The sequence below is a fragment of the Mustela nivalis genome (genome assembly GCF_964662115.1).
Source record: "Mustela nivalis genome assembly, chromosome: 18".
Classification (NCBI taxonomy): domain Eukaryota; kingdom Metazoa; phylum Chordata; class Mammalia; order Carnivora; family Mustelidae; genus Mustela; species Mustela nivalis.
This window is the reverse complement of record NC_139037.1, coordinates 50029303-50162985: the sequence shown is the minus strand read 5'-3', so window position 1 is coordinate 50162985 and position 133683 is coordinate 50029303. Positions and strand designations below refer to the sequence as shown.

The window sequence follows — 133683 nt, the reverse complement described above, 5'->3', positions numbered from 1 at the left end:
CTGGCCTTGCTGGGAACATCCCAGACCGCCCGTCCTGGCTTCTTGGTGCCCCTTGTTCCTGGGGCTGAGCTGACCTCCTCACCCTGCGGTCTGTGTGCGAGCATTAGGAGACGTGTATTTGGGCTAGAGCTCTGATTTTGCAGGAAAGCGGATCTTCACCGAACTATTCTTGGACTGTCCACTGCCAGCCTGACCTTGGGCGGCGTGTCCTTGCTCTGCTCCTCAGTTCCCATCTGCTGATGTCGTCCTGAACTGCACCCCCCAGAGTGAGTGTGGGGATTGGGTGTCGGGGTCATGGGAGGGATGGGGAGCTGTGAGTTTCCAGACCAGGTAAGACGAGCATGGGCTGGGGGTCCCTCATGGTGATGGGGTCCCGGGTCCAGACTCTGCATCCAGGTGGCTGGTTCGTGTGCCCGCTGGAGACCTTGTCTGCTCTGAATACCGGATTGCTGCCCACAGCACATCTGAACTATGCAGACACAGAGACATGCAGGTAAAGGGGAAATGAACTTCTCCAGAAGCAATTGGAACCCCAGCAGAGGCAGAGAACTAAGCTGAGTCCCCGCTGCTGCCTGGGACCTCAGAGGGCTGGTAGGGATGATTTTCCACCTGTGTGGATGCAGAGGGGTTCCCCAGGGTCCTCTCAGTGGGGAGCACTCAGGGCTCCAGGAGAAGGTTGGTCCACAACCTCTTGAGAAACAAGAAGGTGTAACTGTCCCGCAGAACAATGTATTACTTAAAATATAACCCATGGGAAATTTTACTAGTTACCAAGTACATTTAGATGCAGTCTCAAGAAAAATACATACCGGCATCAGGCCTCTGGGGAAGAGGACGATATAAGGCCTTGAAGCAGAGCAGCTGGGGATGCCGGGTAGCTCATGCTTCAGTTTTTGGTTATCTCCACTCCCCGACCCCCTGCCCAAGAGGGCCTGTGACTAGTTAGATAAGTCCTTTTTTTCTTTCTTTTCAGCCTAACAGTATTCATTGTTTTTGCACCATACCCAGTGTTCCATGCAATCCGTGCCCTCTATAATACCCACCACCTGGTTCCCCCAACCTCCCATCCCTCGCCACTTTAAACCCCTCCGATTGTTTTTCAGAGTCCATAGTCTCTCATGGTTCACCTCCCCTTCCAAAGTCCTTTGAGTGTGCTTGTTCAACTCTAAACTTTATACTACTTTTACAGACATATTTTGCCCTCCTTGTTTATCTACAAGGCATGTGACTAGTGTTTGGCCTTCTTCAGCTCTTCTGTTGGTTACTGTTTGTTTCTATCTAATAAAAACGGGACTGAGGAGTTGCTCGGGGTGACAGTCTTCTCTACTGTTGTCTCCTGCGCCCTTTCTCTTGCAGCTGACTTGTTTGTGCCTCATTCTTCTCCCGTGCGACGCCAGGAAGCAGCAAGTGGCGACTGAACAGGGACCAGAAATGAAACTGGAGAAGAAACCCCAATGTGAGTTTTGCACGGCCGTGCCTTTTTCCCGCTGGTGAGTTGTGAGTACTTATCGCAGGGTATGGGTAGTCTAGAGAGCACAAACGATTATCGCCCTTACGTTTGCTTACTGAGACGGCTCCTAAAGGCGGGAAGAGCAAAAGTCAGAGGTGGCCAACTAATGGAGCTTTTAAAAGTAATTTAAGAACATTGCTCCTGGTTCCCTATATTAGGGACTTTAGATTTACAAACATGGGAAAAAAGTAGGTCATGAGTTAAAACTTTTGCAAGCTAAAGGAAAACCAATTCCAATTATTATATGGTCTACTTGGACCCTCATTCACTCTGTTTTGGAGCCTTTACAAACCCCTGGTTTGGAGAGTGATAATGAATGTTCAGGAGAAACTAAAAAAGAGGAACCTGAACATGCCATCCAGGAGGAGAAAGAAATTACTAAGGCCACCGTAAAGGAATATATAAGGGAGGAATCTCCTCCTCCTCCTCCAATAACAGAACAAAAGGTGCAAATGGCACTGTCACCATCGGCCCCACCATCCTATAAGAAGGCACCATTTAGTGAAAAAGATGAAAAAATACATGCTGTCAGCCATTCAGAAAGGCCTCCTTGAAGCACAGTGAGCGGGAGACCTAGATGCCTTACATTTTAATTTCCCAGTTATTATTAGAGAACATGTCGCTCCAGGACATGATCCTAACAACCCTAATGGTATCTGTGAGACCAGGCATGAGCCTTTTTCCCTTCAAATTATTGAAGGAACTAAAACAGGCAGTACAAAACTATGGAGTTAATTCTCTATTTACAATGGGAATCACTCAAGGCATCGCAGAAGGCAATTGACTCATTCCGATTGCTTGATCATTGTTAGCAAAAACAGTTCTATCTTCAAGTGAGTTCTTGCAATTTATTTATTTATTTTTAAATTTTTAATAAATATATAATGTATTTTTAGCCCCAGGGGTACAGGTGTGTGAATTGCCAGGTTTACACACTTCACAGCACTCACCACAGCACACACCCCTCCCCCCAATGTTTATAACCCCACCACCCTCTCCCAACCCCTCCTCCCCCCAGCAACCCTCAGTTTGTACTGTGAGAATAAGAGTCTCTTATGGTTTCTCTCCCTCCCGATCCCATATTGTTTCATTTATTCTTTTCCTACTCCCCAACCCCCCATGTTGCATCTCCACTTCCTCATATCAGGGAGATCATGTGACAGTTGTCTTTCTCCGATCAACTTATTTCGCTAAGCATAATACCCTCTAGTTCCATCCACGTCATTCAAATGGCAAGATTTCATTTCTTTTGATTGCTGCATAGTATTCTGTTGTATGTGTATACCACATCTTCTTTATCCATTCATCTGTTGATGAACATCTAGGTTCTCTCCATAGTTTGGCTATTGTGGACATTGCTGCTATAAACATTCAGGTGCACATGCCCCTTTGGATCAATACATTTGTATCTTTAGGGTAAATACCCAGCAATTGCTGGGTCATAGGGTACCTCTATTTTCAACTTTTTGAGTTCTTGCAGTTTAAAACATGGTGGCAAGATCATTCAGAAACAGCAACTGCCCATAACAGAGCTAGTAATGTTCCTATTTCCATGGAGCAGTTCATAGGTGTTGGGCCATGGGCCTGGGCGCAAGACCAGGTACAAATGAATGAACAAGCTATTGAGCAGCTCTGGCATTGTTGTTTGAGAGCCTGGGAAAGAATAGAATCTCAGGGAGAGAAGTGCTCTTCTTTTCAAAAGGTGGTACAAGGTTCAAAAGAACACTATACTGATTTTATTGTGAGATTACAAGAGGCTGTCAAAAGACAGATAAATAATCTGGAGGCTGCTGATACCAGTCTTCAGCTGTTGGCTTATGAGAATGCTAATGCTGATTGTAAGAAACTGATAGCACCCTTTAAAGCAAGGGAACACTGCTGGATTATATTAAGCTATGCGAAGGAGTAGGAACAGAGACCTATAAAGCTGATTTGTTAGCTCAAGCAATGGCTACTCTGACCACAGGAAAATTTCAAGGACGATGTTTCAACTGTGGGCAAGCAGGGCATAATAAAGCTCAGGGTAGGCAAAAAGGAAAATTCCTTCCACCAAATGTAAAAAATAAATCACCTGGTCTCTCTCCTAACTGTAAAAAGGGAAATCATTGGGCAAGTCAATGTCATTCCAAATTTAGCAAGGATGGATCCTGCCTTCAGGGAAACTTATTTTGGGGCAAGCCTTCAGCCCCAAAAAACAAGGGGGCCAATTCTCCCTTAATGCCCAGCTTTCAAACAAATGTACTGTTTCATATTTATTACATGCTATGGCTTGTAGTGCTGGATTAGATATCCCCATTCCCAAAGATTATCTCTTAATGCCTACCAAGCTTCCTGCTAAAATTCCAACTAATATTTATGGCCCTTTACCAAAGGGAAGCACTGGGTTACTTTTGTGGGAGATCTGGCCTTACTTCAAAGGGAGTACTAGTTCATACTGGCATTATTGATTCAGATTATACTGGTGAACTTTCAGTGATGTATACTACTGCGGCTCCATACCATTTTCAAAAAGGAGACTGAATTGCCCAGTTGCTACTTGGGCCCTATCTACAGGGTCAGTCTAAAAACAAACAAAGAAACTCCAATGGGTTTGGAAGCACTGGGAAAACTGGAGCATATTTGACCGAGAAAATTTATCAAGATAGACAAATTTGTCATCCTAAAATACAAGGAAAGGAATTTTCAGGTCTAACTGATACTGGAGCTGATGTCTCTATCACAAGCTCATTACATTGGCCTAAAAAATGACCTTATAATTCCTCTTCTATTACTATTACGGGATTATGGCAGGCTAGCAATGTGTGTCAGAGCTCCAATATTCTTTTCTGAGAAGGACCTGAGGCTCAAAAGGGTTATCTGCAGCCATATATTGTAGACTTACTCATTAACCTTTGGGGGCGAGATTTACTAAATCAATGGGAAGCCTCTCTGGTTATACCTTCCCCTAAGGAGGATTACCAGATTTTTCACTGAGGGCCGCTGCTCCTGAACCCATTAAGTTACATTGGAAGAAGGACAAACCTGTTTGGGTGGAGCAGTGGCCCTTAACACCAGAGAAACTACTTACTTTATAAGCCCTGGTCGAGGAACAGATAAGAAAAGGGTATATTGAAGAATCTCACAGTCGTTGGAATTCACCAGTCTTTGTTATTAAGAAAAATCAGGAAAATGGAGAATTTAACAGAACTTCGTATGGCTAATTCTGTTATCCAGCCCATGGGGTCTCTCCAACCTGGATTGCCTTTGCCTAATCTAGTCCCACGCAAATGGCCAATAGTTATCATAGATTAACAGGATTGCTTTTATACTATACCACTTGTTAAGGAAGACTGTCTCCGTTTTGCTTTCACTATTCCCAGTGTAAATTTAAAAGAACCAGACAAACGATATCAATGGAGAGTTCTACGACAGGGAATGTTAAATAGCCCCACTATGTGTCAGGAGTATGTGGCAAGAGTTATATAGCTGGTTAGAAATCAACTTCCACAAATTTATCTCATCCATTATATGGATGATATATATATTTTTTTAAAGTTTTTTTTTTTTAAGATTTTATTTATTTGTCAGAGAGAGAGCGCGAGCGAAAGTGAGCACAGGCAGACAGAGTGGAAGGCAGAGTCAGAGGGAGAAGCAGGCTCCCTGCGGAGCAAGGAGCCCGATGTGGGACTCAATCCCAGGACGCTGGGATCATGACCTGAGCCGAAGGCAGCTGCTTAACCAACTGAGCCACCCAGGCGTCCCATATGGATGATATATTATGTGCAGCCTCTGATAACATGCAATTGCAGGGGGCATTTAAAATGCTTCGATTACAATTTGAAAAATACAAACTAATTATAGTTCCGGAAAAAATACAAGTCACTACACCTTTCTCATATTTGGGCTTCATTATGGATAGGACCTCAGTTAAACCACAGAAAGTTCAAATCTGTAGAAATAAAATTACAACCTTGAATGATTTGCAAAAATTATTGGGAGCCATTAATTGGATAAGACCTAAAATTGGAATTCCCACCTATGCTTAGCAGCATCTATTTGCCTCTTTAAAGGGAGATCCTAATTTAAACAGCCCTAGTACCCTATCAAAAGGGGCCTTAAAAGAATTACAATTTGTTGAAAGCCAGATTCAATCAATGCAAACAGAGTCCAGCTTGAGATACCATTAGATCATCTCATTTTTCATACCCCACATAAATGCATGGGATTAATTATTCAGGAAAAACTAATCATAGAATGGGTTTTTCTTCCAAATAATACTGTTAAAACACTCACTACCTATATAGACCATATTGACAGTATTATTCAATTAGGAAGAAAAAGAACCCGCCAAATACAGGGATATGATGCGCAGGTTATTGTTCTGCCTTTAAATAAGACACAAATTGAAATGGCATTCCAAAATAATTTAAATTGACAAATTGCCCTTAGAGGCTTTCCTGGAAACACTTCTTCTCATTATCCCTCTTTACCTGTTGTTTCCTTTTTAAAACATACCGCTTTTGTCCTTCCTAAAATTACTTCTAAAAATCCAATAACAGATGCCCCTACTTACTTTTCTGATGGCTCTGTCAAAGGCAAAGCCTGTTATAATGGTCCTACCTCAAAGGCCATATCTACTATCGGTATCTCAGCACAGAAATCAGAATTAATGGCGGTTATTACATTGTTTCAAGATGTTTCTTCTGCATTTAATCTGTTATCTGATTCTTTATATACAGTGTATGTTTTACAGCATATTGAAGCTCCTACTATTTCTACACTGATGTCTCCCTCCACTCATTATTTCATCATTTACAATCCCTTATTCATCAGGGCTCTGCCCCTTTCTATGCTACTTATATCTGACGTCACACTGGACTTCCTGGGCCATTAACCAAAGGTAATGAAATAGCTGATTCTCTTGCTTTCTCAGCTTTTCAGGAAGCTTCTGATTTTCACTCTCTTACACATGTAAGACTTCATTGACTTCAACACAAATTCCCTATCGCTAAGGAACAAGCAAATTCTATTGTCCACTCCTGCCCTTCTTGTGCTGCCATCAATCTGCCTACACAGCCAGCGGGCATCAACCCACGAGGCATAACAGGCAATGAAATATGGCAGATGGTTGTTACTCACATCCCTTCATTTGGGAAACAATCCTTTATTCATGTTACTGTAGACACATATTCTTGCTTCATATGGGCTACAGCTCAAACAGGAGAAACTGCTGCACATGTTGTCAGACATCTCCACTCTGCCTTTGCAGTCATGGGAATGCCCAAAGCTATAAAAACTGATAATGCACCTGCTTAGGTTTCCAGTAAGCTTCAATCCTTCTGTAATTTATGGAATATTAAACATTCCACTAGCATCCCATATAATCTTCAAGGACAAGGAATTGTAGAGTGGGCTAATCAAATATTAAAATTACAGCTTCATAAACAAAAAGAGAAAATACAAGGTCCTTCTCAAGAAATATTAGCACAACTTTTATTTACTCTTCTTTTTTGAATCGTGATGATAAAAACACTGCATCAATAGAAAGACATTTTAGTAAAGAAAAACAAGACAAGACCTATCCTCCAACCTGGTGGAAAATTATTACTTCTAATCAATGGCTCCCTGGTAACTTAGTTACCTGGGGAAAGGGATATGCATGTGTATTACCCGACGATTCCGTCGAGCCCAAGTGGGTGCCCTTTCATTTCATAAAGTTTCGTCATGAGCAAGAGGAAAAGATTCGGATTTGAACCAGTCCCACCTACCATCAGCTTTGAGGGTCTCACCTTAAAGAGCACTCAGATCACAATACCTGGGACAGACAGAGCAAGGATTCAACTTGGGGCCAAGAAAGCAGAGGCAGTTCTGGAGAATGAGCAGCGTCCTTTCGCCCCTGACAACATGGTGGTAACTATGATGGCTCTCCTCACGGTAGCCGTAAGTCTTCCTGAGTGTTATGCACAAATAAATAACTTTACTTATTGGGCTTATATACCCAATCCTCCCCTTCTCCTTCCAGTAGAGTGGGGAGAAGATATAATACCAATTTGTTTGAGTGCCTCAAAATGGGTACCTGGAATTTTGGATCCTAGATTGCCACGATTGTCACTAGAGGAGGGCAGAAATATTAATCTTACCTTAGGATATAAAAATAGACTAATATGTATCAACAATCATTCCAGTTGTCTTATCCCTGATGATCAAAGATGGTCGATGGACTTTCCTCCTGATAATTATCTGACTGAAGTTCAGTTACATTTACTCTCCACTAGAGGATTCCTAGCCAATGAATATCAGGGTCCTAGCTATAGCACAGCAGCACCCCCTATTCCCGAACTCAAACTGACACAAATGTGGTCTGATGAGGGAATTCACTCTTTATGGGAGGATTGTGGAGCTCCTCACCCCAGTATTGTTATTAATGATTCCTATGGAATTGTATGGGACTGGTCCCCTAAGGGGATGGCAGTCACCAGTTGCACTGGGAGACCCTGTTCCTCTCATCGAAATTTAAAATGGCAAGTTTTTGATGATCTCATTTTACCACAAACCTTAACCTCAGGAGATGCGCCTCTGGCCTGGCTTGGGCAAGGACTTTCCATGCCATCCCCTTTTGTGAATTATCATAAAAAACAAAAGAATTTATGGAAAGTCACCACTGCTTTAAATCACATAAGAGTTTGGGATGGCTCTTACATTTGTCAGTCTAATAACTATGCATTCTTTTTCCTAATGAAAGAAGAATGGGTAAAAGCTTGTGTTAGAGATCCCTATGTTTTTGTTATTGGAAAAATGACTTTTGATCATAAAAATAGAGAAATAAACTGATGTAAAATGTTCACCTGTGTGGATGAGAATGTTTATGCAGACAATTCTATCATTCTTATAGCTAGAAGAAGAATAGGCATCTGGTTACCAGTGAAACACCACCGTGTTTGGGAAAGCTCTCCAGATATGCATGTACTTTTAACTGGGTCCATAGAACAAAAAGATTTCTTGGGTTGCTTATAACAGCTATTTTAGGAATTATTGCCATTACTGCTACAGCTACCACCACAGGAATAGCCTTGCATCAAAATGTACAAACCACACAAGTTGTACAAAAGTGGCACGAGAATGCTAGCAAAGCTTGGAATCAACAAATGATCATAGATCAAAAATTAGATGAAGGTATTTCTGATTAAGAAGCAGCCATGAGGACGCCTGGGTGGTTCAGTGGGTTAAGCCGCTGCCTTCGGCTCAGGCCATGATCTTAGGGTCCTGGGATCAAGTCCCGCATGGGCTCTCCTCAGCAGGGAGCCTGCTTCCTCCTCTCTCTCTCTCTCTGCCTGCCTCTATGCCTACTTGTAATCTCTCTCTGTCAAATAAATAAATAAAATCTTAAAAAAAAAAAAAAAGAAGCAGCCATGATATATATAGGAGATGATCTTCAAAATATAAAGCTTAGGCTTCACATTTTATGTGACTGGAATGTTTCTTCCTTCTGTTTTACTTCCCATGCCTATAATGAATCAGAAATATCATGCAGCAAGATTCGCTGTCATATCACTAATCATTATGGTGATAATCTAACTTTAGATATTAAATGACTTCAAGATACTACTCAAGGCATTACTCACTCATCATTACAATCAGTTCCAGGAGTCAGTGTTGCACAAAGGATTAACGATATTCTGTCTAATTTAACCTTTTTACTTGGATCAAACCAACTGGTCTCAGTGTTATAGGTGGAATGATTATTCTTTTTTTAAATTTATTTTTTATTTATTTTCAGCATAACAGTATTCATTATTTTTGCACCACACCCAGTGCTCCATGCAATCCGTGCCCTCTATAATACCCACCACCTGGTACCCCAGCCTCCCACCCCCCGCCCCTTCAAAACCCTCAGATTGTTTTTCAGAGTCCATAGTCTCTCATGGTTCACCTCCCCTTCCAATTTCTCCCAACTCCCTTCTCCTCTCTATCTCCCCATGTCCTCCATGCTATTTGTTATGCTCCACAAATAAGTGAAACCATATGATAATTGACTCTCTCTGCTTGACTTATTCTACTCAGCATAATCTCTTCCAGTCCCGTCCATGTTGCTACAAAAGTTGGGTATTCGTACTTTCTGATGGAGGCATAATACTCCATACCGTATATAGACCACATCTTCCTTATCCATTTGTTCGTTGAAGGACATCTTGGTTCTTTCCACAGTTTGTTGACCGTGGCCATTGCTGCTATGAACATTGGGGTACAGATGGCCCTTCTCTTCATTCCATCTGTATCTTTGGGTTAAATACCCAGTAGTGCAATGGCAGGGTCATAGGGAAGTTGTATTTTTAATTTCTTGAGGAATCTCCACACTGTTCTCCAAAGAGGCTGCACCAACTTGCATTCCCACCAACAGTGGAAGAGGGTTCCCCTTTCTCCACATCCCCTCCAACACATGTTGTTTCCTGTCTTGCTAATTGATTATTCTTTTTATTGCTATAATCTTTTTATGCTTAGTCCTCAGACACACGCAAAAATCCCTCCAACGACTGATGGATCAAGAAGTTGCTAAATCAACTTTTCTACTTCTGTACAAACAAAAAGAAGGAAATGTAACTGTCCCTCAGAACAATGTATTACTTAAAATATAACCCATGGGAAATTTTACCAGTTACCAAGCACATTTAGATATAGCCTCAAGAAAAACACATACTGGCAACAGGCCTCTGGGGGAGAGAATGATATACGGCCTTGAGGCGGAGCAGCTGGGGATGCCCTGGCTCGCTCAGTGTGGATCTCCACCTGCCTCATTTTTCCGTTATCTCCCCTTTCCCCCCGGAGAGCACCTGTGACTAGTTAGATAAGTCCTTTGAATGTGCTTGTTCGACTATAAACTTTATACTGCTTGACCAGAAATATTTTGCCCTCCTTCTTGTTTATCTACAATGTGTATGACTAATGTTTGTCCTTCTTCAGCTCTTCTGTTGGTTACTGTTTCTATCTAATAGAAGCGGGACTGAGGACTTGTTCTGGGCAACAGCCTTTTTTACTGTTGTCCCCTGCTCCCTTTATCTTGCAGCTGACTTGTTTGTACCTCATTCTTCCTCCTTGTGCCATCATGAAGTGGCAAGAAGGGATTCAGGACTGATTGCCTTAACACCCAGAGGGGGCTTTCTGTCCTAGCACTGGAATCTTACACTCACACAAGGGGAAGCGGTTGCCAAGGGCAGAAACCACTGTGGGCATGCCCACTTTGCCATGCTTAAGTCCTAGAGAAGCTATAGGAGGAACCTGTCTGGAAAATCAGGTGAGCGGAAATTCAGCCTTCCAACAAGGGTCACCACAAGAAGGAATCCTAACAACAAGAAAGAGCCCTACAAAAGACAAACGTAATGCTCATTAAGAATGCTCTCACTGTACATCTGAAAGTAGAATGCTAGGAAGATACAGAGTTATCTTAAGTGAAGGCTGTGTTTAAACGTCTGAGAGAAAAAGGAGGACGCTGACTTTTTGAGACAAGAGGCAATTGTAGAAATGAATTAGAAATCTTAATGGTGGGCACCTGGGTGGCTCAGTGGGTTAAAGCCTCTGCCTTTGGCTCAGGTCATGATCCCAGCATCCTGGGATGGAGTCCCACATTGGGCTCCCTGCTGAGCATGGAGCCTGCTTTCTCCTCTCCCTGCCTGCCTCTCTGCCTACTTATTATCTCTGTCTGTCAAGTAAATAAGCAAAACCTTAAAAAAAAGATAAAAATGAAAAGCTAAACAGGAAGCTAGAACAGAATATTGAAGAATTTTTCCAGAAAGTGGAATATCTAGACCAGAAAAGGAAATTTCAGGCACTTGAGGTAGAATGAAGACGACCAAGGTCACAGGTAGCATGTCAGGAAGAAAGACCTGATAACGTTGTCTGCCAACAGCCTAAGAGGTAAGTAGTTGAGCATTTTCCACAGATGAGGAAAGACCATATAAATGGTAGTGGACACATATTTAAAAATAAAACCCGTATCTTGATACTTCATAGTAAAATGCAGAAATCCAGGGTACATTAGCTTTTAAAATTCTACATTTTATCATACATTTCAACATAGTTAATGTTATTTGTGAATTTCACCTCAATTGAAAAATATGTAATGAGGGCTGGTCTGGGCCACCAAAACTTCCTGAAACTCCTTCCTGAGGAAAATGCAAATATCATTCAGAAAATGAGGTGCTCACTCAAAGGCAGAAAAAGGTTTCAGAAGATACTGAAAATCATCGCCAAGGAATTCATTATTGGGAAAGGATTTTACACTGATCCAGGTTTCTAGTGAGGGCGAACATGAGAACACCGGCAGAGACAGATTCCTTTGTTCTGGGACCAGGAGACATATCTGCCCTGTTGGGACTCCAGTCCCCTCACTCAAGTCAGCGTGTCAGGCTGTGCCTTCAGGAGAGATGGAGAGGAGCTGTGGGTTAGATCCTCAACCACCAGTTGGCTTTTCCCTCCAAACAGTTGGGTCTTGTCCTTTCCTTAGGGTGAGAAGATGTTAAGAAATATCTAGATAAAGAAAGACAACCATACCTGCCAGAGGAAATCTTAGCAGTGATTTCCGAAGTCTTCCATATCACCCAGTCCTTTCTAAACTTCATATAATTAAAGAAAATTTTTAAAAGATTTTATTTATTTATTTGACAGAGAGAGATCACAAGTAGGCAGAGAGGCAGGCAGAGAGAGAGAGGAGGAAGCAGGCTCCCCGCTGAGCAGAAAGCCCGACTCGGGACTTGATCCCAGGACCCCGAGATCATGACCCGAGCCGAAGGCAGCGGCTCAACCCACCGAGCCACCCAGGCGCCCAATTAAAAAAAATTTTAAGTGTAGTATCTATTTTGAAAACTTGTTTTTACTAATAAAATGTCCTTTTAAAAATTCAAATTCAATTAACCAACATGTAGTACATCATTCATTTCAGATGTAGAGCTTAGCTATTTATCAGTTACATAGAACACCCAGTGTTCACTTAAAAAAAAAATCATCATGCTAGTTTGTTCTAGTGTGTAGAAGAGAAATTGTCACTCCTGAGACCTGGATTTTTTTTACTGTGTTATGTTAGTGACCATACAGTACGTCATTAGTGTTTGATGGACTGTTCCATGATTGTTGTTTGCAGATAACACCCGGTGCTCCATGCAGTGCATGCCCCCCTGAATACCCATCACCAGCCCCCCAAAACCTTCAGTTTGTTTCTCAGAGTCCATAGTGTCTATTTGTTTCTCTGATTCCCTCCTTCACTTTTTCCTTTCCTTCTCCTAATGTGCCCCATGTTACTCCTTATGTTCCACAAATAAGTGAAACCATATGATGATTGGCTCTCTCTGCTTGACTTTTTTCACTCAGCATAATCTTCAGTCCCATTCATGTGGATGTAAAAGTTGAGTATTCATCCTTTCTGACGGCTCACTATGGATATTCCATTGTATATATGGGCCACATGTTCTTTATCCGTTCATCTGTTGAAGGGCATCTTGGCTCTTTCCACAGTTTAGCTATTGTGGATATTGCTGCTATGAACACCTTATAAACATGTAAATTTATAGTGTAAGGTATTGATTGACACATACTGCAAGGTGATTACCACCACGTCTTTAACTAATACCTGTTGCATTTTTCTCCTCCTCACATGGGAGAGACCACTGTAATCATGACTTCCTAACTCTGCATTCAGTGAATTCCCACAGGCGGCTTCAAGTTGGCCACAGAGCGAGTATTTTCACCAAAGAAATCAATAAAGGCCTTAAATCAGGACTTTTGCAAGAATGGCATTTTCTTTTTTTTTTATTTTTTATTTTCAGCATAACAATATTCATTATTTTTGCACCACACCCAGTGCTCCATGCAATCTGTGCCCTCTGTAATTCCCACCACCTGGTACCCCGACCTCCCACCCCCACCCCTTCAAAACCCTCAGATTGTTCTTAAAGCCAGTTGACCCACAGCTTGTGGTTCTCACTACACACACTGGATGCTCATCCCAAGTGATGATAACACTGGAGAAATTGTATCATTTATCATGTGATGAAGAGGGAATGTCTTGTGGGCCCAGATTCTTCTTTTCCAGAATGATTTTCAATGTATTTTTTCCAAACTGGACTTGCTGTGCATCCATCTGTTCAGTATTTAAAACAGAATCTGTGTTCTGAGCTGAAGAGTACACACACTGGAGAATTGAGGAAAAAGCATTCCACGAAACTGGACCAGAGAAAAAGGGTGGAGCCAGAGCTACTGGGGGGGATTAGCCTCAAGTCATAGGGTTGAGGAAAGAAGGAAGCTAGTCCAGAAAGTGTCAAGGAAAAGTCACAGAGAAATTACTACAATTTAATTGCCGAAGAGGCGCCATAGCACCGACCCAGACATTTTCCTGCACCCAAGCCGTGTTAACACCCAGAATATTCTCAGTAGAATGTTTCCCCAACTTATGCACAGATATTCTTCCAGAAACTCTTGGTATCATTCATTCCATTTCAAAGTTCTACTTCATTGTCCGTCTTCTCACTCTCACGTGTATGTCCCGGCTGCATCTTGGGGTCTTCCCTGACGGTGCCGAGCTTGAAAGAGCAGCACCCCGAGAACCATCAGGATCAAGGCAGAGATCCCCAACCGGATAAGATTCTCCATGGTGTAATCGTGGCTGTTTGACACTAGAGACCGTGGACAAAGAGATTGTGGTGGTCAGAACGTGTTGACGTGACCCTGGCAACCTACATGTCCACCTTTCTGCATTTATTGACAGAATGTGTCCCTGTGAGCCCCTCACATAACTCAGAATTCCTCCTTATTCATCCATTCTGGAGGCTGACTTGTTTTGTGGTTCTCTGAGGGCACCAGCTACACCTGAGAGGCCAAAACAGAGCCTGTGGTTGGGGAGACTTAGATACTTAAGTAATCTCTTTTCTCTTCTCCAGGGAGTCCCTGAAACTTGCTAATACCATCTCAATCCTTTAAGTGAGCGTCTCTAGAGTCTCACCCTCCATCTAATTAGGAAGCAATAATAAACATGGGAAGCTTCATTTTTATCCTGAGGACCAGGAACATGGACGAGTGAAAAGCAGGGTCCACCTTTTCATTCCTGTACATCTGCTAACTCCTTCTGGTCCCTGAGTTGGGATTATATATTTCTACATCACTTTCCATCTTTATCTATATATGTGTTCTTTTTTGAAAATAACATGTGATCTGACGAACACTGGCTGTTATACACAGCTAATGAATCATTGAACATTACACCAAACACTAATAATGTACTTATATGTTGGCTAATTGAACTTAATAAAAATAAATGGTGGATTATATAGCACACATCAGGCATTTTTCTATGAGCAAGGATTCCCATAATTCACATCACTGCTAACCATTCACTCAATGTGTTGTCTAGATATGAAGGCGGATGAGAAACAGACAAAAAAACAAAACAAAACAAAACAAAACAAAAAACCACAACCTCCCCGATAAAAGATAAAAGAAAAAAGTCAGATGGGCACATGGACGAACATACAGAGATCTGCCTCCAAGTATCTAGAAATACCAGGTACCTCTAGGGTGGGGGAGGGAATGCTAGACATGAATTCTTATGGAAGATGTTTTGGAGGATGGCCTGATCCGCTGACACATTGGTGCTCATGGAAATTGGGTAGAAATCCCGCCTTTCTTTCCTTTCACATCAGGCCAAGAGTTACTGATGGAGAAAGGGCACGTTCAGATACAGAAGTCCCAAGAAAGAGGAATTCCAGAACATCTCCCAGAGAACTCACTGGTACCAAATTTCCTATCTGGTTTAGTCTTTTGAAACCCAGGGTAGGATTCAACCTTTGGTAACTGGGAGAACAAAGTCTCGGATATGAATGGAGTTTTGTCAGTGTCTCAGTCAGGAGTGGCCGGTCCATCTCAGCTCGAGCTGCGACTACCAGGGACTCCCCAGCCTCCCAACCTAAAGATGAGAGTCACCCTTTACTGTGCTCTACCTACGGTGGGCCTGGTTCCACAGGTGCCGTGATAGTCTGACTTTCTACATAGCAGCACCCAGGACAGAGACAGCCAGCTCTTCTCTGCACCTGACCTGGGCTTCCTCAGGCTTTTCCTCTCCCACTAACACAGTGTGCCCCCACGATCTCAATGTTGCTGGAGACACGAGGCAACTATCCCCCCAACCCCCATCTCCAGGTCCATTGGGAACAACCCCTTTGTGAATATATGACGTATGGAGGATCAACTTAGTTCAGCCCAGGACTGGAGAGGCTGTGTGTGCTCTAGGCTAAGAGGACTCTGTTCCCAGCAGACACGAAGATGGTCTGTGGGGTGCAGGAGTGTAGAGTCCAAATGCTGCTTGGAGGAAGGGGGTGCTGTGGGGCTGTGCTGGGTCTTCTGTCCCACTCAGCCCTACTGCTCCTTGTCACCGCTTGTCTTTTATATTCTTTTGTCTCCTCCCTGCAGTCACCTAGTCCTCTGTCCCTCTGGTCAGGGTAAGACATGGAGAGGGCATGGCCCTGTCCGTCTTTTCATCCACCACAGAGAGGGGTAACCCAGTGGCTGAACTCCTTGTTGTCCCCTCCATCCCCTCCCAGCTCAGAGCTCTTCAGGGACAGGACTGTGACTCAAGCGTTAGAGCCGTCAATGGACATGGGGTGTGGGCTCCTAACCTGAGACCAGGAGCTCCAGGGGGTCACTGGGCTGTGACAACAGGTAGGAGGAGTTGCTGTTTGAGCTGTAGCACTGGTAGGTCCCCTCGAGGTCTGAGGTCACGGGACTCAGGGTGAAGTTGACCTGATAAGGTATTGCTCTGTCCTGCAGATGAAGGACCTGGGGAGGAGTGAGGGACCCCTCCTTGGAGAGGTAGAAGGTGTCAAACCAGATCTCAGAGCGACACTGCAGGGTCACGTTCTCTCCCCAGGACACTGAAGTCCCCGGCTGGGCTGAGAGGGACGGTTTCTCATACATTCCTGGGGGAGAGGAAGGTCGTGACATGTAAAGAGCCACCCCTCCCCACCTGCCCTTGACCCTGGGCTGGGGGGCCACCATCCTCTCCCAGGGACTCTGTGTGGGACCCCCTCTCAGCACCTCCCATCTCTCTGAGTGGTGTCCTTTATCTCCATGCCCCTCACTGTCCCTTTCTCAGTCCCTGTCTCTAGACCACATCCCACCTCAGCCTGTGCTCCTGGCCCTCTCCCTGGACCCCATCACCCAGGGGCAACCGTGGTCCCAGGCCCTGAGCAGACAGTTAGGACATGGGTCAGGGGGCTCCTCACCTGTGATCAGGACACCCAGAGGGGCACTGGGGGCCGACCAGGTGGAGGAGAGCTTGTGTCCACAGTAGCATCGATACCGGCCCCCGTGGGTGTGGCTCATAGGGCCCAAGAGGAAGTTGGGGCTGGGTTGCCCTTCTAGATGCTGGGGAGCTCTGAGTTTCTCGTCCTTGGTCAGAGCGAATCTGTCAAACCCGGTCTCTGAGTGACACTGAAGGGTCAGATTGTCTCCAGACAGCACCAGGGAGCCTGGCATGGCTGAGAGGGAGGGCGCCTTGTAGACACCTGGACAGCAGGGGACAGTGGTACTGGGGACACACTCCCTGCATGGCCCAGGGCCTGCAGTGAGGCTCTCATGGGCCCTCCCATGTTTGCCCACCTGCGGTTCTGGGCCCGGGACGACAGTGTCACTCATCCCCCATCAACCCCAGGGATCCACTGTGCATATAGCTTAGGTCAGTCATCGGGGTCCAGGAGGTAGATGGGGTGAGGCAGGGCCCCCTCACCTGTGACCTGAAGGTGCAGAGGATCACTGGGATGTGACCACGAATCCGGGTACGACTGGGGAGAAACGTAGCATCTGTAGGTCCCCGCATGGGCGGTGTTCACGGGGCCCACATGGAAGACCCCCTGCCCCCTCTCACGACGGAACGTCCACTCCAGGTGTTGGGGTGCATCAGCCTCCCGCTCCTTCAGCAGACGGAATGACCCCCGTGGCCACGATGAGCTACAGGAGAGGGACACGTTCCCTCCCAAGGCCACCACAGGGCCTGGGTTGGCTGAGAGGGAGGGTGCCTCATGCTGTCCTGAGGGAGAAGGAGGGAGCTGGTTACAGGGACCATTACCCCCACGGACCCCACAGGCCCCATGTACTGTGGGCTGTGAACAAGGGGTCCCCCTGAAGCCACAGTCTATTCCCTTCTGCCTGGAGGAGGGGCCCAGGGAGAGGGGACCAGCTCCTGCCCTCACCTGTCATTGCCAGAGGCAGGAGGTCACTCAGCTGTGACAAGATCTCCCCGATCTGATATAAACACTGGTATTTCCCTACATTGTGTGAGCTCATGGATGTAATGGAGAAGCCGGCCTTGTTGCTGGAATCCCGTGAGGTGTTCAAGGTCTCCAAGGGCACAATGAGCCTGTCTTTATACAGATAGTAGTCGTCAGCCTGCAGAGACGCCTGACACCAGATGGTCACACGGCTCCCCTTGGTGACCATGGGGCTGGGATCAGCCCAGATGGAGGGTTTGGGGAGGGTCCCTGGAAAGGAATCAGATGGAGAGTTGCAAGGGGGCCCTTTTCTCAGCTTCCCACCTGTCACCCGAAGGCCCCTCCCACATGAGTCACCATCAACCCTGACCCTGTGTGCCCCCCGGCTGCTCAGGGGGTTGTTGGTGGAGACAGGAGATCTGGGGAAGACTCACCCGTCTGTGCCTGGTCCCACAGGCCCCAACACAGCCCTGCAAGAGAGTTCCTGTGAGTGCTTCCCACACCCACACGCAGCTGCTCCAGGCCTGGTCTGGGCCCTTGGGTGCTGGGGTCACATCTGGGGCGAACACATCCTCCCCCAAGAAGTTCTGCCCCTACTGATCCTCCCCAGTCCTGAGGTCTTTCAGGGACTAGGACCTGGGGTTGATGATCCGGTCCCTCTTCTTTTCCAGAAAGCTCACCGAGGCAGAGAAGAACAGTGAGGGTTGGTGAGGCAACTTTTCTTGGCAGCTTGCCAGGCGCCATCTTTTAATGGTGGAGGCCGCCCTGGCCAGCGGCTGGCCTCCGACACTACTGATCCTCCCCAGTCCTGAGGTCTTTCAGGGACTAGAACCTGGGGTGGATGACCTGGTCCCTCTTCTTTTCCAGAAAGCTCACCGAGGCAGAGAAGAGCAGTGAGGGTCAGGGTCCTGGCGCTGCCTCCCATGATCCCCAGCAGTGCAGACAGCTTATAATGTCCCCAGCGTGTGCTGGACAGACAGATGCACAGGGTGTGGTACAACCCAGGCCCTGTGTTCCTGGTCACAAGTCCTAGAGGGGTGGCCTCACAGGAAGGGGAAGAACCCCCGCCAGGGCCACTGTCTGCTCTCCCTGAAGGGTGACCTGAGGGCAGTGGGTCTTGGGACCTATGAGACCAGACTGAGTCTGGTCTCCCCAGACCCCACTCTCTCTGATTTCTCCCCAGCAAGCCCAAGTCTAGAGAGCGACACTGGTTCCAGGACTCAAGGTTGAGGGAGGTAGGGCAGAGCCTGGGAATTGGCCCAATTTTAGTTTTACTTCCGCCCTGTCTCACACAGAGGCTGTATGACCTGGGCTGAGACACTTCCCTTTCCTGAGCTTCTGTCAGTGCAAGTTTTTGTCCTTCCTCTCACCATGCTGGCAATCAGCCCCTGTTTAGTAAGCAGTTTCCACATCCGGTCATGGTGCCAGGCACTGGGGACTCAATGGTGAGGGGACAGTCTTGTTCCTTCCCTGGATGCATGGGGCTGTGACAGTGACAGCAGATAATACAAACCCTTGAGAAAGGGAAATCAGCCCATAGTTTTTGTAAACCATAGAGGAGGAGAGAAACCGAGGACAGAGAGGCTCAGAGCCAGGTCACATCTCGCAAGCTTAGTCACAGGTGATGGGGACCCTCCGGGATGGAGAGTCCAGCACAAGATGGGGTGAGTGCAAGTGTGCTGAGTGGTGTCATCCTTGCCCAAGGTGCTGAACTCTCCTGAAACTGCATTCTCAGGGAGTGGGGAACCGCTTCCACACAGGCTCTTACTGCTCCACATGTGTTTCTGGATTTTACCTTCAGGAGCAGGAAAATCGCCAGCAAGGTAATGTGTGAACAGATTGCTGTTGTGAGGAGGTCGCCACTAGGGAGGCCGTGTTCTGCGGGAGGAGGGTGTGGTACCCAGCAGCGATGACACCCTCATCTTCGTTGGCTGCCTGATGAGCTGACTGGCATTCTAAGTGGTGTTTGTGGTTTCTTGTGAGCCGCTCACAGAATCCCAGGAACACAAATACATTTACAGTTGGTAGGAAGAGTCAGCGATGCTTCTTTTTTTGTTTTCATGGCCTAGGAGGTTTGGAAGGAGTCTGCTCTGTTGATATTGTCTCCACCATCACATCCCAGGAAGAAATGCATGTAGTTATGAGTGTGTGTGTGTGTGTGTGTGTGTGTGTGTGTGTGTAGAGGGGAGGTGGTGAACTGGGATGAGTTTGCTTCTGGGGAGGAGAGGGTCTTGCTGGGGCTGGAGAGGGTAGCTCAGTCTGGTTGTCAGCCCCTGGAGGGTCAGGTGTAGAGACTGGGTGTCTCTGGAGTAAGGTAGAGACAGGTGGGTGGGTTTTGTGCAGGGAAGGGGCAGTTTTGAGTAGGTATGGAGCCATGAGAGTAAGATAGTTCCTCAGGGAGTCAGGGCCTGGAGGAGAAACAAGAGAGGAAGGCTGATATGGTGGCTCCAACAGGACATCTCCAGTCTTCCACTGATCCTGATTGTGGTGTGGATGGGTTCGTGGAAGGAGGGCTCAGGGAAAGACCTTGTGGAGACATCATCATGAGTTTATTTCACTAGAGGAGCCATTGGGGCTCTCCAGGATTAGTGACCCCAGAGAAGGTTGGGAAACATGTTTATAGACTCAACTGACTCACAGAGGGAACCACCACTTGGCTCTGGACTTGGGTCTGTGTTTGTTTTCTTCACACACTATCTCTCTATCATGTTTTGTTTCTGGGACAGCACTACCTTCTCTCCAGCAAAACCTGAGTCATTCCTGCCTCCACATGGCCTCTTGTCCCCCAGGCATTAGCTCTTCTAGAATCTGTCTCCATGCCTTGTGCAAACCACTAGCTGGACACTGTTACTGCTTGTTAATACATTGTCAGCTGGTGGACATTTGATTGCCACCACCTTTTGTTCCTTGTGAGTACTTGTATGAACTCACTTGCATAATGTCTCCTCAATTATGTGGATACAATTCTCCTTCATGTCTGTTCTTCTTTTTTTTTTTTTAATTTTTTATTTTTTATAAACATATATTTTTATCCCCAGGGGTACAGGTCTGTGAATCACCAGGTTTACACACTTCACAGCACTCACCAAAGCACATACCCTCCCCAATGTCCATAATCCCACCCCCTTCTCCCAAACCCCCTCCCCCCAGCAACCCTCAGTTTGTTTTGTGAGATTAAGAGTCGAATAAATGAAACAAAATGGGATTGGGAGGGAGACAAACCATAAGTGTTCTTCTTTTTTAAGGATTTTATTTCTTTATTTGACAGAGAGAGAAATCACAAGTAGGCAGAGGCGGGGGGGGGGGGGGGAGCAGGCTCCCTGCTGAGCAGAGAGCCCAATTCGGGGCTTGATCCCAAAACCTGAGATCTTGTCCTGAGCTGAAGGGAGAGGCTTTACCCACTGAGCCACCCAGGTGCCCCTCATGTCTGCTTTTAATTGTGGTAATAAGAGAGCTTAACACGAGTTCAAGCCTCTTTACAGATTTGTCAGGACCCTATTGTTCACTCTAGGCGTGGAGTTGTATGGTGATCCCCAGAACTGTCTATCTTGCAGAACTACAACTTAGGCCCAGAAGTGGAATTTGTTGGTGACACAGTGTTTCTGAACTCAAGTTTTTAAAGATCTAGAATCTCTCAATTTCATGGGCCTGTGTTCTCCTGGCTCTCCCATGACTGAGAGTACACCTTACTATTTCATCCCATCTGGAGTCCTGGACCCTCAGTCTTGTGAGTTCACAGAAACTGGGCCAAGAGAAATAGAAGTAATCATTCCACATAAAATGCAAGGAAACCTGGGTGCACTTTAGGGCTATCAGAGTGGCATTAATGGGTTCTGGGTTGACTTGTACTGTTTTGTGACATCAGTTCTGCACATTCCTCGCCATTGGGCTCCTCACAGTGGGACCCTGAAGTTGCCTATGAAGGGAGGAGTTACACCAGAGATAATGGCCAAGGCCACGAGCCAGCATTTGGCACATGGATTTCTCAGAGGCAGCACAGACAGGCCATCTGGTGGAAGTGAAGGATGCTCGGAGGGTGTGGGGGCATCTCCTGGATTTATCTCTTTCAGGCTGCATCTTTTGATGCCAATTTGTGATTCATTCAAACAGCCTCCATTATTTGGACTGAAAGATGGAGACCCCTTCATGTACCTCAAGGTGTATGGTGATTGCAAGGGAGGAAAATGGGATAATGTGTTCACTGAGATTGGAACCAGAGCATGGCAGTGTATAGGAATGTAGACTGAAGTCTGCCATGCGGGTGTTAGCTGGTTGGGGGAAGATGAGAGCCAGTGAAGACAACTCACAAGTGGTTGGAAAGGGGAGTCCATAATTCAAAGGCAGAAGAGGGCATGCATTGTCCCTGCACTGGGAACCATGATTCCTCTTCCTCCTCACAATGACCTGCAGACAGTTCATAAGGCACACACCCCACATGCTCTTTCAGAACATTCTGGGCACACAAGATGTACTTCCCAGGCTCTGCTATTCTGATTATGGCATTGTACTCTCTTGTGTTTGCCTCCTGGCTGCATCTTGGGCTCTTCTCTCACTGTACCAAGCCTGAAAGAGGAGAATCCCGAGGATCACTAGGATCACAGCAGCCATACCCATGCAGATGAGAGCCTCCACTGTGTAATCTGGAGGTGTGGGAGGCTAGGAATTAAGGTAGAGAGGTCACAGAGGTCAGAGCAGATGAAAATCACCCAGGATCCTGGATGTCCACCCAGGGTACCTGCTTCCCCTTGACAGCACTTAACCATCCATGCCATCCCCATACCGTCCACTACTCCCCAGTGTTGGTGTCTGCCTTGTTTTGTGACGGGCTGATGGTATCAGTCACTTCTGAGAACCATAAAAGTATGGGGGGAAATAAGGTGCTGATGGGACTCATACTTGTCCTCTGGGCTCTGTGGTCTTCTACCTGCCCCACTTCTTGTGATAAATCTAATGCAGAGTCCCTAATGGACACTTTCTCTGCTGTTGAAGGATTGCCTCTGTTCTCATTGGATTGTCTGTCTCCTCATGTTTTATGAATTGAGGTTTTGCTTCTGAATCCCATTGGAGTAGAGTCTTCCTGTGTCCCCTAGCTCAGAAATTCAGTATGTTAAATCCTCTCTCAATGTAGAAATACTTGAGCTATTCAATTTCTGTGTTCATCTGGAGCATGTAAGCTACCTCTTGTGGATAGGAGAACTTGATCTTTTCACCATTTCAGGACCCAGTGTTCATGGATGAGAGGTTGCCCATGAATATATTGAAGGTGTATATTCATATTTATGTAATATGAATTAATATATATGAATATAGATATGAATACATTGGGAGAGAGAGAGATAATTCAGTGCATACCATATAAGTGTGTTAGTTATTTGAACTATCCTAGGTAGGATATCACCATCACCAACACCATCATCATCACCATCACCATCATCTCTATCATCATCATCACCACCATCATCATCACCACCACTATCACCACCACTACCACCACCACCACCATCATCACCACCACCATCACTACTACCATCCTCATCACCATGATGGTCCTCATAACCACCCCCATCCTCATCATCACTACCATCATCATCATCATCACTGTCCTCCTCCTCATCTCTCTCTGTCTCTATCTGTCGGTCACAAAGAACTCCAGAAACTGACAAAATATTTCAAGTAAGAACACCAGTCATTTGATTTTTATCTTCAAAGACATCCCCTCTCAGCTCAAACCCTTAAGGAACAGAGAAAATCAGTGTTGTATAAAACTGGTGAACACAAAATGAGATATTCCTGCAAACTTATTTTAATCTGTTTTCACATAAAAAACAAAAAGTATAGATGAGTTCTAATTATTAATCTCTCCACGAAAATTTCAAATAAGCTTAAGAATAGACATCGTTTGGTCAGTTAATATCCAAATGTTTAATACCAAGAAGTCTTTTAAATGTATCTCACTAGGGCTATAAAATTTGAAGAATAAGTCAGGAAATGTACAAGCCCTGGAAATGTTCTATTCCTAATTTGTATTAAGAAAAGCATAATTTGATACAAGGAAGCAGAGGACTAGGGAAGCCTGAATGCTCTAGCAGGTACCTCTGAGTTGGATTCCCACTGTAGGATGACTTTCAGAAAAATATCCTAAGCCAACAAGGGATAATAATCCTAGCATAGTCAGTGGTGAAAATAATGGTGATTGATATTATGAAGTGAATGGAAAAGCATGAATGAGCACTGGATCACCATCTCACATGGAATGTATTTGTAAAGAGACAGACAGAATGATGTCATACCCAGAGGGGATAATAATCAGGCATTTGAATTCAAGGTTTACAAAGAGAGCCAAAGTCTATAACACAGAAGTAGATTAAAAAAAAAAAAGTGGTTGAAGATGGCGGGGAAGTAGGAGGTGGCGCCGTTTCAACCTGTACCCTAAAGTAAGCTGATTACCCACCAAAGTACTCCAATCGCCCGTGAAATCAGCCTGAGAGAATTATACACGTCTGGATTTCTATGGGGGCAGAAGATGCCACTGGGCAGGTAAAGCAGAGTGGGAATGTCAGACTGATATCAGAAGATAAAGAAAAGAGGGAGGGAGCCACCAGATGCAACCCACTGGAGAGTGCCCTGTGTCTGGGACCCAATACGAGAGTGCCCTGTGTCTGGGGACCAGCATTAACTTGGAGTCTGGTTGAAAGCACTCTGAAAGAGAAAAGGATCAGGGGGATCCTTTTCAGGGGAATCGGGGCAGTTAGGGAGAGGGGCTTAAGTCCCCAGATCCTGGACAGCCACCCCTAGTGCTGAGCCAGAGAGAGTGCAGTGGAGAAACCAGGTCTTGGTCCCTGAGCCGCCAGTGCACCTGAGAGCGCATGGGGTCCAGCTCCCGTGAGGGGCTGGGAGCCTCGCCAGCCAGCCGGTAGAAGCACAGACTTTTTGCAGTCCCCACATATGCGCCATGCTGTGCTATCAGAGCCTGAGTCCCCACACCCTCCCGTGAGAGAGGTGCGTGCAGGCCCAGCCCCACACTCTTGGACCGGAAAGACCAGGCACTCCCAGCCCGGTCCAGCAGGAAAATCTCTGTGTGCAATTGCTGCTTGGAACCTCTCTGGCAGTCTGGAGCAGCCCAGACAGCTGCTGCTGTTGTGGTTTTGGGTACAAGCAGGAGTTCCTGCATCCCCTGGGACCGAGACTAGGAATGTGCTCTGCCAGCAGCCAAAGGGGAACTTAAATGCTTTGTAGCACCTAGAGAGGAATAGACTGAGGCTTCTCTCTGAGAGGGAGGTCAGGGAGCAGTTTGCTTTCCTCTAAACCTCCAAAAACCATTAAAAACTGTCAAGGCGAGAGAAAAAAAACCACCCCCCCCCTCAAAAAACCTGAACAAACAAACATAAAAACCTCCGAGAATGAAAGCCTGAAAAACCAGTTTCCTCAAAGCCCACCCCCTTGAGGGGGGCGGGAGGAGTTAACTCAGGGAACATTGCCTGAAAACCCATGTGGCAGGCCCCTCCCCAGAAAACCAACCAGGAAAAATAAAAAGAAAAAAAAAAGACGACAAGAAAACAACCACCACCACTTCATAGATACAAGTTTTATTTTTAATTTGTTCTCACTATTCTGGTTCATTTTTTTATATAGATAATTTTTTTTAACCAATTTACCATCACAGTGAGATATTCAGTACGTCAAATTCCATAATAACCTTTTAACCTGAACTTTTTGATACATACCCATGTTTTTCTTTTGCTTTTCTATTTTTTAAGTTTTTTAAAATTTTAGTTTAGTTTAGTTTATTCTTTTTTAATTTTTATTTTTTAATATTCATATAGAGTTAAACTACAAGGTAATCCCCTTTCCCCATCAATGCTACACCCATAGATAAACCAATTTTTAATCCCCCTTTATCTTAGGAAAGTTGAGTCCTTTAACAAAGATATCAGGATACATCCAGGAAGAATCAAAATAACCTTCCTCATCCACACTGAGAATTTATAACCACTCTCCCATCTTTTACTTCTGCCAGTGTTTCTGTGTATTTGTGTTTGTCCTGGTAGTATATAAATCTTATACTTGGGGTTCTTTATGACGAGGTTCTTTTTTTTTTTTGCATATATATATATATTATATTATATATTTTCTTTCTCTTGTCATCTACTTTGATCAGTCTTTTTGTTTGTCTGTTTTTGTTTGTATACATTATAAATCTTACCTTGGGGCCCATTTGGGCTGAGCCTTCTCTTTTATTCCCCCCCCTTTTTTCTTTTTCTTTTCTTTTTTCTCTCTTTCTTTTTTCTTTCATTTGAGTGGGGACTCCTTACTGCTCAGAAGTGTTCCAGGGTGCACCTTGACTGCATCATGGTCGATATATCCAGCTATATCTGTTCAGCCATCTCTCACCAAAATGACTAGGACGGGGAATGCCCAACAGAAGAAAAATTCAGAGGATGGGCCTTCTGCAACAGAGCTAATGGCTATCAACATAGACAATATGTCAGAAAGGGAATTCAGGCTAACAATTATTCAGGCAATAGCTAGGTTGGAGAAAGCCATGGATGACCAAGCGGAATTGATTAGGGCAAAAGTGAAAGCCACCAGGGATGATGTTCACAATGCTCTCAATGAGTTCCAGTCTAATCTAAATTCTCTAAAATCTAGGGTAACTGAGACAGAAGATAGAATTAGTGATCTGGAGGACAAACAGATAGAGAGAACGGTTCAGGAGGAAGCCTGGAACAAACAGCTTGGAAGCCACAAAAACAGAATCAGGGAAAGAAATGATGCCATGAAACGTTACAACGTCAGAATTATTGGAATCCCTGAAGGGAAGGAGAAAGAAAGAAGTCTAGAAGATATAGTGGAACAAGTTCTCCATGAAAATTTTCCCAATATCGCTAATGGAACCAACGTTCATGTACTAGAGGCAGAACGGTCTCCCCTTAAGATTATAGATTCTCGAAATTCCTCGAGACACCTGATAGCAAGAATGAAGAATTATAATTGTAGGCAGGCCCTCTTGAAGGCAGCTAGGACAAAGAAGCTCCTTACCTACAGAGGAAAGCCCATCAGAATAACAGACCTGTCCACAGAAACCTGGCAAGCCAGAAAGTTCTGACAAGATATATTCAGGGCACTAAATGAGAAGAACATGCAGCCAAGAATACTTTATCCAGCAAGACTGACATTCAAAATGGATGGAGAGATAAAGAGTATCCAAGACTGGCAAGGCTTAAAAGAGTATGTGACCACCAAGCTGACACTGCAGGAAATATTAAGGGGGGTTCTATAAAAGAGGAAAAATCCTAAGAATATCATTGAACAGAAATATAGAGACAATGTACAGAAAGAAAGACTTCAAAGGTAACACGATGTCAATAAAAACGTATCTATCAATAATCACTCTCAATGTGAATGGCCAGAATGTGCCCATAAAATGACACAGGGTTCCAGATTGGATAAAACAACAGGACCCATCCATATGTTGTCTGCAAGAGACCCATTTTGAACCTAAGGATACACCCAGACTGAAAGTGAAGGGATGGAGAAGTATCTTTCATGCCATTGGGCCTCAAAAGAAGGCTGGGCTAGCGATTCTCATATCAGATAAATTAGATTTTAAACTGAAGACTGTAGTCAGAGATACAGAAGGACACTACATCATTCTTAAAGGGACTATCCACCAAGATGATCTAACTATTGTAAATATCTATGCCCCCAATATGGGAGCAGCCAATTACATAAGAAAACTATTTATCAAGATAAAGAGTCATATTGATATGAATACATTAATAGTAGGGGATCTTAACACACCTTTCTCAGTAATAGACAGATCACCCAAGCAGAAAATCAATAAAGAAACAAGAGCATTGAATGACACATTGGACCAGATGGACCTCATAGATATATACCGAACATTCCACCCTAAAACAACAGAATACTCATTCTTCTCAAGTGCACATGGAACCTTCTCCAGAATAGACCATATACTGGGTCACAAACCAGGACTCAACCAATACCAAAAGACTGAGATTATTCCCTGCATATTCTCAGATCACAATGCTTTGAAATTGGAGCTCAATCACAAGGAAAAGTTCTGAAGGAACTCAAACACCTGGAAGCAAAAGACCACCTTGCTTAAGAATGCCTGAATCAACCAGGAGATCAAAGAAGAACTGAAACAATTCATGGAAACCAATGAGAATGAAGACACTTTGGTCCAAAACCTATGGGATACAGCAAAGGCGGTCCTAAGGGGGAAATACATAGCCATTCAAGCCTCCCTCAAAAAATTTGAAAAATCCAGAATACACCAGCTGTCTCTACACCTTAAAGAACTGGAGAATCAAAAACAAATCAAACCAACTCCACACATAAGAAGGGAAATCATCAAGATTAGAGCAGAGATCAATGAGGTAGAAACCAGAGATACAGTAGAATGAATCAATGAAACCAGAAGCTGGTTTTTTGAAAGAATCAATAAACCATTGGCCACACTAATCCAAAAGAAAAGAGAGAAAGCTCAAATTAATAACATTATGAATGAAAAGGGAGAGATCACAACTAACACCAGGGAAATAGAAAGAATCATCAGAAGTTACTATCAACAGTTATATGCCAATAAGCTAAGCAACCTAGATGAAATGGATGCATTCCTGGAAAACTATATACTCCCAAAATTGAACAGGAAGAAATGACAACCGGAATAGACTGATATCTAGTAATGAGATTGAAGCAGTGATCAAAAACCTACCCCAAAGATACAGATGTAGTGAAAAGAAGGGCCATCTGTACCCTAATGTTTATAGCAGCAATGGCCACAGTTGCCAAACTGTGGAAAGAACCAAGCTGCCCTTCAACGGACGAATGGATAAGGAAGATGTGGTCCATATACACTATGGAGTATTATGCCTCCATCAGAAAGGATGAATAACCAACTTTTGTAGCAACATGGACTGGACTGGAAGAGATTATGCTGAGTGAAATAAGTCAAGCAGAGAGAGTCAATTATCATATGGTTTCACTTATTTGTGGAGCATAACAAATAGCATGGAGGACAAGGGGAGTTAGAGAGAAGGGAGTTGAGGGAAATTGGAAAGGGGAGTTAGAGAGGAGAAGGGAGTTGGGGGAAATTGGAAGGGGAGGTGGACCATGAGAGACCATGAAAGACTATGGACTCTGAAAAACAATCTGAGGGGTTTGAAGGGGCGGGGGGTGGGAGGTCGGGGTACCAGGTGGTGGGTATTATAGATGGCATGGATTGCATGGAGCACTGTGTGTGGTGCAAAAACAATGAATACCGTTATGCTGAAAATTTAAAAAAATGAGTAAAGTCTCTAAACAAACAAACAAACAAACAAACAAACAAAACCTCCCAAAAAACAAGAGCCCAGGACCTGATGGATTCCCTGGGGAATTCTACCAAATTTTCAAAGAAGAAATAACACCTATTCTCCTGAAGCTGTTTCAAAAAATTGAAGCAGAATGGAAACTTCCAGACTCTTTCTCTGAAGCCCGTATTACCCTGATCCCCAAACCAGGCAAAGACCCTGCAAAAAGGAGAATTTCAGACCAATACCACTGATGAATATGGATGCTAAGATTCTCAACAAGATCCTAGCAAACAGGATCCAACATCACATTAAAAAGATTATCTACCATGACCAGGTGGGATTCATCCCTGGGTTACAAGGACGGTTCAACATGCGCAAATCAATCAATGTGATAGAACAAATTAATATGAGAAGAGAGAAGAACCACATGGTCCTCTCAATTGATGCAGAAAAAGCATTTGACAAAATCCAGCATCTGTTCCTGATTAAAATGCTTCAAAATATAGGGATAGAGGGAATATTCCTGAACTTCATAAAATCTATTTATGAAAGACCCACAGCAAATATCATCCTCAATGGGAAAAAGCTCACAGCCTTCCCGTTGAGATCAGGAACAAGACAAGGATGCCCACTCACCACTCTTGTTCAACATAGTATTAGAAGTCCTAGCAACAGCAATCAGACAACAAAGAGAAATAAAAGGTATCTAGATTGGCAATGAAGAAGTCAAACTTTCTCTCTTCACCAGTGATATGATTCTTTATATGGAAAACCCAAAAGACTCCAACCCCAAACTACTAGAACTCATACAGCAATTCAGTAACGTGGCAGGATACAAAGTCAATGTGCAGAAATCAGTGGCTTTCTTATACACTAACAATGAAAATACAGAAAGGGAAATTAGAGAATCAATTCCATTTACTATAGCACCAAGAACCATAAGATACCTGGGAATAAACCTAACCAAAGAGGTAAAGGATATGTACTCAAGGAACTACAGAAATTGAAAGCTTACATGAAAGAAATTGAAGAAGACACAAAAATATGGACCACATGTTCTTTATCCATGCTTCTGTTGAAGGGCATCTTGGCTCTTTCCACAGTTTGGCTATTTGTGGATATTGCTGCTATGAACATTGCGGGTGCATATAGTCCTTCTTTTCACTGCATCTGTCTCTTTGGGGTCAATACCCAGTAGTGCCATTGCTGTGTTATAAGGTTGCTCTATTTTTAATTTTTTTGAGGAACCTCTACCCTGTTTCCAAAAGTGGCTGTATGAATTTGCCTTCCCACCAATGGCTTAGGAGGGTTCCCCTTTCTCCACAACTTCTCCAATATTTGTTGTTTTTTGCCTTGTCAATTTTGGCCTTTCTTTTATTTTTAAATTTATTTTTTATTTATTTTCAGCATAACAGTATTCATTATTTTTGCACCACACCCAGTGCTCCATGCAATCCGTGCCCTCTATAATACCCACCACCTGGTACTCCAACCTCCCACCCCTCACCACGTCAGAACCCTCAGATTGTTTTTCAGAGTCCATAGTCTCTCATAGTTCACCTCCCCTTCCAATTTCCCCCAACTCCCTTCTCCTAACTCCCCATGTCCTCCATGCTATTAGTTATGCTCCACAAATAAGTGAAACCATATGATAATTGACTCTCTCTGCTTGACTTATTTCACTCAGCATATTCTCTTCCAGTCCAGTCCATGTTGCAAAAAAAGTTGGGTATTTGTCCTTTCTGATGGAGGCATAATACTCCATAGTGTATATGGACCACATCTTCCTTATCCATTCATCTGTTGAAGGGCATCTTGGTTCTTTCCATAGTTTGGCGAACGTGGCCATTGCTGCTATAAACATTGGGGTACAGATGGCCCTTCTTTTCACCACATCTGTATCTTTGGGGCAAATACCCAGGAGTGCAATTGCAGGGTCATAGGGAAGCTCTATTTTTAATTTCTTGAGGAATCTCCACACTGTTCTCCAAAGAGGCTGCACCAACTTGCATTCCCACCAACAGTGGAAGAGGGTTCCCCTTTCTCCACATCCACTCCAACACATGTTGTCTCCTGTCTTGCTAATTTTGGCCATTCTAACTGGTGTAAGGTGATATCTCAATGTGGTTTTAATTTGAATCTCCCTGATGGCTAGTGATGATGAACATTTTTTCATGTGTCTGATAGCCATTTGTATGTCTTCATGGGAGAAGTGTCTGTTCAAATCTTCTGCCCATTTTTTGATATGATTATCTCTTTTGTGTGTGTTGAGTTTGAGGAGTTCTTTATAGATCCTGGATATCAACTTTTTGTCTGTACTGTCATTTGCAAATATCTTCTCCCATTCCGTGGGTTGCCTCTTTGTTTTGTTGACTGTTTTCTTTGTTGTGCAGAAGCTTTTTATCTTAATGAAGTTCTAAAGTTCCTTTTTACTTTTGTTTCCCTTGCTTTTGGAGACCTGTCTTGAAAGTTGTTGTGGTCAATGTCAAAGAGCTTACTGTCTATATTCTCCTCCCGGATTTTGATGGATTCCTGTCTCACATTGAGGTCATTCATCCATTTTGAGTTTATCTTTGTGTATGGTATAAGAAAATAGTCGTTTCACTCTTCTGCATGTGGCTGTCCAATTTTCCCAGCACCATTTATTGAAGAGACCATCTTTTTTCCACTGGATATTTTTTTCTGCTTCGTCAAAGATTAGTTGACTGTAGAGCTGAGCTATGGTTTTCAAAAAGAATGAAAACAGGCTATTTCCAGAGCTGCAAATTCTTAGCTATTTTCCGCCTTTACATCAATGAAAGGAACACTGCATGGTGACATCCAATTAGAAAAGCAAATAATCCTTAATGAAGAAAGCATGTTAGATAGTGCGAAGAAGCAGCAAAAAAAAGTTGCTTTGTAAGGTTATATTTCCATACTTACACGTATGCATATATATTTAAGAAAGCTGATTTAAACTATTAGCTGAATGCAAATATTTTGAAACTTGTGGGTGACAGAAATAGAGCTTTTGGGGAAAAAAGTAAGAAGCAAGAGCTCAGCTAATGTTTAATTGTGCTCTTTCCTTACTAAAGTGGAGGGTGGACTTAAAAATTATTTGAAACAGTTGTGTCTGGGTGGCTCAGTCACTTAAGCCACCAACTCAAGATTTCGGCTCAGGTTATGATCTCAGTGTATGGGGATCCAGCCCTGTTATGGGCTCCATATTCAGTGCAGAGTTGGCTTTGAGATTCTCTCTCTCCTTCTCCCTCTGTACCATACCCCTGAACTTCCTCTCTCTCAAAAATTTTTCAAAGTTATAAATGACAATTCCTAGGAAGACAATGCAGGTACGACTTAAATTTAGAAACACAATGCATAACTTTCAAGATCATTAGTGTAATTGTAGAAAATAAATAAATCTTATTTTCAGGTATCGATTTAATTTGATTTTTAAAACTTGAAGTCTAATTAACACAGTGTTGTATTAGTGCCAGGTGTACAATAGAATGGCTCAATGGTTCTACCCAGCACTCAGCCTTCATCAGAGTAGGTGAAATCTTCATCCTCTTCATGCATGTGCCCTCTGGCAACCACCAGTCTCCCTATATATGTAAGAGCCTGGGAATTTTGTTTTGTTTCTCTCTTGTTTATCTTTGTTTGTTTGGAAAAAACATTAATCTTCATCAAACAAGAAGTCTGAAAAGTCAGGGGTACCTGAGTGCCTCAGTCGTTAAGTATCTGCCTTTGGCTTCGGTCATGATCCCAGGGTCCAAGTCTTGAGCCCCGCATCAGGCTCTCTGCAGTGCTTCTCCCTCTCTGACTCCCTCTGCTTGTGTTCCCTCTCTCGCTGTGTCTCCCTCTGTCAAATAAATAATAAAATCTTAAAAAAAAAAAAAAGAAGTCTGGAAAGTCAGGAGGAAACTAAGGGAATGTAGGGCATCTTCACACGTGGGGAGAAAAGGACATCCTGTACACCGCCTGTGAGAATTTAAACCAGTGGCGCCATGATGGAAAAACAGTATGGTGTTTCATCAAAAAATTAACACTAGAACTGCTGGATGTTCCATCAGTGTCACTTCGAGTATGTATGAAAAGAAAGGAAACGGGATCTTGAAGAGGTGTCCACACTCCTATCTTCAGTGCAGCTTTATTCACAATAGCCAAGATATGGAAACAACCATATCCATCAATGGCCAACAATGGATGAATGGATAAAGAATATGTTGTATATATACATATGAGTATTATTCAGTCACAAGAAAGAAGGAAGTCTTGCTGTTTGCAACAACAAGGATGGACCTTGAGGGCATTATACTGAATGAAATAAATCAGACATAGAAAGACAAATACAGGATGATTTAATTATGTGTGGAATCTACAGAAGTCATCCTCGTAGAAGCAGACACAAGGAATGGTAGAATGGTGATGAGCAGGGACAGGGTGCGTGAGGGAAGCAGGGAAATGGTGGCCAAAGACTACCAATTTTTAGTTTAAGGTGACTAAGTTCTGGAGATGTCATGCACAGCATTGTGATGATAGTTAATACTACTGTAGTAAGTCTGAGAAAGTTGCTTATAGAACAGATCTTCAGTGTTCTCACCACACACACACAAAAAGGTAATTATGTGACGTGAGGAGGTGTTAGTTAAAGACATGGCGGCAATCACCTTGCAGTGTCTGTCAATCAGCACTTTACACCTTAAATTTACATGTTTATAAGGTGTGTTTTCACTCCACAGCAGCTCCCTTCCATTTCTGCCAGACCTGGGTCTTCAAGCTTAAGTGAGTGTGTAGTTGGCAGCAAACGGTTGGGTGTTGCTTCTTTTTTATCCATTCAGGTACCCTTACGTGTTTTGATAATCCGTTTATACTGAAAGTGGATATTGTTATGTGAAGACTCACCATTGCCATCTGATTTGTTGTTTTCTAGCTTCTTTGTTTCTTTCTGACTCTCGTGAGGGGGTAACAGGGCCAGAGAGAAGAGAGTCACAAGATGTCATATATGAGGAATTTGATGTAGAAATTCTACAGGAAAGGGGAACCACTCCTTCCTCATGTGCTTCCTCCAACTGCCCCTCATTGGGGACCAAGATGAGGCCTGAGGAGGTTGAATCCTACCTCTGAAGTGGCCTCCATATCTTTTCAGATGACTTTCAGCCCAGGTCAGATTCACGGGGAAGGACGAGGTCTGAAAGTCACATAAACCGATTTTAAATCCTTAATTGCATACCCTCTGGTCCTTAAGTATTTGTTGAGAGACCCACCTCTCACTTGGGACATGGCTCATTCTTTGGTCAGACTCAGGTGAGGGTCAACGGGTAGATGGGGAAGATGTTTTGAGTGGACCTCAATGCCAACATGTGAAGTATTGGCTACGTTCATTCAAGAACGACTTTGGCTGATACTCAAGATCTAGAGAAAATCGAGGCTCCCTCCATCCCACTCGAGGTGGAAGTGACCAGAACCTCAAAGTTGGAAGGACACACATATGCACATCGGTGGGTATTCTCGGCAGGTGTGCTGCATTTGGCTCCTCCTCACGTGGGAGAGACCACTGTAATCATGACTTGCTAACTCTGCATTCAGTGTATTCCCACAGACGGCTTCAAGGTGGCCACAGAGCGAGTATTTTCACCAAAGAAATCAATAAAGGCCTTAAATCAGGACTTTGGCAAAAATGGCATTTTCTTAAAGCCAGTTGACCCACAGCTTGTGGTTCTCACTTCACACACCAAGTGATGATCATTCAAGTGATGATACCACTGGAGAAACAGTATCGTTTATCATGTGATTAAGAGGGAATGTCTTGTGGGTCTAGATTCTTCTTTTACAGAATGATTTTCAATGTATTTTTTCCAAACTGGACTTGCTGTGCATCCATCCGTTCAGTATTTAAAACAGAATCTGTGTTCTGAGCTGAAGAGTACACACAACAGGGAATCGAGGAAAAAGCATTCCATGAAACTGGACCAGAGAAAAAGGGTGGAGCCAGAGCTACTGGGGGGATTAACCTCAAGTCATAGGGTTGAGAAAAGAAGGAAGCTAGTCCAGAAAGTTTCAAGGAAAAGCCACATTGGAAAGCGATGGGGAGAGAAATCACCACAATTTAATTGCCAAAGATGCACCATAGCCCCGACCCAGACATTTCCCTGCACCCGAACCATGTTAACACCCAGAATATTCTCAGTAGAATGTTTCCCCAACTTATGTACAGATATTCTTCCAGAAAGTCTTGGTATCATCCATTCCGTTTTCAAAGTTCTACCTCACTGTCCATCTTCTCGCTTTCTTGTGGATGTCCCAGCTGCATATTGGGGTCTACTCTGACGGTGCCGAGCTTGAAAGAGCAGCACCCCGAGAACCATCAGGATCAAGGCAGAGATCCCCAACCGGATGAGATTCTCCACTGTGTAATCTTGGCTGTTTGACCCTAGAGACCATGGACAAAGAGCTTGTGGTGGTCAGAACGTGTTGACATGACCCTGGCATCCTACACGTCTACCTTCCTGCATTTATTGACAGAATGTGTCCCTGTGAGCCCACCACATAACTCAGAATTCCTCCTTATTCATCCATTCTGAAGGCTTGTTTTATGGTTCTCTGAGGGCACCAGCTACACCTGAGAGGCAAAAAACAGAGCCTGTGGTTGGGGAGACCTAGAAATACTTAAGTAATCTCGTTTCTCTTCTCCAGGGAGTGCCTGAAACTTGCTAATACCATCTCAGTCCCTTAAGTGAGTATCTCTAGTGTCTCACCTTGCATTTAATTAGGAGGCAATAATAAATATGGGAAGCTTCATTTTTATCCTGAGGGCCAGGAATATGGAGGAGTGAAAAGCAGGGTCCACCTTTTCATTCCCGTACATCTGCCAACTCCTTCTGGTCCCTGAGTTGGGATTATATATTTCTATATCACTTTCCATCTTTATCTATACATGTGTCCTTTTTTGAAAATAACATGTGATCTGACAAACACTGGCTGTTATCCACAACAAATAAATCATTGAACATTACCCCAAACACTAATAATGTTCTTATATGTTGGCTAACAGATCTTAATAAAAATAAACGTTGGATCATATAGCACACATCAGGCATTTTTCTATGAGCAAGGATTTCCATAATTCACATCACTGCTAATCATTCACTCAATGTGTTGTCTAAATATGAAGGCAGATGAGAAAAAGAAAAAGAAAAAGAAAAACAATCTACATAATCAAAGATAAAAGAAGATGGACACTGAGATGGACACATGGACGAACATGCAGAGATCTATCTTGGAATATCAAGGAATACCAGGTAACTCTAGGACTGGAGAGGGAATGCTAGACTTGGATTCTTATGGAAGATATTTTGGAGTTTGGCCTGATCTGGCTGACATCTTGGGCAGTCTATCTCTCCTTCCTTTCACTATCATGCCAAGAGTTACTGATGGAGAAAGGGCATGTTTAGAGTACAGAAGTCCCAAGAAAGAGGAATTCCTGAAACATCTTCCAGAGAACTCACTGGTACCAATTTTCCAATCTGGTTTAGCCTTTTGAAATCGAGGATAGATTCAACCTTTGGTAACTGGGAGGACTGTCTCAGATATGAATGGAATTTTGTCAGTGCCTCAGTCAAGAGTGGCTGATCCAACTCAGCTCGAGATATGAATTCCAGGGTCTCCCCAGACCCCTGACCTGAAGATGAGAGTCACCCTTTACTATGCTCTCTACCTACGGTGGACCTTGTTCCACACGTGCCGTGATAGTCTGACTTTTTACACATCAGCACCAAAGACAGAGACAGCCAGCTCTTCCCTGCACTTGACCTGGGCTACTTAGACTTTTCCACTCCCACTACCACCCAGTGCGCCCCCATGATCTCAATATTTCTGGAGACACAGGGCTACTCTCTTCAAATTCCCCCAACCCCATCTCCAGGTCTGGCGGGAACAATCCCTCTATAGATATTTGAATTGCGGAGGATCAACTTAGTTCAGCCTAGGACTGGAGAGGCGTGAATCCTCTAGGTTAAGAGGACTCTGTTCCTAGCAGACATGAAGATTGTCTGTGGGGTGAGGGTGTGTAGACAACAAATCCTGCTTGGAAGAAGGGGGTGCTGTGGGGCTGTGCTGGGTCTTCTGTCCCACTCAGCCCTACTGCCCATAGTCACAGCTTGTCTTTTTATACTCTTTTGTCTCCTCCCTGCAGTCACCTAGTCCTGTCTCTGTCCCTCTGGTCAGGGTAAGACATGGAGAGGGCATGGCCCTGTCCGTCTTTTCATTCCCCACAGAGAGGGGTAACCCAGTGGCTGAGTTCCTTGTTGTTCACTCCTTCCCCTCCCAGCCCAGAGCTCTCCAGATGCAGGATTGTGACTCAAGCATCAAAGCCCTCAGTGGACATGGGTGTGGGCTCCTCACCTGAGACTAGGAGATCCAGGGGGTCACTGGGCTATGACAACAGGTAGGGGTTGTTGCTATGTGAGCTGTAGCACCAGTAGGTGCCCTCAAAGTCTGAGGTCACGGGACCCAGTGTAAAGTTGACCTGATGAGGTTTTGCTGTGTCCTGCAGACGAAGGACCTGGGGAGGAGCGAGGGACCCCTCCTTGGAGAGGTGGAAGGTATCAAACCACAACTCCGAGCAACACTGCAGGGTCACATTCTCTCCCCAGGACACTGAGGCCCCTGGCTGGGTCGAGAGGGACGGTTTCTCATATATTCCTGGGGGAGAGGAAGGTCATGAAATGTAAAGAGCCACCCCCACACACATGCCTTTGACCCTAGGCTGGGGGGCCACCATCCTCTCTCCAGGGACTCTGTGTGGGACCCCCTCTCAGTACCTCCCATCTCCTTGAGTGGGTCCTTTATATCCATGGCCGTCACTGTCCCTTTCTCAGTCCCTGTCTCTAGACTATATACCCACCTCAGCCTGTGCTCCTGGCCCTCTCCCTGGACCCTATCACCCAGGGGCATCTGTGGTCCCAGACCCTGAGCAGACAGTTAGGACTTGGGTCTGGGGGGCTCCTCACCAGTGATCAGGATGCACAGAGGGGCACTGGGTGCCAACCAGGTAGATAAGAGCTTGTGCTCACAGTAGCATCGATTCCGGCCCCCGTGAATGTGGCTAAGAGGGCCTAGAGGGAAGTTGGGGCTGGGTTTGCCCTTCTAGACACTGGGGAGCTCTGAGCTCCTCATCCTTGGTCAGAGCGAATCTGTCAGAACTGGTCTCTGAGAGACACTGGAGGGTCAGGCTGTCTCTAGACAGGGAGCCCGGCTGGGCTGAGAGGGAGGGTTCCTTGTAGACACCGGGACAGCAGGGGACCGTGGTACTGGGGACGCACTCCCCATATTGGCCCAGGGCCTGCAGTGAGGCTCTCATGGGCCCCTCCCACATTCTTTCACTGGTCATTCTGGCCCCGGAATGACAGTGTCACTCACCCCCCCTTCAACCCCAGGGTTCCACTGGGCATATGGCTTAGGTCAGTCATCTGGGCCCAGGAGGTAGGTGGGGTGAGGCAGGGGCCCCCTCACCTGTGACCTGAAGGTGCAGAGGGTCACTAGGCTGTGACCACAAATACGGGTATGACTCAGGAGAAACGTAGCATCTGTAGGTCCCTGCATGGGAGGTGTTCATGGGGCCCACTTGGAGGAACCCCTGCCCCCTCTCACGATGGAACGTCCACTCCAGGTGTTGGGGCACATTAGCTCTCATTCAGCAGATGGAATGACCCCCGTGGCCACAATGAGCTACAGGAGAGTGACACGTTCCCTCCCAAGGCCACCAAAGGGCCTGGGTTTGCTGAGAGGGAGGGTGCCTCATGCTGTCCTGAGGGAGAAGGAGGGAGCTGGTTACAGGTGCCATCACCCCACGGATCTCATGCATCCCACGTACTGTGGGCTGTGAACAAGGGGTCCCCCTGAAGCCACAGACCATTCCCTTCTGCCTGGAGAAGGGGCCCAGGGGGAGGGGGCCAGCTCCTGCCCTTACCTGTCATCACCAGGGTTAGGTCATCACTCAGCTGTGACCGGCTCTCCCCGCTCTGATATGCACACCGGTATCGCCCTACATTGTGTGAGCTCATGGATTTAATAGAGAAACCGGCCTTGTTGCTGGAATCCCATGAGGTCTCCAAGGTCTCCAAGGACTCAGAGACTTTCTCTTTATATAGATAGTAGCCGTCAGCCTGCAGAGACACCTGGCACCAGATTGTCACACGGCTCCCCTTGGTGACTATGTGGCTGGGATCAGCCCAGATGGAGGGTTTGGGGAGGGTCCCTGGAAAGGAATCAGATGGGGGGTTGCAAGGGGTCCCTTCTCCTCTCAGTTTCCCACCTGTCACCCCAAGACCCCTCCCACATGAGTCACTATTAGCTCTGACCCTCTGTGACCCCGGCTGCTTAAGGGGTGGTTGGTGGAGACAGGAGATCTGGGGGAACACTCACCCATCTGTGCCTCATCCCACAGGCCCCAGCATAGCCCTGGAAGAGAGTTCCTGTGAGTGCCTCCCATACCCACATGTAGCTGCTCCAGTTCTGGTCTGGGCCTCTGGGTGCTGGGGTCACATCTGCGGCTGAGCATGTGCTTCCCCCAGATGTTCTGCTCCTACTGATCCTCTCCAGTCCTGAGGTCTCCCAGGGACCAATACCTGGGGGCAGGAAGGGGGGCAACCCCTTCCCTCTTCTTTTCTAGAAAGCTCACCGAGGCAGAGAAGAGCAGTGAGGGTCGGGGTCCTGGTGCTGCCTCCCATGTTCCCCAGCGGTGCAGACAGCTTATAATGTCCTCAGTGTGTGCTGGATGGACAGATGCATGGAGTGTGGTACAACCCAGGCCCCGTGTTCCTCATCACAGGTCCTAGAGGGATGGCCTCACAGGAAGGGGAAGAGCCCCTGCCAGGGCCTCTCTCTGCTTTCCCTGAAGGGTGACCCGAGAGCAGCGGGTCCTGGGACCTTTTAGACCTGACCAAGTCTCCACAGACCCCACTCTCTCTGTTTCCTCCCCAACAAGCCCAAGTCTAGAGAGAGACACTGGTTCCAGGACTCAAACTGGGGGAGGTAGGGCAGAGCCAAGGAATCAGCCCCATTTCAGTTCCATTTCTGCCCTGTCTCACACAGAAGCTGTGTGACGTGGGCTGAGACACTTCCCTTTTCTGGGTTTCTGTCAAGGCAAATTTTTATCCTTCCTCCCACCACGCTGGCAGTTAGCCCCTGTTCAGTGAGCAGTGGCCACATCCGGTCATGGTGCCAGGCACTGGGGACTCATTGGTGAGAGGACAGTCTCGTTCCTTTCCTGGATGCATGGGACTGTGACAGTGACAGCAGACAATACAAACCCTTGAGAAAGCGAAATCAGGTGATAGTTTGGTAAACCATAGAGGAAGAGAGAAACCGAGGACAGAGAGGCTCAGAGCCAGGTGACATCTCACAAGCTTAGTCACAGTTGGTGGGGACCCTCCGGGATAGAGAGTCCAACACAAGACAGGGTGAGCTCAAGTGTGCTGAGTGGTGTCATCCTTGCCCAAGGTGCTGAACTCTCCTGGTACTGCGTCCTCAGGGAGTGGGGAACCGCTCCCACACCCACATGTGTTCCTGGATTTTACCTTCAGGAGCAGGAACATTGTCAGTAGGGTAACGTGTGAACAGATTGCTGTTGTGAGGAGATCACCGCTAGGGAGGCCGTGTTCTGTGGAGGAGGGTATGGTACCCAGCAGCGATGACACCCTCATCTTCGTTGGCTGGCTGCCTGATGAGCTGAATGCCATTCTAAGTGGTGTTTGTGGTTTCTTGTGAGCTTCTTACAGAATCCCAGGAACACAAATACATTCACAGTTGGTAGGAAGAGTCAGCGATGGTTCTTTTTTTGTTTTCATGGCCTAGGAGGTTTGGAAGGAGTCTGCTCTGTTGAGATTATCTCCCCTGTCACATTCCCAGAAGACACACATGTGGTTATGACTCTGTGTGTGTGTGTGTGTGTGTGTGTGTGTGTGCGCGTGTGTCTGTGTGTGTGTGTGTGTAGAGGGGAGGTGGTAAACTGGGATGAGCTTGCTTGTGGGGAGGAGCTGGAGAGGGTAGCTCAGCCTGGTTGTCAGCCCGTGGAGGGTAAGATGTAGAGACTGGGTGTCACTGGAGTAAGGTAGAGACAGATGGGCAGGTTTTGTTCAGGGGAGAGGCAGTGATGAGGAGGTACAGAGCTATGAGAGTAAGACAGTTCCTCAGGGAGTCAGGACCTGGAGGAGAAGCAAGAAAGGAAGGCTGATGTGGTGGCTCTAACAGGACATCTCCAGTCTTCCACTGATCCTGATTGTGGTGTGGACAGGTAATGGAAGGAGGGCTCAGGGAAAGAACTGTGTGGAGATGTCATCCTGTTCATTTGACAGGAAGGTGTTGGGGCTATCCAGTATGGATGACCCCAGAGAAGGCTGGGAAACATGTTTCTAGACTAAACTGACTCACTGAGGGAACCACCACTTGGCTCTGGACTTGGGGTTACGTTTGTTTTCTTCACACACTGTCTCTCTATTACGTTCTGTTTCTGGGACAGCACTACCTTCTCTCCAGCAAAACCCAAGTCATTCCTGCCTCTGCATGTCCTCTTGTCCCCCAGGCATTAGCTCTTCTAGAATCTGTCTCCATGCTTTGTGCAAACTACTAGCTGGACACAGCTAATGCTTGTTAATCCATTGTCAGCTGGTGGACATTTGATTGCCACCACCTTTTGTCCCTTGTGAGTCCTTGGATGAACTCACTTGCATAGTGTCTCCTCAGTTACATGGATGCAATTCTCCTTCATGTCTGCTTTTCATTATGGTAATAAGAGAGCTTAACACAAGATCTACCCTCTTTACAGATTTGTCAGGACCCTTTTGTTCGCTTTAGGCGCGGGGTTGTATGGGATCTCCAGAACTGTCTATCTTGCGAACTACAACTTATGCCCAGAAGTGGAATTTCTTGGTGACACATGCTTCTGGGTTCAAGTTTTTAAGGATCTGGAATCTCTTAATTTCATGGGCCTGTGTGCTCCTGGCCCTCCCATGACTGGTAGCACACTGTAACTATTAACCTCCCATCTGGAGTCCTCAACACTCAGTCTTGTGAGTTCGCTGAAACTGGGCCTAGAGAAATAGAAGTAATCATTTCACATAAAATGTAAGGAAACCTGGGTAAACTTTAGTGCTCTCAGAGTGGCATTAATGGGTTCTATGTTGATTTGTATTGGTTTGTCACATCAGTTCTGCACGTTCCTCACCATGAGGGACCTCACGGTGGGACCCTGAAGTTGCGTATGAAGGGAGGAGTTTCAGCAGAGATACTGGCCAACACCAGGATCCAGCATTTTGTACACGGGTTTCTCAGAGGCAGCACAGACAGGCCATCTGGTGGAAGTTGAGGGATGCTCAGAGGGTGTGGGGGCATCTCCTGGATTATCCCTTTCAGGCTGCAACTTTTGATGCCAATTTGTGATCCATTCAAACAGCCTCCATTATTTGAACTGAAAGAAGGAGACCCTCGTGTTCCTCAAGGTTTATGGTGATTGCAAGGGAGGAAAATGGGAAAATGTGTTCACTGAAATTGGAACCAGAGGATGGCAGTGTATGGCAATGTGGACTGAAGTCTGCCATGCAGGTGTCAGCTGGTTGGGGGAAGATGAGAGCCAGTGAAGACAACTCAAAAGTGGTTGGAAAGGGGAGTCCATAATTCAAAGGCAGAAGAGGGCATGCATTGTCCCTACACTGGGAACCATGATTCCTCTCCCTCCTCACAATGACCTGCAGACAGTTCACAAGGCACATACCCCACATGCTCTTCCAGAACCTCTGGGCACACAAGATGTACTTCCCAAGGCTCCACTATTCTGATTGTGGCATTGTTCTCTCTTGTTTTTGCCTCCTGGCTGCATCTTGGGCTCTTCTCTCACTGTACCAAGTCTGAAAGAGGAGAATCCCGAGGACCACTAGGATCACAGCAGCCATGTCCATGAGGATGAGATTCTCCACTGTGTACTCTGGGAGTTGGGTGGGCAGGAATTAAGGTAGAGAGGTCACAGAGGTCAGAGCAGATGAAAATCACCCAGGATCCTGAATGTCCACCCAGGGCACCTGCTTCCCCTTGACAGGGCTTAACCATCCATGCCATCCCCATACTATCCACTACTCCCCAGTGTTGGTGTCTTCTTTGCTTTGTGATGGGCAGATGGTATCAGTCACTTCTGAGAACCATAAAAGTATGGGGGAAAATGAGGTGTTGATGGGACTCAAACTTGTCCTCTGGGCTCTGTGGTCTTGTACCTGCCCCATTTCTTGTGATATAACTAATACAGAGTCCCTAATGGACACTTTCTCTGCTACTGAAGGATCACCTCTGTTCTCATTGGATTCTTTCTATGTCCTCATGTTTTATGAATTGAGGCTTTGCTTCTGGGTCCCATTGGCATAGAGTCTTCCTATATCCCCTAGCTCAGAAATTCAGTATGTAAAATTGTCTCTCAATATAGAAATACTTGAGCTATTTAATTTCTGTGTTCATTCTGATCATGTAAGCTACCTCTTTTGGATAGGGGAACTTGCTTTTTTCAATAATTCAGGACCCAGTGTTCAAGAATGAGAGGTTGGCCATAAATATAATGAAGAGGCATATTCATATTTATGTACATATGAATTAATATATATAGATATGAATATATTGAGAGAGAGAGAGAATTCAATGCCTACCATATAAGTGTGTTAGTTATTTGAAGTATCTAGGTAGGATATCACCATCACCACCATCATCTCCATCATCACCATCACCATCCTCATCATCACTACCATCATCAGCATCATTGCTGTCCTCCTCCTCCTCATCTCTCTCTATCTCTGTCAGTCACAGAGAGCTCTGGAAACTACCAAAAGATTTCAAGGAAGAACAGCAATTTTTGATTTTTATCTTCAAAGGCATCCCCTCTCACCCCAAGCCCTTAAGGAACAGAGAAAATCAGTGTTGTTATAAAACTGGTGAATATTAGATAATTAGAAAATTAGATAATTCTGCAAACCTATTTTAACCTGTTTTCACATAAAAAAACAAAAAAAGTATAGATTAATTCTAATTATTAATCTCCCAATAAAAATTTCAAATAATCTTATACAATTCAGAACATATGAATGAAGAATAAACATCATTCGGTTGGTTAATATCCAAATGTGTAATACCAAGAAGGCTTTTAAATGTATCTCACTAGTGCTATAAAATTTGAATAAGTCAGGAAATGTACAAGCCCTGGAAATGTTCTATTCCTAATTTGTACTAAGAAAAGCATAATTCTTTTTCCTAATAAATCTTGAATGTAACAGAGAAATGACCTGAAAAAGACAGGTCAGTATTGCTATATACATAAAAATACAGATTTTTAGCATGTGTGTTTGATGTACAATAATTAAATCATTTTGGCTATTAATTAAGATGTTTTCCTAAAGCAACACTTAGATTCATGTTAACATCATACTTTGGTGTCATTATCATAAGGCATTTGCTGCAAATAACACTGGTACACAATCTGGAAATAAAGAGGTAACTTTCTTTTTTTTTTGAGATTGATATAATGATTATCAATAAATCAAGGAGATCAGTTGTAAAGCACCAAAGGTGGAGTTTCTGTACCATTAATAGAATATAAAATTAATATAACCAAACCAATATCACTGTTATATATACTTAGCTATTATTTAGAAAGTATAAAGAAATAGGGGAGGAGCAAGATGGTGGAGGAGTAGGAGATCTAAATATTGGGTCCCAGGAGTCAAGCCAGATAGCTATCGAACCTTCTGAATACCTACAAACTCAACAGTAGATCAAAGAGAAGAGCAGCAATTCTAGGAACAGAAAAGCGACCACTTTCTGCAAGGTAGGACATGCCAGGAAGTGAATCTGAGGTGAGAGGAAGATACACTGCAGGGAACCGAGCAGCGGAGCACAAAATCCAAACTTGTAGAAGTCTGTTCCACTGAGGGACGTTGCTCCAGAGGTTAAACAGGGTGTGGGGTGGGTGGAGTCCTTGCGAGGACAGTGTGGCTCAGGACCCGTGGGGTCACAAAAAGACCTGTGGTGTCTGAGTGTGGCAGAGCCCCCAGGTATTGGAGGGGAGAAACCTGTGGCAGAGACCGAGCTGAGGAGGGGTGCTCAGCTTGGGATTACCTTAAACCATGATCTTCAAGCAGGCACCCCACATGTGGCAGATCCAGGGAGACCCCTCCTTCTTCGGGGAGGAGCAGCACAGGAATGAGTAGCAGGAAACAGCTGGGTTTGGAGACCATAGAGGGCTGTGCCCCAGAGATAGAAATGCTTGGTCACAGGCTGGGTGAGCTTCAAGCCTGGCCAGGCTGGAGACCAGGGAGATGGGAGGGATTGATGGCTTTTCTCCATGGGCACAGTGAGAAGAGGGGCCAACTCTCACCTCCTCTGGGCTGGAGATTGGGAGGCTGCCATTTTCATTCCTGTCCTCCAGAGCTCTAAGGAAAGTGTTCAGAGAACAAAAGCTCTGAAAAATGAACCCAAGCAGATTGCTTAGCCTGGTTGTTGGCAAGGGCAGTGCAACTCTGCATTGGGCAAAGACATTTGAGAATCACCACAGCAGGCCCCTCCCACAGAAGATCAGCAAGGACACCCAGCCAAGACCGAGTTCACTGATGAATGAGAACTGTGGAACTATGAAGCTAGGGGAAAACAACAAAGAATTCATGGCTTTTCTCCCTTGATTCTTTAGTCTTTCAAAGTTAAATTTTTGTAATTTTATTTTTTTCTTATTCTATTTTTAAAAAATTTCCTCTTTCCTCTTTTAACTATTTTATTTTATAATAGTTCTTTAAAAACCATTTAAAAATTTCATTGTTATAGTCATGTTCTATCCCTTCATTGTATGTATTTTTTGTATACACATAGATTTATCTTTCTTTAAAATTTTGGGATAGAGTTTCTTCCAACAGATCAAAATATACCCTAAATTTAGAACATGGCTTTGTTGTAGCCTCCAGTCTCTTTCCTCTTTTTTTTCCCCCTTTTCCAACAAATTTCTTATCTTATTAATTCTTTTTTTAGACTCTTTTAAAATTTTCATCTTTCTAGTCATATTCCATCCCTTCATTGTGCTTATTTTTGTATATGTGCAAGTTTTTTTTTTTTCTTTAATATTCTGGGAAGCAGTTTCTTCTAACAGACCAAAATACACCCAAAATCAAGTGTGTGGCTCTGTTCTATTCACCAGTCTACACACACACACACACACACACACACACACGCACGTTTTTTTCCCCCTCCTTTCCTCTCCCCCTGGCTTTTGAGTCTCTTCTGATTTGGTTAGTGTATGCTTTTCTGGGGGTGCTTGCTACCCCCTTAGCATTTTGTTCTCTCATTCATCTATTATTCTCTGGATAAAATGACAAATTGGAAAAATTCATCTAAAAAAAAAATAAAGAAAGAACAAGATGCAGTACCAATGGCTAGGGACCTAATCCATACAGACAGTAGTAAGATGTTAGAACTAGAGTTCAGAATGATAATTATCAAGGTGCTAGCTTCTTTAAAAAGCAAGGAAGATACTAGAGAATTCCTTTCTGGAGAAATAAAATCTCTTTCTGGAGAAATAAAAGAACTAAAATATAACCACGTTGAAATTTTAAAAGCTATTCATGAAATACAATAAAAAATGGATGCTCTTACTGCTAGGATGAATGAAGCAGAAGAGAGAATTGGTGATATAGAAGACCAAATGATGGAAAATAAAGAAGCTGAGAAAAGGAGAGATAAACATCTACTAGACCATAAGGGGAGAATTCAAGAGATAAGTGATACCATAAGGTGAAACAATATTAGAATAATCGGGATCAAAGAAGAAGAAGAAAGAGAGAAAGGCAGAAGGTATATTGGAGCAAATTACAGCAGAGAATTTTCCTAGTTTGGCAATGGGAACAAGCATCTAAATCCAGAAGGCACAGAGAACCCCCTCAAAATCAATAAAAATAGGTTAACTCACCATCATCTAACAATAGGATAACTTACAAGTCTCAGTGACAAAGAGAAAATCCTGAAAGCAGCTCTGGACAAGAGGTCTGTAACATACAATGATAGAAATAATAGATTGGCAGAACACCTACCCATAGAGACCAGACAGGTCAGAAAGGATGGACATGATATAATCAGAGCAGTATACAGGACAAAATGCAGCCAAGAATACTATATCTGGCTAGATTTTCACTGAAAATGGGAGAAGAAATAAAAAGCTTCAGGACAAACAAAAACTAAAAGAATTTGCAAACACCAAACCAGCTCTATAGGAAATATTGAAAGGGGTCCTCTAAGCAAAGAGAGATCCTAAAAGTAACAGACCAGAAAGGAACAGAGACAATATACAGTAGCAGTCACCATACAGGAAAAACAATGGCACTAAATTCATGTCCTTCAATAGGTACCTTGAATGTAAATGGGCTAAATGCCCAATCAAAAGACACGGGATATCAATGGATTTAAAAAAAGACCCTCAATATGCTGTCTGTAAGAAATTCAGTTTAGACCCAAAGACACCTCCAGATTTAAAGTGAGGGCATGATAAACAATTTACCATGCTAATGGACATCAAAAGAAAGCTGGGGTGGCAATCCTTCTATCAGATAAATTAGATTTTTAATCAAAAGACTATAATAAGGGATGAGGAAGGACACTGCATCATACTTAAAGGACCTCTCCAACAAGAAGATCTAACAATTTTAAATATCTATGCTCCTAACATAGGAGCAGCCAATTATATAAACCAATTTTAACAAAATTAAAGAAATACAACAACAATAATACAATAAGAGTAGGGGACTTTAAAACCCCCTCACTGAAATGGACAGATCACCCAAGCAAAAGATCAACAAGGAAATAAAGGCTTTATATAAATGACACACTGGGCCAGATGGACAACACAGATATGTTTAGAACATCCCATCTCAGAGCAACAGAATACACAATTCTTCTCTAGTGCACATGGAACATTCTCCAGAACAGATCATATCCTGGGTCACAAATCATGTCTGAACTGGTACCAAAAGACTGGGATCATTCCCTGCATATTTTCAGACCACAATGCTTTGAAACTAGAACTCAGCCACAAGATTAAAGTTGGAAAGAACTCAAATATGTAGATGGTAAAGAGCATCCTACTAAAGAATGAGTGGGTCAACCAGAAAATTAAGGAAGAATTAAGAAAAATCATGGAAACAAATGAAAATGAAAACACAGCTATTCAAAATCTTTGGGACACAGCAAAGGTGGTCCTGAGAAGAAAGTGTATAGCAATACAAGCCTTTCACAAGAAACAAGAAAGGTCTCAAGTACACAACCTAACCCCACACCTAAAGGAGCTGGGGACAGAACAGCAATGAGAGCCTATATCCAGCAGGAAAAGAGAAATAATAAAGATCAGAGCAGAAATCAATGAAAAATAAACTAAAAGAACAGTAGAACAATTCAACAAAACTAGGAGTTGGTTCTTTGAAAGAATTAATAAGATTGATAAACCCCTGGCCAGACTTATCAAAAAGAAAAGAGAAAGGACCCAAATTAATAAAATCATGAATAAAAGAGGAGAGATCACCACCAACACCAAAGAAACACAAACAACTATAAGAACATATTATGAGCACCTATATGCCAGCAAATTTGACAATCTGGAAGAAATGGATGCATTCCTAGAGACATATAAACTCCCAAATCTGAACGAGGAAGAAATAGAAAACATGATCAGACCCCTAACCAGTAAGGAGATTGAAGCAGTCACCAAAAGTCTCCCAAGAAACAAGAGCCTAGGGTCAGACACTTCCAAGGGGGATTCTACCAAACATTTTAAGAAGAATTAATACCTATTCTCCTGAAATTGTTCCAAAAAATAGAAATGGAAGGTAAAATTCCAACCTCATTTTAAAAGGCCAGGATTACCTTGAGCCCAAATTCAGACAAAGACTCCATCAAAAAGGAGACTTACAGAACAATATCCTTGATGAACATAAATGCAAAAATTCTCACCAAAATACTAGCCAATAGGATTCAACAGTATATTAAAAGGATTATTCACCATGACAAAGGGGGATTTATTCCTGGGCTGTGGGGTTGGTTCAACATCCACAAATTAATCAATGTGATACATTGATACAATGTATCAATACAATGTGATACATTAATAAAAGAAAGGACAAGAACCATACTCTCAATAGATGCTGAAAAATCATCTGACAACATATAGCATCCCTTCCTGATCAAAACTCTTCACAGTGTAGGGACAGAGGGTACATACCTCAATATCATCAAAGCCATCTATGAAAAACCACAGAGTATATCAATCTCAATGGGAAAAAAACTGAGAGCTTTTCCCCTAAGGTCAGGAACACAGCAGGGCTGTCCACTGTCACCACTGCTATTCAACATAATAATAGAAGTCCTAGCCTCAGCAATCAGGTAACAAAAAGAAATAAATGCCATCCAAATCAGCAAAGAAGAAGTCAAACTCTCACTCTTTGCAGATGATATATTTTATGAAAAAACCCCAAAAGACTCCGTTCTAAAACAGCTAGAACTCATACATGAATTCAGTAAAGTGTCAGAATATAAAATCAATGCACAGAAATCAGTTCAATTTCTATATATATATATATATATATATATATATATATATATATCAGTTGCATTTCTATATAACAACATATATATATATAGCCTATATAACAGCATATATATAACTGCAAGACAAAAGAAAGAGAAATTAAGGAGTTGATTGCATTTATAATTGCACCCAAAACAGCAAGATACCTAGGAATAAACCTAAGCAAAGAGTCAAAGACTCTGTACTCAGAAAACTATAAAGGACTCAGGAAAGAAACAGAGGTAGATGCAAAAAAAAAAAAAAAAAAAAGGAAAAATGTTCCATGCTCATGCATTGGAAGAAGAAATATGGTGAAAATGTCTATGCTACTTAAAGTAATCTATACATTTAATGCAATCCCTACCAAAACCATCATTTTTTCAAATAAATGGATCAAATAATCCTAAAATTTATATGGAACCAGAAAGGACCCTGGGTAGCCAGAGGAATGTTGAAAAAGAAAACCAAAGTTGGCAGCATCACAATTCAAGACTTCAAACTAATCATCAAAAGGGTAATCATCACAGCAAGTGCTGTGAAGTGTGTAAGCCTGGTGATTCACAGACCTGTACCCCTGGGGATAAAAATATATGTTTATAAAAAATAAAAAGTTAAAAAAAAAAAAGGGTAATCATCAAGACAATAAGGTACTGTCACAACAACAGACACATACATCAATGGAACAGAATAGAGAGCCCAGAAATGGACCCTCAACTCTATGGTTAACTAATCTTCGACAAAGCAGGAAAGAATGTCCAATGGAAAAAAGACAGTTTCTTCAGCAAATTGTGTTGGGAAAATTGGACAGCCACATGCAGAAGAATGAAACTGGATCATTTCCTTTCACCACACACAAAAATAGACTCAAAATGGATGAAAGTCCTCAGTGTGAGACAGGAATCCATCAAAACTCTTGAGAAGAACACAGGTGGCAACCTCTTCAACCTCAGCTGCAGCAACTTCTTCCTAGAAACATCACCAGAAGCAAGGGAAGCAAGGGCAAAAATGAACTATTGGGATTTCATCAAGATCAAAAGCTTTTGCACAGCAAAGGAAAGAGTCAACAAAACAAAAAGACAACTGAAAGAATGGGAAAAGATATTTGCAAATGACATATCAGATAAAGGGCTATTATCCAAAATATACAAAGAACGTATTAAACTCAACACCCAAAGAACAAAGAATCCAATCAAGAAATGAGCAGAAGACATGAACAGACGTTTTGGCAAAGAAGACATCCAGATGGCCAATAGACACATGAAAAAGTGCTCCACATCACTCGGCATCAGGGAAATACAAATCAAACCACAATAAGATACCACCTCACACCAGTCAGAATGGCTTAAATTAACAAGCCAGGAAAGGACAAATGTCGGTGAGGATGCGGAGAAAGGGGAACTCTCCTACACTGTTGGTGGGAATGCATGCAAGTTGGTGCAGCCACTCTGGAAAACAGTATAGAAGTACCGCAAAAGTTGAAAACAGAGCTACCCTACCACCCAGCAATCGCACTGCTGGGTATTTACCCTAAAGATACAAATGAAGTGATCTGAAGGGGCATGTGTCCCTGAATGTTTATAGCAGCAATGTCTACAAGAGCTGAACTATGGAAAGAACCTAGCTGTCCATTAAAAGATGAACCAATAAAGAAGATGTGGTGTATATACACAATGCAATACTATACAGCCATCAACCCCCCCCCCCATTCTTGCCATTAGCAATGACATGGATGGATCTAGAGGGTTTTATGGTAAGCAAAATGTGTCAATCAGAGAAAGGCAATTATCATATGTACTCTGATATGAAGAATTTGAGAGCAGGCAGAGGGTCATCAGGGGTAGGGAGGGGAAAATGAAGCAAGATGGGACAGGGTAGGGAGACAAACCATAAGAGACTCTTAATCTCAAGTAACAAACTGAGATTTGCTGGGGAGTGGGAGGGATAGGGTGGCTGGGTTATAGATATTGGGAAGGGTATGTGCTATGGTGAGTGCTGTGAAATGTGTAAGATTGGTGATTCACAGACCTGTACCCCAAAGCAAATACTACATTATATGTTAATTTAAAAAAACCTAAAATAAAGTTAAAAAGAATAAAGAGCGGGGGGATAAGATGGCAGGGAAGTAAGAGGAGGCGCCTTTTAAACCTGTACCCTAAAGTGAGCTGATTACCAACCACAGAACTCCGATCACCCATGAAATCAGCCTGAGTTCAGAATTATACACGTCTGGATCTCTACAGGGGCAGAAGATGCCAGTGGGCAGGTAAACTGGAGTGGGAACAGTGGCCTGATATCGGAAGATAAACAAAAGGGGGAGGGAGCCACCAGAGGTGACTGGTTGGAAAGTAATACCCGTAATAGGAGCCCCGTAATAGGAATGAGAGTGCCCTGCGTCTGGGGACCAGCATTAACTTGGAGACTGGTTGAAAGCACTTCAAAAGAGCAAAAAAATGCGGGGGGGGGGGATTGTGGGAATCGGGGCAGCTAGTGACAGGGGCTTAAGTCCCCGGTCCCAGGAAAGCCTCCCCTGGTGCTGAGCTAGAGAGAGTGCAGTGGAGAAGCCAGGTCTTGGTTCCTAAGCCGCCAGTGTGCCCGAGAACGCATGGGGTCTGGCTCCTGTGAGGGGCTGGGTGCCTCACCAGAGGACAGAACGCCCAAGCCTTGCTATGCAGCCTGAGATGCATGTGCCCCTCATTCTCCCCTGAAAGAGGTACACAAAGGCCCGGCTGGCGCTCTGTGACCCACGCCTTTATTTCAGAGCCCAAGATGTGTGCCCCAAATTCTCCCCTGAAAGAGGTGCCCGAAGGCCCAGACTGGTGCTTTTGGACCTGCGCCCCATTCTCAGAGCCTGAAAAGCGTGCGCGACCCACAGTCTCCCCTGAAATTGGTGCGCGCAAGCTGGGCGCTTTTAGACCCGGAAAGACCAGGCACTCCCAGCCTGGGCCAGTGGGAAAATCTCAGTGTGCGATCACTGCTTGGAACCTCTCTGGTGGTCTGGAGCTGCCCAGACAGCTGCCACGGCCGAGGTTTTGGGTACAAGCAAAAGATCCTGTGTCCCCAGGGATCACGACTTGGAACCTGCTCTGCCAGCGGCCATTTGGGAACTTATTTGGGCTCTGCAGCCAGACTGAGGCTTCTCTCTGAGAGGGAGGCCAGGATGCAGTTTGTTTTCCTCTAAAACTACAAAAACCATCAAAAGCGGTCAAGGTGAGAGAAAAAAAAAAATGAACAGACATAAAAACCACCAGAGAACAAAAGCCTGAAAAAAACCAGTTTCCTTAGAGCCCACCTCCTTGAGGGGGGGCAGGGGACTTAACTCAGGGAACCTCATTGAATGAAAACCCACGTGGCAGTCCCCTGTCCCAAAAAACAAACCAAGAAAGGAGAAAAAAAAAAAAAAAAGAAGACTACAAGAGAACAACCACCACTACTTCATAGGACAACTTTTATTTTTAACTCGTTCCCACTATTCTGTTTTTTTTAATAGATAATTTTTTAACTTATTTACCATCACAGTGAGATGTCCAGTATATCAAATTCCATAATAACCTTCTAAACTGAACTTTTTGATACATACACCTGTGTTTTTCTTTTGCATTTCTATTTTTTGATTTTTTTAAAATTTTAGTTTAGTTTAGTCTAGTTTATTCCTTTTTATTTTTATTTTCTAATATTCATATAGAGTTAAACTTCAAAGTAAGCCCCTTTCCCCAATCAATACTATCCCTATAGGTAAACCAATTTCTAATCCCCCTTTATCTTAGGAAAGTTGAGTCATTTAACAAAGATATCAAGATACATCCAGGAGGAATCAAAACAAACTTCCTCACCCACACTGAGAATTTATTACCACTCATCCATCTTTTTCTTCCGCCAGTGTTTCTGTGTTTTTGTGTTTGTCCTGATAGTATATAAATCTTATACTTGGGGTTCTTTTTGATGAGGTTCTTCCTTTATTTGCATATATATATATATATTTTTTCCTCTTGTCATATACTTTTATTAGTCTTTGTGTTTGTCTGTCTTTGATTGGATACTTCCTAAATCTTACCTTGGGGCCCATTTGGGCTGAACCTTCTCTTTGATCTTCCCTTTCTTTCCTGTCTCTCTCTCTCTTCTTTTTTTCTTTTTCTTTTCTTTTGTCTCTCATATGGGTGGGGAATCCTGATTGCTCAGAAGTGTTCCAGGGTGCACCTTGACTGCACCACGGTCGATACATCCAGCTACATATGTTCAGTCATCTCTCACCAAAATGACTAGGAGGAGGAATGCCCAACAGAAGAAAAATACAGAGGATGGACCTTCAGCAACAGAGCTAATAGCTATCAACATAGACAATATGTCGGAAAGAGAATTCAGGCTAACAAATATCCAGGCAATAGCTAGGTTGGAGAAAGCCATGGATGACCAAACGGAATTGATTAGGGCCGAACTGAAAGCGACCAGACAGGATGTTCACAATGTTAGAGCTGAGCTGAAAACTACCAGGGATGAGCTTCACAGTGCTCTCAATGAGTCCAATCTAATCTAAATTCTCTCAAAGCTAGGGTAACTGAGACAGAAGATAGAATTAGTGATCTGGAGGACAAACAGATAGAGAGAAAGGATCAGGAGGAAGCCTGGAAGAAACAGCTTAGAAACCACGAAAACAGAATCAGGGAAATAAATGATGCCATGAAGCGTTCCAAAGTCAGAATTATTGGAATCCCTGAAGGGGAGGAGAAAGAAAGAAGTCTAGAAGATATAGTGGAACAAGTTCTTCATGAAAATTTTCCCAATCTTTGAATGGAACAGTGTTCATGTACTAGAGACTGAAAGGTCTCCACCCAAGATTATACATTCCAAAAAAACATCACAACACCTGATAGTCAAATTGAGGAATCATAATTGTAGGTATAATCTCTTGAAAGCTGCTAGGACAAAGAGGCTCCATACTTACAGAGGAAAGCCCATCAGAATAACGTCAGACCTGTCCACAGAGACCTGGCATGCCAAAGGGCTGGCAAGATATATTCAAGGCACTAAATGAGAAAAACATGCAGCCAAGAATACTTTATCCAGCAAGACTGACATTCAAAATGGATGGAGAGTTAAAGAGTTTCCAAGACTGACAAGGCTTAAAAGACTATGCAACCACCAAGCCGACACTGCAGGAAATATTAAGGGGGGTTCTATAAAAGAGAAAAAATCCTAAGAATAGCATTGAACAGAAATATAGAGACAATGTACAGAAAGAAAGACTTCAAAGGTAACACGATGTCAATAAAAACATATCTATCAATAATCAGTCTCAATGTGAATGGCCTAAATGCGCCCATAAAACGGCATAGGGTTGCAGATTGGATAAAACGACAGGACCCATCCATATGTTGTCTACATGAGACCCATTTTGAACCTAAAGATACAACCAGACCGAAAGTGAAGGGATGGATAAGCATCTTTCATGCCAATGGGCCTCAAAAGAAGGCTGGGGTAGCAATTCTCATATCAGATAAATTAGATTTTAAACTAAAGACCAGAGATACAGAAGGACACTACATCATTCTTAAAGGGACTCTCCACCAAGATGATCTAACAATTGTAAGTATCTATGCCCCCAATATGGGAGCAGCCAATTACATAAGAAAACTGTTAATCAAGATAAAGAATCATATCGATATGAATACATTAATAGTAGGAGATCTTAACACGCCTCTCTCAGAAATAGACAGATCACCACAGCAGAAAATTAATAAAGAAACAAGAGCATTGAATGACACATTGGGCCAGATGGACCTCATAGTTTATATATACCGAACATTCCACCCTAAAACAACAGAATACTCATTCTTCTCAAGTGCACATGAAACCTTCTCAAAAGGTTATTAAAAAAGATAATTTTTATCTTAAAAGATAAAAAATAAAGATAAGATAAAAAGATAATTTTTATCTTAAAAAAGATAATTTTTTAACCTATTTACCATCACAGTGAGATGTCCAGTATATCAAATTCCATAATAACCTTCCAACCTGAACTTTTTGATACATACACTTGTGTTTTTCTTTTGCATTTCTATTTTTTGATTTTTTAAACAATTTTAGTTTAGTTTAGTCTAGTTTATTCCTTTTTATTTTTATTTTCTAATATTCATATAGAGTTAAACTTCAAAGTAAACCCCTTTCCCCAATCAACACTATCCCTATAGGTAAACCAATTTCTAATCCCCCTTTATCTTAGGAAAGTTGGGGGACAAATCAGGACTCAATTGATACCAAAAGACTGAGATTATTCCCTGCATATTCTCAGATCACAATGCCTTGAAACTGGAGCTCAATCACAAGGAAAAGTTCCAAAGGAACTCAAACATCTGGAAGCTAAAGACCACCTTGCTTAAGAATTCTTGGATCAACCAGGAGATCAAAGGAGAACTGAAACAATTCATGGAAACCATGAGAATGAAGACACTTCGGTTCAAAACCTATGGGATACAGCAAAAGCCGTTCTAAGGGGGAAATACATAGCCATCCAAGCCTCTCTCAAAAAAATTGAAAAATCCAGAACACCACAGCTGTCTCTACACCTTAAAGAACTGGAGAATCAAGTTCTTCCCTTTTAAGAAGGGAAATAATCAAGATTAGAGCTGAGATCAATGAGGTAGAAACCAGAGATACAGTAGAATATATCAGTGAAACTAGAAGCTGGTTTTTTGAAAGAATCAATAAGATCGATAAACTATTGGCCACACTAATTGAAAAGAAAAGAGAGAAAGCCCAAATTCATAAAACTATGAATGAAAAGGGAGAGATCACAACTAACACCAAGGAAGTAGAAACAATCATCAGAAGTTATTATCAACAGTTATATGCCAATAAGCTAAGCAACCTAGATGAAATGGATGCATTCCTGGAAAACTATAAATCCCAAAATTGAACCAGGAAGAAACTGACAACCTGAATAGACCAATATCTAGTAACGAGATTGAAGCAGTGATCAAAAACCTCCCTAAAAACAAGAGCCCAGGACCTGACGGATTCCCTGGGGAATTCTACCAAACTTTCAAAGAAGAAATAACACCTATTTTCCTGAAGCTGTTTCAAAAAATTGAAGCAGAAGAAAACTTCCAGACTCTTTCTCTGAAGCCAGCATTACCCTGATCCCCAAACCAGGCAAAGACCCTACCAAAAAGGATAGTTTCAGACCAATATCACTGATGAATATGGATGCTAAGATTCTCCACAAGATCCTAGCAAACAGGATCCAACATCACATTAAAAAGATAATCCACCATGACCAGGTGGGATTCATCCCTGGGCTCCAAGGATGGTACAACATTTGCAAATCAATCAATGTGATAGAACAAATTAATATGAGAAGAGGAAGAACCACATGGTCCTCTCAATTGATGCAGAAAAAGCATTTGACAAAATCCAGCATCTGTTCCTGATTAAAACACTTCAAAGTATAGGGATAAAGGGAGCATACCTGAACTTCATCAAAACTATCTATGAAAGACACACAGCAAATATCATCCTCAATGGGAAAAAGCTTGCAGCCTTCCCGTTGAGATCAGGAACAAGACAAGGATGCCCACTCTCACCACTCTTGTTCAACATAGTATTAGAAGTCCTAGCAACAGCAATCAGACAACAAAGATAAATAAAAGGTATCCAGATTGGCAATGAAGAAGTCAAACTCTCTCTCTTCACAGATGACATGATTCTTTATATGGAAAACCCAAAAGACTCCACTCCCAAACTACTAGAACTCATACCGCAATTCAGCAACATGGCAGGATACAAAGTCAATGTACAGAAATCAGTGGCCTTCTTATATACTAACAATGAAAATACAGAAAGGGAAATTAGAGAATCGATTCTATTTACTATTTACTATCTTACCAAGAACCATAAGGTACCTGGGAATAAACCTAACCAAAGAGGTAAAGAATCTGTATTTGAGGAACTACAGGACACTCATGAAAGAAATTGAAGAAGACACAAAATGATGGAAGACCATTCCATGCTCTTGGATCAGAAGAATAAACATTGTTTTTCTTTTTTTTTTTTTAAGATTTTATTTATTTATTTGTCAGAGAGAGTGGGCACAGGCAGATAGAGTGGCAGGCAGAGGCAAAGGGAGAAGCAGGCTCCCTACTGAGCAAGGAGTCTGATGTGGGACTCGATCCCAAGACTCTGGGATCATGACCCGAGCTGAAGGCAGTCACTTAACCAACTGAGCCACCCAGGCGTCCCATAAACATTGTTAAAATGTCTATACTGCCTAGAGCAATCTATACTTTTAATGCCATTCTGATCAAAATTCCACTGGTATTTTTGAAAGAGCTGGAGCAAATAATCCAAAAATGTGTATGGAATCAGAAGAGACCCCGAATTGCTAAGGAAATGTTGAAAAACAAAAATAAAACTGGGGGCATCACGCTACCTGATTTCAAGCTTTACTACAACGCTGTGATCACCAAGGCAGCATGGTACTGGCATAAAAACAGACACATAGACCAGTGGAACAGAGTAGAGAGCCAAGATATGGACCCTCAACTCTATGGGCAAATAATCTTTGACAAAATGGGAAATAATATACAGTGGAAAAAGGACAGTCTCTTCAATAAATGGTGCTGGGAAAACTGGACAGCTATCTGTAGAAGAATGAAACTCGACCATTCTCTTACACTGTACACAAAGATAAACTCAAAATGGATAAAAGACCTCAACGTGAGACAGGAATCCATCAGAATCCTAGAGGAGAACATAGGCAGTAATCTCTTGGATAACAGCCACAGCAACTTCTTTCAAGATATGTCTCCAAAGGCAAAGGAAACAAAAGCGAAAATAAACTTTTGGGACTTCATCAAAATCAAAAGCTTTTGCCCAGCAAAGGAAACAGTCAACAAAACAAAGAGGCAACACATGGAATGGGAGAAGATATTTGCAAATGACAGTACAGACAAAAGGTTGATATCCAGGATCTATAATGAACTCCTCAAACTCAACACACACAAAACAGATAATCATATCAAAAAATGGGCAGAGGATTTGAACAGACACTTCTCCCATGAAGACATACAAATGGCTATCAGACACATGAAAAAATGTTCATCATCATTAGCCCTCAGGGAGATTCAAATTAAAACCACACTGAGATATCACCTTACACCAGTTAGAATGGCCAAAATTAGCAAGACAGGAGACAACATGTGTTGGAGGGGATGTGGAGAAGGGGAACCCTTTTCCACTGTTGGTGGGAATGCAAGTTGGTGCAGCCTCTTTGGAGAACAGTGTGGAGATTCCTCAAGAAATTAAAAATAGAGCTTCCCTATGACCCTGCAATTGCACTCCTGGGTATTTACCCCAAAGATACAGACAGATGTGGTGAAAAGAAGGGCCATCTGTACCCCAATGTTTATAGCAGCAATGGCCATGGTCGCCAAACTATGGAAGGAACCAAGATGCCCTTCAACAGACAAATGGATAAGGAAGATTGGTCCCTATACACTATGGAGTATTATGCCTCCATCAGAAAGGACGAATACCCAACTTTTTTTGCAACATGGACTGGACTGGAAGAGATTATGCTGAGTGAAATAAGTCAAGCAGAGAGAGTCAATTATCATATGGTTTCACTTATTTGTGGAGCATAACTAATAGCATGGAGGACATGGGGAGTTAGAGAGGAGAAGGGAGCTGAGGGAAATTGGAAGGGGAGGTGAACCATGAGAGACTATGGACTCTGAAAAACAATCTGAGGGTTTTGACGTGGGGGGTGGGGTGGGAGGTTGGGGTACCAGGTGGTGGGTATTATAGAGGGCACAGATTGCATGGAGCACTGGGTGTGGTGCAAAAATAATGAATACTGTTATGCTGAAAATAAATAAAAAATAAATTTAAAGAAGTATAAAGAAATAAATCATACTCATAAATGAATAAAAATTTAACAATTTTTAAGATTTGCATGTAGACAATTTGATGAAAAAAACTTCAGAATTCACCTGCATCATTTACAAAGTTTACTTCTAAGCATGTTTTGTTTAAAAACCCCAAAACTTTATCATCATAAATTTCTCTTTATAATGGGGGCGCCAGGAAGGCTCAGTGAGTTAAAGCCTCTGCCTTAGGCTCAGGTCATGATCCCAGGGTCCTGATATAGAGCCACATCGGGCTCTCTGCTCTGCAGGGAGGTTGCTTTGCCCTTTCTCTATGCCCACCTCTCTGCCTACTTGTGATCTGTCAAATAAATAAATAAAATCTTTAAAAAATTTTCTCTCTATAATGAATGTATACATTTTATCGAATCCCGGTGAATGGGAGAATATTTTCAGTCATAAATCCTCATAACTTAAATTTGTAATTTATATCTGCAAGGATCCCTTTAGAAGTTCCGAGAAGCAGGCACAGGGACACTGGGAAGGTTTCCACACGCAATGCAGTGAACACGAATTGCACACGGACCCACCTGGGGGTGGGGGAACCCACCTGGGTCTCCGGTGAGCACCCAGAGGCATGTAGGCCCCCAGGTGAGCACAGGGCGCGGTGGAGAGGTGCCACAGGCTAGCAGCCTAGAGATAGGACAGCGTCTGGAATGAGCTCCACCTGCGCCCTCAGAAAAGGGTCGGATCCGCTCCAGGCCCGGGGTGAGAGCGCTCAGCGGCTCCTCAGTGTGGGGCAGGGGCTGCATACTCGTGTCTCTTGGAAATGGGAAAGAAGAGCTGAGAAGGAGGCGTCTGTCTGTCCTCTGTAACTGTCCCAGAGTCCCCGCATCCTCCCTGGGCTCCGAGTCAGGCCTGGACCTCAAGTGCCGCACATCCGCCCCTATCTCTCCTCTCTCCCACACGTTCCCCGAACCGGGCTGGGGGCCTAGGCGTTGCGGTCTGCTGACGAGGGGCAGGTAGTTTTAAGGAGAAAACGCACAGTTTGTGTGGAATGAGGAGGGGCTGAGACTCTCAATCAATGGCGGGATTTTCTAATCTCTGGGGAGACCCGGGCCTGACGCACCCAATCTCCAGCGATCCCCCTCGACTTCCCAGCCCTTCCCAGATCCCAGTTCCTGGCAGAGGCAGCGCGGTGCAGGTCAGAAATGGGATCACTGCAGCAGCCCCTTCCCCCCTTTACAGAGGGGGCATGCCTTTCTCAGAAGCTCCACCTCCCAGGTGAGGGGAACTCCGGCAGACACCGCCCCAGGACGCCCTTGGCCGGCCTCGCGGGCAGCAGCTACATCATCCCTGCCCCTGGCTGGTAGCCAGCGCGTGGCTTCTGAGCGGGAGACAGCAGGAAGTCCGTGGGTGGCATCTCAGCGTCCTGGCATCTAGGTCCTTGCCGTCCTCAGTCCTGCGGGAAACCTCAGGGATCGGGCTTCCGGGGGCAGGGGGTCCGGCCTATTCCCACGCCCTCCTGGGTGGACCTGCCTCTGGGAACCGCCCCTTGGGAACCCCTTAAGGCATCGTGTCTCAGACTTCCCTGTTCACAGGGCACCGAGCTCACCTTTTCAGCTCAGAAGGAACAGGGACAGCAGGGACTCCTCACCCAGGAGCAGGGACCTGGCCCAGATCACCATCTCAGGGGCACTGAGAACCCTCCCTCCTGTGAGGTCCCCCCCCCCCCCCAGCCATTCCTCACAATGCAAAGACTGGGAGGGGAGGAGGTAGGCTCCTGAGCTCCCTGCTCACCTACCCTGGCTGCTGCTCTCCTGCTGGGCCCCCAGCCTCTCCCTCTGCCCTGACCATGCCAGCCCTCCTCTGTGGACCTTGGAGCCCCTGGAGCCCCATGATGGCCCTGCCATGACTCACCCGACTCCCAGCCCTCCTCCTGAGACACCAGGTGAAACTATACCCCTGCACAGAAGCCTGTGATTCAGCAGCTGTGGACCCGGGGCATGGGGAGGGGGGGCAGTAGGGCGCTGGGTCTCTAGAGGATCCTGGACAGTAGCTGGGTGGCCCTGGAACTTCTCCCAGAGACCCTGTCTCTGCTCCTGCTCTCTTCCCTGTGGCCACAGAGACATGTGGCCCCAGGTGTCTCTGCTGGGCTCTCAGCCCCTTGAAACACAAGACTGTTCCTGAGTATTTGAGGGGGCGTTAGATCCTTTGAGGGGCTCTCAGAACGGACGTGGGGTGGTGTGTGCTCCTTCTCAGCAAACAGACCCCGGGAGCGCCCTGATGTTGAGCCTGTCCTGTGGATGGGGGTTTGGGGCTGTCCCAGGAGTCCCCGTCTCACTAGACTTCTCCTATACCTGCCCCGTGGACTCCCCAAGACCTTCCGGCTGCCATCGGGCACCTTTATTCTCAGAAGAGGGACAAAAGGTGAGCAGGGGTGCAGGGCCTCTGTTGGCCTCCTTTGAGCTGAGGTGCAGATCTCCCTTTGAGTGATGCTCCTTGGAGTCTCTCCCTCCCATCCCAGCCCAGGTAACAGAGCCCTGAGTAGATCATCAGGACACAGAAGGGACAGGGCTGGGCTCCTCACCTGAGACAGCAGGCCCAGGGGGTCACTGGGGTCCTACCACACCTAGGGGGTGTTGCTGTAATAGCCATAGCATCTGACGTCCACCTGATACTGGGGGTCACAGGGCCCACATGGAACAGGGTCTGGGTTCCCCCACAGGGGCTGGCTAGGAGTCCAAAGTCCAGGAGGGCTGGCCTTCTTCCTTCATCAGGACAAACCTGTGGGATCACTTGGGTGAGGCACACTGGAGGGTCACATTCCCTCCTGAGGTCACAACAGGGCTGGGCTGGGCTGAGAGCCGAGGTTTGTCCAGCGATCCTAAGAGAGGAGGAGGCGGTGGTGTTAAATGCGGATCAGAACCCCCACATTATCCCCAGGCAGGGGTGTGAGAGGGAGACCCCTGAGAGCCCACCCCCTTCCTGAGGGCAGAGCCTGGGGCTGGGACCCTGAGTGGACTCGCACCTGTCACCACTAGCTCCAGGGGGTCACTGAGCTCTGACCAGCCAGTGGGACTGAGATAGTCACAGCGGTATCTTCCTGCATATACATCTGTCATGTGTGTGATGGAGAAGTTGGTCTTGTCCCTGGGCTCCAGTATCTTCCGTGTGTCCCAGGTCTCTAACTTTCCCTCTTTATGCAGGCGGTACTCCTGGGCCTCTGGCCTCACCAACACCAGATGGTCACATGTGTCCCCCAAGGCATTACAGAGCCTGGCTCAGCCCAGATGGTGGGTCTGGGGAGGGTCCCTGGAAGGAAACAGAGGCTGGGACACAGACCTTCCCCATGCTCTGGTCCCAGCTCAGCACCAAAACCACAGACATTCCCCTCGGTCAGCCCAGAACTTCTGTTCTCCATCCCCTGCTGCCTGGTGGGTGACCCCTGTCCCCAGTGAGGAGGTGGGACTGGGATCCCTAGGGACAGACACACATGCCTGCACTCTGGTCCTGAGGCACACACTCAGCCCTGGAAGAGAGTCCCTGTGAGAGTTTTGCCCTGAATCCTAGCAGAACCCCTCCTCCCCTTGAGCCTCCTGAGCCTGGGGTCTCTGACAGACCAGGGCCTGTCTGTGGGGTGGGTCCCTTCCAGACTAGGTTGTCCCCTCCCATCCTCAGATCTCACTGAGACAGAGCAGGGCCATGAGGGTGGGGATCATGGTGTCTCCTCTCTCTGGTTCCGGCTGTGTGGATGGAGGGACCACTGTGACCACAAGACAAACAGACACACAGGGGGTGGCCGCACGGAAGCCAGTCCTGCCTGTCACAGGGTTATCACCTCAGCAGTCCCCAGGAAGGGGAACGGCTCCTCCCCACGCCTAGCCTGGCTGGTGTTCATGACGGTACAGCGGGGGTAACCCGAGGCTTCCTAAGATGGCCCATCCGGGTGAGGAGACCAGGGCAGTGCCTTCCCTCCCATAGCCTCCCCCATGGGTCTCCTTTATCTCCATCACACCCTTGGGTCCTCACCACGGACAGGTCCCCAGACCCAGAGCTACTGTCAGGGATGTTGGTTCCTGCTGTGCTGGGGAGCTTGTGTCAGCTCAGACACTCATGTGACATCTCTGAATGGCTCAGGTCAAGGTCGTGGTGACAAGGAGCCCAGAGGAGAGATACCGGCACAGTGGGAAGGGAACACAGCCCCTCTCCTGGCCCTGGAGCGTGGGCTCTCTTTCTGTCTCAGCCTCCAAGGATTTCTCTGTTTTCCCGTGACTCTGTCCATACCCTCACTTCTTGGGAACATCTGTTGAGATCCTCCTGGCTCCTCTGTGCCCCTTGTTCCTGGCAGCGAGTTGTCCTCCCAATTTGGGGTCCTTCCTGCATGCTATAGGGGACAATGGGTAGATGAAAGTCCTGATTTGTTGGGAAAAAGTTGATCTTTAGTAAAATATTTTTCTACCAACCATTGCGTATGTGAATTGAGCAGTAATGTCGTAATCAGATACCCCCCCCCCCATTTTTTACTTTTATTTTTTGTGTTTTCCTTTTCTGGAGAGAGAGAGAATGCGCATGAGGGGTGGGGGAGGGCAGATGGAAAGGGAGAGAGAGAGAATTCTAAGCTGACTCCATGCCCAGCCCAGCCTGAGCTGGACTTGGGGCTGGATGTTTGACCCCGAGGTCATGACCTGAGCTAAAAGCAAGAGTCAGACCTCAGCAGACTGAGCCCCCCAGGTGCCCCATTTCCCCCCTTTTAAAAGTTATCTTACATGTAAATCTATGTTGGAGAGGGAAGTGCAATATCCCTCTCTTTCAGTATTCTTGTTTGGTGTTCACGCGAGCCCATGAAAATGTTTGGGAATGTGTCTGTTCTATGAACCGTGTGATTTGTGGGATCTGGAGTTAGTTTTGTGGGACGAGTTTCATTTTCATTTAAGAGCTCAAAAGGTGATTCAGGTTTTCTACTTATTCCCGAGCTGGTTTTAGATCTGTTTCTGGGGTCCTGGTCCATCTTATCCACATTGGATGAAGGTCTTCTAAGGTCCGCTCACATCTCTTCTGAAAGGACTCCGTCTGGAAGGGGACCGGAGGGCACACAATGCAGAGTCTCATGCATGTGTCCGTAGCCGATGATATTCAAGGTCAGAGACACTGATTTCCTGCAAATGCCTGGTTTTAGAAAAAAGGAAAACCCATTCCCTGACCAAGGGGCGTCCACCAAGAGCTTTTCCCAGACTCAAGCCAGGAAGTGTCCGCTTGATCTCAGGCTGAACTCCCTCTACTTTGTTCTCTTTCCCAGACACAGTCAGCCCCAAACCCTCAACAGACTCGCCTGTAGATCGTGTGCGAGTTTCCACATCCCAAAGGACAAGTCCTCTGCTCTTCCAAGATGCACTCTATCTTTCGTAATCCAGCTTGCCTCGGTTTACCTCTTTTATCTAGGTTGACACCATAAAACCTGTATTTTTGTAGTGATGTCCCATATTTCATTACTGATACGCGTTCTTGGTGTCTTTTCTCTATTTCTTATCGAGGGTCGCTAGGACTTTTCACACTCTGGGAATACTCGATGATAAATGTTTGTGGCTTTATTAATGTTATGGGACTGGATGCTTATGTTCTTTCCCCAGAGTCGTAAGTTGAGGCTCAGCCTCCATCCTGGCTGTACTGGGAAACGGGGCATCGAAGGAAGCAATTAGGATAGAATGAGGTTGTAAGTGTGGTCCAGATTGGGTTAGAGCAGTGCCCTCAGAAGAGAGTCCAGGGAGCTCCGAGTGTGTCTCTCAGTCACACCAGGGAAAGACGCACAGCAAGACGGGACTGTCTTCAGCCCAAGGGTGGGTGGGGAGGCCCCGCCAGACACCCCCCCCCCCCCATCACACGTTCGTGGAGACTTCTGTGGTCTGTGAGGCTCATCACAGAAGCCGGAGCAGAGGGCTGCAGACTTGGACGCCAAACAGAAAAGAGGCGGGGGAGGCTGGAGGAGTTTGGAAATGCTGCGTGTGTGCCCCGGGCTGCTGGTGGAGATGCGGACTGCGAAGTCTACCCCCGCCGGGCCTTGGCCACAATGAGGAACGAGGCACTGCACCAGGGAGAAAACCGGACCCTTGTGACGGAGGGGCAGAGAGCATGGATGGACCCTGTCCAGAGGTCGGCAGGGTGCAGGCCTAGGGAGCTGCGGAATTTGGCATGCTGGGCGGTGGCGCTTGACGTGTGCCTGGAGCGCTCCCGTGTGGGCGCTCGCAGCGAAACTCTGGAGGAGCCAGGAGATTGGAGGAATGAGTTTGTTGTAAGGAGTTAGTGACCACACAGTCCGTCGTCAGTGTCTGCTGCAGTGCTCCAAGATTCATTGTTTGCGTGTAACACCCAGTGCTCCCTGCCATCCGTGTCCTCCTGAATACCCACCCCCCGGCTCACCCGCCCCCACCCCCCCAATCCCTCAACTGGTTTCTGATCAGAAAGGATGAGTACTCAGCTGTTGCTTCAGCATGGACGGAGCTGGAGGGGATTATGCTGAGTGAAATAAGTCACACAGAAGAAGTCAATTATCAAATGGTTTCACTTGCTTGTGGGACAAAAGGAAGAGCAGGGAGGACATTAGGAGAAGGAAGGAAAAATGAAGCAGTGGTGGTGGGCGGGGGGGGGGGGTGGGAACCAGAGCGTAGAGGGACCATGAGAGACTGAGGACTCTGGAGAAGGAATTGATCAGCTATAGACTCTGAAGGGAGACCTGCAAGATTCTTCGGACAAATGAGTGAAAGGGTTTGGGAGAGCAAGCGGAGCCAAGGTGAGAGCTCTTGTGGGAGCAGAAACGCAGTGCAGGGGCATGGAAGGGGATGAGATGGGAGGGAGGAGTGAAAGCTGTCAGACTTCTCAGATTCATCAGGATGGGACCGTAGGCTTCCTTGTCGGCCAGCTATGTGCTGGTTTTCAGGGAAAGGGAAGGACGACGCCAAACTCAGTTCAGAGATGTCAGGGCCGGCCCCGTGGTTTCAGAGTTTGGGCTACTGGCTTGGTTTCCCCTGGGCAGGCTCTGCTCGAGGCCTTGGGAGTGGGGCCCTCACAGAGAGAAGGGCCCTGCAGCCCCCAGCCATGGAGGGGGCACCCCAGAGGGCCTGGCGGGCAAGGCATCGAGTCAAGGTTCTGTTCATTACAGAGCCTTCAGATCTGTGCAAGTTGCCTTGCTCAGTTTTGAACGCGGTCCCCTCTTTCTTCTTTCCCATCGCTCCCTCTGGGGGCAGGCACGTCCCTGATCTGGGTCACAGGCTCACCACACCTGCACGGGAATTCTGCCTTCAAAGACATTGTGCCCCGAACCTCGCCCATGTCTGACTTACAGGATAATTCAGAATTGACTCTGGATTTTAGATTGATCGATGATGCTGGAATGAGTGTAGATTTGGGGGGCGGCACTGTTGGGATGGAATGACATGAGATGTTTATGCCTCCCTGCTCAATGCGTGCTGCTGACCTAATTCCGGGGCCGGCTGTGTTTGGAGATGGGATCTCTACAGAGGAATGATCATGAGATCATAGGGTTGTGCCCGGATTAAAGAGGGTGGTGACCCGATAAGAGGAGACAGCAGAGATCTCTCTCTGCCTCACACGCCACACAGAGGAAAGTCCACATGAGCAGGCGTCCTTTAGCCGCAGGGAGAGCCCTCCAAGGACAATAGCCCTGTCGGCACCTTGGGCTCAGGCTTCAGCCTCCAGAACTGTGAAGAAATAGATTTCTGTGTCATCAGCTCTCCTCCCCCCAAACCCCAGTCCATGGTATCTTGTTAAGGCAGCCCAGGCTCATTTTCACCCAGTGCCATGGGACAAATTTGCTGTTCTTTTTCTAACTTCTATAGATGTTGCCTAAGCCGCTGATTTTCAGGCGCTCTTTTCTTTGTAATAATTTCATTCATAATTTTCCCTTTGGCCTGTGGCGTTTACTTGACCATTTAAGTGAAATTGTGTGTCAGTGTAGAATATTGGCATTGTCATTTACGTAAAAAAAAAAAAAAAGACATTTTCATTTGTGGTTTGCTTCTCTTAACCATGGGTTTTTAGAAGGGTTTTGCTTTATGTCTGAAGATATGGAGATGGTATTTTTTTTTTTAATCTACAGCAGAATTAAGTGATTTCTAAAGCTCCAGGATATCCTGCTTCCTTATGAGAGGTCCCCAGGCCAAGGAGTGTTAGCTGAGTGTCCACGGGGTGGGGGGAAGGGCCACAGCCTCCTGGTGTCTCTACAGTCCCCCTCCTGGGAACATGGGGTCTGGGTCCTTCCTGGGCTAGTGCATGGACAGAGCAGCACATTCACTGGGCTCTGCTGGGGCCTCCGTTGACTGAGAGGAAGGGGGTGCACTTGTCTCCTGTCCGAGATTCAAGCTGTTCCTCTGGGCGTGGGTCACATCCTGGGGTTCTTCAGATGCCATGGCCTGGAGGGCGGGAGAATGGGAGTCAGGTGTGTGATGGGTGGGGAGCCAGGGTTCTGGGAGCAGCAAGGACCCACCTGACCATCCTGTCCCCCTGACTGTCCATTGTGTCCAGCAATCCATCTGACATAGGGAAGGAAGAGGGGCCACTCCCCCTTGAAGGCTGAGTGGTTCCCCCTGGGACACAGTCACCCCGTGGTGGACTCACTGTCAGGGCTCTGCTTGGGGAGCAAGGAGGGAAGATGTCCTCCACCTTGACCCTCTTCACTTACGAGTCCACCCGGAAGCCAAGGTCGATTTTAAGACCTAAATGATCACTTGGATGGATTCCCCGTTGGGACATGGTTTGCTTGTGTTTCTATCACCCAGTCTAAGACAGAGCCTTGCCAAACATAGATTTCTCATAAGGATTTGTCACCTCCCTGAATGAATAAATGAGCTAAAGTTGGGGGAAACTCAGTCTGTAGGATTTGGTTTAACCACTTCAGTCTGTACCCACATGCTCATAGACAGACAGATGGACAGAAAGAGACAGGACACTTGCCCATCGGCCAAGAAGAGGACAGATCAGCACCCTGTGCTCAAGGAATTCATGGCTGTGGGGCTGGGAGTCGCCCACAAACAAGGAAGCCCCGATTTGGGCGAGGGGGTAAGTGCAGTGGAGTGGCCAGGGGAGAGCCTGCTTCCATTACAACAGCTCCTCCACCCCGCGTGTCAAGTGTCGGCACAGCTGGCCTGTCCCTCTTTGCTCTGGATGGAGTGGGGGCTGTCCTACATGTCGTGGGATGTACGGTAGCACTCCTGGCCCCTAGAGACCATTGGAAACCCCCTCCCAGCTGTGATGAACAAAGTGTCTCTAGACGGACTTGGGGAAGTGCTGAACATTGAGGGTGAGACAAATTCTGGGGAGATTGGAGATTTGGCCCATGGGACATTGAAAGGCCTGCTGGGCCGACAAGCAGAGACAGCTCCCAGGAGCTTGGATATCTGAGGCTGGAAATAATTGTGGAATTATGAGCCTGGAGATGGTCCAGGTGTACCTGGGATTAAATAAATGTGACAACATCAAATAGGGAGTTGTCTCATAGTGAGGTCAACACGATCTTCGGGTGAGCTTCCTGCGGGACTAGGAAAGGAATGACAATCATTACACTCAAGGCACATTATTGTGTAGTTCCATTGCATCTAAATCCACACAACCAGAGGGAAGAGAGTAAACAGAGCAAAAGCCAGGCTGAGGATCTCTGTTCATGGACAGACCATTCAACAGGGTGCCTTTGTGTGAATAAGAAAAGGTGCATTGCTCAGAATCCACCAGTAGGGTCTTAAATTCCATTGTCCCTATTGTGCAGTGCACAAACTGTACAGCTATCCCTGGCAGCATTGCCATTATGAGACACAGACAACCAACAGTTCAAAGGACCCAAATAAGGGGACCAAGAAGGAGGGGACCATGTAGTATCAGAAAAACCCACTGAGCCATGATGTCCCAGCAGCCTGTATGTATCACCTTTCAAGAAGAAGGGTGAGGTTAGATGTTGCCGATCTGAGGGATAGGACGATAGGACGGTGGAGAAACAGCCCATGGATGTAGCTAATGAACAAGGCTGTGCTGGGTGCCCCGGGCAGGAGCAGGGGCTCACCTCACTGTCCATCTGTATGTCTTCCTCAGGCTGGGACTCTCTCACCTCAGCTTCTGGAGAACGAGAACATTCTATTTTATGCCCCAATTCCTGAAACCCTGCAGTCCCACATGCCCCTCCCACCCTCAGATGGGGAGTCTGAGGTCCAGCACGGGGCAGGATGTGCCTGGGATCACAGAGATGTGACAATTTTCATGCAAAGCCCAGAACCTGGCCCATGGACTCCTCCTGGTCTCCCAGCAGGACCCTCCTTCCTACTTACTCTTGTTCTCATCCTGGACAGGAGCCACGGAGCTGGAGCTGAGGGAGGAAAAACAGGGGCAGTAGGCAACTGCAAAGGCACTGCAGGCAGAGGTGGGAGGTTGGGGGAGGACTTTGGGGGAGAAATTACCTTTTCTGCAGGGTTCTGGTTTCAACTTGAGGACGTGAGACACCTGCACAAAGTGAGAATTAGCTTCTAAGCAGCCCCAGAACCTGGCACCCAGGGTCATGTTTGGATCTCAGAGGACCCGAGCCCTGACAAGGTTAAACACCCACCCCCCTTGATCTGGAATTCAGAGCAAACAACTAAATTCTAACACACAAAACATGCATGGAGGGTTCAACATATTCTTAAAAAACAAAACTGATAGAATGTCTTTAAAAGTCTATGTTCTTATTAAATCCTTCATTCTGAAGGATTTTTGTAATTATTTTTTTACATAAGAAAATTTATAAGAACTGTCTTTTTTATTCCTGCATCACCTTGAACTATGTTTTTGCTTTGGTAGTATTTTACCAAGGAGAGAGAGAGATGGAGGTGGATTTGGAGATAATGGGCACGGGGGCTGCAAGAGAGAGGAGAAAGAAAGGGCAGGTCCCTTACTCATGCATCTATAGGCATGCACATAGACAGAAATAGGGATGGATGGATGGACAGGTAATAGGTAGGTAGGTAGGTAGGTGTTTTTCTGATATATGCACCCTGTCTTGTGCACCTCTCACAAATATGAAGCCTCATCTACACAACCCCAGGACCCCCGATCAGGAGATCTTCACTTATGCAACATGTGGACCAAAACCACACTCCTGGTTCCTGTCTTACCAACTGCCAAACGGCGTCTTTTATTTTCTTCCTGGCTCTACCCAGTGTCTACTTAGGAATACCTGGGAAAGGGTGTTGGTAAAGCCGTGATCACCTCTAACAAGTTCTGGAGCCTGGGATATCCTCCTGTCCTACTCCTGGCACTGAGCCCTGTGACTGTCTGGTCAAGGAGGCATCTGCCTGGTTTCCCGTGGTGAAGTCCTCCATCCTCCCTTAGAATCTGATTGGTATTTGAAGACAGATATTGGAGTTTTCCTCCAATGCCATGACTGTTCTCAAATACAGTATGGCCATTGTTAGGACCACCGATGAACCTCGCCCGCGTGGCCCAGCATCATGGCAGCTAACTCTTAAAGGTCTCCGATCTCCACGTTGCTCCTTCTGATCTGCTGGCATTCTACTCTAATGCATCCCCTCTCCCCCAAGGCATTAACTAATTTACTCCACAAACTCATGGATTTCTGCTTTATTCGATGCATTGTAATCCCATACTTGGATGCTCAGGTTATTCTAGATTTTTCCACAGGGGATTCCTTCCAGCTGGCTTCTGTGTTATTCTGACTTGGCTCCATCACTCTTGGTGAATTTTTATACTTTCTGACCCATTCGGATGCTCTGACATCTTCCATTAGTTTCCCTGTCCCAATCTGGAATAAAGAATTTCTTGGAGGAACCCGAATTCCTTTTAACAGAAGGCAATATTTGAAAACTGAGATCTGGATGATCGGTGTGCCGTCACTGTGTCTAGGTTTTATTGGTGGTTGGAGCTGGGACCCGTGTGTTCATACGTATACGCACAGACACAACAACAGATGCTTACACCTACCATTATCCCGTCAATGTACATGTATGCACTTTAACGAGGTCCCACTGGCATTTCCAATTCCGGTAGAGCAGTTCAGAGTTTAAACTGCTTTTGCACATTGATAAATCCCTGAAAACCTTGAGTAACTCGGCGCCTTGATCCCCAATATTTTTACATATCTGCTCAAAACAACTAATCTTCCACCCATCCTCCCGCACTCCTTGCCACTGTGCCCACCCCCCACTGGTTGCAGGGTGATGACCCTTCCCTTGAAGCCCACCCCCGTCACCGACATGGCTCCCCGGGTGTTGGGGACACCCCCTGCTACCTGCCCTCATATCTGTGGCGACTCCTGTGTGTCCCAAGAAGGCACTTTGCATCTTCAGAGTTGGGTCTTGAGTCTCAGGTAGACCAGAGCTCCCCATCGCCTACTTACTTGACTTGCAGCATTTTTTCTGGCGCTGGTGTCGGACAAGGAGGAAGAGGAGAAGGAGGAAGAGCATCAGGAAGAAGGTCACAGGCACTGGGATCCAGCTTCTCTGGTGCTTGTGACCTTGGACACAAGGGATACCATGAATGGACCAGGATGTCAGTTAACTGGGCAACTGCTGCATGTAGACCCGTGGTGGGGTCTATGCCATCATCACCTCTGATCTCCATAATGATCACGCACCAGAAAATGCCACCCCCACCTTCACCCGTTTCACAGACAAAGAACCAATGCTCAGAGAAATGAGTCAGGTGCCCCAGGTGACCAGGCCAGGAAGTCAGTGGCAGAGCTGGGATTCCAACCCAGGACAGTGGGTTCCCTGTGCTCTCCTCACAATGCCCACCCTAGTGGACACCTGCTTCTGGCTCTGGGATCCTGCCTTGGTTGGAATGGTTCATTCTGTTGTCCTCATGTGCCCTGCCTTCTCCTGTAGCCCCAGCTGAATGCGCCTGCTATTGTCAGAAGCTTTGAGGTGCTCAGAACCATCCCTGCGTGGGAGGGACTCCATGCCTTCCTCACTCCCCAAGTCCAGCCAAGACTGGTCCTCTGCCCTGCAGACCCCACACTTGCACGTGGGGCCTGCCTGCAGTTTTCAGCGAGCACATGAGGGAAGGGAACATGAGGGTTCGCACACCCTCTGGGCCCGTCCCGTGCAGGGCTCTCATGTCCAAGATCTCACCTAAACCTCTCAGCAAACCTATGAGGGAGACTATAGGAGACACGTTTCACAGACAGTGAAAGGACTTGTCTGAAATCCCACTGCCCAGAAGCGGCAGATCTGGGATTTACATCCCGTGGAGCCCAACTGTCAAGCCCTTGCTTATTTCTGTTTGATTCTGATTTCTTTCCAGCAGGGCTGTCTGGATACAGCCAGGCTGAGCACTGCAGGACAGACAGAGGAGCTCTGGGGCCGTCACCAGCGTCACTGTCCTGCCCGTCCCTGCATCCTACAGCCCTCACTGTTCACCTTCCCATTCTGCAGTCCTAAGGCAGCAAACCTGGAAGGTCCGAAAGGACATGTCCTTGAGATCTGACCCAGGATTCTCCCCTATCACAAATGGAGAAACTGAGGCCCCGATGGAAAGGGACCCACCCCAAATCACCATCTCAGGGAGCACTGAGACCCCGCCCCTCAATGGACCCCACCAGGTACATTGTAAACCCAGGACAGGGAGGGTAGCTTGCTCCTCCCTTCAGCCTGGCTGCTCTCCGCCTAGCTCTCCCTCTGCCATGACCACCCCATCTCTCATCGACCAGCCTCAGAGTCTCTGGAGCCTTCCCCCCCTACATCTCTGCTGGACTCTTAGCCCCTGGAACACAAGATTGCTTCTGAGTATCTCAGGGGGTCTTCGGTCCTCTTGGAGGCTCTCAGACTCCCCGGGATGGTCTGTACTCTTTCTGAGGAAAGAGGTCCCAGTGACGTATCAGCTGGGTAGTGGGGACCTGGGGGTGGGGCCTGGAGCCCCCAGAGGGTTCAGGGAAAGAGACAGGAGGAGGGTGGAGGGCTGGAACTTCCCGCAGAGACCCCCTCTAGGCTTCTGGTGTATCTGCCCCAGGGTTCCGAAAACCCTTCTGTAGGCACCTAGAGCTCTGAGTGGTGGGCGTGTGGGGAGGGGCAGGTGTGGGAGGACAGTGTGGTCCTCATTTCTCTGAGGGGTGGACGCCCCTGTAAATAAGTCTCCCTGTAGCCCCTCATTCCCATCCTATGTTGGGGGTCTTCCAGACAGGGTCATGTTGACCACAGGAACACAGAGGCAACGGGGCTGGGCTCCTCACCTGAGGCCAGTAGCTCCAGGGGGTCACTGGGGTGCGACCATATCTGGGAGGTGGTGTTGTAATAGCCATAGCATCTGAATGTCCATCTGAGGCTTGTGTTCACAGGGCCCACAGGGAACAGGGCCTGGGTCCCACCACGGGGGGCTCTCTGGGAGACCATGGTCCAGGAAGGCTGGTTCTCTCCTTCTTTCATCAGGACGAACCTGTCAAATCCTAACCATGAGCCACACTGGAGGGTCACGTTCCTTCCTGGGGTCACGACATGACTGGGCAGGGCTGAGAGCCGGGGTTTGTTCTGTAATCCTAGGAGAGGAGGAGGGAGTGGGTGTTAAATGGTGCTCAGATTCCCCACATTATCCCCAGGCTGGGCTGTGAGAAGGAGACCCCTGAGAGACCATCCCCTTCCTGAGGGCAGAGCCTGGGGCTGGGGTCCTGAGTGGGCTCGCACCTGTCATCACCAGCACCAGGGGTTCACTGAGCTCTGACCAGCCAGTGGGGCTGAGATAGTTACAGCGGTATCTTCCTGTATGCATAACTCTCATGTATCTGATGAAGAACTTGGCCTTGTCCCCGGGCTCCAGTGGCTTCTGTCTGTCCCAGGTCTCTAACTTTCCCTCTTTATGCAGGCGGTACTCCTGGGCTTCCAGGCCACCCTGACACCAGATGGTCACAGATGTCCACCAGGGGATCACAAAGCCTGGCTCAGCCCAGATGGTGGGTTTGGGGCGGGTCCCTGGAAGGAAACAGAGGCTGGGACACAGACCTTCCCCACCCCCAGGTCCCAGTTCTGCCCCAAACTCCCAGACGTCCCCCTTGGTCAGCCCAGAGCTCCTGTTCTCCATCCCCTGCTGCCTGATGGGTGACCCCTGTCTACAGTGAGGAGGTGGGACTGAGACCCCTGGGGACAGACTCACCTGTCTGCACTCTGGTCCTGGAGTCCACACTCAGCCCTGGAAGAGAGTCCCTGTGAGAGGCTTGCCCTGAATCCTAGCAGAACCCCTCCTCCCATGAGCCTCCTGAGCCAGGGGCCTCAGACAGAGCAGGGCCTGGCTGTGGGGCAGGTCCCTCCCAGACTAGGGTGTCCCCACCCCTCCTCAGATCTCACCAAGACAGAGCAGAACTGTGAGGGTGAGTGTCATGGTGTCTCCTTTCTCTGGTTCCCGCTGTGCAGACAAAGGGACCACTGTGACCATAGGACAGACAGACACATAGGGTGTGGCCACGTGGAGGCCAGTCCTGCCTCTCACAGGGTTGTCATGTCAGCAAGATGTGACAACAGGAAGGGGAACACCCCCTCCCCTGAGCCCTGCTCTGGTGTGCATGATGGTGCAAGGGGTGGATCTTGAGGCTTCCTGAGATGCCCCATCCAGGTGAGGGGACCAGGACAGGTCCTTCCCCCACCAGGGCCCACTGTTGGGTCTCCTTCATCCTCAGCATACACCTGGGTCCTCACCATGGACTGGGGCCCAAAGCCCCAGAAATGCTACAGTGGACACAGGTTCCTGCTGCCACTTAGAGCTCAAATCAGCACAGACACATGTGTGTCCTCTCTGATCAGCTCACGTTGAGGTCATGGTGGTAATGAGCCCAGGGGAGAAATACAGGCACATATGGAAGGGAGCACAGCCCCTCTCCTGGCCCCAGAGTGTAGACTTTCTTTCTGCACAGCCTCCAAGGACTTCTCTATTTTCTTGTGACATTGTCCACACTCCCCAACCTTCTTGGGAACATCCCTGTGAGACGCTCCTGGCTCCTCAGTGCCCCTTGTTTCTGGGGCAGAGCCGTCCTCTCCACCCTGGAGTCCTGCATGTAAGCTGTAGGGAACATCTATTTCAGCAGTGTGGGAGCTCTGATTTTTGAAGGAAAAGTTAACCTTTCTCTAAATATTCATACATTTTCCATTGCCTGTGTTTCCCAAGGAAATAACATCCTGTCTCCAAGTCTGTTTCCTTGTTTGGATCTTGTCCTGAACCCCACTCCTTAGGATAATTGTGGGGGTCATTGGTTCCCAGTTCATGGGAGGGGACTCATTACTGTTAGTTTTCAGAGAGGGATAAGAGGGGTTTTGTACATGGAAGGATTATGGGGTCAGACTTAACCTAGGTGGATGTTTTTCACATCCAGTCAAGACCCCTCACATGCTTTGTACCAATAAGCACTACTGACCATATTTCTGAAATGTATAGAAATAGTCACATGCAGGAACTGAGAAATGAAAGCTCCCCAGAGGGTCAGGGAACCACAAGAAAGAACAGAGAACAATGCTGAGCAGTTGTCAGTTCCCAGGACCATCAGCAGGTCATCTGGTAGAGGCTTCCACCCATGTGGACACAGAGAGGGACGCCAGGGTCCTCAGAGGCAGGAAGGGGCCAGGACTGCGGGTGAAGGCTAAAACCTGCAGTACTCCCCAATGTGTGTTTGTGGACAACAACAGGGGTTTCTCCACTCACTGACTCAGGTCAGCTCCGAATCACCTCCCCTACGTGTGTGTGAAACAGATTCATTGAAGTTTTTCTCTTTTGTGAGTGACTGTTAGCTTGAGGCTTGTATTGGACCCATCCCTGCCTAATACAAGCCTGAGCAGATGTGACATTTGAGGGAACGGACACCACAGACCAGGAGAAGCTGCAGTTATCTCTTGTGGTCCGCCCGACTCCCAGAGCAGCTCCGGGAGAAACCCTTCTCGTATGAACAGGTGTATGAGAGGAGAATGTCCACCAAGAATGGACATCAGAGAGTGATCTTAACAATGGTTAAGTGCACGGACAATAAGCTACAGATGAATAAAAATGATCATATACAAGGAAATAGAATCAATAGGAAAATAAGAGAATAAAATTAAGCATATTTAAATATCTGAAAAAATGAAAGGAGATATTGAATTTTTGATGCAAGAATATGGATTGTGCCACAGAAGATTAGGCAATTCTTGAAACAGTTAAGACATTTTAGAGATGAAAAATCCAATAAATCAACACATTGAAAAAACTCATTCCATGAAGGACAAGACAAACCTGAAGAGACATTTATAAAACTAAAGTTCAGAATTGAGAGATTTTCCAGAAGGCAGCATAAAGGGACCAGACGTGGAAATTCCCGATGTTGGGGAATAGAATGAGGATGTGTTCTAAGTGTCAGAAGGACAGAAGTGAGGATGATGTCTGTAACCGCTGAAGAGATACATAATTGAACATTTTACAGAGACACCCACTGAGTTTTAGGGTGCAGTCATATTTAGAAATGACATGTGTATTTTGACCCTTTGTTGTAAATGAAGGAAATGGAGATGCATTTGAGAAGGTAAGAGGATCTTTGCCAAGTCACCCCTCTGGCCAGGGCACAGTTGAGAGGGCTGAACTAGCCAACATGGAATGGGAGAACAGTGAGTGGGTGCCTGGCCTCCCCAGCTGTGTGGGTCTGCTGGAGACACCGAGAATATTGAAGCAGGACCTCCAGATGGGGAGAGCAAAAGATGGGGAAAGAGGCAGATAAGAGTATCCAAGGGATTAAACAGATGTGGTTCCCATTGACTGCATTCAGGACCACAGTAGGAAGCCTGTCACTGAGCTGTTGGGAGATCTGACCCCAACACCCCCAGCCCCGCTCAAGGGTGCTCTCCACTCCCCAAGTGTGAAAACCTCATTGTAGGCCATGTCCAGATCTTCATGTAGGCTCTGAAGACAAACTGGAGTCTATGGGCAAGACAGAAACCACAAACTTGTGGCAAAAAAAACCCGGAAGTTTCCAGCAACCAGCCTGGTAGATTGCAAGGACCAGAAAGGAAATACAAGCCTACACACTTTGTGCATCTGTGTAAAGTTGGAGAAAGTGTCAGATACCAGCAGAACCAATGAAAAACATCTCCCACATGAAGACAGCCACTAAAGATTTGTGGAGTGACCCCACTTCAAATGCTAAAACAGCCATGGGAAACTCCAAGGAACACGAAGAATCAAGATATCAAGGACACATGTCATCACCAAGAGATGAGGACAGCCATCCCGTAACTGAACTCAGACTTGGAGTTTTGCCATGTAGCTGACCAAGATTTCAAAATAGCTGCACTGGTCGGGTTATGAGAAACTCATTGAGTTATGAGAAAAGAAAAACAACACGTGAACCAAAAGAGAAGTTTAACAAAGAGATAGAAAAATACAAAAGAGCCAAACAGAAATTCTGGACTTGAGGAATCCAGTTAATGAATAAAATTAATGAAAGAAACTGGACGGCATCTACCACAGAAAAGAATGATTTGAGTTCCAGAGAAGGGAGAGAGAGAGAGAGAAAAAAGGGGTGAAATCTTATGTAAAGAAATGATAACCAAGAACTTCCTAAACTCAGGAAAATACTTGGACATCCAAATTCAAGACTAATTAACACACCAAAAGGAAAAAGAGGTCAGCAAGAATGACTTGTCTGGGAAATTTTCTGGAGTTATGAAAATTAAAGATTAAAGAAGATTAAAAACTTTGGTCTATTTAATTTTTTAATAGTGTTTTGCTCTGATTTTGGAATATCAGTATCAGGATAATATGTAGTGTCTTCATCTGATTTTGGCATCAGGATAACACTGGCCTTGAAGAATGAGTTTGAAGAATGTTCCTTTCCCCCTTCCACTTTTTGGGCAGAGTTTGAGAAGGATTGGCATTCATTCTTCTTTGGATATTCAACAGAATTTGCCAATGAAGCCATCTGGTGTCCTGGGATTTTCTGTGGTGGTGGGTCTCCTTGCTTTTTATGTGTTTGTTCAGATTTTCTGTTTATTCCTGATTCAGTTGTGGTAGGTTGTGTGTTGCTGAGAGTTGATCCATTTCTTCCAGGTTTTCTCATCTGTGGGTGCAGAGTTGTTGGTAGCAGTCCCTTAAACTCCTACATATTTCTGTAGGATCAGTTGTAATGCTTCCTCTTTCAGTTCTGATTTGATTTGTGTTTTCTCTTATTTTTCTTCTTAGGTGGTCTAGCTAAACATTTGTCAATTTGGTTTGTCTTTTCAAATAACAAACTCTTAGATTCATTGATTTTTTTTTCTTACTTTCTTTTTTTTTTCAGGTGGGCGGTGTCTATTTCATTTATTTCCACTCTCCTTCATTACTTCTGCTAACTTTGGTATTAGTGTACTCTTTTTTTTCCCTCTCCCTCAAGGTGTAAAGTTAGGATGTGTAGTTGAGATCTTTGCAATTTCTTAACAGATGCGTTCACGACTACAAACTTCCCTCTCTGAAAGGCTTTTGCTGCAACCCATACATAGGTTTTGGTATGTGTGTTTCCATTTCATTTGTTTTGTTTGTTTTTGTTTCTGTTACGATTTTTTTCTTTGATCTTTTTTTTAAATTAAATTTATTTATTTTCAGCATAACAGTATTCATTATTTTTGCACCACACCCAGTGCTCCATGCAATCTGTGCCCTCTATAATACCCACCACCTAGTACCCCAACCTCCCACCCCCCCACTACTTCATTCCCCTCAGATTGTTTTTCAGAGTCCATAGTCTCTCATGGTTCACCTCCCCTTCCAATTTCCCCCAACTCCCTTCTCCTCTCCAACTCCCCATGTCCTCCATGATATTTGTTATGCTCCACAAGTAAGTGAAACCATATGATAATTGACTCTCTCTGCTTGACTTATTTCACTCAGCATAATCTTTTCCAGTCCCATCCATGTTGCTACAAAAGTTGGATATTCATCTTTGATCTTTTTGATGTTAATGAGTGCTTTGTTTAGTGCCTGTAGCCACTGGAAGAACGCAGCCCAGCTCAGTGCTCATGCAGCCCACGGGACTGCGCCAGACCCCTGGGCCAGAGAACCCCGTGGGTGGGGAATGCGCACTGTTTCCAGCATGGTGTTTGCAGCAACTTCTTACCACAGCAGCAGGACCTGGAAAAGCAGAACGTGGGGTACACAGTCTTCACTCTAATGGGATAACTTCCTTCTGAAAGTAACATGATGTGTCTTCTGACTTAATTTTCCATGGATTACTTATTCATTCTGAAAAGCAGAATCAGACCAAAATCGCACCTGCAGTGTGTGGGGTGTGTGTGTGTGTGTGTGTGTGTGTGTGTGTGTGAAATAGATGGACAAGGTGGATCATCTCTGAACCCACCATTTCAGGGGGTTTCAGCGTTTGAAACCTATGAATGTTCTAGGCAGTCCAAGACACAGTTACACTGTAAGACACAGGAAAGCACACTCTGATGTGAATATACATAAATAAAATTAAAGACAACATTACATCCCACCAACACTGGAGCCACAGGGTAAGTTGGGAAAATATTGCGTGAATTTCTCAGGAGCAGGGCATTGGAAAGGTCAGGGATATGGGTCCCAGCTTTGTGTAGCCCCATCTGCCGCTGGAATGCCAGGACACCAAGCCCAGGACTCCGGGATGTGGCCAGGCTGGGCTTTGGACACGGGTGCTCCTAAGTTTGGGATGACACATCCGGGGGTGATGTCAGGGCACTGACAAGGAAAGATCGGTGCTCGAATCCATTTCCAGAAGTCTGGGAGCTGACTGAGAATAGTGTTGGACACCAGGAGTCTGAGGTTCCATGTCTGCTACAACGAAGGGACACAGACTGGGGGCGACAGCCTCAGGTTTATTATGCCATTCCATCTAGAGGTCCCAGGTCTGTCGTGGTCCCATGGGGTTCACAGAAGGGTGTCTGCAGGGCCCCACCCCTTCCTGGACACCAGGCCCCTTCCTCCGTCTTCGAAGCCTGCAATGGCTTGTGGAGTCCTTGCTCGGTGCCCAATGCTGGCTGCTGTCTTGCACAGCTCAGGAACCTGCGGCTGCCCTGGCTAGTATGGGCAGTGCCGGTGTGGACCCGAGTGCACACAGCTTCCGGTCCCTGGCTCCGTTCCCACCGCCTGCGCCCCTAGCCCTGGGACTGCTGGGTCACAGGGAAATTCTGTTTACTTTCTGAGGAAATGACACACCGTCTTACACCCACCACCTTGCCAGTGCTCAGCAGTTCCAAATATCTCCACTTCCTTCCAACACTTGTGACCTTCCCGTAAACAGGTTTAAATCTATAAAACCATCTTAATGAGTGTGTGGGGCTAGGTCAGCATGGTTTTGATTGGCATTTCCTTCCCTGGGCTCCAGATCTAACATTGTGGGGCCCAGGAGCCAGTGGGAGAAGGAGCAAGGCAGAGACCATTCGGAAAGAGGAGAAACGGGATATGCAGGGAGGGTGGAGTTGGGGGCCTCCTGAGTAAGGCAACTGACAGGTGCTGTGAGTGCCTGCAGCCTGGAGTGGCAGGTTCCTGGTTCCCAGAGGGCAACCAGGATTGGGGGCTCCAGAAGAAGGGAGGGGGAGGCGGGCATCTCCACCGTGGAGTTCTCCACTGAAATGTGAAGGGGAAGCCCCCAGATGCTGACATCATCAAAGCGAGAGGTGTGAGCACTGAGGAGTGGCCTGAACTGAGCCCCACTGAGCCTCTGAATCGGGTGGGAGGAGGAAGGAGAGAAAGAGGGACACAGGGGCTGGAGGGACAGGGAGCCTGCCAGAGAACCCTGAGAGGAGGGGCGCCCAGGAAACAGGGGGCTGGCATGGGTGGTCAGATTATGGGTATCAGGCCTGGAGGCAAAGCTGGGACACGCAGACTGACCAACGGTGGAGAGGCAGGGCCCATCGCCGCTGCACCCCTGCACAGCCCAGCATAGCAGAAGGGGGTCTCCTTCTGCTATGAAGAAGCCGGGTCTCCTTGGGGTCCAGCTTGAGCCTCAGAGCTCTTGGAATGTCCCCCCTGGAACCCTGGAGTCTAGACTCTGCTGGGGGACCCTCTTGTCTCTGTCCGCATTGGGACCTGCTCTGCCCGTACCAAGCTTCTACCAGAATTGCCACCAGGATCAGTAAGACCACACCAGCCAGGCTCATGCGCACACAGTTCCCCACCACGTAGTTCCGGGAAGCAGGGGCTGGAAGCACAAGGATGGGAGAGTCACTCACAGGTATATGAGACCTAGCCCATCCCAGGACACTGAGACAGGAGCTCCTTCCCTCCTTGGTGCCAGGACCTGACCCCACCCAGCACTTCCCGGGCACATTCCCAGGTGACTTTGCTATCTGGGGAGTGCCCCTCATTGCGGCCCTGAGCTGCGGGGGCCTGGCTCTGTGGGGACTGTGGGCAGTCAGAGGGATGAAGTGGGGACTCGGCCCACTGCTCTTCTGCAGCTCCTCTCAGGAGTCACCTCCTCAGGCTAGGGCTTCATCCCCTCACAGGATGCACGACCCATGATCTATATACTCCTAAGTGTGGGCGTCCTGTGATCCTCATACTGTAAAGGGTGCTTGAACCACTCTCCACATTCCCCTAAGGAATGCATGACCTGTGATCCCTGTATTTGAAAGGATGGGGGACCCATGATCCTTCTCCCCCTTAAAGGGTCTGCCGCCCAGGACCTGTGCCCCTAAAGTGTGTAGCACCCAGGCCCCACACCGGTCCTGCTCTTTTTCACAAGGATGGAGAGCCCAGATGTTGGAGGGCAGGAGCCGTCTGCATGACTTCCCTCCCACCTCACAGGGAAGGATAGGTTATTTCCTCAGAACGGACCCTGAGAGCCTGCTCTGCTTCCCTCTCAGGGGTCCTGCCCAGACCCTCCATCTGGGCAGAGCCAGGCCCTGTGATCCCCTGGGGGCAGCCTGTGACCATCGTGTGCCAGGGACCTGCTGGGGTTGAGATCTTCCACCTGGACAAGGAGGGAAGACGCTCATATCAATGTGTGAGGAACCCACTGCCTGAGACCCAGGCCAGATTCCTCATCCTGACGGCGAGTGAAGACGTAGCCGGGCTCTATCGCCACATCTACTATAAGGGTGTCAGCTGGTCTGAACACAGCCAGCAACTGCACCTGGAGGTGACAGACAGGTGGCAGGGTCCAGGGAGCTCGGGGTGGACCTGAGGGCCCAGAGCAGAGGTCCACACCGGCACTGCCCACACTAGCCAGGGGGATACTCCCAGGTCTGGATCCTGGGGCCACCCCCTGGACACTGCATCTGACCCACGGTATGTGGGAGTCACAGCAGAATGAAAAGAAACAGGAGAAAAAACACAGGGCTTTAAGGAAGGGCTCCCTTCCTTGCCTCCATCCCCAGCCCTCCCTCCTCGTGGGGGATCCAATTGTCCCCAGTGCACCCTGACTCCGGCATGTCACCAGAGTTGACTACACAGGCCCTTCAGGGTGTGGAAAGTGTGTGTTTAGGTCACTGTGGTCTTACAGAGGTGACTGTGTTTGAGAGGCCTCCCTACCTGCACCTGTGCATTGATATGGCCCCCCCCCCCCCACCCCACCGCTCTCTCCCCAATACCCTCTCTGGGTCTCTCCCTGGAAGACCCCTTCTCCTGGGGCTCCACACATTGGGGGTGGACAGGACAGAGGTGGTGCACTTGAACTTTCCTCTTGAGACTAATATCAGCCTTCACTTTCACTCTCTGATGGGTGGGTTTAAGGCCAGGTCTGTGGAGCCAGTGGGGATGGTAGAGCCCCTCCCTGTAAGCCGTAAGGATGGGTGGTCAACACCTGAGTCTGGGGCTGCCTGCTCCGGGGACTGGGGGGCTTTCAGGGTCATTACCTCATTTCTTCCCCCCAAGGAGGAGGAGCTATGCATGTCCCTGTCAGGAGGACACCCCTCCCCGCTGTTAGTGTGGGAGCTGGGAGGACGTGGGAGCCCCTGCACCTGGGGGAAGTCCTCCCTGCCCTACCCAGACCCAGGCTGCCTGCAAACAGGGCAGGGCTGAGGGACCCCATCCCCCACTCCCCGCAGAGCCTCAGGTGGATGGACGCCTCAGCCCAGGAGGAGCTCAGTGTGGGGAGAGCCAAGGTTTGCAGGGGATTCTGTGCACAGGCAGAATTGCAGAGCCTGAGTTCCTGGGACTGTCTGTCCTGTCAGCCCAGCCCCTACCTCCCAGAGCGCCCACCATCTATTCTCTTTCTCTCCATGTGTCCCTTGTTCCTGAGACCACTAGACGCCAGGGAAGTGGGGACAGGGAGACGTGAAGGCATGGGAGGGCATGTTCTCTGCTTTGACTCAGCTGAGGGGCTGTACAAAGCAGCTGGTCCCCGACCACAGACAGACACGGTGGAGCTGGAGCCACCTCACCTGGTCACAGGTTTGGGGGCCCTGGACACTGACCACACCTGGCATGGCCACCATGCCACCCATATTCTCCCCAGGTCAGTGGTGGGGGTGTCAGAGGCCCAGGATAAACTAGGGGGATACTCCCAGGTCTGGATCCTGGGGCCACTCCCTGGACACTGCATCTGTCCCACGGTATGTGGGAATCACAGCAGAATGAAGAGAAACAGGAGAAAAAACACAGAGCTTTAAGGAAGGGCTCCCTTCCTTGCCTCCATCCTCAGCCCTCCCTCCTCGTGGGGGGGTGGTCCAACTGTCCCCAGTGCACCCTGACTCTGGCATGTCACCAGAGTTGACCACACAGAGGGGCAGGGATGGCCCATTCCAAGCACACCCCAGACCACTCCCCGGTGTGGTCAGGAATCCTGTGGACCATGTGAGTTTCCCAGTGGAAGATGGACCCCTGGACAGGGCCCCTCAGACCCTGACCCTGTGGAAAGGACAGCTTCATGGGTGAAAAGGCACATGGTCTCTCTCTCTCTTTTTTTAAAGATTTTATTTATTTATTTGACAGGCAGAGATCACAAGTAGGCAGAGAGGCAGGCAGAGAGAGAGGGAAGCAGGCTCCCTGCTGAGCAGAGAGCCCAATGTGTGACTCAATCCCAGGACCCTGGGATCATGACCCGAGACGAAGGCAGAGGCTTTAACCCACTGAGCCACCCAGGCACCCCAGGCACGTGGTCTCTTAAAATGAGCCTGTTGCACACCCAGTCTCCAGAAGCCCCCTCCCCAGCCAGCCTCCAGGGCCAGCTCCGTGCCCTCCCCAGACCATTCATGGGGTACAGATGAGACCAGGGCTCTGGACCTATGCTGGGTGGAAGCCAGAGGGACGTGTGTGCAGAGGGAGAGAGGAAGCAGAGGGCTTGTGGGGGGCGGAGCAGGAGGGCAGGGGAGCCTGGGAAGAGAGGGTACAGTAGGTAGCAGGGTCCAGGGAGCTCAGGACGAACCTGAGGGCCTAGCACTGTCACCTCGCCTGTCACCTCCAGGTGCAGTTGCTGGCTGTGTTCAGACCAGCTGACACCTTATAGTAGATGTGGCGATAGAGCCCGGCTACGTCTTCACTCGCCGTCGGGATGAGGAATCTGGCCTGGGTCTCAGGCAGTGGGTTCCTCACACATTGATATGAGCGTCTTCCCTCCTTCTCCAGGTGGAAGATCTCAACCCCAGCAGGTCCCTGGCACACGATGGTCACAGGCTGCCCCCGGGGGATCACAGGGCCTGGCTCTGCCCAGATGGAGGGTCTGGGCAGGACCCCTGAGAGGGAAGCAGAGCAGGCTCTCAGGGTCCATTCTGAGGAAATAACCTATCCTTCCCTGTGAGGTGGGAGGGAAGTCATGCAGACGGCTCCTGCCCTCCAACATCTGGGATCTCCATCCTTGTGAAGCAGAGCATCACTGGCTAGCCTCAGGTACAAAAGACAACCCCTGGAATCCCAGATCTGCTCTGTGCAGGCCTGTGACCATGTCTGTAAAATGACATGGGGGAGCCTCATTGGTGGGATTCCCGGGACAGCAGCTTAAAGGGTGGCAGTTAAGCCTTTTCCTTATCTCTGCCTTTCACTCTGCAAGCATGTGCAATGGCTGGAGCTCTGGCAGCCCTCCTGCATCAAGAGGTGACCCTAGTGCTAGTGACCATGCACTGATGCCGTGAAGCAGGAAAGGGAGCCTGCAGGCCTGGTGACCTGCTGGGGCCACCACGAGACTGCTGGCCAGACTGCACAGAGAATGCATTTCTGTGAGAGAGAGAAAGATTGCCAAGATGTTCTCTGTCAGGTACAGCAGCTTGGGGAGGTGACCTGGTGTGAGGAGAAAGGCCTTGACGCCACACAGACCCATGACAAGATCCCTGCACTATACAGAGATGCTTCCTTGATGTCAGATGAGGACAGGATTCCTGAGAGAGGAGCGGGAATTACCTCCCCAAGTAGGTAAGGGGGTCTGGTGCTGGAGGTGGAGAGCCGCGTGGGCGTGGGTCTTGCTGCAGGGTGTGGCGTGTCTGAGACACAGAAAGAGAACCAAGTGTTGAGGTAAGAGAGTCGGACAGAGCAGGGCAGGTATGGCTAGAGATAGATGGGGCCAGATGAAAGACTCTGTTCTGGGATCCCATGGGCCCTGGTTCAGTTCTTGAAGGGGGCAGGCTGGGAGGTAAAACCATTGTGTGTGTGTTTTCTAAATTCACCTGCAGGGAGAGAGTGGAAGACAGGAGAGCCTGCAGGAGGAGACCAGAGATGTGCAGCAGCCCCAGGAGGGCCCCACGCTTCCAGGGAGGCGGGGATGGCAGGGGTGGTGGGGACGGGAGGACTATGAGGATGGAGGAGTCTGGCATGGATGGAGCCCACAGGAGGTGTGGGGTGACCTAAGCCATGTAGGCAGGACCCACAGGATCTGAGGGACTGAACATGGGGCAAGCTCAGAGAGAATCAAGGACAACTGTGTTCTCTGGTCCTGGCCGATGGCGCTCAGAGAGCAGGGAGAGGGGAGGCAAGGGATCGGTTGAGTGGGTGAGAATCCCCGTCTGGGGGCTCTGCTGGACTTGAGGCCTTCAGGGATTTGCAGCTGTGAAGGGAGGACTGAAGAGAGAATGCATCTGTGTACCTTGGGGTTTGGGTCCCTCCCAGAAGGAACCAGACTCCATCCAGGGCTGCCCCGGGGGAGGGGATCAGGAAGCATGTGCACAGGACTCACCCTCCTGCGTGTGGCTCACGTGGCCCAGGCAGAGCACTGCAAGAGAAGCCCCAGTGAGAAACATGCCGGCCACACGGGGCCCTTGGGTGGGGGGTGGTGTCCGTGTGCTGCCAGTCCCCAGTCCACCCTCGGTCAACAGGAACTCCCTGAGAGAGCTTCCCTCCCCTGTAGCTGGTTTCAGACCATGCCCAGGTGACTCCTAGCCAGGCACCTGCTCTGGCCTTGCTCCCATCTGACCCGTCCCAATGCCTGGGATGCATGTCAGAGGCTGTGATCCCTGCACGATGGGCTTAGGCCCCAGCACAAAGCAGCAGGGCCTGCAGGGAGAGTCCTCCCAGGGGAGCCACAGGCCTGGATGGAGGCTGCCTGAGGCAGGCCCAGAACCTGCTGGAGTCTTCCACCCATTGTGCCCCCGCCTTCCCCACTCACCGAGGTCCAGGATTCACGCGGGGTTGCAGGACATGGGCCACCTCTGGTCTGGTCTGCCTGTCCTTATCCTGGGGTGGCAGGACAGGGCCCTGCAGGTCAGGTGGTGAGCAGGAAGGATTCCGCGGGCTCGTGTCTGTGGTTTCACAGGAAGGAAGTGGGGGAGCGGGCACAGGCTCAGCTCTCCCTTCCTCTTTTGGATCACAGAGAGACATAACCAGGCTGAACCATGTCCAGATGGAACCCACCTAGTACTAGCTGGTGATTGTAGAGAGGAGAGGGAGGGAGAGATAGAGGTAGATGGTATGGGATAAAGTGCACAGACAGTACACACACATACATGCATACACACGTGGACTGGACACGGATAGACTCGCTAGGTTGCAGGTGATGAGTGGGTAGACACACACACACAGACAGGATGGGACTGGGGAAAATGGCAGATGCATCCCTCAGGGGATAAGTAGATACAGGCTGGATACAAAGTTATACTAAGAGATGATAGATACACATAGATACCCAGATACCAGACAGACAAGGAGAAAGATACATAGTTACAGAGACAGCCACAGACAAATGGTGTGGAGCACAGAAACGGGCCTTTCTGGCTAGCTTGTTCTACGGGGCTGACCGTTCTCAAGCTATACATTCCCCAGATGCAAAAGGGGAATCGTGAAATTCTGCGATGACTTCATGTTATTCTGGGAGGGGAGGGGGGTTGCACAGAGAGGCAGATGGCGCCTTGGGAGAACACTCAAGCGGTATCCCTCATGCTCTCCCGGGCAGGTGGTGCTCTGCTCAGACTTGATACTCCTGTCTCTGCATCGCTCTGCATCCTGCAGCTCAGGGCTGTGCTCTGCGCACTCACCCCTGCCTCCCAGCTGGTCAGGTCCCTTTAGGGGGCACTGATGGGGCTGTGGGGCTGGAGGAGGCAGGGAGAGAGGACTTTCATGCTGTCAAACATCCCATTCTGGGCGCTTGGCTGGCTCAGTCAGTAGGACACGTGACTATTGATCTTAGGGTCATAGTTCAAGTCCGGTTAGCTGTGGAGATTACTTAAAAATAAGATCTTTAAAAAAGAAATTTCCCATGCTAACCAATAGCCCTGAAGTTTACGGATGCAAAAGAACCCCAGAAACAATTCTGTTTGTGCAAACGTTGGTGGGCAGGGCTTCTTGCACTGCTGGGGCTGTGATGGGGTCTCATTCTCATCTGGACCCCCGTGGGCCTCCCAGGGTCCATTTATGACACTGAACACAGGGACTGTGATGAGGGGAGGTGGTTTGGAGCCCCATCCAGGACAACAATACGCAGTCATAGCATCCTCTCCTCCCTGTCTGTTCCCCTCCCTCCCAAGCCTCTAGCAACTGGGGCTTTTGCATGTCCTTGATTTTCAGTAGCTTCTCCAATAGTTCTACTGGCCTTTACATTTCAGCAAACCCTATGTTCCTTTCACAGTTTCTACTAGGGCTCAGTTCCTGAAGGGACTGAAAGCAGCCACTGGATTCTGATATGTCCAGTGGCCTCATCCGGTATTCTGCACCAACTGCTCACCCTGGCAAGGAAGGCTGAGGACCTGAACATGTCCTGGGGCTTCTAAGATCCATACTGACTTCACAGGAGGAGGAGGTAGGCAAGGGAAAGGCCTGGGCCTTTCATGGTCAGAGCCCAGGAGAGTGGCTGGCTGAGCCACAGACACCTGGTAGGTTCCTTGGCAGAGCTTGAGTCCTGGGGAAGGGACTGCTTCAGGGTCCTGGGGTCAGCAAGGTGAGGTCTGATAGGGACAGAGGAGAGGTCTGTGGTGTGCTCCTGGACTGGGGGCAGAGATGTGGGGCTCTGCCCAGAACTAGTGCATAAGCCCAAGGCAGACCCAGCCCCTGTCACCACTGTTTTTCCATGACAAGAGAATCAAAATCTCTATGTCTGCCATCCCTCCGGGCATCAAGGCCCATGTGCTCTATGGTTCTTGACCTAAAACCACATGCCTGATGCCCTGACCTCTGTTTCCCCAGCCTCGAAGAAACAGAAGGCTATGGGCTCTGCCATGGACACGGCCTAGGAGCAGCCCCGTGGGTTCAGAGGCCATGTGGCTCCCACAGAGAGTGACCCCCGCACACACCTGCAGCAGGGAACCTGGGGCCCGGGGTCAGGGCACTCTCCCCAGAAAGGCACTTCTATTTCTATGTGAAAGCAACCACCCTCGATTCCCAAAGAAGCAGGAGGAAAGGGTGGTGACGCTCTGCTGAAACTCAGCCCTACAGAGATAGGTGTTGGCACTGACCGCCTCCCAGTCTGTGACCCTTGCTTAGGTGACCTTGTCCAGGCAGGAAGGTGATGCCAGAGGGAGCAGGAGGTACTTAGCAGCCGAGCAGGAACTTGGGGACAGGGCAAGGGCTCAGCAGGACATGCTACAAACCACGAGAGGGTGCTGTGGAAGTCCACATGTGCAAGCATGCCTTTGGTGTATTTCAGAGAAAAAGGAGTTGAAGGAAGGCCTCCGGATGATTGCTCATGCTGCGAAAGAGAAACAAATGATATACACGCTTGAGAACCGTGGGAGCAATGATAACGACAGCACAGACGCTGCATTATTTCATCGAAGAAATGTTGGAAACCATTCATTAGGAAATTCGAACCTGGAGAAGTTACAGAGCGCACATGTAAGTGAACGTGGCATCATGGGTGTGTGTTAGGGTGTGTGTGTGTGTGTGTGTGTGACCAAGATGCAGTGGTGTTCAGCAAAAGAAATATAATGTCTATGTCCGTCAGTGGCCTGGTCTCACTCAGGAGCTACCCCCTCTTAAGGGGGGGGGGACACATGCACACACACCCCCCCACACACACATTTACACATACATGCACAGTCACTCCCGATCTTTGTAAACACTCCTGCATCTTTTGACCATCTCCATGCTCTTTCCCAGGATGGTGTCCCAGGTGGAGGGAGCAGCTCCCTCTGCACCCTCCTGCTGGTCCCTGGGGGAGGGGGGGGAGGAGGGGGGAGGCAGTCCTGTGGGGTTTGCTCGCCCACAAACCCTGGAGGCTCAGCTGATGTCTGTGCCCCCAGGTCACAGGGCCCAGCCTTTCTGTGCTCCCTGGGGACCTGGGGGCCCTTCTGGTCATCTCAATGTCCCCTTTGTCCCAGGGGTTCAGTGGATGTGTCTGGACACCCGCTCCTGCCCCCACGAAGCCTGGCCCAGGTGGGATCTCTCCTCCTGCCATGACAGGTCTACTGAGGCCTCCCAATGTTCCTGCCCTGGGCACACCTCAGGGGAACTGGGGGAAGTCCCCCGGGCAAGGTGGACCCTCCCTCTCTGCTTGACCACGCTAAGCCACCAGGAGTGCTAAACATAGTTTGGCCTCTAGGTGGCGCTCAGGGGCCATGGAGCACGAGGGACATTCATCCTGTGGGAAAGTCCCTGCACCCTTGTCCTGAGCCTTGACTTCTGTGGTTGACGGTGTTGGAGAGTCAAGAAGGAATGACTAGTCCACAACGTCTGCTTTTCTACCCTCTCCCTCCTCTTCCCACCAAGCCCCCAAGATGGAAGAAATGTGGGTTTTTCAGTTTCCCCTAAACTGTGTCTGCTCCCCAGCGACTTCACTGCCTAGACTCGCGGCACTTCTTTTCACTGGAGCAGGTGTCCCACCTGATCAGCTGTCCCTGCTCCAGATGGGGCAGAGCACTCAGGAGTCCTCTCTCCTGAGCCCAGGCTGGCCACCCTTCCCTTGCTGAGAGCTTGGCTCACGTCAGAGGCGAACGAGTCAGACTAACGTTAAGAGGAACTACGCCATCCTGACTGCGATGGCTATTTGTAGGGGTCACCCCAACCGGGCTAAGGGCTGTCCAGAGAGCTGGGAAAACATGACTTCTGGGCGAGTCTGTGAGCAGGTTTCTGAAAGATTAGCCTTTGCTTCAGTCCCTGAGTGAAGAGGTCCAGCCTTCCCATTTGGGCATCCTCCTTCCGCTGAGGGACCGGAGAGACAGACAGGGGAAGGAGAGTCGGTTTGATGAGGGAGCAGGAGGCTGGCTGAGGATGGAGCAGGGGCTGGTGCCTTGCACCCCCTCTCCACCCACTCCCCTTGGTAATATGTGTGACATTCCACAGGCACCCCTGACTGCCCTAAAAGAAGAACAAATGGTTATCTTGCAGAGATCACAGTCCTTCAAGGCAGGAGTCTCTCTTGGTTTACAAATGTCCTTGAGATTTTACAACAAAGAAGTTACCTTATCAATAGCCCAATTTCCAAAGATACATAACTCAGTTCCTCAAGCCCTAACGTCACCCTCCCCTCCATAAAAAAACGAAGGAGGCGGAGGTAGAAGGAAAAGTAAATAAAGTTAAATTTCTTTTAAAACCTAAATCTCACTAACAAGGACGTTTGATAGCAGGAATGTAACATTCCACCAGGAGACTCCCAATTGTCTTTATGTTAGTGCCTCATTAGAGGGAAATTGGCCTTGGCTTGATAGTAACCAGGCCTTCCATATCCTGACAGTCTTCTTTACCCCAATAGCCCTTCTGAACAGCCCTTCATCCTCACCTACCCAACTCCTGTGTATATAACCAGCCACTCCTCACAACCCGGGGCAGCAGCATCTCCGTCTGCCCACGGGTCCTGTCCCCGTGCTTTAATAAACCACCATTTTGCACCAAAGATGTCTTAAGAATTCTTTCTTTAGTCGTCAGCTCCGAACCTCACCCCACCGAACCTGACTTAGGTTCTGGAACTTCATCAGGTTCCCACTCTCTCTCTTCTTGAGCTAGGACACCATCTTCTCCTGCCCTGGACATTGTCACACCTGGTTCTTGGGCCTGCCGACTGGGGCTGAATTATACCACCAGCCCTCCTGGGACTCTGAGTGGCAGGCAGCAGATGGTGGGACTTCCGGCTTCCATAACCCATGAGCTGATTCCTACAATAAATATATATTTAAATATACATAAAACTACATTTGTATATTATATATTACTTATACATACATATAAACGTATTTGTATATTATATATACATATTATGTCCATATTATGTATGATACATATTTTATATATAAATGTATTATTTATGTATTTATGTTTATATACACTCTTTTTTAAAAAAGATTTTATTTATTTATTTGACAGACAGAGATCACATGTAGGCAGACAGGCAGGAAGAGAGAGAGGGGGAAGCAGGCTCCCTGCTGAGCAGAGAGCCTGATGTGGGGCTTGATCCCAAGACCCTGAGATCATGACCTGAGCCAAAGGCAGAGGCTCAACCCACTGAGCCGCCCAGGGGCCCCTATATGCATTCTTTGTAACAGGATCTTTTGGTTGTTTATCTGGAGAACCCTAACTGTTGAAAACTAAAAGACAGAAAGAGAGACAATATGTCCCTGCATGAAAAAGAAACTCAGTACATAACGTAATGAAGAAAACAAAGATAAGGATTACAGGGTAGCAGTCAGAGGAAGAACCTTGACTACGATTGGAAGTTAATCTTGAGTACAAGAAAACCCTGAGTACAGGGTGCCTGGATGGCTCAGTGGGTTAAAGTCTCTGCCTTCGGCTCAGGTCATGATCCCTGGGTCCTGGCATCAAGCCCCACATCGGGCTCTCTGCTCAGTGGGGAGCCTTCTTCCCTTCCTCTCTCTTTGCCTGCCTCTCTGCCTACTTGTGATATCTGTCTGTCAAATAAATAAATAAAATCTTAAAAAAAACACACAACAAAAACCTTGAGTACAAATGTAAAATCAAAGCTCCATACAAAATTGGGTTGAAAAGCCAGGCACCCCCCCTCTCGGAGCCGGGACAGACCCTCCCAGCTGGTGAGATGGACCTGTCCTGAGGTCCTCAAGCGGAGCTGACACACACAGCCTACTGTGCCTGTCACTTAGGGCTGGCCGACTTTGGGCAAGTTAATTTGTGATCAGTCTCTAGTTTCTTCAAGCGCAAGAGGAATGGAGAAAAGAATAAGACGCTCTGCCGGGTTTGTATGAAGATTAAACTGTGTCAATGTTGGAGCACCTGGATGGCTTAGTCTGTGAACCGTGTGACTCTTGATCTTGGGGTCTGAACCCAATGTTGGGCATAGAGATGACTTAGAAATAGAATCTTTTAAAATATGTGTTAATATTTGCAAAAAAGTAAACTAGCAATTGCACCATAAGAAGTTACCTGAGTTTAGATTGAATTTTTCAAAAACATTCTTTTAATATATAATAAAACTTTTAAGACAAGGCCTATAGCAGGCATACAGGATTCTTACCTTTCCCACAGCAATAATAATAAACATATATGATGTATAATAAATAATAAATAAATATATAATAAATAGTAAATTTATTATTATTATTATTAAAGACACAAGAATCCATCAGAATGAGCCACTCACACTCCCTAGCAGTTGCCAGAGTAATAGTCCATTTTAATCTCAGTGGAGTCCTTGGGGCTGGCCCCATAAGTCAGGTACAAACACAACACATCCTACCCCCAAGTGCTCTCAGGGCTCTCCTAGCAAGTCGTCTTGGACACCCCACAGCATCTGGTGACACAGCTGGTCCTGCTGCAAGGGCGTGGTTGTACAGATCCCAAGTGTTTGTTGTGGAGGCAGCACGGGGCTGCCTTGTCTACAAACCCTGTAGCTATTAACAACAGTGCTAAGAAATCGAGCCGGCAATTGTGGACAGAAGCCTAATCTGTGTGTAGGGACATTGAGGAATAACAGGGACCACGAGGAAGAGAGGAGAGGATCCCTGTTCAAATAACAGATCCGTGAGACCACCATAAGACTGTGTGTGGTCAGTCCTGGGGCATCAGGGAGAGAGATGTGTGAGGGCACCTCCCAGTCACGGAATCTGGACACCGTGTGATGTGAAAAGGAAGACAGAGAGTGGATCCAGGGAAACATGGCGATCTGCTGTCTGCACACCACAAGGCAGGGGGCTCTCAGGAAGCAGCCCCAAGGTGCCCACACCCCATCCTCATTCGAATATGTGTGATTGGGGTGCCTGGGTGGCTCAGTGGGTTAAAGCCTCTGCCTTCGGCTCAGGTCATGATCCCAGGGTCCTGGGATTGAGCCCAGCATCGGCCTCTCTGCTCAGTGGGGAGCCTGCTTCCCCCTATCTTTCTCTCTCTGTCTGCCTCTCTGCCTACTTGTGATCTCTGTCAAATAAATAAATAAAATCTTTTAAAAAAAAAGGAAATCATATGATATTTGTCTTTTTCTGACTGACTTATATCACTTAGCATAATACTCTCTAGCTCTATTCATGAATGTCAGGGGGGGAAAAACCACAAGAGTGGCAAACCAGGAAAAAGACTTTCTCAGTTTCTATAGAGTAGAAACTGAGTGTTGCTGGAGGGGGGAGGTTGGCAGAAGGATGTGTTAAATAGGTGATAGGAATTAAGACGGGCACTTGCGGTGAGCACTGGGTATAGTATGGAAGTAATGAGTCACTAAATTCCACACCTGAAACTAATATTATATTGTATGTTAACCAACTGGAATTTAAACAAAAACTTGAGAATAATAATAATAAAAAAGAATATGTGTGATTAGGGGAGCATAATGACGTGTGTGTGACGGAAGTTAACCTCTCGCAGAAGCAGACAGATTAACATGATCCCAGCTCAGCAGTAGGGTGATTTAAAAATCCCGTGTATTCATGGGAACTGTGAGGGACAGTCAGAGCACAGAGCAGTCATACTATTGGAAGACAGTTTGTTATAGTCCTCAGGAGGAGGGCCGCACCAGGGCTTCAGGGTCAGGCAGCAGGGGACAGGGACAAGCAGAAATCGTGCACAAGAGCTTTGGGTGTGGTTTCTACAGGAAGAATGAGCAAGGCAGGGTCAGCAGGCCTAGCACTGGCTGGACTCCACAATTTCCGTGGGGTCTGTAGTGGAGAAGATGACCCTGTTGTCCGTTCCTTGGCCCTGGGGAGATGAGGGCAAGTGGAGAGTGGCCCAGAGTGTGACAGCCCCATAAGGGAGGCGGTTGGGTGTGGACACTGGGTCAGCTGGTGTGTGTTTGAAAAGGGCACCCCCAGAAAGAGGATTTTGCTCAGGAGAGGGGAGTCAGTGAGGAAGGCTGGAGGTCAACGCAGTGACTTAGGTCGTGCCCAGGACACACACATAGGACAGAGGTCCAGTTTGCAGACACCTGAAACATGGCCAGTACAAAGGGTACAGCAGATTCTGTTCCACAGAGTCACTCTGGGGGCACAGAAATTAGACCGTCAGACATCCAGCATTTTGCGGACTAGTGGGAGACAAGCCCGTTTGCGTGCTGCCTGACACATTACCTCACGTGGCAAATGGGTTTCTTACTGGTGTCAGCGACTTTAGGATTTGGAGAGTGGAGACGCTCCTGGATTGTCCGGTGGTCCCAATGTGAGCACGAGGGTCTTTATGAGAGGGAGGCAAGGGGATCAGAGGAAGGGGAAGGAGGCATCACAAAAGCAGGAGTCCTAACCAGAGCAGGAATTGAAGATGCCACAGAGCTCCCGGAGGATGGAGGAAGGGGCCGCGGACCAAGGGAGGCAGGAGACTCTGGAAGCTGGAAAAGGTCACCAAATGGATTCTCCCCTTGAGCCTCCAGAAGGAACGTGGCTGTGTGGACACCTTGATTTTAGGCCCAGAGAAACCAATTTCAGACTTCAGACACGCAGAATGTAAGATACTAAATTGTGTTGTCCAAAGCCACCGAGAGTATAGTGATCTGTTGCAGCAGCCGTGGGAGGCCGATACACTCACTTTACATGGAGGAGGTGTTGCAACCCTGTTAGGAAGAATGACGTCCAAACCCAAACTCGAAGGGCGTTAGCTGGGTGAGGGAGTGAAGGTCACATGAAGGACAAGGTCTTAGAGCTGGATGGTGCTGTTGTGTTTGAAGAAGGCGTTCAGTGTGGACGGGCCTGGAGCGGGGACAGGAAACAGGAAGCTGCCATGTTCTGTGGCGCAGGCTGAAAGCCTCAGGAGTCCTCTCTGCGCAGTCACAGCCTCACCAGCTCCCTCGTAATGTCCATATGTATGTCCATTAGCGTGTGTGCACGTGTGCAGGTGCGTGCATTTGTGTGTGCATGGACATATTTGTGGATGTGTGTGTGTGCGTGCATGTGTGGAGTGTAGGGCTGTATCATCTGCACGTTTGCTCAGGCACGCGTCCCCTCAGCAGCGGCCTCACGCCTCCCTGGGACTCTCAGTTCAGAGAACACTGATGCATCCTTTGTCTTTTTTTCCTGCTCTGAGCTTTGAGCAGAGACCAGGACCAACCTCCCTGCTCAGGGCTGCTGCAGGGAGGGCCTGTGAGAACTTTTATTGATGAACAAAGAGAAGCATAGTCCAGAAAACAGGGTCTCGGCTATCTGCTTCCTAAGTATAGGTTCAAGGTCAGCTTCAGAATTCTGGAAGGTCTTTAGAGTCAGCAGAGTGGACAATTTAAACAGAACTTCTGGGGGCAGTTAGGGATGCATAGGACAAATCTGGAATCCATTTGCATGACTGCAGGACCATAGTGGGTCTCTGAAAACAGTCAAGTGACTATACCTGGGTCTCTGGAGACAGCCAGGAGTCTGTAGCTGTGTCTTTGGAAGTAAGTGCTACATGCTCTCTCGAGGATCTAGCTGATTTCCGGGGGGGACCACACAGCTCCCGAGTCTCCTAGATGTTGACTGGGGGCCTCCTGACTTGCTTCCAGGAAATCTGACTGTGTGGCTTTCCAGGAAGGGATGATCCCATTTGGAGGCCCTCCAAATGGCCAATCCACGCTTCTGCGGGAATGGCTTCCTGTGTGTCAAGGGGCAGAAGCCAGCTGGGCCTAGAGTCAGTGTCCTGCGAGGGCTGCATATGTGCTGAAGTCAGCCATGGGCTCCATGGACCGTGGGGGTGCGGCTTGGGCTGTCCTCTGTGCGAGGATGCGCTGGTCCAGCTGAGCATAGGTCACGTCCGGGGAGTCTCCTGCTGTCGGGGTCTGAGAGAGAGCGACCCAGGTGGGTCAGGCTGAACACAAGGTAGGGAACTGTGGGAAGGGGAGGCTAGCAGCCGACCTCCAGGTGGCCCTGTAATCCCACCTTCTGGAATCACCACTGTGTGGTTCCCGGCCACCTAGCATCAGGGCTGGCCCGGGTGACGAGTAGACTATGGCAGAATGAGGGCATGGTCGGGAGATAATGTGGCTTCTGGCCCTCCCTCTCTGCAGCCACCCTCTGGGGGACGCCAGCTGCCATGAAGAAGCCCGGGAGGGACTGAGGGTCCTGCCACGTCATGGGGGGCGGGTGGCATCCTAGAAGTGGTCCCCATCTTCACAGCCACCTCCCAAAAGTCCCTGAGCCAGAACCACCCCACTGATCCGCTTCCAAACTACCAAGCAAAGAAACGGAGATCATTTCGTGAGGCCGCGTTGGTCAGGAGCAATGGGTGATGGGCTCAAGGACTTACGGGGGCACGCATTTCCCCGTCCTTTTCAGGAAGTCTGTCGACTGTGGCCAGATCTGGGGGGGACAGGACAAAGGGTCAGGTCTCTGGGGTGGGTCTTGGGAGGCAAATTTGCCTGAAAACTCACAGCCCCAGGTTTTGACCTTGCACTCCATTGGGAACATACTAGAATGTCCTCAAACGTTCCCCTCTCCCTGGCCGGTCCCTCCTTTTACCTGGTGTCCTCTCTAGCATGTCAACGGCCGGGCTGACCCTGAAAGGAAAGAACAGTGAGCACGGGGGCCCCACCCCCTGAATACAGAGGACTGGGAGGGGCTCGGGGTTAGTCTCAGGGACCTCACCTCTCCTGGGGCCTCTGCTCCTCACCTTCGCAGCCGGGGGTCCCTGAGGACAGTCAGGGGTGAGGATTAAGAAGAGAAGCCTCCTTCCCAGCACCCTGCCCCTCCCTGAGACCTACTGTGTTTTTTCTGGTGCCAACAATAGAGGAAGATGAGGGCCAGGAGGAGGACACAAAGGAACAAGGCCACGGAGACCCCAGTGAGGATAAAAACATGCTCTGTCGACAGACCTAAGGGAACAGGGACGAAGGAAGCAGACTGTCAGGGGTATGCATTAATTGGCCACCTACTGCATACTGTGTATATGCTGGGTGCTGGTCATGCACACACCTAGGTAGATCTCTGGAACGCATAATAGTCCTGTGACATGGGAAAGCGTTACTCCAAAACCAGGGTCCTGAGAGCCAAAGTCGGCTGTCCACAGGGCACTAGCAGAGCTGGAATGGGACCAGCCCTATAGCCCAGTCTTCCCCCCTCCTCCAAGAAGCACAGCCCGGTCCTCTGTGCCCCTCACTCACTTGGACTGTTACTGTCTTCCTCCTGCATCTGTGAGTCTCCTAGGAGGGAGGAATTGAGAGCACCGTTAGCAGCCTGAGCTGGACAGAGAAGGCTGAGTCTTCCTGACTCCACCCCACCACCCCCCGCCCCACAAAGGGGGGCTTCTCTAACAGACCCACAGAACTTTCCCAGAGAATGGAGATGCTCTAGCCTGATGTCCAGTACGCTAACCTCACCGGACGATTTCCACTGAAATGCAAGTCAAATACATTTCAAAGTCAGATTGTCAGCCGCACGGGCCACCTCTCCAGGGCTCAGTGGCCACACCCGGCTAATGGCCTGGAGCAGGATGAGGCAGTTCCACAGCCAGACCTTTCTGCAGGAGGCTCTGTGGGCCAGCGCCGTCCTCCACTCTCCCCTTGCTCATCTGCTTCCCAATTCCCAGCCCACGGGCAAAAATCCCCATCGCAGATGCCTTTGGTCTTTCTCAGCAGCCCCTGAGGGAGGTGAACCTCCCCTTCTGTGAGCGCAGAAGCCCAGACTCCCCGTCATTCCAGCACCAGCTCGGCCTGGGGCTCCGCGCATGCCCTGCCCGCCCATTTCACAGGTGGTCAAACCGAGTCCTGCTGGGCTCCTCCGCTTGCAGGGTCGAGCCCCCATGGCGCCTCTTCCGGAGGGTGCACCGCCCTCCCGCCACCCTGGGGAGGCTGAGTCCCCAGTGTCCTTTAAGAAAGGCAGAAAACTTCACCTCCCCAACTTCCCTCCCTCAACACCTTGTCTTTGCTCCATGATGCAGGACCCCACCCACTGTAACATATAATAAATATAAATATACATTTTTAAGTTCTGTGTTTTGTCTTATGTAGGTATAATTTAATTTACATACATAATTTTAATGATGCATAAAATTACTTGTAATGCATAAGCTGTGTATCTCAATTGTGTCTCCATTATATATATTCACTATTATAAGGTATGTATTTACCTATGTAAATTATAGCAATATGTGACACATAATATAATGTGTCACATTATGTAATATATAATACTGTACACTATAATCACATATAGATATATTTACTATGTTAATTCTATTACTGTGTATTTAATATATAATGTAAGCACACATTCTAATATATTTAAATCATAGATCTGAAATTTTATAAGTTAATGTTTACATATAAATACATCCTATTTAAATACATACAAATATATATGAGCATTTCTATTCCTCATTCTGACTAATTTTTTCTTTGACGTTTGGATGCACAAGGACCCTCTGTCCTCATTCCCCGCAAGCCTCCATCGCTCGGCAGGCGGGTGTCTCCAGCGTAGGAAGAAAAGGTGAGAAGAAAGGGTCAGTGTTGGCAAGACCAGCACTTCTTCAGGCTCTGGCACTCAGCACGCAGGACCCTGAGCGCAGTGACTGCGTAAACCACTCCAGCTTCTCTGAAACCTCGCCCCGGGGTCAGGACACTTATCGCCCCTGTTGCCCATGACATAACCGGGGCACCCACGGTTTTGGTGATTCACCTGCTGGCGCAGAGCTTGGAGCAGGGTTAGACTCTCCACCCTGACCCCTGGGAGGAAGGCAGAGGGGCTTCTCCTTTGAACTTCAGTCTTCACAGCAAGGGATGGGGGAGGAGGCATCCCTGTGCACCCCCCACCAAGCGGGGTCAGGATTCTCCCACAGGAGCCTCTTCCTCTAGGTGACCTAAGGCCACCTTTGGGACATAACCATCAGGAGCCCCATTCTCTCCCGAGTGTCTGAGTTTGGAACATGAGCTGTCAGTCTCGCTGTCCCTCTGTCCCTTGCAGAGCTGCCAAGAACAGGACCCTGCCCACAGTGGGGGTAACAACCTGAGTCCTGCCCCTCCCTACCTTGGGCTGCTTCCATCTCTTCACAGCCTTGTGCCTTTGGGTATGAAATTGCATTCCTTTGCACATTAAAGGAATGTGGGGGGGGGCAAGGTCAGAGCAGTGCCTCCCACATTCAGTGGCAGCTAGCTTTGTTTTCATAGCACCAGACAATGTCCTTGTGCCCACCCCCTCACCCCGCCGTGGTAGCCCCTCACTGTGGTCTTACCAGTCCCTAATCCAAACCGAAGGCAGGCAGCTGGGCCTGGAGCCTGATCCCCAGCACAGAGCCCTTCAGCAACATCCCCAGGCTGAGGTCTGTTACTCACCAGCTGAGGAGTAGTAGTGTGTGTGGGGGGGGTGTCTCTGTGACCAGGGCAGAAGGACCAAGGCTCCATGGGGGCCCTCAGGGTATGCCCCACTCAGCCTGGCCCCTTTGTACCTGAGCATCTCCTGGAACCCTGAGCATCTGTCGGAGGACTGCATGTGGCCATCACCCCGTCCCAGAGACACCTGGGAACCCAGCAGAGGGGTCCTCACCTGTCACCTCCAGCTTCAGGTCCTCACTGGGTTCAGACCAGCCGGCATAGGTATGATAGCGGCAGTGATAGAGCCCGGCAATGTCTTCATCCATCTTGGCGATGGTGAACCTGGCCTGCGTCTCCTGCCCTGGGTTGTTCTCATCTTTATATAAGCTTGTTCCCTTCTTCTGCAGGCGGAATGTGGCAAACTCAGCGGGTCCTTGGCACACGATGTTCACAGGCTGCCCCCGGGGGATCACAGGGCCCGGTTCTGCCCAGATGGAGGGTCTGGGCAGGACCCCTAAGAGGGAAGCAGAGCAGGCTCTCAGGGTCCGTTCTTAGGAAGTCACCACACCACAAAATTCACCTGTGTTAGATACTCCATTCAGTTTCAGGCAAATGTGCAGTGGTAGGTTACCTCCCGTCATTTAGAATGCTTCCGTCCTCCTCCCCCAAGAGACCCCACCACCGTTCTAGGTGGGTGTGGTTCTCCTCACTGCAGTGTTTCTCCCCCTTGACTTAGGACTCCGAGACTCAATCACATCCTGAGCTTTTCTCAGGATGACATGGGGAGATGACAGAGCAGGCCAGGGGCCCAGACATGTCTGCTGCAGAGGGTGACTCCCTCCCAGCCTATGACCACCTTCTGGGGGCACAGGGGGGCTGGGACAAAACAGTGGGTGAGGGTGAGGAGTTGTAGGAAAGACTCTGACCCAGCTAGCCCCGGTGAGGAGAGGCAGAGGGGGCCGTCTGCAAAGCCCCAGGGATGGTCCAGTGGGGGGGGGGGCATGTCGTGGAGCGCCAGCAGCTGGTCCCACAGACCTCAGTTGAGGAAGATTCCTGTCTACAGTGCAGTCTTCCCAGGGGCGCCCATCTCTGGGTTCACTCTGGACTTTCTCCCGCATCTTAGCCTTATCTCTATTTCCTTGTTTTGAAGGATCTTGGAAACCCCCATTTGCCTCGGGCTCACAGCAGAGCCTAACTAGGGCTCGGGGCTCATCTGGGAGGTTGGTGGGCGTGGGGAAGAGGGATCTGGGCTGAGAGGGGAGGGTCTGGGCTGAATCACCCACGCTGAGCAGGGAAGTCAGCGTGGGAGAAGGTCCGGAGTTGAGGGGGAATTGCTGTGTGAGGAAGGAGGGCTGAGGTATCTGGAGGGGAGTGACCAGCCCAGTGTGAGCAAAGGAGCGACCCGGACCGAAGAGCGGTGCATGGGTCTCATCTGATCTGAACGGAAATGATGAAAGGGCTCCAAAAAGCTATTATTTTGCCCGAAAATTAAAAAGATATATACATGAAAAAAACAAACTTCTAAAATATAAATGAAATTTTAAAAATTATCATTTAAAATTACGTCACTAGGTGATGTGCTATGTGTCGAGGGTGAAGAAGCTGGGATCGAGGGTGGTGTCTGGGACGCTGCCCTTGGCGGCTGTCATGTTCTCTGCTCAGGGGATGCTGGGGGAGGGTCTGAGCTTGTGGGGAAGAGCCTTGGGTTCAGCCTGTTCCTGCGGGGTTCGAATTGTCCAGGGGGCTGCTGGGGGCGCAGGTGGACAATTTGGGGAAACCTGGGAGGGTCAGGCACTTGGGATTATTTGCAATTCAGGATTCATTTCAAGGGTTCCTCCCAGGCCCTCCCAGAGTCAGCACCACTCCCTCCAGAGCTAGCTGTGGGGTGCGGAGGGGATGGGGAGGGGACTCACCGTGCTGTGCGTGGAGCGCTTGGCTCAGGCAGAGCGCTGGAAGAGAGGGTCTGGTGAGACGGATGCCCGCCTATCCTCAGGGGGGTGTCCCAGTCCTTCTTGCTCTGTAATAATCCCAAAACAAGCCCCCCGCCGTCCTCTCTTCCAAACAAGTGCTTCTCTCCCCCAGCCCCTCTGGAGTCTGAATTCATCCCCGTACCCAGGAGCCCGTTTCTAGGACTGAACTTGCACGGTCTGACCTAGGTCTGGAGCAAGAGCTCACAGTGCTGATCCTTGTGGCTCTCCCAGCATCCCGGACTCTTCTGGACTGGAGTCAGGACCCAGAGGGGAAGCGGGCCCCCTCCCCAAGTCTCACGCCCACTCCCTCTGTCCCTCAAACCCTTTGCCTCTGTTCCAGGACTCACCAAGGGCCAGGAAGGTGGTCAAATGGGGAGACATGCCCAGCCCCTTATAGCCTGCACTGTCCAGAGCTAGCGGGGAGAGGACAGAGCCCGCAGCTAATAAAGGACAGGATGTCAGCTGGGGCACATCGTGGGGTTTTGACATCAGCAGGAGCCTCCCACAAAGGGGAGACTTCTCTCCTATCCTTCCCCCTCTTTGAACGAATGAGATGGACTGAGGAACTTGGCTTCCAAAAGATGCTCAGATGAGGCTGAGCTCAGCCCCAGATGCACCCCTGAGGTTGTAACCTGGTTGTCAACATCTGGGATAAGCCAGAGCACAAACTGACTTATAACATAGAACACCCATCTGACCTTGAGCAAGACGGTTAAGCCATTTTACGCCAGCATTTCCTCATACCAAAACGAGAAACCTGAAGCCCTCCTCCAAGTCTTAATAGGATGGTATTTGTGAAATTGTCAGGTGTTGAGAACTTTAAAAAACATCCTGCTAGCGTGTGTTCTCTTCCCATCTCCCCCCAGTGCTGTTGGAGCCAGGGACAGGCAGGGTGTCCCTGAGCACATGTAAAATCCTAAAGGGGTGGACGGTCAGGAGACAGGCCTCAGGCCTGGGGCCATATGGGGCATGTAGTCACGTGCTGAAATGAAGAGGAGAACCGGGGTGGGGAACAGGTGTATGCACCACGGAGCCCAGCAGGACAGGGACCCCGCCACACATTCTTGTGTCCCAGGCTTTGGCGGCAGGGGAGAGCTGCTTTTCCGGGGTGTGGCTGTCGCAAACACTGATGGTGACACAACAGCAGTCACCGCTCCCTAGTTCCCTTACTAACAGGAACCTAGAGCTGCTGGAGTGGCTGTTCTAAGCTTGGGGCTGGGCGGGGGAAGGGAATAAAGTTAAGGCGATCTAGCAATCCCGTTTGCAGTAATTTATTTGGAGTGGGGTTCATGACTATGTCTGGCCAATGATGCTGAAAGCAGAATATACCACTGTATCTGGGAATCCTATGTCCCCCTTAATAATGGAGGGTCTCATGAGACCTTTGCCCCTTTACTCCTCTCCTTCACTGGTGACTGTAGCATGATGGTGTGATAGATCGAGCTGCAGCATCCACATTGCAGCCATGAGGCAACAAGCTTGAAGGCAGCAGCAGAAACAACTGGGGTGGAAGGGCACAAGGTCTAGTACCCATAGGAGGTCCCTGTGTTGCTAAACCAACCCCAGGACCACTTCTTCCTGGAGTTCTTGATAAGTAAACAATAAATATCCTAGATTTTCTGTCAAAATGGCAGACTAAGTCTATGGAGTTACACTCCACCTTAAAATACAATATTTCTAAAAACCTAAAGCTGCTTAATACATCTTAATAATCTTCTCAAATGCCTTAAAGAAATGAAAAGTATGTCAAGACTATGTAGCCAGAAATTAAAGGAAGTTGGGGTTCCCCAGAGTCAAAATGGGGGCTAAACCCAGCTCTCACCTTGATGGTGATGAGTTAAGTCTTATCTCCATTGCCTTGCAGACCATGGAGCGAAGGAGTAAAGCCCAGAGGTCACCCAGGTCAAGGAGTCTAGGGATACTCTCCCTTTGCTAAGCCAGAGTCTGGAAGCTTCCATTTTAGCAAAAGAGCGAACTGAAATTACTCACCTGTTCCTGAAGGCTTCCAAGAACGCGTGTTTTGAAACAGGAAGCCGAAAATGGTTGCTCCTGAAAATTCTTCCGACTCTGCAACTTCCTGATCTTGTTCTGTATGTGTATTCGCCCTGGGATCTCTGTGCCTTTCGGTCTTTCTCTCACACTCCCACTTCCTTTCCGCCTCGGTATTTGTTCCTCTTCTTTCTCGTCCCCAGTGGCTGTGTGTCCCCATGCTTCACAGCATCGTTCCTTGGTCTCCATCCATCAGGTACCCACCCACCCTACCCCAAACTGTGCTGATGGAAGGGGTTGACCCCCAACACACCCAAGGCCGAGATTGCCGATCTCCCTGGTGACTCCAGGTCACCCCAGACACCGTCCCAGCTTTGTAGGGGGCCAGGGGACAGCTAGCCCTGTAGGGTTAGTTGCCTGCTTTCTCTGGACCTCCAGCTTGCTCACTGGTGATGTGGGCCTGGTCCCCTGTTCTGCTTCTCAGTCCTTCTTCACTTGGGTGATGCCTCCCATGCATGAAATCCGCCCCTGGCCCCATTTTTTGTGTAGTCTTCATTAGCGATTTTTCACCAGCTTTATTTAGGCCTAATTTACATACAGCACACCGCAGCCACAACTATGTGCAGTCTGATGAGTTGTGAAACCACCATCGTAGTGACGATTTCCATCACAACCAAAAGAGTCCTTGTGTCCCCTTTGCCCTCCCAGCAGCCACTGATTTTCTTTCTTTCTATCTTTTTTCTTTTTTGGAAAACATGTATTTGTTCGACGACATTTTAAAACAAATCTCTTCCCGTGAAATAATGTTAGATTTGCGGAGAAGTAGCAGACACCCAGAGAGTTCCCCTATGCCCCTCCTCCCCTCTCCCCAACGTCAGTATTTTACGTAACTGCGCTGCATCTGTCAAAACCAGGCAATTCACGTTGATACAGTAATTAACTAAACTGCAGACTTCATTTGGATGGTATCCATTTTCCCCCACTAACGGTCTCTCCCTGTGCCAGGATTCGATTCAGACCACATATTGCATTTACTTCATTCTCTCTTTTAAATAAATGGAAGAGTTTCTATTTTCCTAGTCGGACTCTAACCAGCACTCTCAACACACCTGCAGACCGTACACCCAGGGATGGTGGGGGATGGGCTGGCTGTTCAGAACAGGAATGGCTGACAGCACCAATACCTAGAGGCTCCTCTGAAGACTGAGGTCATAGGGTCCCAGCCAGAAGTTGGCTCCTCTGGGTGATTTTTTAGTTAAGGAAGGCAATGCGTTGCTGTCACCCGTCGCCCCTCTCAGACAGCCCCTCCACCATTGTATTCTTCTAAGATGTTGATCCCCAACGGGAGAATATTTAAGTCAAGGCTCACCACAGGGTAAGCATAGCACACCCTCCATCAGCAAAACCTTTCCTTGGTGGGTGCCTAGGAGGTTCAGTGGGTTAAGCCTCTGCCTTCAGCTTAGGTCATGGTCTCAGTGTCTTGGGATCGAGCCCTGCATTGGGCTCTCTGCTCAGTGGGGAGCCTGCTTCCCCCTCTCTCTCTGCCTGCCTCTCTGCCTACTTGTGATCTCTCTCTCTGTGTCAAATAAATAAATAAATGAGTGAATAAGTAAGTAAATAAATAAAAACCTTTCTTTGGACCGTTGTATGGCCTGACATGGTCCTTCCAATAGATTAAGATAGACATACAACATTTGCAAATTAAACATAAGCTGACTGTTTGCAAAGGCAAATGCTACAGACACACAAGATGTGGGGAGTGTAAGATGCAACAGGAAATGTTATTTAAGATGAGTTCTGAGAGAAACCAGAGTTTAAGGGTGGTCACCTAGTGGGTGGGCTCTTGCTGGAGACATTGGGCAAGGCTGTATATTTGTATCCTGGAGCCCTAACACAGGAGAGTGATTTTAGACAACAGAGCTGTATTCTAAACTGTTACATGTGCTTGGAGACTAGCTCTTAGCTGCTCCCACCACAAGAAGAAATGGGAACTATGTAACAGGACCCAGGTGTTGGCTCAGAGCACAATGGCAAGCCCATCGAATGTAAATGTATCCACAACTTTGGGTGGAAATTGTAACTCAATGTATTTATTTTATTTTATTTTAGCTCAGTAGTGGCAGATTTATTTGACTCTGTTTCACTAAAATTTCATTAAAATTTTCAATTAGCCAACGTAGAGTACATCATTCGTTTTTGATGCAATGTTCACTGATTCGTTACCTGGGTATAACCCCCAGTGCTCATCACGGCACGCGCCCTCCTTAATACCCATCACCCAGTTACCCCATCTCTCCACCCCCTTCCCTTCTGTAACCCTCAGTTTGCATCTCAATTAAAAAACAAACAAGCAAAAAAGATGAATTCACATCATAATAACACAGATATTCCAAATATCACAGTGTGGTCCTTCCTTGCTGACCAGTCCTCCTCCTGGGACCTCGATGGGGTAATGTGCTCGTGGATGTGCTGGGTTTCCGACCTGGATCCCGGGCCTCGGGAGGTCTGCTTGGTGCAGCCCCGGGTCTCTGCCTTGTTACAGAGTACCCGATCAGATCCCAAAGTCCCCCATATCTGAGTGTCTGCAGCATGGCTCGGCCACCTAGGAGTGTCTGCGGGACAGAATCTGAGCCTAGCAGGCCCAAGGGTCTCCAATTCCTGCTGTTTCTAGAAAACTGGCCTGCAAAGTCCTCCCCAAGGCACCCGCATTAGCCTCCACCTCTGTTCTCCACAACTCTTGCCTGGATGTGTTCTCGTAAAACTTTTTTATTTTATTTTTTTAAAGAGCCTGGTGGTGGGTACTAAGGAGGGCACATATTGCATGGAGCACTGGGTGTGGTGCATAAAAAAGGAATCTTAGAACACTGAAAAAATAAAATTAAATTTTAAAAAAAGGTAGGACAGCACCCCCCAAAAAAGTTTTGATTTATTTATTTATTTGAGACAGCGCATAAGCAAGGGAGGTAGGGGCAGAAGCAGAGGCAGAAGCAGGCACCCCGCTGAGTGGAAAGCCCGATGGGGAACTCGATCTCAAGACCCCAAGATCATGATCTGAACTGAAGGCAGGCGCTTAACTGACTGAGCCACCCAGGTGTCCCTTAAGAATTTCTTAAATATATAAATTCAGGCAAAGCAACCTCGGGGTGGGGGTTCCAGATCCTCGGGCCTTGATGGAACGCTGGAGGGAAGGCTCGGGAAGAATGACCTGCTTCCAAACACATCCAAGCTCTCAGTAATGTGGCATTATCCCCGCTCCACGCCAGAGCAGCCTGGCCAGGATGTGGATGGTAGATGGACCCCACATCCCACAGGCTCCCGTGTCTTTAGGACAGGATTTTCCACTATGACACTGAGCTCCTGTCCCTTCCAGGGCTTAGGGAGACACACAGGTGGCCGATGTGGGCATGCAGACATGCGTCTGTAACTCCCGAGGCAGGAACTAAACACGAGTGAAAAAATGCACAGGATATGGTGTGGTTGGCACCAACACCATAGTTCAGAGAGTCTGTTAGTTAGCAATCATCTGTGAAAATGAGTGGTTTGGTTCTGCTCTGGGTGGGTCTCTGATCTTCCTCACTGGGCTGCGCTGAGAAGAGAACTCAGCTTCCTGGAAAGTTTCTTCACAGGAGACCCAAGGCTATATTAGGCAACCCACATCCTCAGGCACAAACCTCCTTTTTGTCCAAGTGTCATATCAAAGGATCACAATTTGGTGTCACCAAATGCTTAACTCATATCAAAGTTTAAATTTTTTTTGTCTTTTTCCTTAACTACAAGGTTTTATTATTTTTATTATTAACCAATTAAACATTCCCTTACCAACTAAATATGTAAGTGTTCTTGTAAATTTTTTAAATTGTATCTTTTAAAAGATGTTATTTATTTATCTGAAGGGGGACAAAGGCAGAGGGAGAAGCAGGCTCTCGGCTAAGCAGGGAGCCCAATGCAGGACTGCAAAGGCAGACGTTTAACTGACTGGGCCACCTAGGCGCCCTGTAAAAAATTTCTTTAAACATACAAATTCAAATGATTATTTCAACTAGAATTCGGACTCAGTACCATATATAAAGCCATCAGTTTTCCTTCATGAAGCTCAGTGAGCTACCGAATGTAACTTGGAATTCCATATAATTAGGAATGTATGACACATATGAAAACTTTCTTGAGAATTTTATTTAAAATCCTTTTGTTCATTGGTCAAATAAGGGGTGTCCCTCCCTCCCTCCCTCCATCTCTCTTCCTTGCATACACCTCTCCCCCTTCCTGACTTTTATTTTTCTAGATGCTATAAAATAGATGCTAAATGCTAGGCCCTTGTGAATACAATTTTCACCCTACTCAGGGCTGTGTTCAGTGGTGTGCCAGTCTCAGCCAGCTCAGACCAGATCCTGACACCCGACCAGGTGCCTCTGTTGCTGATCAACTTTCGGTGATGCCACTGTAGTAGCTTGGAAGTCATCATTATGTGAGTGCTTACACCCCAGAAACTGGCGAATGCTACAAACGGTGTTTTCTTTTAGAGAGCAGATTGTGAAACGTAGGATACCATGCTGATGGTCAAGGCTGAAACCCAACTTTAATGAAAATTAAACAGAACTCTAGGGACAAACCCTGTGAAATCAACATCCTACAGGAAAGCAGGAAATTTGGTAAGATTGTATCTGTGTCTGTGGTGTATCCTATCCTGACCCATTCCTTCCCCCCTAAAGAAAGGAACAGCTGGAATCCCGCTACATTTCCCTGTGCTTTTATAAATACAATGTTACCACACACGCCTATGTACCTAGGTCCAATGTCATTGGTCATTTTATGACAAAGCATATTGATTATTGAAATCTCTCCAAATACAGAATCAGCACGTGCTAATATTTTATTTATTCATTAACAATGTGATCATCACTCAAAATTCTTATCCTTGGGGTGCCTGGGTGGCTCAGCGGGTTAAGCCTCTGCCTTTGGCTCAGGTCATGGTGTCAGGGTCCTGGGATCGAGCCCTACATCAGGCTCCCTGCTCAGCGGGGAGCCTGCTTCCCGCTTTCTCTCTGCCTGCCTCTCTGCCTACTTGTGATCTCTCTCTGCCTGCCTCTCTGCCTAGTTGTGATCTCTCTCTGTCAAATAAATAAAATCCTTTTTAAAAATTCTTATCTTAAGACAACTGACAGAATGGGAGAAGATATTTGCAAACGACATATCAGATAAAGGACTAGTGTCCAGAATCTATAAAGAACTTAGCAAACTCAACACCCAAAGAACAAATAATCCAATCAAGAAATGGGCAGAGGACATGAACAGACATTTCTGCAAAGAAGACATCCAGATGGTGAACAGACACATGAAAAAGTGCTCCATATCACTCGGCATCAGGGAAATACAAATCAAAACCACAATGAGATATCACCTCACACCAGTCAGAATGGCTAAAATAAACAAGTCAGGAAATGACAGATGCTGGCGAGGATGTGGAGAAAGGGGAACCCTCCTACATTGTTGGTGGGAATGCAAGCTGGTGCAGCCACTCTGGAAAACAGCATGGAGGTTCCTCAGAATGTTGAAAATAGAACTGCCCTATGACCCAGCAATTGCACTATTGGGTATTTACCCTAAAGATACAAACGTAGTGATCCAAAGGGGCACGTGTACTCGAATGTTTATAGCAGCAATGTCCACAATAGCCAAACTATGGAAAGAACCTAGATGTCCATCAACAGATGAATGGATCAAGAAGATGTGGTATATATACACAATGGAATACTATGCAGCCATCAAAAGAAATGAAATCTTGCCATTTGCGACAACATGGATGGAACTAGAGCGAATCATGCTTAGCGAAATAAGTCAAGCAGAGAAAGACAACTATCATATGATCTCCCTGATATGAGGAAGTGGTGATGCAACATGGAGGCTTAAGTGGGTAGGAGAAGAATCAATGAAACAAGATGGGATTGGGAGGGAGACAAACCATAAGTGACTCTTAATCTCACAAAACAAACTGAGGGTTGCTGGGGGGAGGGGGTTTGGGAGAAGAGGGTGGGATTATGGACATTGGGGAGGGTATGTGCTTTGGTGAGTGCTGTGAAGTGTGTAAACCTGGTGATTCACAGACCTGTACCCCTGGGGATAAAAATATATGTTTATAAAAAATAAAAAATTAAAATATAAAAAAAAATTCTTATCTTTACTCAAGTGTTTACACTTTCCATGCCTCTTCCTTCCATCCTGTGCGTCTCCATTTCCACTGAAAAGGATTAATTTCCTTTTGCCTGAAACTTTTTTACTTGAGGTCCCCGTCTGTCACCAGATGTTGGTAAGATTTATCCACAATGACGTGCAAAACTGCAGACCACCAATTCTCATTGTTCTAGAATATTCTGTTGTGTGAAGACCCGAGAAGCATTTATTCACTGAGCGTTAATGGGTATTTATTTATTTATTACATGGCCAACATTTTTGGAGGGATTGTATCGATTTAGACACAGTGACTTTGAGTGCCTTGGTTACTGCTGGACCGTCCGTTACTCACCAGCTGTGGAAGTTTCTACCTCTTCTGTTTCAGCTGCGCAGCCACTGGTAGTGATGACTTACTGAGGTTTCGTTTTACACTTCTTTGATGACTCATGCTGCCGGGAAATATTTTCATATGGTTTTGGTCATTTACATATCTTTTTTATTTGTGTGAAATGTCCATGGGAGTCTTTTTCTCTTGTCCTCATTTTAAAAAAATTGGGGTGACTCACCTGTTCAAGTAAACGGTAGGAAGCTTTCTGTTTTTCTTATTATGCACATGAGGGCTTGGTCAGATATGGTTTCTGTGAATAGCTATTTCAGCTCTAGTTGAAGCTTTACTCTCTTATTGGTGTATTTTGAAGAATGTAACTTCTTGCAGATGTGGAGACCACGTCCCAATGCTGGCGCTCCTCTGTGAAGGGGAAAACGCACACTTGCCTGCCTCATATGGGAAATAACCTAAAGAAGAAATCCGTGTGGGTCTGTGTAACAAAGGAGTATGTTCAAATAACCCCTCCAACCTGTGCACCACGTGGGGTGACTGACTCCTCAAGACATAAGAGGGACGGGCCATGTTGGAGTTCTGAGTCACATCACAAAGGCACAAAAACAACATGCGTCTTGGCTAACCTGAAGAGAGTTGCCACAACCAACGAGAAGAGAGAGAAGTAGCCATCTGAAGGGGGGGTGAGTTTCCCATTCTCTTGGTGCTTGACTTTGGGCTTGAAGGGGTCCGTGTGGCACATTCATTTCCCTTTCTGTCTGAACACGAGGAGCAGGACCCAAGACTGGACAGCCTCTGGATGTGTCCCCCGGAAGTCACCAGCTGGGGCTTGGACTGACACAGTGACTGTTGCAAAGTCCCAAACTGTCCAGTGCCGTGCCGTGGATGTGATGAGCAAGCTGGCCATCTTCCCACACTCCCAGCCATGAAGACAGAAGAGCAGAGTGTGGCGGTTAGGAGCTCAATCCCAACCATTGTGTGGTTTTCCTACCAAGTGTTTCACCGAAAGGTCATCCACACGACTTAGTTCCTTTTTCCCTTGACTGGGAGGATAGAAGAGAGCTGCCCTCCTCCACACTTTCTCATCCACACTCATGCCCTCCTTGAACATTATCTCAGGCCCAAACACGAAATCCAGATTGGCAACCCTGGCCTTGGGGTGTGGGGAGAGATTCCAAGCACTGATTTGGGTGTTAGACGTGTCTCACATAGAGTACGGTACCTCAGGGCGCCCCGGCAGTCAGTCCATTAAGCATCTGCCTTTGGTTCGGGTCATGATCAGGGTTCTGGGATCGAGTCCCATATCAGGTTCCCTGCTCAGCGGAGAGGCTGCTTCTCTCTCTCCCTCTGTTGCTCTCTCTGCTTGTGCTCTTTCTCTCATTCTCTCTCTCTCTCAAATAAATAAATAAATAAAATTTTTAAAAAAATAGAATATAATATCTCCAATAAGTCACCTCCCCAAGGAACTTTCATCGATGTGATTTGGTGAATTCCCCCCACCCCAAACAGCACCTATTTATTGGGTACCCATCAAAGGCATGCACCTGTGCCCAAAATTTGAGATACACAAACCAAAGGAGCACCTGGTCTGATGGGGAAGACACCTATTGAACTGTTCAAAAAAGTCTATCATTGCAGTGGTGACACATAACCTATAGCAACCCTATACATTCTTTTAAACAAATCAGCCTCACAAATAGCAGTAGTTCGTGGCAATGGAAGGTGCAGTGCTCACTCAGGTATGGGTGTCCTGAGTTGGAACCTGGATCTCCTCCATGGGGCCATGATTCTTCAACCTTCTGGCTCCAGTGCCTCCCAAGACCTTGGAGTACTCTGTTACTGGAGAGGAGAAGGAGAGAGAGAGAGAGTAAAAATGGCACATCCACTTCCTTTAAAAAAAAAAAAAATAATAGGAGAGTGTGGGCAGAGGGCACAGTTTCTAGGAGAGAGTCAGGAAATGTTTTTGCCAGCTCAGACAAGTTGCAGCAATTCCAGAAGAGCTGGGGATAGGAGCACTAGGAGGAAAACCGTGGGGACTGAAGGGCTGTAGGGCTTCCTAATAGGCCATGTAAAGATTTGGGAATTTGTCTTTAAGATTTTGGGTAAGGAGTGAAACATAAGCTTTGGTATAATTGGAGTTTGGTATGAAAGAGTCACTATGTACCATTCATTGGGACAGAACCTGGGGAGGTGGCAAAAATCACAGCGAACATTTTCTGAGTGCTTATGTGAGTCTTGCTTATGAGTAGTTCACTTAATCATCGCCATGACTCAGGGAAGGAGTTTCCAATATCAGACTCATTTTATAGGGGACACTGAGGCTTAGGGGGTTAATTAATTTGATTAGTGTATTTGAAGTCTATAAACACCCCAAAAATGAATAATGCCCAAGAAATGGGCAGAAGACATGAACAGACATTTCTCCAAAAAAGACATCCAAGTGGCCAACAGATGCATGAGAAAATGCTCAATATCTCTTGGCATCAGGGAAATACAAATCAAAACCACAAGGAGATACCACTTCATGCCAGTCAGAATGGCTAAAATTAACAACACCACAAACAGCAGATGTTGGAGAGGATGTGGAGAAAGGGGAACCCTCTTACAGTGTTGGTGGGAATGCAAGCTGGTGCAGCCACTCTGGAAAACAGTATGGAGGATCCTCAAAAAGTTGAAAATAGAACTGCCCTATGACCCAGCAATCTCACTGCTGGGTATTTACTCCAAAGCTACAAATGTAGTGATCCGAAGGGGCACGTGCACCCCAATGTTCATAGTGGCAATGCCCACAGTAGCCAAACTGTGGAAGAGGCCAACTGTCCAACAGTGGGTGAATGGATAAAGACGATGTGGTTCATGTCTACAATGGAATATTATTCATCCATCCAAAGAATGAAATCTTGCCATTTGCAATGATGTGGATGGAACTAGAGGCTCTTATGCTAAGGGAAGTACATCAATCAGAGGAGGACAAATGCCGTATGATTTCACTCATATGTGGAATTTAAGAAACAAATCAGATACACATAGGGAAGGGAAAGAAAAGAGAGAGAGGGAAGAAAATCATAAGAGACTCAATGACAGAAAACAAACTGAAGGTTGACGGAGGGAGGTGGGGAGGAAATGGGCTGGATGGGGGATGGGCATTAAGGACAGTAGTTGTGATGAGCCCTGGGTGTTGTATGTAAGTGATGAATCACTGAATTCTTCTCCCAAAACCAATATGCACTGTATGTTAACTCACTAGAATTTAAATAAAACCTCGAAATTTAAAAAAATAAAACAAGAACAATAATAACTTGATTAATGTGTTCAGCAAGTAAGAAGTAGACCTAGACTCCAATCCCAGGCAGACCCTGTGTTCTCACCTAGTATTGCTACACTATGTTTAACAGTAATGTAATAAGTTATATTTTACATTTATCAAAGGAAACAAAAGCTGTGTGGATAGACCAGTTAGGAAGCTCTCGACTCCAAAAGAGAGAAGAGTTGCTCAGATTTATATAAATGCATGGATGTGAGACAGGGAGGGAGTCCCCAAAGAAAGGCTGATGGAAGGCCTGGTTTCCAGAAATGTCTGACTAGGTTGTTTTGAACTTAATTTTCCTCTGTAAAAAATAAACAAAACAAAACAAAATAAAATAAAATAAAAACATGTGTTTGCAGAGCTTGGAGAGCTTCCAAGCAGGCAGAATCAATGACTCCAAGATGCAAAAGGGAAGAAAGCCAAGAGAGGGAAATTTATTATTTGGGCGTAGTTTTACATGGAGTGATTCTGCTGATTCTGAAAAAAAAAGCAGCACATGTGAGGCTGAAACGCTGAAGGAACATTTGGCAGTCTAATTAAGCAACATTTCAAATCAGGGGCATTGAGCAGAAGGAACTATCGTGGTTAAGGGACGCCATAAACATCCCAGGCTCCGGGTTGGGACCCGAGGGGATAAAGGTTGATTGGACGTAAGCCAGACATCAGCAGGGCAGAAACCCAGTTTCAAATCAAGGCGCCTGCTCCCCAGCCCATCTCCCGGCCAGAAGGAAAACCAAATCTTCCCTGGGGAGCTATTACCACAGTGGCAAACCTGCACATCATTTCTGGCACATATAATCACAAACAAGAATGTATCAGGAGGTCAAGATGAGGCCAGAAAATTCAGAGGAAAGAAATGTGACATAGGTAGACCTTACTGGATTTTGAGTAACTGTCATTTATGGTGTCGAACAAACAAACGGCAAGCAATGGGGAATACAAATGTCAGTAAAGAAAATTCTAGGGGCACCTGGGTGGCTCAGTGGGTTAAGCCTCTGCCTTTGGCTCAGGTCATGATCTCAGGGTCCTGGGATTGAGCCCTGCATTGGGCTCTCTCTGCTCAGCGGGGAGCCTGCTTTCCCTTCTCTGCCTGCCTCTCTGCCTACTTGTGATCTCTCTCTGTCAAATAAATAAATAAAATATTAAAAAAAGAAAATTCTAGAATTTTGAAACCTGAAATAACTCCTGAAATTATGAACTCAACCAACGAGGTCAACAGCACACCAGACTCCATGGAAGAGAAAACTTGTGAGCTGAGAGGTGGTCAGAAGACAGGGACTAAGTGGAGGCACAGAGAGAATGAAGAATGAATATTCAGGAAAGGACACGAGACAGTATGTTGAGCCAACCGTGCACCCCCAGGTCCCAGAGCGGGGAGGAGGCTGTCAGGTGAGACCCCAGTCTGGCTCCTTTGATGGGGAAGGTCCAAGCTGCATGTCACCAGCTTTGAGTACCAGCCCCAGATGGGAAGCGTGAGGATAATGCTTAGGTATTCATGCAGGGGTGTCTGAGAGGCAGGGCTGAGGCAGCTCAACTGAGAACGTGGGCTTCGTCTTCCCATGCACTTCGCTTCTATGAAAACCAGACTGCCCCGCTCCTCAACCCAGCAATCCCATTGCTGGGCATGCTTCCAGAAGAAATGAAAACAGGGTGTGGAAGAGATTTCTGCATCCCCCTGTTCACTGAAGCATTATCTACAACAGCCGAGACAGAGAGACAACCTAAGTGTCCATGAGTGGGTGACTAGATGAAGAAGATGTGGGAAATATATACAATGGGACAATATTCATCCATGCAGGGAAGGAAATCCTGCCACTTGCAACGATATGGATGGACCTTGAGGATGTTAATACTAAATGAGAGAAGTCAGAGGAAGTAAGTGTTCCCACCGCAAGAAGACAGGATGATTGTGGGACACATAGAGGTGTTGGCTGACACACAAGGGCAACCACGATATAACTGTATTGAGTCAACATGTTGCACACCTTAAACTTATACAGTGTTATATGTCAAATATAACATATATGTGTCAGTTAAAGCCAATGTATGAGTCTGATCCCACAGAGTAAGACATGCTGATAATAAAATATAATTTTCCCCTCAGAAAGACGTACAGGAATCTGCATCCTCAGTCTCTCTCTTGGTTTACTGTTCTCATTGCATATCCTTCTACCACCCCACCTTCCCGGCCTATTCTACTCCCGCCACACTGACATCTTTGCTGTGCCCAGAACACCTCAAGCATGCATCTGCCCCAGGACCTTTGCACTTGCCACTGTCTCTGCCTGGAATGTTCTTCCCTCAGAAATGCACACGGCTCACTCCTTTTCCTCTTGGAGTCTTACTCCAATGTTCCCTTCTCATTTATACCTTTTCAGACCATCCTATCTAAAATTGCTTTACCCCCACCCTGATTTCATGTTATCTGTTACCACTTTGTTCCATCTTCGGCATGTATTATTAACCTGTTATATATTTTACATATTACTATTATTTCTTGTCTGTCTCCTCTAAGATGTATCCTTATTTTAATTTCTAGTGTTTTTTTTTTTTTACTGCAGTGTTTTCTTTCTTCCTTCCTTTTATCCTTCCTTCCTTCCTTCCTTCCTTTTTCCCTGCACTGTTTCCTGCTGTCTCCCTGCATCTAGAAGAGTACCTGGTATATGGTAGACATTCTGAGCAATGATGAATATATAGACACATACAGGATAACAGGCAAGCTAGGGAAACATTCAGCGTGTATTGAATACGATTCCAGAGGCCACATTTCATTTGAATCCTGGCTCTGCCAGTTGCAAGCTCTGTTAACTTTGAGCAGGTTAATTAATCTCTTTATGCCTCTTCTGATTCCACAGAGGCTGCGCCATTTTGCATTCCCGCCAACACCACACAAGTGTTCCAACTCCTCCTCATCTCCGCCAACACTTGTTATTCTCTGTTTTTTAAAAAACATAGCCATCGTAATGAGTGTGAAGCAGTTTTTACCCCCTTTTTAAGTCTGTTTCAAAATATCAAAATGTTGGATGAGAGTCCTCCCCTCTGAGCTCATCCTGCCATCTTTGGATGGTCTCCAGGTGGCGTGATGACTTGGAGGTGGGTTTCTTTTCCAGGTTGCGCCTGTGACTGGATCCCCACAACACAGGGAGATAGGCACATGGGGACTGTGTGTCTCCCATGTTTCAAGGAGGTGCTAGAATCCAAGAAATGGACCAGGTACTTCATCACCATGAGATCCCCCTCCTGGGGCCCCGTGGAATTAACATGTATCTTGTCCTCCCTCTTGTGGCCACAGGGAAGAAATTCCCTTTGAAGTCAAAGGGAAATTTTTTTTCATCTGAGAAATTAATTTTTTTCATTCAATAAGTATTTGCTGATCCTCTACTGTGTGCCGGACAATATTCAAGATTCTTGAGATCCACCAGGCCAGCAGGCAAGGATCCCTGCCCTCGGGGAGCTTGTATTTTCGCAGAGGGAGGCACACCACGCCCCACGGACAGCAGTAAATTCATGGTCTGCCAGAAGGTGAGGAGTGATTTGGGAAATGAGAAAGTGGAGGGGAGGTCCAAGGGATCTAGAATGCCTGGGGGAGCAGGGGCAGGCTTTGATGTTACTAAGGAGGCCAGGGAAGGCATGGGGACATGGTATGGGGGCAACCGTTGGGGCGAGAAGTGAAGCTGGTCAGCCGGGAGAACACAGCTCCAAGTGAGCAGAGGGGGTGGCTGGATCGAAGCCTGCAGTGGACGCATGTGGAGCTCATTCAGAGATGGCCAGGGGAGCAGTGCGGCTGAAGTCGAGGGAGGAGTGGTGAGAGGAAAGCCCAAGGGTTAATTCAGAGAGGAAACAGTGGGTCACTGCAGTCCCCCTAAGGGAGGTGGGAATGACCCTGAAGGCACCAAATGGAGCACACTTGGATCAGCAATTCCTTCCTGCATCTCTATTAGGAAGCTGAGCCCTTCTCCCAGCAGGGAGGTGCCATTCTTCCAGCCTGGAAAGTCTTCAGCAATTTTCTCCCCTCTCTTGCTAGGAGCCAGGTCTCCTCCCTCCCTCCTGCTCTGGACCTGTATCTGGCTGACACCTGGATGCCTGCCTCAGAAGTCTCCCTGCATTCAAAGTTTCCAGGGGGGGGGGGGTGTGTTGAAAATAGACTTTGTGGGATGGTGACTCCAGAGTTGTGCAGTGCACAGACTACCCAGCTGTACAGGAAGCCTTGATGTCTTCCCTCCACAGTTACGCCAAGTTCTGTGCCCCCTATGTCATTTCTCTGGGTGAATCAGTGTCTTAATCTCTCTCCTCCCAATGGCCTGTAAGCTCTTTGAGGACATGCTAGAATCAGAATTCCATCTATGTTCCTGGTACCAGAAAAGGGACTGAAATATTGGAGGCCTCAATAGCACTCTATGTAACAAATAAAATGAGCAAATTGGGCAATTACGATTGGATTTCTGCAAAAGGCCAGATATTACGGCAGCGTTCTAGGAATTGTCCGTAATTATGCAAAGTCACCGAAGGAGACTTTGGAATGAGCGCTGGAATGAGCTAGGAAACCATGGCATAGTCTTAGGAACCAGCTGGGTAATTGCACAAGGAGCTGCCAGAGCCAGCTGGGTAATTGCAGTGGCGTCCCTGGAATCCACTGGATAATTAGCATAGAGTCATGGAATCAGCAGTGATAATAGTTGAGTCCCAGCTACAGACCTCAGGGAAAGTCTGGGGACGTCTTTGATTGTCACAGCTGAGGAGAGAGGCATCTCCTGGCTTCTAGCAGGGGGAGGGCAGAGATGCTGCTAATACAGGAAACATCTGAGATGCTCAGGGCGGCCCCCCAGAGCAGAACATCACCCAGTCCGGTCTTGGTTTGGGCTGCTGTCACAAGAAGACCACTAATGAGGTAATTTAAAACCCACATTTACTTCTCACATTTCTAAGGGCTGGGAAGCCTGAGATCAGGGAGCCATGGGGCTGGGCTCTAAGGAGAGGTCTTCACCTGGCTCTTCAGGTGGCTCTTCACCTGGCGCAGAGAGAACAGCCCCTCACCAGACACCTGATTGCTGGCTACTTCGTCTGGGACTTCCAGCCTGTGGAAGAGAGGAATACATGTCTGTGGGTCTTTTGTTCTAGCAGCTGCACAGGCTACAGCAGTGGCCCGTGAATGAAAATCCTGGGCCCTTGCTCCGGGTTGGTTGGTAAGAGCACCGGGAATGGTAAGTTACTACTCCTATTCCGACTGTACCCACTCCAAGTCCTGGTTTACAAGCAGCAGAAAACGACGGGCTAGTTTCAGCAGAGAAGAAATATATTGCTACAATGTTGGGGATATTTCATGGAATCTCAGGAAGAACTAGAGAATCAAGCCCCCTAGGATAGGCAGGAAACAAAGGGGCAAAACATCCAGGTCTTGGGGCACCTGGGTGGCTCAGTCATTAAGCGTCTGCCTTAGGCTCAGGTTGTGATCCCAGGATCCTGGGATTGAGCCCTGCATCGGGCTCCCTGATCAGCGGGAAGCCTGGCTCTCTCTCTCTCACTCCCCTTGCTTGTGATCCCTCTCTCGCTGTGTCTCTCTCTCTCAAATAATAAATAAAATATTAACCAAAAAAAAGCCATCTTGGTCGGAACTCCCCCCAGAGGAATATATCACCGTGTTGAGACTACATGATGGGTTGAGCCTGGAACCGAGCCCACTATCTACCTGTGAGGCTGTGATCTATAATAAGAGATATGTGTTTGGCCTTCACCCCATTCCTGACACAGAGCTCCTAAAACCCTCCGAATTTCCTACAGGAGGCAAACAATAAAAATGTCTTTTGTTATGTGAATAAGTGACTTTGGGAAAACACCTAATGATGGCTGGAGGTAGAATCAGTCACCAGGGGCCAAGGAGTTCGTTGAGCAGGTCTACGTAATGAAGACTCCATTAAAAAACCCAAAGGGTGGGGTTTGGAGACTTCCTTGGTTGGCCCAAAGCTGGAGGTGCAGGGAAAGAGAACGTAAGCCTCACGCCCTTTCCTGGTAACTGCCCTGGGAGCATCTCTCCCAGCTGGCTCTTCCCGAGTTGTATACTTGTATAATAAACCAGTGATAGGGTAAGCGAAACGTCATTCTGAGTTCTGTGAACTGCTCTTGCAAATTAATCAAATCCAAGGAGGGGGGTGTGGGACCCTCTGATCTATAGCAGATGGTCAGAAGCCTGGGTGACAATGAGGACTTGGATTGGCCTCTGGGGGGAGGGGCAGTCCTACGGGACACTGTCGTTCCTCCCCTGCAGGATCCGGACCCTGCCTCCAGGTAGACCGCATCGGTGTCAGAATTGAGTTGAACTGCAGGATGTCAGCTAGGGTCAGCAAGTCGCTTTGTGGTGTAGAAAAGATGACCATTGGAATGAGCTTCAGAAGCAAGATCTCAGGGGATGGGGACAGCAAGCACCAGGGCTTCCCCCGAGGGAGGCAGAACACACGTCCCACAAGGATTCAGACTGACAGACACTTCCTTCCATGGAGAAAATGGTCCCTGTGCAGACTTAGCCCATGGCGAATTCAGTTTCCCCTTCCTCCACTAAACCAGTTCTGATGCCATCTCTGCTCTGTCCTATGACTGAGGTTTCCTGCTGGTGCAGGACCCTGCTGCAGTCCCCAGCCCACAAAAGCAGCAAGTGCAAAGCAGGGAGAGCAAAAGAAAAGAAAAAGAGGAGACAGAGAGAACATCCTGGAAAGCTCCCCTTCCTGCGAGCACAGGTGAGGCATACCTGTCCAGCGTCGCTCGGAAGGGATTACAGGAGTCGTGGGTTATGCTGCCTTTTCTTGAGCTGGTGGCCTATCCCTGCCCCTCCATGCCTGTCATGCTTTAAAGAAAACAGTTTCATTACAGCACACCTACTAGAGCTCAGCACATTCGCAGTGTCTGCGCCCACAAACTTGTCCTGTTGAACTCCGGTCACAGACTCACTGCTGTGCCCAGAGTTACTCAGAACCCCCAACCATGTCTGTCACCTGAAGCTCCAAGTTGCTCTAGACTGCAGACCCTAAAGGAGGCAGTCCTGGCCACACCCCCTGCCAGTGTCCTCTCTCTCTTGCTCACTCCAGCCTCCCCACCCCCACATACAAACTGTTTTTCCCAGTTCCTCCAGCCCTGAGCTTTTCTCTGCCTCAGGGTCTTTGCACCTGCTGTTACTCTGGCTTGAAACTCCCCACAGCTTCTTGTATCACTTCCTCTAAAATCCTTCCTCATTAGCCCCATAAAATGGGGCTCTGGTTATACCTCCTTGGCTGCCCACCTCTTCTCCCATGGCTCTGTTTTATATGTACTACAATTTATACACACGTAGTCATGTACCCTGGGGACTGCATCACCACCAGAAAATAACAAAGCATCAGGGAAAAACAGCCTGTGTAATGAGAAGGGCACATCACCTCTCTGGTTTTCTCCCCCACCCCCAAATCCACAATTTCAGTCCACTGGTGAAAATAAATCAGACAAAACCAAACTAAAGGGGAAAAAAGAAAAAGAAAAAAAAACTAAGGGAGGCTGGACACAATGTCTCCTCCTCAAAGCTGTCAAGGTCGTGAGAAACAGGGAGAGAACAAGAGTGGTCAAGGACCAGGAGGCACCACACGTCCTGTGGGATCCTGGACTGGAGAAGAGACCTTCGTGGGAGCCGGGACTTTCAAAGCCTCCTGTGCCAGTGTGGGACCCTCAGTTTACCATGACCACGAGCCCTCCTTACATCAGACATTAACCTCAGGGAACACGGTGTGAGGGGTGCCTTGGGAACTCCAACCTGCCTTTGCCACTCTTCTCTACATCTAAACATTGCTTCACAATAGAAGGTGGAAAACACAAAGCAAACACACCCAGTGGTTCCAGTCCTGGGCACATATGCAGAGGAACGGAAGGCGAAGTCTCAAGCAGAAGTCTTGCCTCCTGTTCATGCACACAGTAGCCCAGAGGCAGCAGGAGCAGCCGGAGTGGGGGGTGGGTGGGTGGTGGTTCCAGCAGGTGCGTGGGGAAGCCAGACGTGATGGATCCACACGACTGAGTATTATTCAGTCTCGAGGAAGGAAATCGTGACATGGGCTGTGACAGAGGGACTTGAGGACATTAGGTGGCATGAAATGAGCCAGTCACAAAGGACAGTGTAGGATCCCACTTACCTGAGGCAGCAGGAGTCACATTCACAGAGACAGAAGGTAGGATGGTGGGTGCCAGGGGCTGGGGGCGCGGGAATGGGGAGTCACTTTACGGGGAAAGAATTTCACTGTCGCCAGATGAAAAAGTTCTGGAAATTGGTTGTGTAACATTATGAATGTACTTAATGCCACTGACCTGCCCTCTTAAAAAAATGGTCAAGATGGTAAAGTTTAGGTCATGTGGATTTTACCACCATTAAAATGTTTTTTAATTAAAAAATGTAAAACTGCAAAAAGCAAAACAAAACAAGACCACCTAACCTATACGGAAAGTTCCGGAGAGCTGGGTGGTTGTTTTTCTGGCAGGATGCAAAACCCTTCCCAGAGGAGAGTGTTGGAAAGGGTGAGGCAGGAGGCAGGAGGACAAGGCAGGAGGACAATGGGAAGTCTGGCCATGAGTGTTACCTGGATTGTGGTGACGGTGTCAAGGTGACTGCACGTGTCCACAGTCAGCAAACTGTGTGTGAGACATTTGTGCAGTATCAGTTACACGTCAGTTAAACTGGTTTTAAGAAAGAAGGAGGGGCGCCTGGGTGGCTCAGTAGGTTAAGCCTCTGCCTTCAGTTCAGGTCATGATCTCAGGGTCCTGGGATCGAGCCCTGCATTGGGCCCCCTGCTTCCTCCCCACAACCCCTCCACCCTGCTCATGCTATCTCAAATAAATAAATAAAATCCTAAAAAGGGGGGGGGGACTTTCCTGCTGTCTGTGCTCTTGGGTTGAGGTCTTAATGATGTCCTCAGACTTCCCCAAGAGCCTGTCCCCAGCGCCAACAGTGGCACGTTGGCCCCATCCCCCATTTTGAGATGAGGGCGGTATTCCTTGATGGGTAGTTTGCAGAGTAGGACATGCATTCTTGTAGGGTGTGATGGACTGAAATGTTGCCCCCCCCCACCGACTCCCTGTAGAAGCCCTCCCCCAGATGTGGCCCCTTTAGGAAGGGAGGCCTTCTGGGATTGGTTAGCCAAGACGAGGGGGTGGGGTGCCCGGGATAGGATTAGTGCCCTTACAAGGAGAGGAAGGGATGCTGGAGGACGCTGACCCAGTCTCTGTCTCTGTCCCGGAAGGATGCGGTGAGAAGTCCATTCCCTGGAGCTGGGAAGAGAGCCCCTCCTCTGGGAACTGGTGACTGTGACAAGCCATCTTCCTAGTGCCAGCCACCTGCTCCTGATCTGTGGGCTTTTCTGTATCTGAATAACAGAATGTAGACTGTAAGGCATTGTGGTGCCTGCAGGGGACTGAGCTGGAGCCCAGTGTCCCCAAAACCATGGGGTTCAGGTGAGCAGCTGGCTGGACCGTCCTTGTAGGCACCCTGAGCACACAGCAGAAGCCTCGTCCACCATGGCGGGGAGCTACGGCGAGAAGGGCCCCCCAGAGGGGACCCCTCCTGGCTTGTGTCCTTTGGGTGGGAATGGGAGAGTCAGGCAGGACCACAGGGAGGAGCAGGTAAGCCACTTCTCAGGTTTGGCACAAGGGCCAGCTGTCCACATTGTCATGCAGGCTGGGCCTCCCAGGGCCAGCCTGGACCCTGCTGCAGGGGGTGGGCGGGCAGGAGCTCTGGGCCAAGCCTGGCGCTCACACCCATCACCTCTGCCGGTATTCCAAAGCCCAGATCAGTCTGGGCCTGGGAGGGATAGGAAGAGAGGAGAGTGGGGACTTGGCTGGCAGGGAATCCGGAGCTCTGGTCTTGTGCGGATGTGCAGCTCTCTGCTCTGCCAGGACGTCTCACGGAATAGCCCCCACTCTCTGACAACATCCAAACCTGGAGCAAAGCCCTCTGTCCCTTTGATGCTGCTGCTCCGGTGACTCCCCTGCATGGGAATCCCAGGAGAGCTCGTTTCCAGCACTCCCCCCCCCCCATGTTAGTCTGCTGGGGCTGCTGTGACGGAGATCCACAGACCAGGGGCTTGGACCACAGACGCGTGTTTTCTCCCGGTGCTAGAGGCTGGAAAGCCAAGATCAAGGCATTGCTCCAGCAGGTGTCTCCTTCCCTTGAAGACGGCTGTAGTCATTCTGCAGTTTGTCACTAGGACTATGTATGTGGGCTCTACCCAAGGTCCCTGCTGTCTCCAGAGTGATGAGAGCCAGGAAGGTGTGCGGTTCCTGTAAAGAGGGGACCTCTGTGGACCCTGAGGAACAAACAGGGTTTTGGAGGGGAGGGGATGGGGGATGGGTGAGTCTGGTGGGTACTAAGGAGGGCACGGATTGCATGGAGCACTGGGTGTGGTGCATAAACAGTGAATCTTGGAACATTGAAAAAATTAAAAAAATTTTAAAAGAAAGAGGTGACCTCTGGGCGGCTCCGCAGGGCAGAGGGGAGGGAGCTGGAGATGAGTTCCATCCCCAACAGACCCCCATACACCTCTCCCATCTGGCTGTCCCTCAGGCACATCCTTTAATCATACACTGCTGTAATGTTCCTCTGAGTTGTGTGAGGCACTCCAGCAAATCAGTAGAACCACGGGGGTGGGGGGCGGTGAGGGGGTCAGGAACCCGAGTCTATATCCGGTGGGTAGATTAGAATCTGAGCTGGTCGGCGGGAGGTTGGTAGGGGGGGGGTCTGTGGGACCGATGGTCTGATGCTGTCTCCACGTAGATTAGTGTCAGAATTGGCTTGGCTTGGAAGATACCCAGCTGGTTGGTGGTGTGTGGGGGGGAAATACATCAGAATTGCCGTCAGGATCTGAGCCACCGCCTCCCTGTGTCCTCACACGGTCTTCCCTCTGTGCCTGCCTGTATCTTAGTCTCTTCTTAGAAGGGCATCATCACATTGGATGAGGACCCACCATATGACCCCCGTTAATAGAATTACCTCTTTAAGAGCCGGTCTCCAAACACAGTCACTTCTGAGGCACTGGGGGGTTAGGACTGCAGCACAAGGATGTAGGGGGGACCCAGAGCAGCCTGGTGCTTGGTGTGGGTTCCCTCTCACCGCAGTGAGGAATAAACCCAGCGTGGGCGACTCCAGGTGCCTTCCTGGGGGTCAGTGGGCACCAGCAGTAATTTGGCTAATTTGAATAATGTGAATAATTTCCCCTGTGGAAGGGAAGCAGAAATTCTTAGTGGGTAGAAGGAGAGGGGAGGTGGCTTCCCTAGGACTCAAAGAGGAGATTGGACAAAGTGATGCCGCGCCCCCCTCCCCACACTCAGACCTCCCCCAGGAGACAGAGAATGACTTTGGATGCCAGATGGTTTTGGTATTGAGTTCGGCTGGACTATTGACCCCCTGAAATTGGGACAGTTGGAAAACCCCAAAATGGCAAAAAAATCTGGAAGATCGGCTCCAGATATAGCCCTGGGGGAGGAAGAGGGGACTCAGACAGATGGTGTGTGAAGGCTGGGTGAGAGAGAATAAAGCTGTTTCCTGTTCACACCAGTGAGCCGACTTTTTTTTTTTTTTACTATCCTATCTTTTTTTTTTTTTTTTAATTTGGATTTTTTTAAGTGAAATTTTTATTTTAGATTAGTTTTAAGTTTATAGAAAATCACAAGGCCGGTACAGAGAGTTCCCATTAACCCTTCACCTGGTTTCTCCTGTTGTTAATGTCTTGAATGGCTGTGGTATGTTTGTCACAGCTGATGAACCAATGTCAAGACATTATGATTAACGAACATCCACATTTATTAGGATCTCCTTTGTTTTGTTTTTACCAAGTGTCCTTCTGAGCCCATATCCCATTATATTTGTCACCATGTCACTATATGCTCCTCTGGGCTCTAATAGTTTCTCAGATTTTTCTAGTTCTTGATGAACTTGACCATTTTGAGGAGCACAGCTGGGTATTTTTAGAATGTGCCTCAACTGGGGATTGACAGATGTTTTCCCCATAATTAGACGAGGGTCGCAGGGAAGAAAACCACACAGGTAAGCACCACTTTCAACACACCATATGCAGGGCATAATGAACACGACTGAGCATGCCTAAAGCTGGTCTTTATCCCTGGGAGGCAGTGTTGGTGAGGCTTCTTGACTACGTAGTCCCTGCCCCCAATTTTCATGCTGTTCCCTTTAGAAGGAAACCACCACACTCAGCCCAACCTCAATGCGCTCCATCGCCTTAAGGGTAGATTAGCAACACAAATCATTCGGAATTCTTCTCTGTGGCAGATTTATCTATTCTCTCTCATTTGTCACATTGATTGCTTTCTCTGATCATTTATTTATGTCATTTGGGGTTTATAGATATTTATTTCACATTTGGGTTATAATCCGATGCTAGTTTATCTACTCTGGTGCTCTACTTATAGTCCTGCTCTTTTCTTCTCAATATTTTGTTATGAAAAATTTCAAACATAAAGAATTTGAAAAAGCATTCCAGTGGGGAAAACCCCAAAGAATCCAATTATAAGGTGGGCAAAGATGCTGAGTAGACATTTTTCTAGAGAAGACATTCAGACGGCCAATGGGTTCGTGAAAAGGCGCACGACCTCATTCATCACGAGGGAAATGCAAATCAAAACCGCTGTGAGATATCACTGCACACCCTTCAGAACGGGTAGTATCAAAAATCCCCAAGAGACAGCAAATGTTGTTTGTGGAGTTGAGGAGAACAGGGAACCCTCCTGCACTGCTCACGGGAATGCTAACTGGTGTAGCCACTGTGGAGAACAGTACAGAGACTCCTCAAAACATTAAACAGAAGTGCCTGTAATCCAGCAAACCCACCTTGGGTACTTGTCGGAGGAAAACAAACCCACCAGCTCAGAGAAATCCTGCCACTTGTGACAACATGGGTGGACGTTGAGGGCGTGATGCTAGATAAGTCAGATAAAGGTAAATATTGTATGTTCTTACTCATACATAGAATACAAACAAACAAACACATAGACACAGAGAACAGACTGGTGGTTGCCCAGCGGGGAGATGGGAGGGAAGGGGTGAAATTTGCTCTTATGAGATGTATAAGTGCTGGGAATCTAATGGACAGCGTGTGACTATAATGAACTACCGTGATGTAGAGTTGAGAGCTGTTAAGAGAGATTTTGGAAGTTCTCGCCAAACACACATCTACAAAATGTAACTGTGTGAGGCCATGGATATGTTAACTAATGCTACTGTAATCATCATTTTGTAATATACACGTATACCAAATCATTACATTGCATACTTTAAACGAATAGTGTTCTCTATCAATCGTATCTCAGTACAGCTGGACAAAACAAGGACTGCCACAGTGAGTATCCAGATACCTGCCGCCTAGATTCTACCATTAATATTTTGCTTTGCTACATATCTGTCCCTCCCTCTATCCATCTTATTTTCTTTTTTGATCCATTTCAAAGGAAACTTAAGACCCAGTATACCCCCCCTTCCACAATATTTAAGTATGCATAGGGTTAGCTAGAGCTCTTATTTTCTTTGGAGGTAAAATTTGCAGTAAATGTACAAATCTTAGATATAGTACAAATGCAGATCTCCGTGAAACCCAAATCCTTATTAAAATACAGAACGATGCTCCCAGTCCATCCCTTCCCAGTCTGTCCTGTCCCCACCTACCCAGAGGTAACCCTTGCTCTGATTACTGTTGGTACCATAGGTTCATTTTGTCTGTTCTAGAACACTGTCCTAATGGACTCATGCAGTATATACCCAACCACCTGGTTAAACTGGTGAGTATCCCTGAGTTTGAGTCCTGGGGAGTACATGCTGAACTCTTAAGCCAGGACCTGCTCTGGTCTTCCACCAGGAGAGATAGGTCAGGAGGCCTTCCTGGAGGAGTGGCATTCCTGCCTCTCTCTGGCTTCCTTTCTGCCTCTCTGGGCTGCTCCTCCGCAGCCTCTTCGTGGGCCCCTTCCTCTGCTTGCTGGTGCTGCTGAGCAGCTGGCTAGACCAGAGCTTATAAATCAGCCAGATCCAACCCACAGACAGGTTTTATTTGGCCCACACAGTATTTTTTTTTTTTTTGTATTTGAATTAGTTTTAACATTTAAGAGCTGAGGGATTTTGCTTTTAAAAATATCCAGATTTCTGTCTTCTGGAAATTTGAAACACCTGGCAATGCTGTGTCCCTCTTCCCATATGGCCATCATTGGCTGAAACTAGAGAGGAACCACCCCATTCTCTGAGCCCTCCTCCACTGGGGGGGTTCTCAGGCACACCAGCCCTGAATTAACAGCTACACAACTTGAGATGGTGTTGCAGTGGTATTCAGCCAAAAACCCTAGAAATGCTCAGGGCCCACCCTGGGAAAACCATTTATCTTTCCCAGGAGGAACAGACTCAGAGCAAGGGCAAGAAAAGGTCAAAGAGAACAAATTTCTATCAGACAGCATCTCAGCTCTTCCATTGACTGGGATGGATACCTTGGGCTTAATCAGCAAAGGCCAGAAGCAATGCCCTACAGAATACAGACTTTGTGTGTGTGAGAGAGACAGAGATAGATAAAAGAGAAGGAGCCAGAGGGAGAAAGGGGAATTCAGTCAACAAACCTTTTCCTGAAGGGGAGTGAAAGGGAGTGGTGTGTGCCTGTGTGTGTTTGTGCCTGTCTGTCTGTCTGTTCATGCGTGCACACATGCTGTGAGGAGGAGTGCGGGAGTCAAACACTGAGCCTCCATCCCCACCCCACGAAGCCAGTACAATCTACTTCTGCTTAGTAAGAGTTACTCCTCATCTAACACCAACCCAGATTGTTCTCTAAAATTCAAGGTTAGTGTTTCTCAGATTGCAGGTCAAGACCCACTAGCCAGTCATGAAAAATTCAGGTTGTGACCAGATTTTTATTTCTGAAATAGAGTAAGCATAGAAGAGGTCTGAGAAAATTGTGCTTAGTGGAGGTCAGTTTTGTTCATGAAACTTTTCACTTCGTATTTGTGTGTACACGTGTGTGCATACCAGGTCATGTAAAATGTGTTTCTCAGGGTAGTTGAAGTCCCACAGGTTGGAAACCCACCACTTTCAAATATCCATATCAGGAAGGGTGGACATAAAGCCAGAGGTGGAAGACTTGAAAGCAGGACTAAGAGGGTTTGTTTGACCTGAACCCAAGGGCAATAGGGAGCCACTGAGTGTTCTTGAGTCACTAATGGCCACCTCACCCCACCTGCAGATACATGAGCCCAACTACACACATTATGGAATTTGGAATTCTTCTTCCCCTTAGCAAGTCCCACTGGTTCTGCAAACATTGGCTGCAGACACAATGTAGAAGATTATCCAACAAGGGCTTTTAGGACAGGCTAATCTCACCTTTCCCCCCATCATTTTACAGATAGGGAAGAAGACACTCCAAGATAGAAATTCACTTGCCTGGAGTCACTTAGCACAGCTCATGGATTCTCATCTCGGGAGCTTTGTCATCTCTAGGCCCCATGCAGCCCATCTAATTGGGGACAGTGCAGTACATGACTCCAGCCACTGGAGTTGGAATTGGAGGTGGGCTGGAGAAGACCAGGATAGAGAGGATGAGAGAGAGAGTGTGTATGGGTATGTGTGTGGTGAGGGAAGTTATCCTCAATCTTCCCTGTCTCCATCACCACCATCACTACCATCATCATCACTGTCACCACTATCACTATCATCATCATCTCCCTCATCATCACCATCACCATCACCATCACCACCATCTCCATCACCATCACCTCCTCCACCACCATCTCCATCACCATCATCTCCATTACCATCACCATCACCACCATCATCATGACTATCACCACCATCATCACCACCACCATCTTCCTCATCTCCATTACCACCATCGCCACCATCATCATTACTACCACCTCCATCATCACCACCACCATCTTCCTCATCTCCATTACCACCATCACCACCATCATCATGACTATCACCACCATCATCACCACCGCTGTCTTCCTCATCTCCATTACCACCATCACCACCATCATCATGACTATCACCACCATCATCACCACCACCATCTTCCTCACCATCAGCATCACCACCATTTCCATCACCATCACCATCACTACCATCTCCATCACCATCACCACCATCATCATGACTATCACGACCATCATCACCACCACCATCTTTTTCATCATCACCATCACCACCATCTCCATCACAATCACCATCAGCTCCATTACCATCATCACCACCATCATCTTGTGACTATCACCATCATCATCACCATTACTATCATTATTTTTCTCCTAGCAATGGGATGGGCAACTGCTATCCCCAGCCCTTTCTTACCAGTCTGGGGCACAATATTGGGATGAGAAAGGTGGAGTATTAACCTTCTAGGAGAGGCCAGGTGTGGGGATCCCAGGTGGCAAAGTCTAGCCTAGTTCCACAAAGGTGGGAAGGATCCCTGGGTCAGATTCCCAGGAACCTTAGTTTTAGCTTCAACAGTGACTGCCCAGGGGGTGATGTCAAATAGCTGGGTCCCCTCCAAGGGTCTCTACTTTTCCATGAATCAGTGTGGTTCAGTGGGCTCCTGTGAGACTCACTATAGACAGCAGCTGGGAAAAATACTCTGTGAACTGTAAAGTGAATGGCAAGAAGCAGGGAGATCCTTATGTACATTGAAGTAATCCTTAAAGAGTCTGGAGAGGTTCTTAAGCCCATGGCAGGCATTCTTATAAAGATATGAGGGGTCCCTATTCCTAGATAGATGAGCGGGGTTCTTCTTGGGGTGGAAGGGGTCCTTATGCAGGTGTGAGGGGTCCTTAACGCCGGTATGCAGGCTTACAACCTGGAGTGGTCTGCACACATAGGAAGGTTTGTGTATAGAAGCTGTCTTCTTATGCAGATTTTAAAAGGTGGGGGTTTTACCCAAATGACAGCCTTTATAGATGAAAGGATGCTTACACACAGAAGTGAGGTTTTTTTTTTTTTAAATTGATGTAACTGACCGTTATTTGTAAAGTGCTATGCAAAGATTTAGTGACCTCTGCACAGACGTAAAGGTTCTTCCTAGAGATAAGGGAACCTTATGCTGCTCTGGGATGATTGCATGGTATGAGCGGCCCCATTTGGACAGTGATGTCGCTGGACAGCGTGGTACCTGCGCCGGCCGCAGGTGGGAGCCGTCACCGAGGGGCGGAGCGCTGGGGGCCCGCTGGCAGTCCCCCCGGCAGCCACCAGAGGCAGCACCGTCCCCGTCTGGCCCGCGCCTCCCCCCTCCTCCCCCAATCTCCGCCCCCCACCCTCTTCCTCCCCCTGCTCCTCTCCCCTGAGCCCCGCCAGACCCCGCTCCGCCCGCGCCCCGCTCCACTGCCGAGGCTCCCGCAGCCCCGGCGTCGGCCCCGCTGAGCCCTCCCCGGGGGCTATGGGGGCGCCCCCGGGCTACCGACCCTCCGCTTGGGTGCATCTGCTTCACCAGCTGCCCCGTGCCGACTTCCAGCTCCGCCCGGTACCCAGCGGTTTCGCGCCCCAAGAGCAAGAATACCAGCAGGTGGGAGCGGGTGCGGGGTCGTGGGGGCGGGAGCAGAGGGGGGAGCCAGAGCTTATGGGTCCCGAGGGAGAAAGGTGACAGATTCCTGTGTTCTCCGGGGGTGGGGGCCGAGCCCGGACTTTGGGGTACCTGAAAGGAAGAGGAGCATGGGGTTCCCATACCTGGAGGTTCCCCTGGGACAGGCGCTGGGAGACCAGAGCCCTGACTCCTTAAATAAGGAAGGGCCAGGGGTCTGGACCTCTTAGTCACAGAGGAGGGATGGGACCGGGGAGCCTTGGAGTCCAGGGTCTCTGAGAGCTGCCTGGGAGGCTAGCCTCTAGGGTCGTCAGGGTGATAGGTCCAATCTCCGTGTCCTGAAAGATGCCCCCTCCCCTCATAGGATCCGGGGTGTCCAGTTAAGGTGGGACTCAGCAGAGACAGGAACTGATAATGGTGGAGAGGAAGAGGCTGGGGTGCCCCAGTTCAGGATAGGGTTGAGACCTGAAATGGGGAAGGGGCCAGAGGATGTAGGGCTGGGAAGACAAGGCAGAGGTGCTGGAAGAGGAAGCTGCAGCCAGTCCCCAGCCCCAGGACAGAAGGGGGGTGGCCAGGGTGCTCGGGTGGGGGGCTGTGGAAACGAGGTTCCATCTGGGGACCAGAGGATGACAGAAATGGGTCCAGAGGGTGGGGCCGGGGTGGGAACCTTGCAGAAGCAGGGGTCCCTGGGGAAGGGGGGCCCAGCCTGGGTCAGCTCCAACAGGGGTGAAAGAACTGTCCCCTGACCCAGTTTAATTCAAGTCCTTGACTTTGAGATTAATGAGGAGCAAGGCTTAGCTGAGCTGGGGAAGGGTGGGGGAGTGTGTGCATGCGAGGGCGGGGGGTGCCTGGGAGCCCTGGTGGAGCCCTTGGATGGGTCCTGGGCCCTGCCTATAGGGTCCAGGCCCCTTGGAGCTGGTCTAGGAAGCTCCTGGGATAAAGGGCTGGGGAATGGAGAGCTTAGGACGCGTGGGGGGTCCCAGAAAAGCAGAGAGGGGGATGTGTGCTGTATTCTGAGCTATTTGGGTCATGGCTGTACCAGTCGGCAGCAGCTCCTCCCTGCTTTCTCCACGCTGCCCTCTTCCCACCAAACAGGGACGGCCATCCCCTTGGCTCAGGGCCTGTGGTGTACACAGTCACGACCTCTAGGGCTGGTCACCCACGCCCGCTCACAGCGGAGACCTGCCCACACAGCCACAGCAGGTTGCTGGCCCCAGGCTCTGCCCCAGGCGCTCAGAGAGGCTCACTCCGCCCCCCCAACCAAAAGGCAGGGTGACAGCACTGGGACAGGCACGGAGTCACATGACCCAGAAGGGGACACTGCCCCCCAGGAAGATCACCGCTGTGGTCACAGCTGGGAAAAGTCAGGCACTGGGTGACACAGGGCTAGAAGACAAACTCACACAATCACTTGTAGACACATACACAGCCACATATCCATACACATGTTTATACACACACACACACACACACAATTCCTGCCCTTACACACACCCCCCACACCCCATGTTTACTTGTATACACGGTGACACACGTTTACACATGCACACACACTCCTGTCCTCACTCACACACACCCCGCATAGTCACATACACATGCCTTACACTTGTGTACAAACTGACACACGTACACATGCACACACATCCCTGTCCTCACACACACACCACACACTCACACATCGTTACATATACATACCCTATTCTCGCTTGTATACACACAGTCACTTATCCATACACGTGTTTACACATACACACAATTCCTGCCCACACTCACACGCATGTCCCACATTTACTTGTATACACACTGACACATGTTTACATATGCACACACACTCCTTTCTCACACACTCACACTCCCACATAGTCACATATACATAACCCACATTCACTTATAGACACAAACACAGCCACATATCCATACACGTTTACACATTCACACACACAATTCCTGCCCTCACTC

The 133683-nt window shown here is 47.7% G+C and overlaps 4 protein-coding genes, 2 long non-coding RNA genes and 1 pseudogene across 22 annotated transcripts in view; 2 read left to right on the top strand and 5 right to left on the bottom strand.

The window, feature by feature from the left end:
• Positions 1-13804: 13804 nt before the first annotated feature.
• On the bottom strand, positions 13805-19027 carry LOC309852716 (leukocyte immunoglobulin-like receptor subfamily A member 6). Of its 10 annotated transcripts, none has more exons than XM_082709862.1 (7): positions 18610-19027; positions 18168-18203; positions 17716-18003; positions 17253-17552; positions 16750-17031; positions 16144-16443; positions 13805-14148 (listed from the first exon to the last, which is right to left on the bottom strand). In XM_082709862.1, exons 1-7 carry the CDS (start codon positions 18656-18658, stop codon positions 14006-14008), a joined length of 1398 nt encoding a protein of 465 aa, XP_082565988.1. In that variant the 5' UTR covers positions 18659-19027; the 3' UTR covers positions 13805-14005. The 10 variants fall into 10 exon arrangements, with proteins under 10 accessions (XP_082565988.1, XP_082565990.1, XP_082565994.1 ...); XM_082709864.1 differs by having other exon boundaries at positions 16750-17004; positions 18610-18999; XM_082709868.1 differs by having other exon boundaries at positions 16750-17004; positions 17716-17886; positions 18610-18978.
• A 16095-nt stretch (positions 19028-35122) lies between these two features.
• Positions 35123-63183, bottom strand: LOC309853925 (leukocyte immunoglobulin-like receptor subfamily A member 6; annotated as a pseudogene). The gene is made up of 10 exons (XR_014316606.1): positions 63013-63183; positions 62548-62831; positions 62316-62403; positions 60244-60338; positions 39715-39795; positions 39459-39494; positions 39004-39291; positions 38547-38841; positions 37437-37736; positions 35123-35466 (listed from the first exon to the last, which is right to left on the bottom strand). The product of XR_014316606.1 is annotated as a leukocyte immunoglobulin-like receptor subfamily A member 6 (transcript).
• A 4347-nt stretch (positions 63184-67530) lies between these two features.
• LOC309852720 (leukocyte immunoglobulin-like receptor subfamily A member 5) lies at positions 67531-75008 on the bottom strand. 2 transcript variants are annotated; one of them, XM_082709878.1, is made up of 9 exons: positions 74843-75008; positions 74652-74687; positions 74186-74470; positions 73738-74040; positions 71908-72024; positions 69974-70016; positions 69845-69882; positions 69450-69635; positions 67531-67942 (listed from the first exon to the last, which is right to left on the bottom strand). In XM_082709878.1, exons 1-9 carry the CDS (start codon positions 74928-74930, stop codon positions 67929-67931), a joined length of 1110 nt encoding a protein of 369 aa, XP_082566004.1. In that variant the 5' UTR covers positions 74931-75008; the 3' UTR covers positions 67531-67928. The 2 variants fall into 2 exon arrangements, with proteins under 2 accessions (XP_082566004.1, XP_082566003.1); XM_082709877.1 differs by having other exon boundaries at positions 69583-69635.
• Positions 75009-84356: 9348 nt separating this feature from the next.
• Positions 84357-87118, bottom strand: LOC309852727. Its single transcript, XR_014305346.1, has 2 exons — positions 86989-87118; positions 84357-85129 (listed from the first exon to the last, which is right to left on the bottom strand). It is a non-coding gene; the product is annotated as an uncharacterized lncRNA (long non-coding RNA).
• Positions 87119-96188: 9070 nt separating this feature from the next.
• Positions 96189-104966, bottom strand: LAIR1 (leukocyte associated immunoglobulin like receptor 1). Of its 4 annotated transcripts, none has more exons than XM_082709879.1 (9): positions 104358-104966; positions 102312-102347; positions 100631-100912; positions 98254-98292; positions 97855-97965; positions 97739-97781; positions 97613-97650; positions 97401-97453; positions 96189-96933 (listed from the first exon to the last, which is right to left on the bottom strand). In XM_082709879.1, exons 1-9 carry the CDS (start codon positions 104575-104577, stop codon positions 96787-96789), a joined length of 969 nt encoding a protein of 322 aa, XP_082566005.1. In that variant the 5' UTR covers positions 104578-104966; the 3' UTR covers positions 96189-96786. The 4 variants fall into 4 exon arrangements, with proteins under 4 accessions (XP_082566005.1, XP_082566006.1, XP_082566007.1 ...); XM_082709880.1 differs by lacking the exon at positions 104358-104966 and adding an exon at positions 102716-103416; XM_082709881.1 differs by lacking the exon at positions 97855-97965 and having other exon boundaries at positions 104358-104948.
• A 5665-nt stretch (positions 104967-110631) lies between these two features.
• LOC309852728 lies at positions 110632-112311 on the top strand. The gene is made up of 2 exons (XR_014305347.1): positions 110632-111106; positions 111241-112311. It is a non-coding gene; the product is annotated as an uncharacterized lncRNA (long non-coding RNA).
• Positions 112312-131470: 19159 nt separating this feature from the next.
• The window catches only part of TTYH1 (tweety family member 1), a 15874-nt gene continuing 13661 nt past the window's right edge, over positions 131471-133683 (top strand). Inside the window, exon 1 of one of the 3 annotated variants that reach the window (XM_082709875.1) lies at positions 131471-131709. In XM_082709875.1, coding sequence (XP_082566001.1) covers positions 131584-131709 — 126 coding nt within the window. In that variant the 5' untranslated portion in view covers positions 131471-131583. The remainder of the gene's footprint in view (positions 131710-133683) is intronic. The other 2 variants (XM_082709873.1, XM_082709874.1) reach the window with 2 other exon arrangements.

Bases quoted from the DNA above. Each gene is read 5' to 3' on its own strand.
- LAIR1 (XM_082709879.1), bottom strand. From the start codon at position 104,577: ATGGGGACACACAGCCACTGGGGACGAGAAAGAAGAGGAACAAATACC. The intron at 97,966-98,253 runs GTGAGTGAGGGG...CTGTTCCCTTAG, and splicing joins GGAAGACAGTAACAGTCCAA to GTCTGTCGACAGAGCATGTT. The intron at 97,454-97,612 runs GTAAAAGGAGGG...TGTCCCCCCCAG, and splicing joins CATGCTAGAGAGGACACCAG to ATCTGGCCACAGTCGACAGA.
- LOC309852720 (XM_082709878.1), bottom strand. From the start codon at position 74,930: ATGGTCACAGTGGTCCCTTTGTCTGCACAGCGGGAACCAGAGAAAGGA. The intron at 74,688-74,842 runs GTGAGATCTGAG...ACTCTCTTCCAG, and splicing joins CACAGTTCTGCTCTGTCTTG to GGCTGAGTGTGGACTCCAGG. The intron at 74,471-74,651 runs GTGAGTCTGTCC...GTTTCCTTCCAG, and splicing joins CAGGACCAGAGTGCAGACAG to GGACCCGCCCCAAACCCACC.
- LOC309852716 (XM_082709860.1), bottom strand. From the start codon at position 18,477: ATGGCGCCTGGCAAGCTGCCAAGAAAAGTTGCCTCACCAACCCTCACT. The intron at 18,004-18,167 runs GTGAGTCTTCCC...ATTCCTTTCCAG, and splicing joins GTGGGACCAGGCACAGACGG to GGACCCTCCCCAAACCCTCC. The intron at 17,032-17,252 runs GTGAGGGGGCCC...CCTGCTGTCCAG, and splicing joins TCTGCACCTTCAGGTCACAG to GTGTCTACAAGGCGCCCTCC.